Genomic DNA, 144,179 nt, shown 5'->3' on the forward strand with positions numbered 1-144,179 from the left:
GAATGCTGGGTCAAATTTATTCTTGCAGCAAGTGATACAGTTCTGTTGACTTCTGTTGAGTCATACCTGTATGTCAGGTGTGACATTAGCCCTCCATTTTTTTCATTAGGAAAATAAAATATACGAGAGCACATTTTAACTGCAGTGCATGTGTGCAGTTACAAATATTTCTGGTCTCGAAGCGGTACCTTTGGAGCAGAAACAACAGAAAAGATTTATCAAGTCATACAGTTGTTGCCGGTAGATGACATTGTCTGCCAGCTTTACATTTTCTCTGCTTCTTTTTATGGGCCACTGGAGTCATATATTCTGTCGTTCACAGTGTGAGACTCAGAACATTTCTTTGGCAAAGTCAGGGAGACTGGCGTGTTGAAAGTGAGCCAACACAGTCAGGTGGTTTCATTTGTACTTGAATTTGAGACTAGTTCTTGCAGTGGATAGGACATGAAAATTGTATCGTATCTTTTTGGTGTGTTAGTTTCATTGCTAGTGAACTAGCTGCTGCTGGTAAATTTAAGTCATCTCACTGGTAATAAGTACACCGGGCTGAATCAGTGGTTTTTCTAATCTTTAAGGATTCTGTTCGGTAAAGTGAAGCCTTAGGTGGGTCTGTGTAGTAACACTGCAACTACCAATACACAGATTAAAGTGCCTACAGATTTTCTTGCTGTAGACTGAAGCAGAAATTCCCAGCCTCCAGATTGTAATCTATAGGGAGTTTATTAGCAGTTGGGTTTGGGAGGAATGGCACTTCAAACAGAAGCCATCTGGAATACGCGTTAGGAGATTCTGCTACAGGGGGGCTAGGAACAGAAGCAGGCGTAGGAACATGCTGCACTCTCACCCTGCAAAGTGCTAGGTGTCCTTTTCATTCCACTGGGAAGTCAATGGGAATTAGGAGCACTCAGCACTTTCAGCTTTATGCTGTAATTCAGGAATGCCATATGCATTTAAATATGTTAAACCAAAAGATCAAGTAAGTAAATATGCTAGGTGAAGTTCTGACATCTGATTCAACAGCAGAGTTATAGAATCAATATAAATTCCCACTATTTGTCATTACTTCTTTTGTCGTTATGTCAAAGGTGATGGTGGTGGTTGTTTTTAATGTTTCGCTTTTCTGGGTGTATGCAAAGCTGGACTGACAGTTGCAAAGAGCAAATCTTATCATTCTCTCTGACATGTATGTTCCTTATATTTTGACAGTGAAACTTTAAAACCATTACTCCCATTCCTCAAAATGGCATAGTACAGGTAACAGTCCTGTCCAACCTGGTTTTCAAAGGTGCTTGTTGTAGATGAGAGAACTGAAAGGTAAAGAGAGCATGCCTGCGTATGGAGTGTTTCCAGATGTTTGCTTTGCCAATATGAACTCAACACCATTTTGTCCTTCTACAGTCATGAAAGTTGGGCTCGCATAGAAAAGAATGCAATATATGCCCTGCTGAAGGCTATAAAGCACTGTCTTGATGTATTATTGGGTCAGTGCATCTAAATGCAAGTTCTCTGCTTCAGGTGCAATGCCTGCAGGATTTGACCCTAGAGAAAAGCATCTCGTCACCCTTTACTACAGACATTTCTAGAAGGCACAGGCTAATTTCAGGTTTGACATGTCAAGGCACGAAGAAGAGTCATTGACACAGCAGGTGCACTTAAATATAACTGTCTAATTATACAGTGATGCAAGTTTGCTCCCAAGAAACTAAATGTACAGTGCCATGGAAAACATGGTATCTGCCTGTCATGCTGTTGAATAGGAAAGCAGTCTTAAGCAGTCAGGCACGTTTCATGTATGAAATCATAAAAATCATGGTATGGTAAACATCTGCATCGTTCCTATTCTTTATCGAGTATGCACAGTGATTTCCCTTCTGCAGACTTGGGGGATTGCAACATCTATGCAGCTTGTTACAGGGAAACATAACTTCTGAAACTTGACTGGCTATGTTAAGGTCTTATTTCAAGCTTATTTATTTAGTTTGGATTTGAAAGTTCTGCAGTAGAAATTCTGAATCCGTTTAAAATCCACGACGGTAGTAGTAGAGGATAACAGAGCAATGTTATTCTACAGTTACTGCTAGTCTAATTCTGGCACACGGGAAAGGTCACTGCCTGTTGGCTAAATCTAAGCAGAGCCTGGGGTCTGGTAGCGTGCAAGGGGTGTGAGGCGGATAGTTTACTAACATGGTCCTGGCTTGAGGGCATGTTTCAGTGATAGGACTGTTTTATTGCCCTTCCCACATGCCCTATAACAAAATTCTTTTTTCTTTTTCAGTTGGGAGTTCTGCCCTAGACTAATGATGCTTTATCTCTACTCAGCTGTTAAAGTCTAGGCAAGCAAACAAATGTAGAGAAATGGGAAACGTAATAAAATATTATCTTAACCAATAATCAGAGAATTGTTGTTACCTATGCAGAAAATCTGAGTAGTAAAGAACAATTATTGTATCTTAAATAGATCGTATTATTTATTAATTTACTTTCATGGTGAAGTACAGGCGTTCACAACCCTGCCTCACATGCCAAATGCTACAGAGTAAAATTGCAGTAGGTCTGTCCCTTCCATCTTTTGTTGAGTGTCCAGCTCAAACTTCCTTACGTTTTCCAGTTTTACTGTACATTCAGACTTCTAGGGTTTTTCTACCTGCTTTTGCCATGCTTTCTCTTTTACAGCAACCACATCTGTATTTAGCTCATAGGGCTGACTCTGCAATGTTAACATCATTCAGAATTGCAATGACCAATAAATGTTTTGAGATAATGTGTATTGCCCAAACAGCCATTACAAAATTCACAAAATTTGCTTAGTACTCTCTGAAATACCCCTGCTGAGAAGTAGAATGTTCCTGTGATGTACACATTCAGTCTAAGATTACCTAATTAATGACTCTACCTTTAAATGCCATCTTCTCTCAGCCGTGATGGAGAAAGGCTGTTTGTTTTGAGCACAAAAGGAAACATTTACTGAATGACAAAATGGATATTCAAAGCAATCCAGAACAAAGACAGTGAGCATTGTATGACAAAGAAGATGAACATTCATGGTGAATCTTTTTAATATTGGAGTTTGAGATCTGTCTTCAGTGAAATACCTTGGTGTTCTCATATCAATCAACCAGACAAAAATTACAAAGTGAAGGGTGTGACTCATGCACCTACTGGTACATTCAGCCAAAACTACAGAGTAGAGCAGATCCCATCATTTCTTGCTTTCCAACACTGTCTCTGGCTCCCAGCATCACTTCACCATCACCACCCTGCCAAGAGTTGCTACTGTCAGCAGTCCCTGAAATGTCACGTATGCAGAAACCATTCATCAACCCCAAGTTTATCTTATATAGTTTTTTTTTAAGGCAAGCATCAATCCCGTCTCATTTCTGTTGCCCATATTCCTTTATAGGCTCACTTTCCAAGATTCTGCTGCCATCCCTAGTCAGTGCTTAGGCTACAAATTATCTGGAATCAAGATACTTCTTTTGGATGAGAAAAAAGGTTTTGCCTGTTTTTCTGTGTTAGTCATATTCTGAAGAGTCTACCTTGGAAAATCTACAGAGCTGTGAAAATGGACTCCTTTATGAGCAAGAAATACAACAGATGGTTATTATGTGACCTGGTATAGCTTCTGGGCCAGGGATTTATATGTATGGCTTTATTCTGATGCATTTTTCTCCTTTATGTTCAGGGTTGTTTTCCCTCCGTGAAATACTGCTATCTCTGTAGTAACATCAGTTTCTTAGAAATTATGTTTTTATTTGTCAGGATTTTATTGCAGATTGCTACAGATCTTCCCCAATTTTGACTGAAGTATTGTTGTTCCAAGATTTTCACATACTCCAAAGAATTTTGCTAATTAATTTGTTGCTTAGTAAATGGTGATTTGCAGGTCACATTAGAAACATTATTTTATGCATCTTGTAAATATTTAGAAAATAATTACATACCCAACAGTATTTACTTTTGTTGCTTACTCCTATCTGGTGGGACTGCATATGGTCAAAGAAGAGAATAACCCCAGCTGTCTTTCTGAGAACAGTTTTGTGCAAGGCAGAATCCTTCTGAAGACCAAGGAAAACTTTGGGGAATCCTATTTTTTCTGGAAGAGAGCAGTGCACTGCTCTTCACAGACTGCTGGTTCTGGTCATAGCCGCTAGAAGGCCTAATCACACCCTTTGCTGGAAACCCTGTAGTGTCCTCGGTACCTGCTGCTTTACAGCACAGTGAGTACTGTTCTTGTTGCACAATGGATCCGTCCTTTTCATTGCTTGGCAGTCTGCCTCCTCACCCCTTCAAACCATTACCATTGTGTCCTGGAGAAAGAACATTAAAGGGGTGCTGTAGCATTCACCCTTCCAAATGCCAGTCAGAGCTGTCTCTATAGAGCTCTGCTCTGTCATGCTGGCGGGCTCATTCTAGTATAGAAGTACTTCCTCCTCACGTAGTCAGGAGAAAGCAGCCACTCACATAATTCCATGTTTCGGGTTATCATATGGTTCTTGGCTCCTTAGAAGCTCAGTTCACTCCAAGGACATCAGCCATTTGTTCCTGATGTTGAGCACTACACCACCTTTCTGCACCCTCCCCTCCTTTTTTTAAGGGAAGGGCAGAGGTGAATTCTCAAAGAAAAGTACTGATTATTAAATTTTCATTGAAGTAAAAAAATCTGCAGGAGTTTAAAGTGACTGGCTGGCACTGTTCAGAAGTGGGGAAGGCTGCAGTTGATCAGATTCAGCCCAATCAGTAATGTTCATAGAAAATGGTAGGAATTACTATCTAGAGAGGTTCTGGAACATATAGATAATTAGACCAAAACTGCCATAATTTTTAAAGCAGAAATTTTTGTGCAGCCGTGCTGGTATTACACTTTGTAGTGAGTTTCAGAGCAACTCGCTGCATTTTTTGAAAATTTTTTGGATAAAATAGTTCAGCTATGAGGAAGAGAAGGCAGAAGTAAAACCAAAGCTTTGTGAACAGTATACAAGAAATGGTCTTTAGCTGCAAATTCAGATCTGTGTCCAGCTTTTGAATTCCTGAAAGTTATGTCCTCTTTGAATCCAGGCTTTTGTTTTAGGTGCGTATAGTACTTCCAACAGTTTTTATGCAGGCATAATTAGGATTCAGGAGCATAATTTTTTAATTATTATTATCTATTAATATTTAGGAGCATAACTTTTTTATGAAAGAAGAATATGAAGTTGAATTTTTATTTATTTTATAATAAAATCCTGTGTCATATGGGACAAACCAATGCCAAGCATAGATGCTGTGTCTACACCAATGGACAAGTGTAATCACCACTATTCAGCTAGTACAGGCCACATTCAGATTAAGCACGTTCATGGCACAGAGGGAGAGAGCATGCACACAAGCATTATTCTGATATGGTGTCCAGACCTAGAAAGGGTGGATACCTGGAGACCAGAGCTATGGATTTACCCACATAATTAATGGGAGGCCTTTTTTTGGCTACAGTGAGCTTGCATGTAGTCCTGTTAGGAAAAATGACTAATTCAAAGACTATGTCTCATAGTCCTTGGGCACACAAACCCCAGCTCTGAGTTTGGGAAAACAACTTTTTTCCATCAATCACTCAGTGAAGTATCTTGACTGACCTCAGACAGTGTTGTAAAATTTATTATTTGTGAAAGTTTAAAAATGGGACTACAGTGCTGGATGCTTATCATTATTGCTGTTCTTACATTATCTTTGTATTATTGTTAATAAAATGTTTGTGAGGACTTCATTAAAGCCTCTCTGTTATTGTTGTTTCTCTGTTCAAGGCTTTCTGTTCATTACAGGATTGCCTGCCAATGTCAGTCTTCTCAGCTCTGTGAAGTATATTTCATTTGCAAATGCAAGTGTCTGGGCTTTAACATGTTAACAGGAAGCATATCATATAGCAGGTATTGTATGAAGAAAAATTCCTCATTTGTGTTTTTCCACAAGAAGAAAGAATGTTGGTTTGTTATGTTTGAGTTCAGTTGAGTCATCCATATAGTAAATATTACATCTGTATTATAAATTAAGAACCTGGATGTGGTTAAGGATTTTCCACTTGCCATGACTTTTCCTACTTGCAGAATGTCCTAGGCCCTGCAGTTTGTCCTTCATGCAGGAACACCAGCTTTGACAACACCTTTTGCACTATATTTCCCCATACTGCACACACACTATGGCCACCTCACAGTTGTCCGTTGTTAAAAGTTTTAGGTTTCCATGAGCCATACTATTTCTGGGATACTCAAGATTCCCGAGCAGAAGTTTTGAACAACCAACACAAATGTTGCTGCTAGACATTTCTTTCTCCCCATGCCTCTCTCCTTTTTTTTTTTTTTTTTTAATTTGGGAGGTTTCCTCTTCCCCCCCGCCCGCCCCCGGGTACCCAAATCGTAAGGCGCAAAATGTTTCTGAGAGTTTAGTAAGAGACCTATCAATCTCCCTATTGAGCTTCAGTTCTTTCTTTTTCATTTAGTTTGGTCCATAGTAACATGGGAAACACCACTGATCTGGATTCAGTTTTAATTGACAATCAAAAATGAAAAGGCTTTATGTGCAAGCACTGTCCATTTCTGAAGGTTTGTGCTTATTCACAGTTGGATTTTGGCATTTTGGTTGATTGTGCTTCTTATTTTTCACTTGAAATAGGAAGCAAAATGAAAGAAACTGTGATCATGGAAATTTTTTGCCAGCAGCAAAAACAGGATACACAGGGGCTTCAGACATGCTCGTCTTCTCTCCAGCTTTAAAAACAAAATTTCAGACCAAAGCAAGTCAAAGGAGTTTGAGGTAAGTCTGACAACAGTACTTAAACTTCTGGATATGAGGCTGAGCCTATGGCCATTTCAAGTTTGGTCATTTCTATTGCTGTGTGCCTAAAAATATTTATCAAAAGTAGCTTGTCACTTATGTTCAGCTTTTGCCTTGTTTACTAGCTAATTGATTATCTCATGGAATTTAATAACTGATGGAGCACAGAAAAAAGAGCAATACAACTTCCTTCTCATTTATTTCCTCGACCTAATACAAGTTTACTCTTTGGTCTGAAAAAATTCCAGATGTTAAAAGGGAAGTGGATATTCATGTCCAGATACGAACTAGTTTAATACAGTAATAGAAGCAGCAGCATGTTTTGGATAGGTACTGCATGATTCAGGGAGGCTCGCAAGTCATAACATTGAATTCCAAGTGACAGTGATGAGCAAAGCAGCTCTGTGATCAGTACGAATGCAAAGCCCATAGAACGGTACTAGCACAATACAGAATCCACAGAACAAACAGCGTGTTTATTTGGCATAAATGAGTTGTGAATCTGATTGTAAATAATCTGAGTTGAACTTCCAAAATACTTCATACTTGTATGTGGCTTTACGTAGAAGGATTCTGCTGGGCATTGGCTCAGTCAGTAGAGAAATGCATTTCTCCTTGGGCTAGAAAGCAATAGCTATTCTGATGAAAAGCACTATGGAGATGTTTGCTGCTGGCACTGGGGAAATGGGGATAGAGCACACAGTTACTCATTTCTCAGTACAGGCCCTATCAATCCCAAGCAGTGAGTACTTGTTTCCCTAGTGAAAAATGGCAGCCCAGGAACACAGTGCATTTAGCATATTGGGGATGTAAGTATAACATTAAGTCACCAAATTGCTTTCTGCGGTTTGTAGGAATTGGTGACACATTTTTTGATATAAATTCTGGGGTTTTTATACTTCTGCAAAGTGTGGTGCCAAATAACCTTTCTGCCTGAAATAGTATGCTCTGTTATGGTATGATGTTGTACTGAGAAAGTAATGTAGTGCTACCAGTAGGTTGTGCAAGAAGTAATTGAGGTAAGTTTGGAATTGCAGTTTTGTGTTTATTACTTTTCAGTTCCTTAAGGTTGGTGTTGTTCTTGACTCTTGAGTTGATATGCAGGTAGGAAAATGGTGGGCTGAAGTGAAAGCATAAGAACAGTTGCAAAATCTACATCTGGCAAAATTTGTATATATGCAAAGAATTAGGAGTTAACTGTACTCATGGACTGGAAAAGCTGATGGAGGAAACGAAAGGGAGGTTACTGCTGAGCGGGTACGTGGTGGTCAGATAAGGATGACCCTACCCCTCAGTTCCAATGCCTGATTCTACAAACTCTTCAGACCACCCCTTTAGTTTATTTGATTTACATGATTAAATATAGCTAGGATTGGGCTCGAGAGACAACTGAGTACCTGTAGGCAACTTCTAAATATGTCAACAGAGCCTGGGCTAGGAGTCCTGTTTTCCCCATCACCCTGAGGTTAAATCATTTGCCAGTCTCATGTCACCTGCTCCGCCCTTGTCTCCACTCCAGCCTCCTGCACACACAGCTGTGAGGGGAGCGGGCAGCCGTCGCTGGGAGCTCAAGGAGCTTGCTCCTGGCAGCAGTCCAGCCGTGGAACTGCTCCTGGCGATGAAATTCCCCTTTCCACACCCTGCGCACCTGGTGAGGAGAGAAGCCTGCCTGCTTGCCAGCCCCCACCTTGGCTGTGCCCTCAGCTCCATTTCCCTCACCCTCCCAGTCCCTTCTCCAGTACAGCCAGTGGGTGGCCATGGGCCTGCCTCCCGCTGGCTCCCTGGAAGGGGAAAATCCCCTTGCTCCGCTGCTGCTGTGTGGAGGCCAAGGTGCAGGGACCGTGGCTGGGCAGCGTGACGTGGGGGGCATGGACAGAGGTGAGGCACCGCCTCTCGACACTGTCTGCTCTCTTTCTGTTTCTCCTGTCAGCAAATATTTATATGGCCTTTTCCTAAGGGGCCGGGGGATTTATGTAAGCAATGTGCCAGAAAGCTGATTTAAGCCTCTGAATCCTATAAACTGTGTAACAGATGATGTCCTTCAGAGCTTGTGGTGAGGGCAACTTTGTACTCCATGCAGGAGGGAGTTGGAGGGCACCCAGTGGGGCAGGGAGCTGCACACCCAGGAGCGCGTTCACTGTCAGGCTGGGGCTCCTTTGCTGGGATGGAAATGGTGGAAGAGTGTTCTGCCATGCTGGTGTAAGGCCTTCACCTTGAAGGCAAGGGACTTGTGGGGGACCAACTCTGTTCCCCTGGAGCAGTAGGGAGAAACACCTCAGAGGTTGGGAGAGGACTGTGAGCTATGTCCAGGCACCTGGAGAGCCAGGGCATGTGGAGCAGCAGCAGCCAGCACCTGGTGCTTGGCCTTGGCCAGGCACCGCTCTCACAGGGGCAACCCACAACAGCATCAGGAAACTCCTCCTTCTCTAGTGGTACCCTGGAAATCCAGGTCACACCCTGTATTTTCTTCCAACACATGATATTTTCCAGGTCTGCTTTAACATCATTCCAGTTCCTTGGGAGCTTCCATTTCTATCTGCATTTATTGTTGCCACCCATCCATAGAGGCTTCCACTGTGGTGTATCTTTCTTTTCATTTTTGATGGACACACAGTTCCCTGAAGATCCTGCCTGTGCTGTCCTAGAGAGAATCTTGCGGACACATTAAGGTGATCTGCCTTTTCACTAGGGACCTGATGACTAAAGATGTGCTATCACCAGTATGCCAATTTTATTTGTATTAAAGCACCTCAGCCTTGTAGTTAGGTAAATTGTGCTGAATTCAGTGGAGTTACTTTAAGCCTAAACGTTTATTCAGTAGCTTTGATTTAGCCTCTTCATCATTTACGTGTTTGCAAGAATTATCTGTTCTGCATCCACCTGGAGCTTGTATTTTATTATATTTTGCGATCTAAAATTTGGCTAAAAGAAAAACCCTCAAGGTTGACAAGGACTAGGATTGACAGAACTATGGCTCTTTGAAATCCCTGTTGTCCATTTAAATTTTAATGTTTCTATCATTTGTTCCTCAGTGTAAATTAACAGCCATGGCAGTGTGTTGGGTTTCTTTTCTGAAGTCAAGACTTTAAATTTAATTCAATAGCCTAGATTTACAGCTATTCTATATTTCACAAGGCAGAATCAATAATGTGACTGAAGTGAAGAAGATAAAAATTTATGGTATCTTGCAATTTAATGGTTGAAAAGATGCAATTGGAGAGATCATAAATTGTGAAGGAGTTTATGCTTCATTGCTCCTGATTCAGTGCTTGCTGTTAGAACTTGATTTGTGACTATTCACAAGGTGTGATTAATGGTGTGATCGATGCTTGCTTCAGTGCAGTAAAGCAGTTGTAATGCTCTTCATTAGAATAAATAAAATAAATTGACTGAAGCTTTATAAAAACTGTGTAACATTTAAAATCTAAAATGTCAATTTTTTTTCCTGTTACAATTTAGGTTTCTTCAGGCAGTTTCCACCTACATCACATCACTCATTGTCATTCTTTTTGGATATTATAGAAATCCATGTGGGTTTGGGTTAGCTTTATGCAAAGCTCACTGAAGGGGAAAAAAAAAATAGTTGAATAGGGCTGACTAGAGTCTAAGATTTTCTGGTGGCTGTGTTTTGCCATCCTGCAAACGTACATTTATTCTCCTTTAACACATACAAGTTTAAAGGAATCAAGGCAGAAAATGACTCTTCCATACACAGCTCTACTAAAAACAATAAAAATTAATAATTTTCATTGTTTTTAAATGGGATAGATGTATTACCGGCTCCCTAGCAGAGACAATGAAGATAAAGAGGCTTTTTTGAGTAGCATTTTTTTGGTTTAAGGATGTTCAATACGTAATCCAATGCTATCTCACAGTATGCTGTAAAACAGACAGGGGAATATGAGAAAACTGCAACAGCCATGAAGGGCAGTAGAATATAATGTTTTTGATGTTGTCATTTGAAGAATTGGGCTCCAGGAGATGCAAACGAGAAATAAGGTAGAGAATGCCCTAGGATGCCTTGTACATGCCAGTTAAGTTCTCTGCAGTATATGGATCATTTTGAAGTTTAAAAATGTCTAAGTTTAAATATGCTGTGTAAAATCTGGGGAGTGAAGAAATAGTACTGTGAAATTTAAGGAAAATTCTGTTGTGGCTTGAATCTAGAGCTCTTCCATTTGCTTCAGTCTTGTTTGCTTTTGTTTGCCTCATTGAGAGATAAGCCTTGTAATTAGCTGGAAAAAGTTTATCAGATTTCCACTGTGCTCCCTTGCTCTGATTTTCCTCAGTGTCCTTTGTCATGATGTGTGTAGAGATTTCACGTTTGTGTTTGATTTTAAGAGGAACTATAGGTAAATCTAAAGCTACTAGACAACAAGTCACCATTTTAACAACAGCAGTGAACTAAGTATTTCCTATAATTTGTGTATCTTACAATGTGCTGTAGCAACTCCAGGCATCAATGATCACGCATTTGCTGATTGGAATTGCAAAAAGAATGAAAAACGTAAGGAAACTACAAATGTTTTTGAAACATATAGCTATGTCAAATTAGTGTTTCTATTATTGCACACAGTATTTACAGACTAGCAGTTGTCACTTCACAAAAAAAAATCTTAAGATAGATCATATTCTGTCTGTCAGCAGTCTGGCAGAGATTCAGATATTAACTGCAACACGTTCTGACAGTAAACACATAGTAAAATGCGTGAGACTATAATGTAAGTAGATAAGCTTTTCTTCTGTAGATGATTTTTTGCTCCCTCACTGTCAATTGAAAAGCCAGTAATTCACACACAAAAATGAGTTTCTGTGAGTCATAAAAACTGGGTTTGGTAAGAACAGACACAGCGTAGCTGCAGCCACAGCCCCCAGGGCACTGTAGCTGAAACATCCCAAGTGCCAGAATGCTGTAGTGAGCAGGGAGGCATAGTTATACTAGGCAGTCATGGTTATTTGACCAGCTGAATTTGCCTCTGTCCAACAACTATCCAAAAATGTAGGGCCACAAGGAGATGTGAAGATCTAATTGTGCTTAGCACAGAGGAAGGTTGACTCAACCGAAAACTTCACCACTTGCACGGCAGGCAGAATACCCGTGTCCCTGCTGTTTGGTTTGTTTGGGTTTTTTTCTCCCAAGGAGCTGATGACCTATCCAGCCTATTATGCTGATTTGAGTGGTAGCAATAGCAATAACACCGAGCCCTTAGACAGAACTTGTCTTACTTTATTGTTACCAAAATGCATCATCAGTCTTGTTTTGTAGAAAGGAAGACTGAAGCATCGAACAATTTCTCCAAAGTCATATGCCATATTTGCTGTGGTGTCCTTTCCACCTTCTCTTTAGACCTGCGCCATATTCCTTTGGCTTTTGTGCCCCTCTTGTCAATGGAGAAAGCCACACCCATTTATAAGGACTGCTAGAAAGGATGCTATGACAGGATTTTGTTTGGGATTTTTTGCTTACTTTCAACTATTAAAAGAAATTAATTTCTGTTAAGTGGGTATGTTTGCAGTTATTTAGGCAGTTTGCAGATATATTCAGCCAGAAACACATGGGCAGTATGTAAACAGAAGATTTTGTTACTAGACTGATGAATGATCATTCCACTGTGAGAGCAGAGCCTTATTTTTTCAAATGTGGCATGCAGTAAAGGAATGGCTCAGATTAGGTCAGGTACTGAAAGCAATATGATAATACTGGAGAAGCGGAATATTACCATGTGAGGGGGTTGGGAGCGATGAGCTGTTGCACTGTAACTGCTTGTTGTATCTAACCTAACCTCTTCAGAAACAGCTGGACTCTACACCGTGCCGTGTGTATGGACATCCTCAGTTAGCTCCACCAGCTCTGAGGGTTTCACCTGGTAGAGGAAGCTTTTGTGAAATGGGAGAGGCTGTGGATTGAAACAGCTCTTCCACACTGCCTTTCACAATGGACCCTTCCCCCCCGCCCCCCCCCCCCAATGAATGCCTTTCTGCAGTCTAACTTAGTCCACTTCAAAGTGGACTAAACAAAAAGGTTACTGTTCAGGCGGAAGGATTATTCACATAGGAAACTACTGCAGAATAGCTATTCCTGGCTTTTTCTGAATGTGGGGAAAAAAAAAAAAAGTCATGAGTCCCTCAGAAACCTGGCTGCTTGGAATATGGAGAAGATGGATCTACTAGTGCTGGTTCAACACCACGCAAAGGTAGCCATGTAGCCAGTTCTCCAGCTTTACATGACCATGATACACCATGTGAACATCCAGACAGTTCATGCCTTCTTTTTATTTTTCCTCCTGAGGGAAAGTTGCTGTTTCTTGTCCAAACCAATATATTTCCTCCTTGTTTGGGTATCATCTGCAAATATTGGCTTCTCTCTTGCATCAAATATTCTCCTGTCTGTTTTCCTTTTCTTTGTAACAGTGACAGTGGTGAACATTTCACAGCACCATAAAATGCTGAGTGCTTTCAGCTGAGGTTCTCAAACAATTTCAAGTTACAGACAGAAAAACTGAGGCACAGCACAATTTACCCAAAGCTGTACTTTGAGCCTGTTTGCAGGCCCTTACTTCCTTAAGCTCAGTCCTGCATCCTGTCCAGTAGGCCATTCCAGCATGGGGAAAATCGTGCCTCTCTACCCAGTGGTACCTTCCTGCTTTTTGAAGGAGATGTTGGTCCTACTAGTGCTAACCAGCAGATGCTGCTGAAGAGCATCAGTACTAAACCTGCTCTCACTACTTTTGTTGTCACTGTTGATGCTGAAAGGGATACCATTTATTCTGGTTTTGCTGTTGCACATTTGAGGTGGGCTGACAGGGTCTGTTTCTTTGTTTCCTAGGAGAGAGCACAGCTTTGGCCAGGTGCACGTGTGTCATTAGGTTTATGCCATTCCTGTTTGATATTTCCAGCTTTCATGAGAGATATCGCTGCTAGTAGATGATCCTGCTGTTACCTTCTGATGAAGTGCATCTCCCCCAAGTAAGCAAATTATTGCAGAACTGTGTTTTGCATGTGTGGATTTAGGTTTGTTTTTTTTTTTTTTTTTCTAACCAGTAGAATATAATAGAAAAACAAAGCATTAAAATCCTGAAACCCTTCTTCCATAGCTACTGATTCAGTGACAGAAGGATGCAGCTGTCAGCTACAGGGAGGTAGGAATCATGGTTAGAGAAGAACAGAGGTATTCTTTTAGTAATGCCCCAGATCGATATATAAGCATTGCCACACTGCAGCTAACTCACTGCAGTCACTGTTGTCCAGTCTTACATTGGTTTGTGGATGTATAAAATAACACAGCCCAGCTGAACAGCCATTTTCATATGAAGTGGAGGCTTCTAGATACGGAGTACTGCTCCTTTCAGGGGGAAGATAGTGCCTAACTGTGCTTTTTTTGACTTACCTGTCTTCTCATAATTACTTTTTTTCCCCCACAAGGGAAGGCAGGGGGAAAAAGCTAAACCACCTGCTACGCTTAAACGTCCAGCCAGCAAAGATTAAGGACATAGAGAAACAGGACAAAACTGAGGTGTCTTATAATGTCATTTCTGAGACAGTCTGACACCTGGATAAGGGGAGCAGTAAGGCTCTCACTGTTAACGCGAAGGTGCACAATTCAGAGGTGAATTCCTCTCCTACCTTTAATTCGGTATAGAACTTTAGTTGTAGCATCTCACACTGAGAAAACTTTTACTTTTTCCACAAAGAAGAACTTTGCAGCCTCATACATTTCAGTAGTAAGATAATGTTTCTTATGTTCACTCTTTCTTGTATGTAATCTAAGTTAATTGCTAAGTAATCATATATTCCTATTTCATAAAAAGGAATACTCTGTCAACTCCTTTCAAATGGCTGTGGACTTGTACTGTCTCTTTATTGTTACTTAGCTAAATTCTTTATTTCGTCTTCCCTATTACATCAGCTAGTTCCCTGAATATAGATTTTACTTTTCTTCTGACTTGCTTTTGTATGACAATGTCATTTGAAGAAAACATTCCTAGACACCAATGGAGAGGGAATGTTGTTTTCCTGTTCCATTATAAGATACAGTTTTGTAACATGGCTCCAGATCACATCAGCCAAAGTGCTCATTTGCACGTTGGCTTTTAATAGCAATGATCCCCCAGCAAATTTCTAATAATGTCTTTCTCCTAGAACTGTACACCCTCCTATTTGCTACTACTTCAGATAGCAATGAGCGTTACAGTACAGTGTATAAATGTATTTAGGAAATTCTACTCTGTCTTCCCCTTACTATTACCACTTTTTTTCTGGTTCTGAGTGTCTATGTCTAGTGTCTACCAGTTTCTTATAGATCCTTCGCAGTTCATTAGGGGGTTGCTCAATTTATTAGGAACCAATCATGCATTCATACCTTCTTCCATCTGAAGTGCACTTTTAAATGTTAGACTACACACTAATCAAGTTGAACATAATAATGAGAGCACGTTCACATTGTTAAGGTAAATGACCCAATGCATTCATAGTGAAGACATATTTGAACTACAGTTTGTGCTTTTCATTGCAATATTGAACATTCTGGACAACTCCGAATTGTGTTGTTTTGTGGCAGCCTTGCAAGTATGTGATTATTATTACATTGCTGGCAGAACTCTGGACATTTCATTGCTGTTTTGTGATAAATTTCTAAGTGCCATTAACTGGGGAGGATTTTATTGTGTAGATTTCTTCTTATAAATTAGACTAATAACACATGAATGGAACATACACCTTTACATACATGCATCTTTACACTTACATACAGTAGTGAATGATATATCAGGCTGAGCTTGATACTATGCACCTGTTCTCAGGGAACACAGTAGGTTATTTATTATCAACTTCAGTGTTAATATCATAGGATTCGAAGCTGGTAAGTGGAGCTAAAGAAAAAAAGTAAATGAATATTTTGGAGGTAGGAAGATGGGGGGTAGTAAATGCATAAAAACTTTCTCTTCTGCATGTTTAATGGGGCACATTCTGGGATTTGGACATTTTGCTTTTTTTCATTCCTCAGAAGGGGAAAGGAATTCTTTGATGTAGTTTTTAAAATTCCGTAGAAGAACCTAAATTCCATTTGTGCTGTGTGAGGCATTCTGTTCTAGGACTTCTGCATGTGAAAAGAAAAAGACAATTTTACATGAGTAAATTGGTCTGATTATGTTCCTACAGAGCAAGCAGGATTAGGCTTCAGGTTTGTAAAAGGATGCCCAGTCTCCTGGGGCTAAATGCACAGCTAAATGAGGGTGAAGCATGTGCAAGGTAATCTAGTGAACATGGGCAATGATAGCAGTGAATATTAGCAGACATCAGACCATAATATGTTCCCAAGGTCCCAGTGTTGTTTGGTTTCTGGACCCAGCATGCACAGGCTGCTCTGGCTGCGTACACTGTGTAGGTGAAGCAGAGCTCACCGTTCTTGCCATGCCTTCCTTCTGGTGAGCAGCAGAGTTCCCAGGGCAATGGAGTTCTTTGGCCTGCTGCTTCTTCGTGACGTGACTTATGACTGATCATTTTCTCCTGAGGACACTTAAATTGGAGTTCATTGCCTAATGTCGATAGTCTTACATATACCTCTAGGAAACCACATGCCAGCATGTGAGTGAGGTGATGCTCACCTATCTTTCTGCTATTCCTCCTAAGTGGTGTGGGCCAGATTTTCCCACATTCTGAATTAAAACTTTCCACGACACTTACTTTAATGTATGTACTACTCCCAGAGATATATCTATACTGGAGACCTGTAATTGCTGTTATTACGAATTTCTGTGCATCAGTTAAGTCTCTCAGCATGAGGTTGAGGTGTGCTTTTAAGTCATTGTTCCTGTTTTCAAAGCTATAGTTTCATTTCAGTATAATCTCTCCTCTAAAGTCACATAGTCAATTGCACATTAAAGACAAAATTTGGCCTAAGCTTTGCCAGCTTTTTTCAGGCCAGGGAAGATGAAGAAAGAAAAGGGCACAATTCTTGGAACAATCCAAGCCTTGTGCCCAAAGCTTGTAAGCCACGCTTCTCAGGGCAAGCGTGCATCTTCCTGCTTTGGTCCCCACATCTTTTACCTCAGGATGTCTGGAAAGCAGCACTCTACTACTTAAGGCAATAGCAATATGATAAGAAAATTTTCACTGTAAAATCAGCATTTTACCATTTAGAGCACAATGGCCAAAATGTTTCCACTAGGTTGTTTTCGATGTTTTGCATGATTTGTGTCTCTTACCACTGCTTATTTTATTACATTTTACTTTATCATTTTATTTTTCTAAGTACTATAATTTACAAGACAATATCATTGGTTTTCATTATTTTGGCTGTACCACTCATGTTCCTAGCATAAAGTAAGCAGTGAAAAATGGGCACCGTGCCCAAACTCTCAGAGATATTTATATGTCTCTAAAATTCAAACTGGAGGAGGCAAATGGAAAATTTGCATTTTTTGCAATTGAAACAAGCTTAACATCCTGCTGAAAGTACTGGAAAGCCAAACCCAATTTGCAGTTAGGAAGAGCAGGGGCAAGTGGAAATTCAGATGTGAACTCTGTACATTAGTAAATATTAGCTTACTCAGCTGAGGTGAAAGGATTTGTGCAGCAAAGGAAAATAATTTGATTTGTGATATTTTTCCAAGAGAAAGGCAGAATACATCGCCTGACTGTACCTCATCTCTCTCTTACAGATAAGTCAGTGTCATGCACTGTGTGAGCCCCCGCAGTGCTGTCAATGAGCCACATGTTCACGTGGTTTTTGCAGACTGGCTGAGACTGAAGGGTGCTTTCAAATATTAGGCTGCACTGCTTTTGCTTAATGCGTCTGATCTCTTTGGTCAGAGAAAATCCTAATTAGAGAAGAGCTACTTCTGATGACCATGTGACATTGTTCTGGTAGGATAGGTACATTTTTCTAGTGCTTCTAGTTTTAAGGAGGAGAACAGCAAGTTTCACTCTTTTACTTAAGATAATACTGCTCAGTCTGATGTATCTCTTTTCTCTGGCATTTTGTCTATGTTTTCCTTTCTAAAGTTCTGCTCAGTGCTGTTGGCAGTTTTCTCACTGTTAGTATTCTAGTAAAATTACAGCTGTTGCTTTTAAAAAAGAGAAAGCAAAGTGATCAGTGAACCAGTACAATGAAAAAAGTACAAGAAGCATCTAAGTTCTAATGTATAATCTCAAACATATGTCGAGAATCTCAAGCCTCGGAGCCCTATTTGATTTTTCATCCAAATATATTGACTGCTAAGGCCAAGATTTTCTAACATAATTTTTGGTGAAAAATTATTTTCTGACTAATGAAACTATTTCATTTCAAAGGTTCTGCAAGTTTTCACTTTTATTAAAAAAAAAAAAAAAAAAAGAAAAGAAAAGAAAATACAACACCACCCCAAATACTTTGGTAGAAAACTGAGATATTTACATTTGAAATTGCTACCAGAGTAGCTGTAGCTGGGGTGCCTTGTTCTCTTTAGTGGTTCCTTGCTAATTTCTACCATGTGCTGCCATGCCACATTCACTTCAATGGAAGATGAAATCCAAGCAGAGATCCTGGTTTGGGCGAAGAATAGTAATGAAATGAAGCTTCACAGCAATGATGTTCTGGCTCTAAGGCAACATTTCCAAAATGCAATGTATGCTCGAGTCTAATGTTGTATTCCTTGTCTCCATCATGGGGCCCTTCTGTTTTAAGTACTTTCCACATTGCTCCTTTTCACTATATCTGCTTTTGATCAGACTGTAGTGGCTTACATTTTTCTAAATGGATGCTGATTTTTTGGAATTTGTGTTTCTTAGTAGGAATTAATTTTATTTAGCATTTGGGTTTCAGTGCAGTTTTCTGTCATTGTGCCATCCTCTGGAGTTGGGAGCCCACCCGTTGCAAATTAAACCACCCTACCCTGACATTGCTGCAGAGTCTCTAAGGACTCCTATGAACTGTTAAGTGTGAGAGGCTTTTTGGCAGGATCTGTTTTGACAAGTACTCTGACAACTGCAACACCCACAGAGGACCCAGTCATGTTCTGCGTCCTTGCTGGATATTGGCTATCCTCAAGTCTGTCTGTGAGTTCAGGTTGGCATCAGTGTGAAAAATGCCATAGGATCGCTCTGTAAGGACACAAGGAGCCATTTCAAACACAGGGGTTGCAGGAGGGATAACCTTTACTCGGTGACGGAGGGCTTTTAGCCATCCCAGCATTAATTTCTGCAATAGCCTTGGCACAGTTTGCTTCTGCGAGGGCTTGTTCACACACCAGTGAAATCACTACCTCCTAGGCACCCTGTAACTTAGGTTTGTGCTTCTGGATTTCCTTCTGTTCTCCAAACCTTTCCTCTCAACCCCTTTAAACAAGAAATCTCTGCCCTTCCACTTGCCCTTCTTCCTAGTATCCTTTTTGCTGACTGACAGGGACAGCAGACTCCTCCATCTGCTCAGTCCTTTCCAGACTGAACCCTTTCTAGATTGTCAGCAAAGTGTGCTTTTGTGGAAAAACTCTGTCTCCTGAGCAGTTTAATATTGAGCTATGACAAGGATCAGGCTGAGTCAGCATTGGAGGATGGCTGCTCACTTTCTCTCTTCCTGCACACCCAGGGGGAAAAGAAAAAGCAAACTGGAAACACCCATCCCTTGAAGGCATGCATGTGACAAGCGGAAGGGAGGAGTGTGTGCAGGCTGCCCACAGATGCAGTATGCATGTACCCACATCCTGCTCCACTTTGCTTTTCTTGCCCAGTCTTGTTGCCAGACATATGCTGTACTTGTCAAACTTGGCTTAGAGGTGAGCAGGAATCAACCAGCTGAATGACTGGCACAGCAAAGCCAAAGGCTGTCTGCAGGATCCTGTCCAATGTGACCTGGTTACAGCCTTTGCCACTGATCCACCATGTCCTTCTTGCATCATTCCCAAAGCTGCTTTCTTTCTGCTGTGAGGCTGTGCCAGAGCAAACTGAAATTCCCCTTACTTGGGGCCATTTCTGTGTAGAAAATCCAGGCCCAAATGAGCTAGATGACAGCTGTTACAGATACCAGGGCATGTGATGCAGACAGATATGTGCCACTGCACATACATGCAGTTTTTTCTATGAAGTCTTATCCCCCTAAATGGCCTGTAGGTACTAGAGGCCTTGCTGAGCAGGTGTGCTGTGGTGCTAGGCTTACACCTGTAATCAGAAAACTGCTGGCATAGCCCCAAGGCAGAGGAGAGGGAGGTTCCCACTCTTTTCCTCTTTCTCTCCTCTTGCAGTACACATCCAGGCACTGCTGCACTCACCTGTGAACAAGTGATGTTGTTAAGCTGCTACCTAGACCCATGTATTACAACCAAGGCCAGGTGATAAACTTTAGTGCCTCTTAGGAGAGGTGTTGCATGTCATCTTTATTACCAAAGGATTCATGCTGGAAGGAAATGAACTTGTAGTTGCAACAAGGATTAGTTCACATTGGATTTTTTTCTAAAAACAAAACACTTGTCCATGACTGTATGTTTCCCTATATCCATCTCTTCTCTCATTTTTATTTTACTCCATTTAGTATTTCCTCAGGGTTTCCCTCTCTTGCTGTTTTTCTCTGTTTCTTTCATTCTTTCATGTTATTCCTTCCTGAGAAAGAATTTTCCCTGAACAGGTGGAGTTCAAGGTCTTGTTTCTAAACAACTTTGCAGAGAAATGTCAGTGCTCCGGACTAGAAGTTTACACTCTAAGCCCATATTTACCAATGCTGAACTTCCAAAGGGCCTTGCAGGTCTCTCATCAGCACATTCTTAGGTTCTGTAGAGAAGGGGGAAACTGAGAATTCATTTACTATCCTTTTAAACATACCATGGACTTCTCCAGTTCTCCACCCTCTTTTTCCCTTCATTTGCACTTGAGGCAGCTCTCCTGCATGGCCTCATTGCTAGACCTGACGGCTCCATTGAAGGAGGTTGACAGTACTGTGGGGCATGATAAGTGCAAAGTTCTTTGGCATGGAAAATCGGGCTGTAACATTACATTTGTCTCTTTACTTGATGAATAGGATACACTTGTTGCTGGATGAGTGCTTTGTTGTGAAAGATCCAGCTGGCTCCTGGCCTGCATTTATATCACTCATGTGGTGACTAACTAGGCATTTTTAATGGTTAATAAAAATGTTTGTTTATTATATGGGCTGTATAAGATTGATGATATTCATACTTTTTCTGATGCTGCTTAACTACTTCAGTTTTGCACATGAGGTATTGTCATCTTTTAGCATGTTTCAGTGCTTTGGTTTAATAATTTGTTAGTTTTAAGTATCTTTCAGATATTTCCTATTTGGTGATATCAAAGAGAGATTTCCTTATCATCTGAGAGGATCATTTTCTCCTCAAAGGTCTGCAAGGAGATCTTGGTAGAGGACCTCTGGCAAATTGTCTTTCTGTATTCCTATGTTGTCTCATCTGGAAAGTGAGGTCTATGTTTTGTAGGTTTTGATAGAGAACCTTTCCATCAAATTTTTTTCACTTTTCAGAAGTAGCCCTGAAAATTTGAAGGCTAGTATTTTCCAGACTAATCTGCACCAAGCCAATCCCATGGTAAGTAGCTTGATTCCTCGAGGTAGTACCAGCTGAGTTGGTATGAAACAGTGAATCCTCACAGTGCCCAGTGAGTATTCAGAGCTATGCTGTGAAGGTTGGCTAACTAGCCAGGTTAGCTGGGTTGTCCTAGTTCTGTAATCAGCTTGGCTAGCGTTAATTCTGCAGTCTCTGCATTGCGCTCAATTGTGTGGTATAAGCATGCCCGTCTAGCACCTTATTTTCTTCCTCATTTTTCTTCCTTTGTCAATTGTATTGACAGAAGCAGATGCAATGTTGCATGCATTCAGGAAAATAACCGCAATTTTTAAGCCAGGCCACTTACCAAGCCAGACCTATAAAGGAAAATAATTTGTAAGTGGAAGCTGGTTACGGTCTTAGCTCAAAGGTGCTGCCATCTGTCAGAAAGAAATAGTTGTGTTTATGTAGAACCCTACACCCGAGGACCTCAATGTTAAGACTATTAAACCACATAACATCCCAGTGAGGGACCTAATAATAGCGTATCAGTTATGCAGATGGAGGAGATAAAACCGAGTTAAATGACTTGCCCAAGAAATCACTGTTACTGGCAAGAACAAGAATTGAACTAATTGACCCCATCTTTCAGAGCCTGTTTTAATCCTGAGACAATTCTGCTTTCCTCATCCACAACTATTTCACTTACAGCTTATCTTAACATGTTTTATATAAACAGCTAGGTAGCTGTAATATGTCTGAATTATGTAGAGTGTTTTCCAATACAAAAACCACATCTGACATATTAAGCATATTCATTTTTCTGTCTGGCTCCTCCAGTTCATAGGTTCGTCTAAATGATAAGGCATTATGAAGCCCTATATTTTATTTTTCATTTGGAGACTTGTAGAGAGCAATTTTTTTCTTTCCCCACCACCTCACCAGATTATAATTTTATCCACTACACAAGCTAACTTCGTACCTCATTTCTGCCATTGATATGGCTATTTTCTACAATGTGAATGAAGTACCTGGCGCGATAAATATTGAAGTATATCTGCGTTTTCATTTTCACATACAATTGACACTTTCAAAGAATAAAACCATTGCTGCAGTATTTACTAAGTGTCCCTATTTTAATTCTGATCTTCTTGAATAGTATTTCAATACAGCAAGCAATTCAACATAATTTCTCTTCATTTATGACCATGTTATATTATTTCAACATAATCATGCAGTAGTAGAATGAGTTATGTTTATGACATACCATTCATATTGGAAAATGTGCATATAGATACTGCAATAATTCTAATATTACATTTCACTACCTTTTTAGTGACAGGAAAATGCAGTATTCTGCCACACTGAGTTACAAATGCTGTACAATGTAATCTTGCTGAAATACCTGTTTGCATTTTAGGTTTGCAGTGTTAATAATCCTTCAGTTTTGCCAAAAAATTAAGATATCAAGCCTGTGTATTCTTAAATGCTATGTATTTCCACTTTTTTACTTTGCCAGTTAATTGACTTTGTCACGTTAACTTGGTATATTAAAAACATACAAGTATACTGATTTATATCAGTGTTTGAACTCTTCTAACAGTTGCACATAATCTTTCTTTTGCTACTAATGTAGCTGTATTTCTGTTTCTTGTCTTTGCAAATATGTTGTCTTCATTCACATTGCTGTGACAGTTTGCTTGAGATATTTTGTAGCTGTCTTTCTGGAGAAAGTGGAGTTGATTATGTTGGTTAGAAAGGCTGAAGTTGGAAAAGAGGTCCTTCTGTCTGCCAAGGTTATCGAACTATCAGAAAATTATGCAATGGCCCAAGTCCCTTGCGACTACTACACAATATCTCCTGTGCGTCAGTGTTTGTAACTGTAACATTCCCTATGTTTCAATTGGCTTGATTCTTTCCCGTAGCTTTGTTTTGCACCACTTAAGATGTAGAAGAATCAGTGGAGTCACTTCTGAGTAGTACTGGTGGGGAAAAAAAGGATTTAAAAAACCAGGACAAAAATCCTCATACCACATGCACAGCCTCTGAGTAACTCAATTAGCTCAATTAATGATGAATGGTAACTCTTCAATAGAAATGCTGTCAATTCGGATAGAATTTTTGACATCCTCTTTACCTATCCTTGATCAAATCTAGACATGTTTTTTAGGAAAGCAAATCACTTATTTAATGCCATATAACTATCACTCATTGTCATAAATGTGAAAAGTTAAATGACTATTTTCCTGGTATAAACTATTAGTTCTGTAACCTACATTTCAAGAGGGAGAGAGAGATAATTGCAATTACAGGGATTTTAGCACATTAGTTATTCAATTTTGAATTGCTGGACATGAGCAGAGAACACTGTGATACACAGGTTTATTTTTGCTGCCTTTATGCTAACGACAAATTTTAAAATAATAGCTACTATTTGTGTACATCCTGCAGTTCTGCAGTGCCATGGTTGAGCCAGGTAAAATTAATTTCAGAGATTCCTGCACAGGATGTGCTGAAGCAAAAGATTAACCAAAAATAAATGGAAAAATAGTGGGAAAGGAGGATAAGTGTCAATGGCAAAGAAATATGTAACTCCCAGAATCTGCAAGTCCTGGCTTGACATCCTCTCTGTTACCAGTGAAAAATGAGTTGAGGACCTCATTTAACTTTATGAGGTTTGAAGGACCTTCAGCATCCACAGAGCAAACGTGGCAGAAAAGGCAAAAAATTAAAGGATGTTTCCTAGATGGAGCTGGACTTTCAACCCCTCTGTGTCCACATCCTAGCGGGGAAACTTATTCTCCCACTTCCTGTACTGCACAGTTCAGCATTGTGAAAAACAGAAAAGGACATTTCCTTTTTTAACATTGTAGTCTGGCATCTCTTCTCTAAATGCATTTAAAGGCAGAGCAATAAAGGGGAGGTTGTGCCAAACATACACCAGGAATATTTGTTTTTTCCAAGGTTTGAAACAGTGGAAACTATAAATATGCTAAAAACTGTAGAACTGTTTTAGGTTATGTTTGTGGTAACCTTTTCTGATTATTAATCATGAGATATTACAGATTACTAATGAATAACATCACATATGATTTCAGTTGATTGTATCTGACCATGTTAATTTTGGTCTGGGAGAAGGGAAGTAATTCATTCAAATTACTACCTAAAAAATAACATTTAGGCTCTGAAGCAGTTGGTGTTGGAGCAGTTCGGTCAAGTAAATCCCATGGGTTGTCTCCTGGGAGGACTGGTGCTTAAAGTGAAACACCTGCTTGGGTGTTTATAGGCCTGAGGCATTGCCTTAACATTTACTGTAACAGCATCTACTTTGTTGGCAGGTGTTCTCAAAAACCCTTGGAAGAGAAAACTGAAAGAAATTACGCTCCTTTGGGCTGTTAAAGGTAATTAATTTCACTGATGATCTTAATATTCCTGATACTAATGCCTCTTCTTCCATTTAGCTTCATGCTCTAATCCAGTGATGCCTTGTCTACAGCCACCAGTAAAAGTTTTAATAGTTTTCAGTTGATGCTATTTATCTCAGAAGATCCTATTATGGTGTTTGTCTCCACTTTTGTTATTAGGATTTGCTTAGGATTTTTAGTGGTGTAAGAACCAGCCTTTGAATCAATCTGCAGTTTCCTTTGTAACGCCAAGTACCTGAGATTTCAGAGAAAGGGAGTCATGGGGTATATGTCCTTGCCCTGGACTGCAGAGTGAGAGAAGAAATAAAAAACCTTCAGAAGGAAAACAACTCACCATAAAAGCCATTAATTCCTTGTAAGTCAGAGGTAGACTGTGGGAGCTTTATCTTGTGCACTAGCACTGAGGCTAGATCCAGGGTAGGAAGGTTCTACAGAGGGACCTGGACAGGCTGGATCGATGGGCTGGGGCCAACTGTATGAGATTCAACAAGGCTCAGTGCTGGGTCCTGCACTTGGGTCACAACAACCCCATGCAATGCTACAGGCTTGGGGAAGAGTGGCTGGAGAGCTGCCCGGCGGAAAAGGACCTCGGGGTGTTGGTTGACATCTGGCTGAACATGAGCCAGTAGTGTGCCCAGGTCGCCAAGACGGCCAAGAGCATCCTGGCTTGTATCAGGAATAGTGTGGCCAGCAGGACTAGGGAAGTGATTGTCCGTCTGTAATCGGCACTGGCGAGGCTGCACCTCGAATACTGTGTTCAGTTTTGGGCCCCTCACTACAAGAAGGACATTGAGGTGCTGGAGCATGTCCAAAGAAGGGAAGTGAAGCTGGAGAAGGGTCTATAGCACAAGTCTTATGAGGAGTGGCTGAGGGAACTGGGGTTGTTTAGTCTGGAGAAAAGGAGGCTCAAGGAAGACCTTATCTCTCTCTACAGCTACCTGAAAGGAGGTTGTAGTGAGGTTGGGGTCGGTCTCTTCTCCCAAGTAACAAGCAATAGAACAAGAGGAAATGACCTCAAGTTGTGCCAGGGGAGGTTTAGGTTGGATATTAGGAAAAATTTCTTCATCGGAAGGGCAGTCAGGCATTGGAACAGGCTGCCCAGGGAAGTGGTTGAGTCCCCAGCCCTGGAGGTATTTAGAAGATGTGTAGATGTGGTGCTTAGGGACATGGTTTAGTGGTGGACTTGGCAGTGCTAGGTTAACGGTTGGACTTGAGGATCTTAAAGGTCTTTTTCAACCTAAACGATTCTATGATTCTGTGTGCAAAAGGAGAATCTCCATGAGGGTACGAGGGAGATGTTTCTATACTTGCCATAGAAAATAGGTGAAATCTTCTAGCGATAAGTTCTCTGGTCACTCACAGAGGTGCTTATGCATTGTATGTCCAAATCGTGGCAAGCATATCTGAGGAAAAAACTTCTATTACTGGAGTTTAAATGCACAGACCTAGACACATGGGCTCAAAGGGAAATGTAGGTTCCTGAGGGTTCCACATTATTTTGCAGTTTAGTTTGGCGCTATAGAATAGTTGCTGGAAACAAAAAGGAAGACCTGAAGTAAATTTAACTTAGGCAGACACTGGGACATTAAAAACACACAGAACTGATTAATGTTGACTTCTTCCTGCAGTTCGGGCAAAATACTTTCTTAATATTTAAGTTCTACTTAACGTCCTGCTTTAAAAAGCCTCCCTGATGTGCTGAAAGGTTCCAAGAAGTGCTAAGTAATAACTAGTGCAGCCAAGACACAACATTACTGCAGGGTGGGCAAAGGAAACAAGCAACGGATGCAGAGCCTCAGGGTGGGAAATGTATTTTCAGACATTGCTCCTGACTTTCTGTAACCTGCCCCTTGTCAAGTCAAGGGCAATGTATTTCCAGTCTAGTTTAGAAGGATTACATATGCTGCTTGCTAACTGCAATATAGTATTTTGCTGTTATTGGTCTGTCAGGGTTACATCAAGTATTTTGGGGCTGGCTGAATGAAAGGGAAAAAGAAGAGATGTTGCTGTTTCTTTCCCAAAAGCCCCATGGTCTACTAATTTGTGGGAGCTTCAGGACTTGTTACTTTTTTGCTTGAAAGGCTTTGAAGCATAATATGTCCAGAAACTCCAAATCACCATTGTGCACCCTGTTAAAGTTTCCAAAAGGATGGAGGAGATAGGAGATGGATCAAGGAAGATGCCCATAGTCTGTCCTTTGCAGTTATTTCACTTCTTATAAAATACACCTATGTGTCTTAAGGAAAAGTGTCTAAGAATAACTAGGAGTTTAGAGTAATTACTTTAGCATGCTTGGATCAAAATGTTAGTTTTCTGGATACAGCTTTCTAGTAAATCTAAGACAGAAGAGATTATAATCTGATGGCCTACTTTAGGCATATGCATTCAAATAAATCTTTTTTGGATTTCTACTGGGTTGTTACGTGAACAGGAGGAGAAGACAAGCATTGCAACTCTGTGAATCTAGGTTTTCCTTTGTTTATGTTTAAAGTGCCTAAGAAATTAACAGTTTTTCTGACCTGAAATTATTCTTTTTCTTTTGTCATGAACACTCAACAGCCAGACTTGCAGTCCTACGCTCTTGCACTCCACATTTTAATATCTCAAAGTATTTTTTTACAAACACATATATTTATTCCTGGGATCCTTTTGGATTCTCAGTGAAGCAAAACCAAACAGATATTCTTTAATTATATCTCTCTCTATCTCTGTATCTCTATCTTCTTTTCTCTCTCCCTTTCTCTCTCTCTTAATTTCAGCTGCTACAGATTCAGGATTCCTTTGGACAAAATGAACCACCCAGCTTTCCTATAGAATGCGAAAACGTTATTGACCTAATTTGCAGGCTAGAAAGCAAAGACTCACAAAGTTAAACTAGCTGCTGTTGTTAATCCCATGCAACATGATGTGTGACAGAAGAGAACCCAGAAGGCTGGCTCTGTAAGTTTTAAGTAAAGCTTTGGTAGCGCACTCTCATGGCTGTGATGTAATAGAGCTCTCAACAGTGCAGTGGAAGGTTAGAGGCAACAAGCTGAACTAATAAAACCATCTAACCCATAGGTAAATGAGTAAGCAGAGTGATTTTCAGCCCAGTACCAACTTAATACGTGGTTCATAAGAGGAGGGATGGTGTAGAACACGAGCAGAAACCTGCATTTTGTGGGACGAAAGGGTAGATAGTTGCTGGCTTATTTGCTGACCTGCAGTTAGGCAAAGAAGTTAGCCCTTGTCTTGGAGGGGGTGACTGCTAGGATTTTTTCCTACGTGGAAGATATTCTAAATCTACAAATATAATTCAGTGAGAGGAGGCCAAATTTGGGCCTGTCAACTTTGACACATCCCTTAAAAGATTCCAAATGATAGAAATGGTGTGTAAGAGAGTTGTAACAAAGGAGAGGTTTTCAGTTCTTTTAACAGTGAGCTACATAATCACACTTTCTTCCAGAAGCATTCAGTGTGAAGATCTGTCAATAGAAATCTCAAACTGTGAATATACAATTGAGCTTTATTATCCCTTTGTTATTTTGTAACTACATAGGTATGACAGACAGAAACTGATTTTAAAAGAAATTCACAATTGTCAGTGTGTCACATGCATGAATCCCACTGCTGGAAGTTTTTCAGTAAATCAGCATCTTTGGGTAGATGTGCCAAATGCCATATTTTAACAAAATGTTTTTGCTCATGGTAACACTCAAGCTATTAATTTAAAGAGAATGAACATCCTAACATTTTGTTACAGCCTTGCACAGCAGACAGATGGTGCTCTGTCTCGCACAGAGCAGACAAGTAATGACACAGCTATAAGTACCAGATAAGAGGTGCTGAGAGGATGGGGTATATAGGGAAACCTTCAGTTAGACCCATTGCCAGGGCATCCCCAGAGGCCCACACAGGCGAGTAAGCACTGTATTGTAAAACAAGAATCCCACCTAAGATGCCCCAGGTCTCCTCAAAAGTCCTTTGACTCTCTAAGGAGTACAGTGAAAGAGTACTCAGAGGTCTCCAAACCTTCACACACCAGCAGGACTATTTGTCTGCTTTTGCGTCTTAAGGATTTATGGTGCTACTCTTCTTGGCAGGGCCTGGAAACCTGCCACACACAATGTGGAGAGATATGGAAGCCTCTAGTGAACTTCATAGTTCTGTCTTTCATGGGAGATGAAGAGAAGGGAGCAAAACTCTGCCTGAGGGGGGGCTTTTTTTTTAAGGGTTAACTATATTTTGTATTAAAATTGATTTGTGATTCATTTGTTTCAGAGTTTCGGGGAGGGTGTGTTGGCTATGTTTTGTCTGCCAGATCAAGGGAGCTGTTTGTGGCAGTTGCATAGCAGAAATGTTTTTCCTGCCTTGTGCCAAATCTTGGCTGCCGCTGCCTGTACTGGTGCTCAGGCTCGGGGGTTTCCATTTTTAAGGCAGTTAGGGTTTGTGTTCCAAAGACAGGCAAAATGTGTCTGCTAAGATGCGCATGTAACAAACATCTACTTGAACAGGCACTACACTTTTCTGCAACCTTGTTTCTCCACCATATTTATTAAAGGAAACAACAATTCGATTCCCTTAATCCCGTTTCTGACAGACGCACGCGCAAATCCTCTGACAGAGCCACGCACCTGTGACTGAGCTGGCTGAGCAGCAAAGCAGAGGGGGGGGCTGAGATCAGCTCCCTAAACAACTAGACCGCACTGAGTGACAGCTTGTTTGTGTATTGAGTGATGTGCAGGATCTGGTTCAAAATCTCACAATGGAATCGCCACTCTGTGACAGTGACCATAATGTACTTCAATTCAGTTCCCCCCACAGGAGCAACAAAGGCCAAAAAATCCACCACAAGTGTGCTTAACTTCAAAAAGAACAACTCTGTGAAAACAGGGAAGCCCACTAATAAGAAGCTAAAATGGGCCACTAAAGGAATTAAATCCTGCCAGGGAGCAAGAAGATCACTGAGCTAAGGGTACAGCAGGAGAGCATGCCCCATCCTTTGGGAAAGAATTCAGAAAGGGTAAAAAGAGACTGGCATGGCTAATCGGCAAAGGAAAGAAAGCTACTAGAAACAGGAAGGATCATTCTGAAAACCGAAGTTGTGTCCAAACAAAGTAAGTAGGAAGGACTGTAAACTAAAGACTAACTATTAAACTCTAATCAGTCTAACCAACAGAGTTTAAGGAGTAACTAGTTTCAGGGATCAGAATTTCCACTAAACCTTTTTTTAATCACATCAACAGAAGCATCTGATGACCGGCATACAAAATGGCTACTCAGAGGATAAAGGCTTTACAGGGAAGCTAAACTCATTTTTTATACTGATGTTTGCTGTGAGTAAAACTTGGGCTATTCCCACAGAGAAACCTTTTCTTGTGGGGAGAGAGTGGGGACTTCAGCAAAGGTCTGCCTAAAATAGAAGAAACTGAGGAAGGAATAACAGTACCAAAAGACAGAATGAATAGTAATAAACAGTAATAAAAGCTCTGAAGGCTGAAACAGCTGGATCTGTCTGCCAGATCTCTTGGAGTTCTTTGAACAGCAAGCATGAGAGTGGCCTGACTGATGTAGTCTGCTTGGTTTTCCAACAGGCTTTTGACAAAATCTCACACTAAGGGCTTGTACAGAAATTAAACAGCCACAACATAGAAAAGAGTTGCCACATGGCTTAATAACTGGCCAAGAAAGTGAGAAACAAAGGATAAGAGTAACTGGCTGGTTCTTGTGAAGGAGAAGAGGTCACCAGGGGAGTTCCACAGGGACATCCATGCTGTTTACAAATATACATAAGATACCTGGAAATAGGGGTGAACAATGAAGTGAGAAAGTTTGGTGGTGATGTGAAGTTCTTCCAGGTAGTAATGATGAGGGCCAGCTGTGAAGAATTGATGAAGTGATTGGGTAATAAAATTACCCAGATGAAATTCAGTGTAGATGATAAATGTAAAGTACATGTACATTGGGAAAAACAAGCCTATTTCATGTAGAAGATGATGGGCTCTGAATTGACAATTACCACTGAAGAGCGAGATCTCCGAGTTATGATAAATAGTTCCATGAAAACATCAGCTCAGTGCTTGGCAGCAGTCAAAAAAAAGGCAAATCAGTTTTTAGGAATTATTAGGGAAGGAACAGAGAACAAACGGAGGAAAACATAATTATTTCACTATATAAAGCCATGGTTCACCTGGACATTGAAAATTATGTACAATCCTAGTCTTGTCATTGCAAACACAATATTTTAGAACTGGAGAAGGTACAGAGAAGGGCAACAAGGATGACAAAAGCAGTGAACAGCTTCTGTACAAAGGCTGGGACTTGATAGCCTTGAAAAGAGGCAACATAAACAGATACATTAGAGGTCTACAAAATCACAACTGCTAGCAAGAAGGTCAATGCGGACTGACGATTTGCTCTTTCTTACAGTACAAGAATACATGAAGGGAAAGGGAGAAAGATTTAAAACAAGAAGAGGGAGTTCATGCAATGGGTAAAGGGCCTTTGCAACTCCTTTCCAAAGGCTGTAATGAACAGAAGTTTTCATGCATTCAAGGGGAGACCAATGCTTACATCTGGAAGGCTGCTATGTTATGTGTATAGACAAAGCACAACCAACTCAGAAAATCTTCTGAGCTGAAAATATCTGGAGATTATGAGAGTATTAAGGGGGAAATATTGTATGTGCTTATGTTGGGTTTATTCTCCTTGGGTGGCTGCTGCTGGCCACATCCTAGTCTGGATGAATCCTTGCTCTGAACTGGTATGGCTGGTCATATATATGTGTGTGTCATCATAGGTAATTACACATGCAAATTTTTCACACCTAGAGAGTTGTGACTTACATTGCTAAACTGAATAATGGTTTTTGGAGAAGATCAAGTATGAAAAGTAAGATTATAGTCTTAATACTAGAGTAATACCATAATGTTTTATAATTATTGACTCTTACTGACTGTTTTCCTATAAACTGGCTTCTAATCATGAGATTCAGTGTTGGTTGTGAGAGTCAGGACAGAGCGGTGTCCTGACTGCAGGGACAGTGTTTCAGTGGGCAGGTTCAGTTGGTGTTTCAACCATTCATTCATCCCCTTGCAGAAGTTGTTCAAGGTCAGGTTCACTTCTTTTCAACTACTAATGACAGCTGAAATTAAGAGACCTAATTAGCCTAATGTGCAGGAGTCCTTTTATCTTCAATAGCAGACCTTGTGCCTGCCTACCATTTTACACTGTTAGACTCCTTTTATGCTTACATTTGAACTGGTCACTCTGAAATATGTTTAGCATGGTTTCTTTGCCTTACATTGAGTTCTTTCCTAAGCAGTGATTTCATCTGTGTAGTTTTAATATCTGTTCAATCCTGGAAATGTATAGATTTTAAAAAATTGTGTTTGTGCATTTACTTGAAACCCTCTTTCCAGCATTTGAGGTGTCGCCTGTATTGTCTTTGAACTTGTCAATAATTTTTTTTGCTAATGGATAGTATTGAGCAACACATACCAAATAGCTTCTCATACTGCTTGGTTTCACTGTAGAGAATCAAAGTTATGAAACTGCATATATTAGGATATTTTACATTTAGGTTGATTAGGAATGTTCTATGACATGATTTCATTTGAAAATACTGACTGATCAAAAGTGTAATTTCTGCAAGTGTATGAGTTTTAAAAACTTCTGTTTAGCTTTAAGACATGTTGGTTTTAGCTTTCTGATTTACAGGTGGGGTTTTTTCTTTCATACGGAAATGTTCTGCAAATGAGGGATTCTGTGATTTGACCACTTCTATCTGAGCCACACCTGGGGGGAAAAAATCCTCAGGTAATTTTTCTGAGTTCTCTGGTTTTTGGGTGACTGTTAAAAAGACCATAAAGATGTTAATAATCGAATTATAATTGGATTGATCCAAGATAAAGGATCAATATACCACTCTTCTGAAGAAATTTAACAACTCTATTACAGTTCTTCTTTGCCCGGTACTCCACTAAGGTGCTATCTACCTTACTTTTTTTTTTTAAAACAACATTCAGACTCCAAACTATCCCAATTTGATTAAATATACACAGATTATTAGGCATTCTGGAAAGAAAACAGCTGCAAAGGAGCACACTGCCCTGAAGTCAGGCTCATTTGGCAGGTTTCATACTAACTTGATAGTAATTATGATCTCCATCGAGTGAGACAGGGAGTGAATAAGATATTTAACACTGTGTGCTTTGGCTGTGAAAACCTTTTCAACTTGTGCTTTCAATTTCTGGGTTTCAGTGTTATTAAAATATTTATGTGGATATATCTTAAAAGAAATAATTATCCTTTTCTCCACACACACTATTTTTTTAATCTCTCAGAGACATTTCTCTCTGTTTGCTGTCCGCTTCCCAGAGATGGATGCTCTAACCACCATATAGAGCAGGACCATAAATATTCTTTTCCAGCACTGGAGCTGCAGTTACAGTGTAGTGAAATCTATCATCTCACTCATATAAGATATAATCTGTCTGCATCAGAAAATGACCCAGAACTTTCTACCCACAGTGACTGGATTCAATTATGTTTTTAATTTAAGAGATTTGATGCGTGTATTCCAGGTAATACAGGTCTTTCCATGTAGTTCTTGTATGTACAAATTGCTCTTTCTCTTTACGAAACATTATAGATTCTTGTATGATTTATGTAACACTTGTTTTTTACCATCTCTAGTCTAACTCAGTGGAGAGTTCCCCAAATATACATGTATAGGCTACGTAATACTCAGAGTATCTAGCGTGCCTGAACATCTTCTAAATACTGTAATACCATTTTCTTATGGTGACCTGCTAGCCACCAGAAAGAATGCAGCATTCTCAGGCAGCGAGGATCTCAGCCATAAGATGTCTAGGGTGTTGTAATTATCAGGATAGAAGTGCTTCTAAAATCTTAGGATACAATTCTCCTGTAAGCCTGAAAGTTATCTTATAAACTCTAAAGGGTAAAAGGCACAAACAGAATAAATTTGACCATGTTTCACATACTGTTGCACCAGATTCAGTCAGGTGTGAAACTCCTGGCAAAGTTTTTGCTGTTGTTGTTTTTAATTATCGCTTTTAAGATTGTAACGCATTACATAAGAGTCATGATCTTATTCCTAGGTTTCTGTTGTGCGAAGCTTATAATTAAAAGTTTAGTATTTACTAGATCTGCTAGTAGATCTCATGTGTCTTGTTTCTTGTGCCTTTCCAAGGCACTCCTCCTTGGAGACGGGAGTAGTAGGAATGAGAGGGTAAGACCAATTTTTCGGAATATTGGAGTCATGCCTCTAATCCAGTTCAGAGCATGAATGTTCAGCAATGTGGAGGGCGAAATATGGACATGCTACAATAAGAGGTTTTGGAAAGCTCCAAATTTTGGCACCCATGACAAGCTGCCACGTGATTAAGAAATTAGGTTTGTGTTCCAGACTGCTCTAAAACTGAATGTGAACGGTTGCTGCAAATAGTAGTACTCCCAAATGTGTTTATTCTGAGCCTGTCTGTACAGCAAGCTACTGTGCCATGTAGTGCAAACCTTGAACGAGCTGACTCAAGTACCAGAAACAACCTAAATGTGGCAGATCCATGGTCCTTGCACACTTACCACTTACCTTGAAAAAGCCAGGTAAACATGTCTGCAGAGTTCTGGTTCCCACATAACTAGGTTGTTTCCCCATTGAAGGCAGCTCGCATAAAGCTTACATGGTATCTCTCCACTCTGCTACAGTCTATGAAGGAGACATCTAATAGATGAAGCCTGACATAGCAAAGGACAAAATTTGGACCCTGGATTAAAGCTGCCAGCTTCTTCTTTCTTTTCTTTGTTTTTTGGGGGGTTTTTTGTTTGGTTGGTTGGGGATTTTTTTTTGTTCGTTCGGCCAAACCCTGAGATGTCCTTCTCCTTCCTCCCAGTTTTGTAATGCAGCAGCCACATGCTGGGCTTTCACTCATTGTAAGTACGTGGACAAGAGTTGCCCTGTGCTTACTTGCAGAGCAGACTGCAGGGAGGGAGGAGCATGCAGGGTGCTGAGGAGTCCAAGTGTCTTTCATTGGAGATGATAGCTCTACAGTTCCTTCCTCACCCCTTTGCAAGTCCACATTCAACTGTTGCCATGACAGTTATTTTTTCAAATATGAATGGTCTTCCCATTTCATTATGCTGCCTCATGAAGTTTGGCAGGATCTTTCTAGAAAAAGCACTCTCATCACAATTCCTGTACTGCCTGTTGCGTGCTGCAGGCAGAAAGTGAGGAGGCTGGAGGAAAGAAATAAGTGGAAGCAAAACACATCCAACATTTCTGAACATATTTAAAAAAAAAAATATTGTAAAAATACCATAAAATTTGGCAACTCAGTGAACCTGGCATTAATTTTTTTCCAAGCTGGTTTGCTTTTTGTTTAGCCTTCCTATCTGGGTTAGCTTTTAACAAATTCAGCTGCCACTTTCTATATGAGTGAGAACATTTTTAGTACTGTGGATCAAGCTGGCAAGAAGTGAGCAGTAGTGTGAGACCATCAGCAGGTGCGTGGGAGACAGCAGCAATTTGGGAAGCCTGAAAGAGTGCATGTGAGGTTGGCAAAGGGGAATCAATGTTATAAAAAGCATAGCAAAAATCTTTCTGGTTGTAAGAGGTATTGCTGGGACAACTATGCTGTTGAGAGCATAATTTGTTTTTCTATACTTCAACAGTTCCTGATCTTTTGTATGTTATCTCTAGGTTTTAAAGACAATTTCCTTTTTTCAGTGCATTTGGAAATATTCATCTTTGGATTGAGGTCGGAATTTTACCCATAGTTCCTGAGAGCTGCTTATTTAACATCTGTTTAGAAGCAAGGGGGAGAGCAGGATGTCAGTTTTTAGAGTCTCATAATACAGCTCGATCAAAAGGTCACTGCAAAAAGGAGCATTTTCACAAGAAATACCCCAATCATGGAAAATTTCCAAATAAAATTTCCCAATAGTTATATGTGCTAGGCATAAAAATAGATAAATGACATTGAATTAGCTTGTACATGAATATGAGGATGTTAGGGGAAGTATGGTTACATGAGCCACCTGCTCACCAAATACATATTAACATGCTTGCTGGATTTAGTCTTAAGTATCAGGGTAACTCCATACTGCAAAAGCCCCAGTGAATGCATTTGTATTAGCAATTTGTAGCAGAGTGACTTTAATCTGCCAATTCCTAAAAATGAATGCAACGTTCTTGAAGAAACCATGCCGGAGCTGGCACTCTGGGTGAAATCCTGAAGTCAAGAGGAACATTTTCATTGCCTTTAACAAGGCCAGAATTTATTGACTGATAACAACCAATAAGAAAATGAAGAGCTGGAGTAGCAAAGTGAGCGTTAATGACGGGTACCCAAAAGGGTTGAGCTGAACAACACATCAGAAACAAGGGACAAAGTGTCTTAGGCAATCTCAAGTCTGATGTGCTGTTTATAATGCTGGTGTAGTCCTTTGGTATTCAGTGTGTCAGGGTAATCTGTATTGGGAGTGAAGCTGGGAAGAATACAGAACAAAAGAGGCAATCTAGAAAAAAGAAGTTTTAAACAGAAGCTGGGACTCCAGTAGGATACAGTCAAGCTTTCCTGAAGAGAAAGAGGTGTGTCAGAGATAAATAAAATGGGATTACAACAAAGATGAAAGTCAGAGAAAGGAGGGTGAGGGGAGGAAGGGTTCACCGTTCCCAAGGCAAGAACACAACCTCATTATGTAACTCCTTTTACAACAGGTCATTAATTGCCCATTAAACATACATACCATGGGAAGTAAATATTCATGTTTTGGTGACCCAAGAATGCATATCACTGACTGAAACATTTTAGTTTCTAATGAGGGATTGACAGTATCATGTATAAGGAAAAAAAGTGTTCGGATGAAAATGCTTTTGCAGGGAACACTTTCACCACCCAGTGATATATAGGTTCCTATTGACTTGGCCCTTTTATGGTGCCATGAAATCATCCTGTATTTGCTTAGTTAAATGTACGGAGAAAAAAGATATTGACAATTTTAACAAAATTCTCATCCATGCTACAGAAGGTACTTTGAGGTGTGATTCTTAACATGAGGTAAGATGTATCTGTTTGTGTCTGCCCTGTTTCATGCCATATTGTTTTCTAAGCATTAGGAAGATGAAAAGGATGTCATGATATTGGAACTGTATACTTTACAGATTAATTGTTTATTATAGAAATTTTTTTTTTTTTTATTCTGTTCCTGGTCTGAATGGACATAATTACAATATAATAGAAAAGACGATAAAAACAAAATCACTGCAGTTATAAAAAGTATTCTGTTCTCTGTTTTACTTGAAGAAGCAAACTTATTCAAGTTTCTTCTTTGTAATGAGACTATTTACCTTTTTTCTGTTCAGATGCTACCACCTTATGGTTGCATGCCATGGTGAAGACTAGGAGAATAATAGGAATCAATGGAGAATACACTGAAGTAGAGTCTACTCCAAGGAAAGCAGAGTAAAACTACATGAAATTATATATAAATAGTATAAAATGCCTGGGAAAAATAATCTTGTAATTTTGGGGTGAACTCATTTCCCTCCAGAAAAGGAGCTGAAATGAAAAGCTATCACCAAAATCTGCATTGCATTTTATACTCTTTTCAACTGTCTCCAGAGAGAAGACACAGTCCAAGAGATCTTGAGGCTAGACTTCTAGAAATGGCATGCTGCCAGAGCCTGATGGAAAAAATTAAAACAGTATCTGATATTGGTTCTATAGCTAACAGGATCATTCCCAGACTCCAGCAGCTTTTCATAAGAGCGCACACACGCACACAAAGGAGAAAATTGTGATAAAGGGTTAATATGCTGGGTGAATACTTGTTTATATCTCTATATTGTTACCACTAGGGTGTTGATGAGCACGTATTTATCCATAAGCCACTAATTTACTGCCACTTTGCCCATGGTGTTGGAGAACCTCGTTACTTGCCAGTATCTGATTGGGAGAAGCTGACCAGAATTTTAACAGAATCATTAGAGCACTACAATGAGCTTTATGCTGCAATGAACCGTGTTCTGTCTGAGGATGCTGCACAGCACATGTAAGTTTCCTTACCTTCATCAGGTATAATATGTGCTCTAGCAAAGATAATCATTGAAGTGCAAATTCATTTAAAGGTGACCTGCAAGAGTATTAAAAATAACCTCACAGCTTTAGAGATATATGCTGAGTGCCCCAAATGACCAGGCTAAGCCAGGCATTTAGCAGAGTTTTAATATGAAATGTAACCATTTTTACTTCTAATGCTTCCAAGAAGTCTTCACCCACTGTGAATTGTTGGCTCCTTCTCAGCATGACCCACTGGCCTGCTGCTGGTCATGTCAAATCTACTGTAGAGCCCCAAGGCAGACTGTGGTTTGACCCATCAGGGTATTTTAAAACTCCTTATTACAATGTTACAGTGGTTTCAAACATTTTACATTTTATGTAGATAGGAAATGAAGGATTTTTTTTTTTTTTTTTTTAAATCTCTGCATGTTAGAAACCTACACAGAGCTTTAGGAAAGAGATATATTTAATGCTGTTAAGCTGGCCCCATATTTTGCAAAGGTGTCGCGTGATGGATGAGCTACCATTTGCTTAATATATTCCAAGGGGTCACCTCATACAGGAGCAGTTACTCCTATGCAGTTAGAATTTGGAGGGTTTTGAAAAGAAAATTAAAAGGGTAGATGGGGAGAGACAATGAGATTACATGTAAATTTGCTAATTCTTCTTTTAGGGGAGTTTCTGAGGCATACCTTCCATGTTTCTAAATCTGACAAGTGCTTGATAAAGTGGTTTCACTTCGTGTTCCTATACGGACTTTATTTTTGTGCCGGGGTGCCAACTTCAGCACCAATTCAGTTCAGGTCCAATTATTTTAATTATTTATTAAGTTATTTTTTCCACAAAATTTGCTAGACAGTCACTATGTTACTTAATTAAAGATTGCTCATATAAGCAAGTATTTCCATGTTCATTTGTCAGAACAAAATACTCATTGCTTTTGCTGGGTGTTCACTTATTGCATTCCACATAATTTGAACTGTAAAATGGCCTTGGTCAGATTTGTTTTGTATGTATTGTTTCACCCTCTGTTTCTCATGCAAATTTAAATTGATAACAGCTTTGAATTGCTGGCAAGTGTTAACTCAAAATCTGCACCTCTCCCTTTTCACAGGAAGATAAAATAAGAAAACATTTCTGTTCACATTGGCTCCTTCCTCTCAGCTCCTTGAGCCTGAGCTGACTTTAGTACAAATTTAAATATTATCGCTTTTTACAAAACCTTGGTGCATCCAAAAATTATCTCTTTATAGCATTCTCAGGAAAGTCATTAGATTTATCTCAGTACTAAAGTGAAAATGGTAACCCCCAAGAAATATGTACAGGCTTCATCCACTGGGACCCAGAGTAGAAAGCAAATTAGCTCTTTATCTTGTTTGGATTTTTGTTAATCAAGAAAAATGCCCTTAATTACTCTGACAGGAAGCAGTGCATGTAGAAACTGAACTGAGCCTGGGGCCAGATGTCATGCAGTCTGAGATAGCATAAGTTTGTTGTGCTGCTTCTCTGTAAATAGAAGAGAACCTCCTCAATTACAGTAGCTAGAAGAACTTGTTATTTTATCCAAATAGGAATTTCAATAAGTCACATAAGAAAAAACTTATCCTTTCATGGTTATAAATGTTTATTTTGTATTAGCAACCTATAACAAAATTTTTCATCTCAAAAATTACAGGAGCAGAGAATTGGGCAATAGAACTGTGTCTCTTGTTGAGATTCAGCTAACACTGGTACTCACCAGAAACTGCTGTCATCCTATAACTGTACTTGAAAGTAGTCTTAGATCTGTTTATTGGGGATGAAAGCAGAATAACCCTGTTGCTTATCAACAGAGAAAGCCAGAAGCAAGTAGGTTAGCCTATAGGCAGAATGCTTACCTGAAGTAAGTAGGCAGAACCTAAAGTATCTTACTTTAAGTTAGTGTTAAGGTAGAGAGTAGAGCTTTGTGATGCTGCCTACAGTTCCACAGTTCTGATACTTCAGGTATTCTCTGTGGATAAATTACAAGGGTCATTCTTCCTTCACGGCATTTTTGGAAGGAAAAAAAAAGCAAAATTAGTTCTATGAACAGGAAAACAAAGCCAGATTTTCTATGAATTTATGTCGCAAGGCTGCACTCCCATCTGAATTCCAGGATACATAATGAGTGGTAGTTTCACACTGTAGCCTTTTCTGTATCAGGACATTATAAGACATCTTCTTTTTAAAACATGGCCATGTGGGGTTTGTGTTTTTTTTAAACCTGGATGAGCTTAATGTCTCTGTGACCTTTCAGCCTCTCAATTTTTGTTGCTACTGGCTAGTGAAAATTACCACCTTTGAATCAACAGACAAGCATGAAGTATGATTGAATAAGAATGGGAATGAAGCAAATTAGTTTCCCTAAGGAAACTACATTTAGAAAAGTTGAATTAACACAAAATGTAGAGCAGGACTCAGTCAAAACTTCCATCTAATTCCCACTGGCTGCTCTTGAAAAGACAGAAATTCAGATCAGTAGTTCGCAACTTGAATCAGTCTATGAAATTTTGACCCTGGAATGCTTCTCTGTGAATTGTCTTGTTTCATGTGTAGGCTGTTCTTTTGAGTGCTTTCCATTGATAAGCAATGTCAGAAAGCAAATGAAGAAGGCATCTCACCACATGTGTGTATATTTTCTCATCTGCTGTTTTCTTTTTTCTTTTTCTCAGCCTTTATAAGGAATGCTAATTTAACTTTCACGTTTGTGTTGTTTGGGCTGCAAAAAGTTGGCCACTTATCCCAAGTTCAGACCAGCATCAGCAACCTGTGACACAAGTTCCCAATACAGAGCAGGGTTCCGTGTCAAATGACGTGCAGCCCAGGCAGGAGATGAAGGCCGTGGTGCTGTGAGAAGCACTGTGGGAGGCAGCGGATCCCAGTTCTTGGCTCTATAAAACTCTGTGCAAGCTGAGAGACCTCCGCCTCACAGACAGGTGATATGGTACCAGCCAACTGACTAGGTGAAACCTAAATGCCTTAGAAACAATGTCTCCTGGCTCCTACTGAGTTCCTACTATCACAGTTTATCTGTAATTTAGGAAAGAAACATATAATCTTGCCAATTGCCCTTTAAAAGTTGTCAGCTCCTTGTTTATACCATTTCACGAAATAGATAATATTTCAAGGTTACTTGTGAGTAGCTTTTGTTCTGAAATGACAGGGGATGTTGCTTCTAATTAACTCGGCATGTTCATCAGAATCAAATTCTTCAAGTCCATGGAATCTGCATTACAGAGAAATTTAACTTCGAGTATGATGTAGTAACAGGTAGCTAACATTATTTAATCTATTGGAAATTCATTGAAAATAATGGGAAATTTACCCCACTTTGACTGACAACTTAAAATAAAAAAGTTACAACTTTCTCAAAATATATGGTCAGTAAAACTATAGTGGTATTAATAGATTTCTAAATGATTATTTTTACACGAATAGAAAGGCTCCAAAGATGGATCCTTTACTAGGGATGTGCCTATAATTATAGAAAGTAAAATAAGTATTTTACATTTACAGTGCATAATAAAATGTAGTCAATGATGAAAGAATATTATGTAATGGAGTCCAGAATATCAGAAATGAAAGCTGCAGAGAAAAGATTTTCTGATGTTCTCATCAGCAACATTCTGTAATCAAGAAGTTCACTCCTCTATGTCTGATGGGTGATGGTCTCTCTTAAGACAGATTCTCCTTCCCTCTCAGTATATTTGTCTATTTCTTAGTTTCTTTTTAGAAACAGGTACATTCATGGTGTTTCTATTGAATCTGTTGCATATGAAATACAGCTGCTTTGATATGCAGTAATGAAGCAAATTTTCACTCAAAAACCCCAGACTAATGGCAACCAAAATGTCTTGTGTTGGTTTTGAGGAATTTCTAAAAGATATAAGCTAAGCTTCCAAGGATTCTGGGCTCTTTGCTCTGAAGCTGGTAGTCACTGGACTTCTTGGCTTGATATTATTTTGAAATTTTGAAAGTATTTTGATTATCTCAAAACTAACTCCTCTGCCCCTTCTTTTGGAAAGTTTGAAAATGTGTAAATTTTGTTAGTAAGCAAAATTTTTCTTTTTGAAGAATAGAATCTTTCATAAAATTGCAACCCTGTTTTTTCACCCTTCTTCAAACCCACTCTAAATACTTTATAAACTTGTTCTAATGCCCTTGTGAGTTTAAATGCTAGAGTTCAGGTCTATAAGTTTTCAGGCAGTCTGAACGTATTGTCAGACCTTCCTCTGTTTAATTTTAGGCCTTGGATTTGACCTTTGACCACAAACAATTAAAAAAGAAAGAAAGAAAGAAAGAAGTTAGTGAAAATCTTAACAGCAAAAATGAAAAAAATCTGAAGTAGTCTTACAGAAGACCTTTAAGCATGCTAGACACCATATCCTTTTCAGGGACTGTAAGGTTCTCATATGCAACTACAACGGGCCAGAAGAAGACTTGATCCGAGGAGACTGAATTGTCTGTGCATTTTAATCAAAACATGCTCCCTCCTTATTGTTTTTTTTCCTGCTGAATTTTGTAATGGACCTCCTCAAAGAAAGAACAGGGACAGACTCTGTCCTGATAATAATTTATATTTATCCTCCTGTCTCTGGAATTTTAACTTTGATTTGTGTGCTGATGATTTATGTGAAGTTTCCAGAAGTGGCTTTAATATGGCAATCTTCATGACAGGATAGCACTTTGTGCAGAACCCCATGCTTAGAGGACAGAATTGGAAGGTTGTGGTTGAAACTATTAGAGAAAAGTATTAGCCCTCAATAACAACAAAGAAATAGCATAGAAAAGATAAAATCTTGTCCAGTTGCAGTCATTTCCTTGTTTGCTTTCTGCTTCCAAAATACGGTTTTAATATAAAAGAAGATTAACATTATTTATCAGCTCTAACTTGGGATCAGCAAGAGCAGCTGAAAATTACATATGAATGGGCCATATTTGTGTCTCTCATGTATACTGCTATATGATATGGATAGCCAGAATTCCTACGATATCTGCGTTCTCAAGGAAAAAAGCAAACGTCATCAACACTTGCAGATATACACACAACATAGAGGCACCCATTAAAATCGCTCACTTACAAGGTAGCCGTATCCTGGCACCTACGTTATTCAAAACGTGAAATCACGGCTTTACTGATTGACAATCCCGTATAGCACAGGTACTCTCTCAGTATTCTTCGACCCTGCTCTGATCGCTAGCTCTGAGTGTAAAACTGAAGAATAAAGGTACTTCTCTATTTGATAGTTTCAGCAGGCAGACATTGTAAGTATTGCATTATTTTTATCTAGAAACAAAAATACAAATTTGACTCGTTTACCCTGTCGTATGAAAAATCATTCAATCCTCAAGCTGAATCAGAAAAATCTTATTGTATCAATGATTTAATTTGATTTATAAACTCAATAGTAGCTCTTTTTTGCAAATTGCATACAAATATTTATATATAATATATCAACTCACGTTTTACTTTACCTTTGTAATCAAGACGATTTTGATGCTTATTTCATCTTCTTTCTACCTCCCCCCTCCCCCAAACAGGAGTGTTTTACTGCTTGTCTTTCATTCTGTCTGGTTGTTGTCCATACATTCTGCAATTGCTGCATTTTACTGGAAAATTTAATGATCCTAGAGGAAAACATTTGTGATAGAAAGTAGTTCATTATTATATAAGGGCAAACAATATGGGTTTATAGTGTAATCAGCAAGCTGCTCTGAAAACAAAATGCTTGCTCACGTTTTTGGGTAGCAGTCCCTGTCTTTGTGACAATGGCTGCGTCTTCAAATTGTTAATTATGTACTGCCCCCTAGGGATCCCGGCTTTGCTTGTGGCAACCTGCTTGCCGCTCCTACGGGATCCATGGATTATTACCGTCTAGATTTCTCATAGGGAACTCTTACTTCTCTCCTCTTCGCCTTTTTTGACCTTGATACTAACTTTGAATTTCTTCCTATTCCAGCTCTAATGATAGGACTTGCTTTTTAACCCCTTCCAGGTTAGTTTTGTTGGGGTTTTTAAAAGTTGATTATTACGGTTTTACAGCATTCTGTGTATTTTCAGTGCATGCATATTTGGTTTTATATATGAAGTTTTCTCTACCTTATTTGAATGGGATGGTAACATATTTAAATGTTATTTTTCCTTTTGGTATTTCTAGGAGATGGGTTTTCTTTTCAATTGCTTGTTTAACATAAGCTGTGTGAATTTCCTTCTCAGAGCCACATTTTGCTTCAGTGCTGAAAAAAAGAAGATGTCAGATACCTGATGAGTGATTTCTTATACTTATTGATGACGTGGTGGTTTCAGGTAAATAACAACAAGAGCAGTGATAAGGACATGTTTCCTTTTACATCACTCACATAGGTGAGGTGAGATGTCCACAAAAAATTTGTTCAGAGGAAAGAAGAATTTTGCCAAAAGTATTTACGATCAAAACAGTTCGGAAATAAAAGATGGTAAAATGAGCAAAGGGCAGTAGGTTTTGAATAGGCTTCATCAGCAGAGGGGAGAGGTCATCTGGGAAGATTAGTTATAGGAGCTATTACATCACCTCTGTGACACTGTTAGAAGAAGCTGCTTAACATAATCATTTGCAATCAGTAAAAATGCTGTTTATTACAAAACGTTTTGGATTTTCATATCTGATATTGTAATGTAAGATGATGTAATATAAGGCCATACACTTTTCCCAGTACAAATTATCAGCATTAATGATTTGTGGTGCTTCTTCTGACAACTTTCAAAGTAAAAAATTGTTGGGAAATACCTCTCCAAACCTATTTTCACTCATCTATTTAAAGACTTGCGTGGAAGGTTTTCTTTATACTGTAGCTGTAGATGCCCGCAACTGATACAGTGTTTATACATCAGCTAGTCCTGCATCCTATACCTCTGTTTGAGTTTGATTATCCTTCTTAATGACACAATGCCAGCCATCTCTTTGAAGTGTTTATCATTTAGCAATAAGAGTCTACAAAAAGGGATTGTCTGCTAATCTTGTCTCTTCAGTTTGGAGTTAGACTGCTCTATGAATATTTTCTTATATGTAAAGTGGAGAATTATATCGTTGCTTTTTTTCTTTTATATGTATGTAATACTATGGATTATCTCAGGATGAATAGGCCAAATCAGAGTTTTGGATTTGGACACATCTTGGTTGCGAGATGGGTTAGAAGTTGACTCTCGTGTTTGATGAAGAGTAGTTTGAAAATTTGAGGGTGATGGAATCTTGCCAGGGGTTTTTTTGCATAAGTTTTTGGCACAAATTAGTATCTTGCAAGAACTAGCTTATAATTTTCCCTGAGTTTCCCTTCATTCTGGGTTATAATCCTGTGAGGATACATGTTCTTGTTCTATCACCCTGAACAATGTCTAGATTGCCTGAGAAAACAAACTCTTAATTTCAATATAAGTCTGGAAAATGTTTTACAAGTGGAACTGGGCCAGAGTTTCTCCATGAAAATGTCTGGATGCCATCTGGTCCTATGGGTGCAAGAGGTGGAACTCAAAGTATCTGGAGACTTAGCCAGAGGGGAGACAGTAGTACCTACTGTGTTAGCTCTGGCCTTATTTTTGTTCATAGTGTTTGACCTCTGGCAGAAAAGCAAACTAATTTATAATGTCATAAATTCCAGCACTGCGAAGACTGGAATCTCTCTAATGAGCCAGGATCAGGAATCTGAGGCATTGTTTATCACTATCTTTCTTCAGTGTTATGCTGCTGATGATTTCAGTGGGATTATTTTGGCCTAGAACTCAGATACAGTTTTATGTCAGATTTTTCTTATATTGCAATATAAGTTAAGTCTGTGTATATTACAATTTTACTACCTACAGGATAGTATATGAAATTTGCAGAAAGCTGCTAAATCAAGAATACGAATTTATATGCAAACTTCATTATATACTGCAGTAAATTCTCTTGAGCCAGCCCACTCACACTGACACCAGTGGGCACATTTTCTTTCTCTGGCTCATCCATTTGCCTCAAGCCATATATCAAGTAGTGATGTATGTCAGGACCCTTTGCCAAGCACCCTCAAATTCGGGTTACTGATCTTGACAGAGGCACCCACAAAGCACAATAAATTTTCAGATAAACTGAGTCAGGAAGGGGACGGTGAAGTATTTAAAAATCAGTAAACTTAACTCAGTCTTAACTGTTGTAGTGCTGCTTTCCATAGTGATGCACAGTTGTAAAACCAAATATCTACTAGCAAGCTGCCAGACTGCAGCAGATTATAGACATGGGTTTCCACCGTTGAGGCTGTACTCTCACTTATTTTGTTATTTTCTCAAACAAACAAGTCCACCTGGTCCATAAAAAGTAATATGTCAGAAATTTAGAGCTGTATTTTTTAAATTTTAATTCCTCGTTATGTTTTATTTTGGTTAAACTCAAAATATTCCTGCTTTTTTTTTTTTACCTGCTTTTTGGTGATTTATTAGCATGTGTTGGCTCTTTCTTCCATTTTCCCTGCTTATCTGGCAGCCAGAAAGAGCTAGAATGAGGTACGAGTGCAAGTAGAGTACATACTTTTGGAAAGCATTCTGAAGCATAATATATTGAAATCTTCTATAATGAATCCTTGTTTGCCAGAAAAAATACTCAACCATGCCAGAAAATTATCTGTGAGGAATAAGCACTTTTCTACCCCCTTCTTCCCTCCCCCCTTCCCAATTTGTGTTGCTCGGAAGAGGAGACGAAAAATGGCACAGATGCATGCAGTATTGCACAAAGAGTATATATGGACATTTCAGTCATTGATATTTCCCCATTTTCTGATGCTAATGTAAGATGTGTTGGTTTTGCATTTATAATTAAGATGAACAGATGGTGAAGACTTAGTTTAAAGTAATACTGTACATCCTTTAAAATAATCTCTGCTGACAAAGATTCTTCACTATAGCAAGACTTAATTGCATATATAACACATATACATCAGAAAGAACTCGGTCTTAAGCCATTTGCTCCATTAGGACAATAGTAAGACAGACATCACCAAAACAGGATTTGTCCTGGAGACTCCTAAGAGTAACAGATGCATCTCTGCTGACAATATTGTCTTGCTTTAATTAATGAACACTTTATAAATAAAAGAAAACATAATTTCTGAAAATATACAGGATTTCTTTTAAAAAAGGCACCCATGTTTTGAGGGAGGAACATTCAGGAACATGACAGAAGTCAATTTTTAACGGATCGATTTGATGTTACTTACACTATTTTTCCCATGGAGTAGTACACATAATTTGTGGTGTTCTTTGGCAAGCTTTATAAATGTGTGTCTTTGTGGACTTCACTTATGTTATAAGTTAGGTATATGCTTAAGTGTCTGACTGAAGCAAGTCCTTAAGCTGTTATGAAACAGAAGCAGATCTCTGCATGTTTTTGTTTTTCCATAGAAATGATACAAAACGTCATTTCGCAAATTGTTTATATATGGGTTATGTAAAAAAATCATTATGTGTTTTCACCTTACGATCTGTACTTGACAGGAAATGGAACTTCAGTTTATATCGTCAAAGTGGCTAACCATCCTTCACTTGTTCTACAGAACAGCAACAGATGTTAAGCAACAATACTAATTTTTTACTAAAGAGGTCAGTTATAGAAGTGGTTGTATATTTATAACTCAACTCCTTTTCTGTTCACTTCTTGTCCTGCCTACCATTCCACATTGGTAGCTATTTTGTATGATAATGAAATCTACTGAACTCTAACCTCCAAGGATATAGTTCGGCAGAAATATCTCCGTTGCTTTCCCCAAGCTTCTTATGTAAGGACATATATTTTACTATTGTTGTGATTACCAAAAATGGAGTATAATTAGGGTTTGATGAATGTTTTTGCAAGTCTTTTAAACTAAAATACATTTTCTGTCATGCCAAAATTATCAGCAAAGTTGCTATATAGTGGCTGAACAGTTCTCAACTGAGAAAAAGAGTGGTCCACACCAGTTTCACAAAATCAGTGAATCCCCATCCTTTGTCATGTGCTTCATCTGTTGAAAGCCTGGGCTCCATACTCTCTCCCCCTCAGCAGTTGTCACTGTCCCTGAGAATGCCTTGGAGACTGTGTTGTGTGATACTTTAGTTTAATTTCCTTCATTTTTTCCTGTTAAAGTTCTGCTTTGTTTAAAAATATTTAGATATTTATTGAAAGAAGAACTTGAACCCTGAGGTCCCATTTTCCACATGAGTGCCCCAAACCTCAGGTTATTGAGTCATTTTCACTGTCTCTCAGAATATTTAAGTATATTAAACCAAGTGGAATAGCACCAGCAGGAGAGATTGAGAGTCTTTATCCCAGAATATGAAAACTCTATAATATGGTAGTTAAACATTCTTCCAGGAGATGTGGTTCAAAACCCCTCAGGCAGAAGAATGAATCAAACCAATCTTTCTTCTATCCAAGATGACCTGTAGAGTAAAGCAGGAGAGAGATACTGCTTTCTTTTAATCAATACATTAGTTTTCTTTCAAATGTCTGAAATTGAAATTAAATATTTATCTTCAGTGTGTGTACCTCCCTCCCACCCCCAACTAAAACCATTTAAAATTAATTTAGACAGAAATTTGGGCTTGGAAAAGGATACAGTTTGGCAGCCACACTGACAAAGTCTTTCATTTCTGTAGACTTCATTCTGGTGACAAAATTAATAAGACCAAGTAGTCCTGTAAATATATCTGAGGTATATGGGTAGTGCTCACTGATAAAGGAAATAAAAAAAGGGAGGAGGAGTGAGGCAGGCTGGGAGCCAAGGGACCGAAAAAGGCAGCAAGTTTTACAAAACATTCATTTGACTAATTTGCTTAACATAATAAAGAAAGGATGGGTTTATTTGGGGAGTTAGCAGTAATGATTGATTAGAAGGGCATTATATTTGCTGGATATGGGATGAATAATGTCTGTGAATGGATATAGAAAATATCTCTCCAAAATTGGAATAATCCATAAGTCATAGGATGCAGAGCACAAAATGCCAACACACTAACATACTAAGAAAGGCTTTAAACAATAACTGAGCAAATCTTGGAAGAGTTCCAAAGAAACAGGGAACAGAAAAGGAACTACATGCAGAATAATGGGGTTTAGACAATAGAGATAGTGCAGCAGACATTTGTGAATGGAGTATTAGCTCTTTAATTATAATAATTACCTAAGTTTAAGGTCAAGGCACCTGTGCATTGCTGTCTGTGAGAAACTGATTAAAAAATTAGAAGTAGCATTTAATCTCCGTGATACTATTTCCAAAAATTCTCTTAGAAATTTGGATATTGCCAAGATCATTACTTATTATTTGTACTGTACCTAGAAACATTGACTGAGATGGGTCCCATGTTGCCACCCTGATTGACTCTCTTATCACTTAAAATAAAATATAAAATGAAAATTCTCCACAGGGAGGAAAACGATGAAAAATGAAGACTCTCACATCCTAATTTATTCTGCTTTCCCATTCATACTGACCATGGAAATGAAAGGCTTCATATTGTTCCCCTTAGTAATTCAGACAAGTCTATTCCTGGTCTTGGAAATTAACTTCTTAGCTAATCAGTTGGTATAATCTCAGATTTGCTGCAAGGGAACCTTATCTGAGAAGCAGCAAAGGTGGATCTTGTCACCTGGATGGGGGTGAAGCACAGAGTGTTGCAAAGCATCTCTGGTTGGAAACAACCCTACTTGTATCATTCCAGTTACGTTCCTTGCTGTTGGAGGCTCTGTGCTGATTTCTGAGCAGGAGAATGCAACTGTCTGAGCAGCTTGTGCTTCTGCAACACCACATCTAGCTAGTATGTCACACCAGTGTCTGCCAGCAGCGTTGCAGTTCTGTGTTTTGCTTGCTGTCCGCCATGTCAGAATAAGTTTGAATTTTAAAAAGAGCAGGCACGGATCAATGAGTTGCATACGCAGAGAGGAAGTTTTCTTTTCCCTTTTTCCTCCTCCCCCAAGGATATAAATATTTGGATTTGGATTGCAGGTGATAGGAATATTCCCAATAGGAATGGATATCAATGTTTTCTACTGAGAACATTGTTAGAGGACACTCAAGTGAAGAATGAGTGTTGAGTTGAGGGCATTAAGGAATCAACACAAGGTCAAGGAAGAAGGCATAAAAGAGAAGCAGGAAATATTAGAGGTGATGGAGCCAAGGTATGGAGAGGTATTATATAGAAAGAGGTCTTCTAAAAGCTCACAGAGATGAGAAGCATAAGGTTATTTCTAGAAAGAAGAAGGGAGCGAGTGAGTGCATGAAACGAAGTCATAGGAGAGAACAAGAAAAGGAAATCTGGAAATAGAGACTGAAAAAGAAAAGTTGACAATTTGGAAGTGATTTGCTGTACGTTTGTTATAACTATCGCTCTGCAGTGTAATTTGTGACAGACGAAAATTCCCATCTGAGCAAAAATTTGAAATTTTTATAAGGTTTTTTAAAATGAGTGATTTCTAATAAAATACATATGGAAATTTTAGTTTACATTTTTGCCTTAGAAAACAACCCCAATTTCAAAATTTTAGTTTGCTGTTTCTTGCCTTTCTCTCTCTTTTTGCTACTTCCTCCCTCTTTCTTTTCCCCCATTCTAACAACTCTGAATGATGAGAGCATCTTCAAAAAAAAGTGTGCGCTAGAAGGAACAACTGAAACATAATTCTGGCGATCTAAAAATTTCCAAAATTGAAGAAAAACTAAACATATCACAAGTGCACTTGACAAGTAGGAAGGAACTGTTTTTTTTTCAAAAAGTCACCCAAGAGAATAAAAAATATAGATTAAAATAAACACAATAACATTTTCTGATGAAAAAATTTAAGTGACATTTCCAGAAAAGTTTCACTGGGGAAACAAAGGCATTTTCTAGTTTGTATTTATTGTATTTCTGAGCTAAAAGGAAAATGTTGAGAGGACATTTTAAAACAAAAGCAACCTTTGGATCCCTTTCTGACCCTGAAGCAAGTGTCAGTTGTGGCTATCATTGCAGAGGGAGATGTTTTGTCTCTAGCTGTGGCCTGTGGGTGATAACCAGACCTTTTACATTTCTGTTGTAAGTGTTAGAGATAAAGATGTCGTGAAAGAAACAATTAATGTTTTTTTCACCATTGTACCTGCTCACCCCCTCTTGTGCTCTCACTAGTTCAGGGGTCATTGTTTACATTCACATTTGAGGTAAAATGTGCTAGTGATGATCACTGGAAAAAGAAGTTCACAGAAGATGAACTGAGAAAATGAGGTCCTGTGGTGAAATTCTGGATAAAAGCAGGAAATTAACTGCCATCCAATCCAAAGAGGGTGAGTAACTCCAAGTTCGTACCACCATCACTCTGATTGAAGTAGTGAAAGAACATCGAAAGAGCCAGTTCTAGGTGAGAACAAGCCTGAAGATGAGGAAAAAGATAAGAGGATGAGAGGATGGAAAGCTTTTAGTGAATCAAAAGCACCTATTAACAATAAATAAATAAATAAAACTGAAGAAGAAGAACAACCCTTCTTCATTTTCTTGACGTTTTGGTCTGATAAAAGAAAGTCTTGCAGTTTTGCTTGATGGTATCTTGTGAGAGGGATGACAATAATGTGCAAAGCATGGCATAAAATCAGTAATATTTCACGGTTAGAGTATTGTTACAGTGAAAACTGGGACCAGGGCCGATTTTTTTCAATATGATTAAAAACTGAAAGTTTGACTAGAAAACTGAGATTCCAAAGTGAGAAATGCTGAAACCTTTGGAAGGTCTTGTTACTCTTCCCCACTAATTAACGTCACTGTAAGCGATGGGGTGTGAATTTGCAAAGTAGGCTGTGAGTTCTATGTAATGATCTTACATTGTAGACAAGAATTCTTGTACTCTCTGATGATATCTGCATCGTTTAACCAAGGCAAAGTAGAGAGCATCATTTCTTCTACTGGCATGGAATTACAAGGGTTTGGCCAGGCAGATTGAGGAGAGAATGGCTGGCAATTTTTTTATTGACAGAATTTGTCAACATGTAAAGGTGAAAAAGGACAATAAATGGGAATGATGAGAGCATTTTTTTCCTTTTACAATTGGCAAATAACTTCACCAGGCAGAAATATAGCAGAATGAATTGTAATAAACAGTGTTTGTGGTAAATTATCTTTGTTAGTGAGGAAAAATCAATGTATTGATTTATTTTTTTATGTGCAGAATCCAGTTATAGGATGCCTCATAAAATCATCCTTTTAATCCTCATATTACCTGCAGGATAAATTAGGGATACTCCACTTCAGATCATAGTGTTTCATTCTCTTTTTGCTTCTGGAGAAAAAGCTTGAGTGGCAGAAATGGCAAAATCATGTCCCTATTGATTTTGAAGGGTACTTAAGAGTAGCTCCCCCAGCTTCAAGTTGGGGTAAAAAGAAAAGGTATGTGTCTGAGCCAGCTGGTTTGCATGAGTAAATTTAGCCACTGACTTCCCACTGTAAATCCCACAGTAACTCCCACTGACTTTCTGCAATAGCTCACCTGAGTAAGCTAGCTAATGGCAAAAAGCTCTGTAGACCTGAGCAAGGCACCCTTCTGCAGGGCAAGTGAAGAGGTTAGATATTTTTGGAAGCTTGAATTAAACTTTGTATAGGTGATGCCAGAAGGCTATGTAAGTTGAGTGCTGTTTTCTATATTTTTGATTATGCTTCCTGAAGATACTGGAAAAATATTCTAATTATCTTCTTTTTCATCTCCAAGTTCCAACATAACTCCAGTGTTGTTTCCGAAGTAACACGTGCTGACGCATTCCCTAGCATACTTCTGTAGGATATAATTTGGCAGATTTACGAATGACAAATTTGACATTTGGGGCGAAGCAGAAAGAGTTGAACATAACCACCTCTGACTCTGTATTGCTGGCAGTAATAAAAACATATTTTATGAAGGAAGTGAGCAGATATGTGAGACTAGTTCTACCTTGTTAGTGTAAATGCACTGAACTAGAGTGAGTTACACAAGTGTAAAAGCAGCATATAGGAGGAAAAAAAAAAAATCCAGAGTATTTTGAAAGCACATACACTCTCATGTTATTTATAGTACTGTGCTGCTGAAAGAAATCCAGACACTTCTGGCATTGTATTTGTGCATCCTTCATGGGCATGTGTGAGAATGCCCTTTCCTCGGCTTTTAGCATGGAGCAAACATGCACAACAGGGTTGTTTTTCCTGGACTGGAGAATGAAACCAAGGAAAGGAAACATTAGCTTGGTTTTTGGTGGCTCTGTTTCCACCAACCAGATTTATTTTGCCAATTAGAATCATGGTGAGAGTCACTATGAGATGATGCTGAAGAGAGTGTTCAGTGGAAAATGCTTCACCTATTTGTGACAATTCTCCCAGTAGGTGTTCAGTTGTAAAACAGTAATTTAACATATAGAGTAACCTAGAATCTCTGCCAAATGCTTACTCACCTGTGTTGTTGGTTTAAGTGAAGATAGAGATGACTGGACCAAACTTCATGTTTGTAATGTCATTAGTCATGGGCACAAATGGGATTCTTCATGGTTCATTTTCCTTTAAAGATAGGAGGAAATAACATTCAGATGAGTTAATGTTGCAGGCATAGAATTTCCTGTATTTTTCTAGAAATAATTTCATATTAAATTTTTCAGGCTTTTGAGTAACATGTGATCTTTAAAATACTGTTTAATTAAAAAAGAACATAAGCATAGCATGTTTCATGTGGTTTTAAGCATAACCCCATGCTTCATAATTTTTCCAAAATACTTCCTCGAGATTTCCAGCCTGGTTTAAGCCATTTTTCAAGCATTTGTTTGATTATCTCTCCTCTGCGGTTGGACTTTTTCAATTTGTGACATGTCATAGTGTTAGGTTCCCACTTGAACCAGATAGTACAGCATTTACAGCAGTAGGACTCGTGGTAGAGCACACTTGCACAACAGCCAATGTCTGATGTACTTCTCTGTGTTGTGCTGGGCTGAATACAGGTAGCTAGAACCAAAAGTTTGCAGCCTCAGCAGTTTTGGATCAGGTACCAAGGAAAAGGTACTCGGCAACAGTTCACAAATGGAGGAAAATATTTTGTAAAGTAAAATGAGAAGCGTGTGTGCCTTAAGCAGTGTTTCTTTGTCTTTCAACAATTATTTCTGTAATTCTCATCTGCTTTAGATACAATATTTTGTATATTCAGGTTTTGTTCTCTGACAAATTCTGTTTAATAACTGGTAGAAATTGCAGATCTGCAACAAACAGGTCCCAGACACAACTGGCTTTTACACTAATGGCTGTGTAAGATTTTCCCTATTTTCCCTCTGCCTTGTCCTAGGTCATATTTTGGCATTCCTATGCCTCATCTTTTTGACATACAATATATTTCCATGGTGTATTTGTGTGTTTGTGCACTTTGTGAAATTTCCCTTCAGCTGTGCTACAATATACATGCTGTGGATACTACATTGAGAATTTGTTGTCCTGCCTCTGTCATTTGATCTCGATTTCATTCCTTTCCAAGACAGTGTAACCTCCATGCTTTGACCTTCCCACCCCCTTTCAACATTTCTCCAGAGAACTGATCAGTACCTGCTGCTTTCCCTTTATTCAGATGATGGATAGCTTTCGATAAGTCTGTAATCTTTGTTGTCCTGTTCACCATCAGATTCTCCAAGCACTGACCTTCATACAGGAATTCTTCAGATGACATGCAGGAACCATGCCTGTTTCCAAAAGGTTAAAGAAAGTCCTGGTAGGTTCTCTTGTTGTTTATTTAGATTTCCTGAAATAGAGAAAGCAAAACATATAATAAAAGTGAGACATTTTGAGTTCTGACTTCTTGTAGGGTTCCACAGTGCTTCACCAGCTGGGTGTCATTTGATCCACTTCTACGTTTCTGTAATCTGTACTTGACCTAGTTATAAGTGTGATCCAGCCCTTTCCAACAGGTTAGTTTCATGTGACTGAGTGTTTATTTACAGGAGATGCCTAAGTCAGAAAATAAGGTATTTACTGCCCAAAGAACGTAAGTCTGGTCTTGAAGCTGCTTTCTGGTGCTCCAGAGTGACTCACACAGGGTCAGAGATGAGAAAAATCTTCAGAGGAATTTTTCATAATCCTGCAGAAAGCCTCATGATTCCCTCTTTTACTCTGAAGAAGCAAGAAAAAGAAAAGCAAATCCTGTCCCTGCCACATAGTTAGGCAGAGTCATGTCATTCATACTAAAAAGGAGGATAGAATATACCTACTTGTGCTTAAAGTTAGGGCCAACAGACAGTGCTGATTTGAACTAAAGGAAGAGGAAATAATGAGTAATTCTTATTTTGTGAGGAAGTGGGCACTGACCAGATGATGCTAAATCTGAATGCAACAGCATCCAGCTTCCAGCAGAGAGGCATCCAGAATTGTTTAGGCACTGGTTGGTAACCAGGAGGAACTAACAGACCTGAAAAAAAGTTAATTTTAAGTGAGCACCAACCCTTCACAACACCTCTGAGATTACTCTCTGAAATATCGTTTTGAATTACCTTTTAAAATGTGCTCTTTTTTATTTCAGATCTATTTAACTTGCATTAATTTTTAGAGCTGTTCCTTTCTGTTATTTCTCCTTATGCTGTGCGTTGTGTATATTTGTATCCAGCTGGGCACATGCTTGGGTGCATCATGGATTGGTCTGTATAGTAGAGTCATGAAGTATTTATGACTAGATCTTAGTCTCGGATAAAATTGCACCAATATCTTATGATGAACACAAAATAGACTGACAGCATGTCATAAATATGACTGAATTTTGACTTAAAATAATTGAGCTGACAATACACAGTAGTACCAGAGTCTGTAAGACCTGCTGAAGTGATCTTGATTTTAAAAGGACTTTGTCAGCATAACTTCTTAACATTCACATTAGAAAGCAGCAAATAAAAACAAAAAGCAAGTTTCTGATGGAGCATGTGTGCTAATTTTTAGCACATAGTCTCCTGACACTTTTTTTAAAGGCTTGCTTTTTAAAAGTAAAGGTTCCTCTGTTCTCTGGTAGTATTTAGAAAGGACTTATTTTAAAGGACTTTTTGACAACGCAGTAACTGTTTTTATATAGAAATAAGATACTTACATACATACATACTTTTTTTTTACATATATGCTTTCCCATGTATTTTAGTAAATTTTCAGGCTGAAGGAAATGTTTTGTTGAGCAAAATCAAATACAGATAGTTCAGCTTTTTAAACTGTTAAATACAATTAAACTTAATTTCAATTTTTTTTTTAAATAGAAAACCAAACTAAATGGTTTTGCCTAAGAAAATGTGATTTTCCTTCAGATAAAATTCTGTGAAATCAAGATAAACTCTGGAAATGCCTATCTGATATTGGGGGGAAAAAACCCTCACAACACAGACAAAAGTCTCTCCTGATTGTGTGATTTTTAAAATAAAAACAAGTTTCCAGTCCTGGTGAACTGCACGGCCATTGACTGACTCATGCGTAGTATCTGGGAGCCTTGGATACTGTCAGCAGCAGTGTCATTGAGAAGGTAGAGTTCTTTGATTAGGCTTATGTTACTTCTTTCATGTGCTAATATGATTTCTCCCCCTCCTCCAATATTATGTTATTTGGAACTATCTATCTGTTCTGAAATAACACAAAATATTGTGTTATTTCAGACTATCTGTTAATAAGAGCTTCAACCAAAAGCTGAATAGTTTGAATGTTGCTAAATATCAAAGCTGAATAGTTTGAACATTGCTAAATATAATGCAGATCAGCAATGCAAAACAATTTGTGAAATGTATTCCTAGGTTAAGAGGATCTCTCTTAGATTTGTTCAATTTTGTGTCTGCTTAGACCTTCTGAAAGGTGCCAAACGAAGAGTAGAGAATAAGGCAAAATTTACACATTTTACACATTATGCACAGCGTGGGAACAAAATGAGCCACATGCTGTCCTTTGAACACACCCAGATGAATCAAGACTGTCAATTCTTATGACTTTATTGGATTTCATGATATTGAGATTTGTGATACTTGTCATCTAGGTTCTTCTTAAAGCCTTAATTCCTAGAATCAAGGGATTGCTTGGAAATTTTAGCTTTTTCTCATTCTCTTTTCTTGTTTTTCCTTTTCCTTCCTTTGTTTTTTCCTTCCTTTCTTCTTTTCTTTCTTTTTATATCTCTCTTTTCTGTCTTTCTAATAATTTTATTGCGTCCATGGCTGCAGAGAAAAGCTTGAAAACATGTTCTGAATAAGTGTAAAAAAAAAAAAAAAGCATAACTTTAAAGCCAATTCAGTTTTTCAGTGGAACATAGAGCAGGCATAGATATTAGCAGAATTTCCTGTTTCCTCATCTATAAGACCCAAGTTGTATCCCAATGCCAGAATGAACCATCCTCCTCAGATGGCACTGAGTCCTCATGAGCTCAGGGAGAAGTAGAGAAAGGAGTATTCTGGAGAGCATTACATGACTAGGGAAAAAGAGATTTTGGGCCTCTGACTGCTGCTGCAGAATCTTCTGCTGCCTGATCTGATCAGATCTTTGCCCTTTGCACCAAAATGAACACCATATTTAACTGATCTGGAGAGTGTTGTTTGCTGAGGTGTCCTAAATGCAGATTCGTGATTCCAGTCCATCAGGAATGGTTGTTTGAACTCAGCAGTCAAGGCTGTATTGCCAGTTTCCAGACTGACTAAGTTTGAAGTCCAACATTTCCGGCAGGCATGGAAAGAATTTCACCATGGAGGAGACGATGTAAACTGTGGAGCCCAAAGTCTTCTCATTTTATATCTGTTTAAAAATATATATATATGTATTGACATATTGCTCATGAAACAGGTGCCTAAAGGGTTTGGGATTTTTTTTTTCTTCCAACTTTGTAGAACAGTATAAATTTTATATTCGGTGGAAAATGACAAGCTGTTTTTAAGTGATGGCTTCATGTCAGTGCTAAAGGCTGTGGTTGTGATTGCCAGAGGGATGAAATGCCCATTAAAGATGGCAATTTTACTAGCAATATGGGATTTCTGGGTACACAGTGAATTTAGCCATGAAAAAAATGGGTTTTGGCAGAAACGTGCACTTTGTCCTAGATTCAGTTTATGAATACCACTCAAAATATCATTGTCTTTTTCTGTATGTGTATGTGATTACTCTGAAGACGGGAAATGGGCACTTCCACACAGCGTGAAAGCTGTGATCTTTGAAAACCCATCTTTATTCTCTGTCAACGATGACTGGAGTAGATTACTCTGGAGTATTAAAAATACTAGACCACAAAAACCTTGAACCATTACAATAACTAAGCTACCACAATAATGGTAACATTTTTTTTTTAAATCTAGAATGTGGAATAAGTGTCAGCTTTCTTACTTTTTTTAATAAACAATCACTTTATCACTATAAGAGAATTTACTTATTCCTTGCAATCTGCATTTATCAATAGCACTAACACTGTAAAAATAGAGCAATTATATTTAAATGACAGAGCTAAATATTGTGTCAGAGGTATGAAGCAAATGGCATTGTTGCTCATTTCTCGAAGAATAATTTGCTTCATGAAAGCTACATTCCCAGGTTGTGAAACCCAGCAGGGCCTTTCTCTCAATAAGCTACAACTTTCAAGCAAATTACGTAATGCAATACATAGCATTGCTGTATTTCACATGGTTATGTACACATTATGTGTGATTTTTCCCTGCTCAGAAAAGTTCTTAGAGATAGATCCCACTCCTCTGCATACTAATGTAAATCATAAAAACCAAGGAAATTAACAGTTAAGCCATTCAGTTATTCACCTACACGCTACTCACTTGGCTACCTCCATTCTGCTACTTCCCACACACACATCTCCATCCTCCACTTGAACAACCCACAATTATCTTCATAATAAACCACTATGTTTATAATAATGGAGCTAGGAGCATCATCTATCAGTTTGCCTTAAACTTCCCATTGAATGGCCATGTTTTCAGTTATTCATATGAATGAATTTCAGCTACTTAATAGAATTTCAATTACTTATAATAACCTTTATCAGAATGAATTTTTCCTGAGTGTATACCTCAGCCTGAAATTTTGAGAAAACTGCAACCAAAGCAGTAAAGCTATTTTCAACAGAAACGCTGAGGTGAGGTGGGTGAATTTGCTCAAGTTAAAGTACACTGTTGACTGTTTCTTTGAGAATGTACGAATTTTTAGCAGTTGGGGCAGGGCTCTGAAATTGATCAAGAAAACAAGCTTTTTGCCAAATCTGTGGAATTCTACCCAACTTTAGCTAAGTTAGAACCACATGAGCTGTGTATAGTTTTGCCAGACTTTGCAGCTCTGTCTGAAATGAGAAAGGTCCACCCTGAAGCTATGAGTGACAGACCAGGACTTTTCATTCAGTGACAGTTTTCAGTTGATGGGAGCTTTGCAGTGGCCGAGTCTGGGCCCTAGAAACCAAGGATCCCTCCTTTCCTTATTATTGTTTCTCTTTTTCGTTATTTTTTGCATCTTTGCAGGACCCACAAGTTCAAGTTATCAGTGACAACTCCCCCAGCGAGGTGCTGCAACACAGGGCAAACAAAAATTGCATTTCCCTGTAGAGGACCGACACCAATGAGGTACAAATAAGGGAGGATCCCTAGGAAGCCCTCCTGTTGGTTGGTTAGCATTGCCCTGGCACATGAACAGCCTGGCTCTTGCTGTGGTTTCTGAACGCAAAGTGAAGATCTGAGGGGGGATTTTAAAAGGCAGAACGTGAAAGCTTTGCAGATACGGATAGGCAATTCCTTCCCCAAGTGCGAGGGGCAACAGAGGAAAGAGCATGACTGGGCTTGTTTGAAAGCATTACAGTCAGAGGAAGGTACCTTGGCTCATAGACTAATTGGAAGGAAGAGCTGACCTTTTGATATTGAACATGAGAGGGTCAGCGGTGAGTGGATAGGCCACAAAGGGCTTTGAAAGTCAAGACAAATCATTTGTCTCTAATTCGACCGAGAAGGCTACAGAGAGCCAGACCTAGGGAGGGGCAAGGGAAGGAGATTTGTGTCAAGAGCTTGAGAGAGAGAGGGCTGAGACTGGAGGCGGGAGAGGGAGTTGGGAGAGCAGGGGAAGTGGCTGGACAATCCAACTGAGATGAGCAATAGCAATGAAAGGGGGGGGGAGGATGGGATGTTTGAAGCAACCTTCATATGAATGAAAGCTTGACAGAAATGGCAGCAGTTTCTGAATTATTATAATATATTCCAAAGACATGCCAATTCAGGAGTTCACAATGCAGCTGTTGTTTCTGAGGGAATGAGAAATTATTTTACCAATTTATGCAAAGGACTATTAAAAAGGTGGCAGACGAAGAAAAAATATCTACATAAAAAGGAAAGTTAATTGCTCCATAAAATGACTCACTGAGTGGTTCAAAAATCTTCTCATGCATAAATATCAAAGTTTTACTGTTTGGGTATTTTTTGTTTGGTTCCTTCATACTGAAAGAGTAATTCTCACAGGCCAGTATCTCCAGAAATAGTAGTAGTTGCATAATTGGATCTTACGAAACAAAGCAGATATCTCTTGGTTTTAGCTTCCTGGAACTGGAACTTAAAAAAGGATTTTCATTTCTATTTGCTGGATTTACCCATGGACATTTGTTCAAAGTACTCATTATGTGCCTAACCAAACCATTCTATGATTCTATGATTCTAAGCTTCACTTTACCTTTGGGACTATCAGGGCCATAACTTTAGCTAAGCATGGATCTCGTCACCAGAAGAAAAAAAATAAAAAAATAAAAAAATTTCTAAGTTATTGCCCTTGTAAATTACCAGGCTAAAGTAATAAGTGTTATGGGCACTGGACTTCTGGTGAGCTTAAATGCTATGCTAATAAATGGCCACTATAATCATCCGCCAGTTCCCTGTGAAGTTTTCTGTCAGTTGATTCTGTTTCTTGTATGGCCACGTATGAAGACAATTCTGAAAATGCACATTGCTGCCTCCAAATCACGGCTGTGGTTGGCAGCATTCTGTACAGCAGAACAGGTACTTTATCATCCCAGCTCTCTCTTACTGTTGCTGTTGCACAACGTGCTTGTTTTGATGATGTCCAAAAGTCCAGTGAAACATGGGCTCCATTCTGATGGGTGATGTGCAGATGTGGAACCAAAATGATGCTGGTTTTGTGGTAACTGTCTAATTGTTCATTTTAGCATGGAGGCTGATTTCAAAGCAATGCTCTGCAAAGAATCCATCACCGACAGAATTTGCGGGGGTGCCTTTTATGCATGTAGGTGGCTTGTAACAAATCACAGACCTGTTCTTTTATTTCAAAAGCAGCAGCTGGATGTTGTAGTTAGGCAGGTGTCTATAAATCCAGCTCATCAGCTCCAAAGAGGAGAGCAGTTTTCCTGTGGGGGTGGATGAGTTAGCTGCCCGACTTGGGAGAAACCAGGAGTGGGGACTTGGGTACCCTTAGGCTTTCACCTGCATCTTACGCATGTGCAAGCATATTTGCTTTCCAACTTCTAGCCTGGAATTTGGATGGAGATGTTCCTCTAGGTACATGGGAAACACAAAAGCTTTGTAAATATCATGAGGTATATCTATATTTATTTATATTTATATTTATATTTATATTTATATTTATATTTATATTTATATTTATATTTATATTTATTTATATTATTTATATTTATTTATATTGATTATGGCTGGGTATCTTTGGGTTGCATGTGCTTCGTATGGAGATTTGCTTGTGGGCTGGTGCTAGAGACAATGATTTTGTTCTGATGGATGATTTATACGTATTGTGTCATAGCACCTCATATTTGCAGGGAACTTTATTCTAGCTAAGTTTATGATGAGATGTACACTGTGTCATAATACAAGAGTGATTCAGTCAGCATTGCCTTCAAGGTGTTGCCCACAAACAAGGGGAGGTAAATTCCCTTCCTAAATGACCTCATGTTTGCGTGCCACAAGCATAATGACACTATTAAAAATCAAAGAACAGATTATGTTCTTCAACTGCCAGAAGTGCCCAGTCCAGTGCAGCTCCCCTCGTTCTCACTCCAGTGATCCTCCTTCGCTCCCCTGTAGCAAATCAGGACGAGTGGCTGCTCAACCTAGCTGATTTTTTTTTTTTCTTTCTTGTCCCTCTTTGTCCCTCACATCTGACTTCCCAGACCCACAATACTAACTTCCTCCTGCTCTCTTTGCCTCTAATAACCTGTCTGTCTGGTTCTGTTTCACTGCTCTAGCGTCCCACACAATTATTCACTCAGTCCCATGCAATACCCCCTGACTACCTCAGCCCTCTATGCAAACTTACCTTCTTATGCTTCCTTGACTCTTCAGTGATCAGGATTTTAAAAAACCAAAACAAACAAAAAACATCTGTGCAAGATTCTTTCCTGCTGTACTTGGTTTCAGAAAGTGGAGCAACTATTTGCTCTTTCATCTTTGCTCAAATAGGGTTTCTATAGTAGCAAACAAACAACTTTTTTTCTGACCAACCCTCTTCTCCCTGTGCCATAAGGAATCCTGCATGTTTATCCTGCCTTAAATTGTGCACAGGAACACAGTGAAAACTTCTTTGGTTTAAAGACATTGTCCTTGATGGCCCCACCTATTACTCTGCTTTTCCTTGGCCTTTCACACCAAGTCTTGGTGCCCTTTTTGTATCTGTATATTCTCTATAGAAATATATCTAAATATATTTTCATGTAATTTTTCTTCTATCGATTTGTCAAACAAGCAGAAACTTGTAAAAATAATGACAAAGAACTGACCTGTATAGAGGATGTGAGTGACATCTTTTTGTCACGTCTTGTGATATCAGTCACTTCTGATAAGCATATCTCAGGAACACTTTGAGTAACACTGCACAGTCATAATTTTAATTGTTAATTCAAGCAAATTGTAGATACCAATCTATCCAAATTCTTTGACATGTATTTGGTAGGGGCTGTCTGCCTACTGTCCTCTTATTTTGTGTTCTTAGCTGGTTTTCATGATGCTGAAAGATAGATTTCCAGTCACACTTTATTTTTTTACAACAGAATACACTTTTCATGTCACATTTTAAAAAATACTCCCCCTCAAGAATCCCCCACTGTCAAAGGTCTATAAAGAATTAAAAGGTGGGTTAGCTGGGTTTATTTTATGAGGGTAGAACAATTTAGCGCAAAATCTCCTTTTCCTTAGTAGCTTATGAATTAGAACTATGACATAAAATGTCCCCAAAGGTGTCTATACACTAGTTTGCGAGGAGAACATACTCTGCTGTATAAAGAGAAGGGATCTCTTATTAAAGGACTGAGGCTTGGAATATCTGAGTGCTTTTTAATGTTATTTACTCACTGTTGGCTTGAAGCCAGTGATAGAAATGCTTTAAATACAACAGTGAAGAATTGGGCCCTGAGAGACATTGTAATAACAAATTACTCCTCTCTTTCCTCCTCAGTTATCTCCATCTGTGAAATGGGAATAGCCTGTTTGTCAGAGCACACTTGTGAGACATAATTCATTAATGCCTGTGAAATGGTTTGAGAACATCGGATGGAAGTCTCTGTTCAAGTGTCAGGTATTATTAGCTCTGAAATGAAAGCTATTTTATATTGCTGCATCAGGAGCTACTTGAAGTCTCTTATTCTATACAAATAACAAGTGGTACATGAGTGACATTTCTTTTGGCTTAATAGGATAGTCTATCCACAGTGCTGAAGGAATGGTTTGTGCTGGTAAAATGACATTAGGGAGCGCTGCTAACACACTGAGCAAAGTCACCCATTCCAGACATGTTTTGATTTGGGGAGTCAGAGAACCAGGAAAGAAAGAAAGTAAATGAGAAGAGAAAGGCAAGAAGAGGATGGTTGGGGCAGGAGGGAGGAGAATGGAGTGGGGGAAAGGAGGAAGGCAGTCAGAGCAGGGCAGATAACCTGAAAAAAAAAAAAAAAAAAAAAAAGAAGAGGAAAAAGGAAAAGAAGTGTAAAAAATGACTTTTTAATTAAAATAAAAAGGCATTCAGATGTGTTTATTGCAAAAAACCACAACTTAGAAAAACAAGGCTGTAATGCCATCTTGGGGTTTCTGGTGACATCTCAATCCAGCAGAGCTCTGCTCATTTGGTTTGTGAATGTCAGTAGAAACCCCTTGATGCCACTGAGGCTCACAGTTGCCTCTCATTGATTCTGTATTATTTCAACAGTGGAAAAATAACACCTTTATTTTCACAGCCAAAGTATCTCATACTGTGATAGAAATGTACATGGGCTTATTGAATATCATCTCTGTTCACTTTTATCTACCTTCTGTGTTATCACTATGGATTAGAAAGATATGTGTTTTTTTATGGCTATCACATGAAAGACTATTTGTCAAATATACCATAGTCCAAGTCTTTATTAGGCTAAGGGATAGAAACTATTCTGTCCAGCTGTCTTCTGCTGTTTATTATTTTAAACTCACCTTATCATTACAAATATTACCCCAAACAAGCCTCTTATTGATCCTTCTGACATGTTGTATACATTTTTCTCATATTTCACAGACAGGATAATCAAACCAGACTAAAACCTATTTTGCAAAATGAGTGAGAATACACACCATTTGGTCATGAGTATGTATAAAATGTATTGGAACTTTGAGCCCAACCCTGTAACATGTGGAAAGTCTTTAAATTTTGCTGAAGGAGAAGAGCTTCAGAGGTGACATCAGTGACCAAGTGGTATGTTGTCTCTCGATCTCCAAAGATGTCAGGTAAATAGGAAACAATGCCCTTGTAAAATGTGCAGCCTGAACTATACTATCCTGTGCACGAGTCACAAAAATTCCATTAATTAATTGTGTGAAAGTCAGTTTCACTGTGATGACAGTGGAAAAGACCAACAGTCAAATTACAGAAAATTGAAATGTTATTCTGTATAGAATGCTCCTAAAATAGGTTTTCTTATAATTGAGAAATATTCAAATAATCGCAACTTTTCAGCAGGAGTTTTTTCATTAGAAACAGCGAAATTCTGAAGAAGAATTTTGTAAGATAAATTTATGTTATGGTGACTGAGCTGACATTTATTTGTGTCTTAGAAAATAATTTTGTGACTTGAGTTGAGTTCACATACACCTAAACCTTCCCATCTACCTATCTAGTCTGGGTCAAAATCCCTTTAGTGGTGAGAATTCCACCACCTTCCTGTCTAGGTTGGACATGTGCTTCTCTGTCGTGACAGCTAGGAAACCTTTTCCCAATTTCTCAGTTAAATCTTCATAGCTTCAGACTGAAATGGTTATTTCTTGTCCTGCTTGTGGTGGACATGGAGAAAACTGATCACCAGTCTAACCATAACATCTTTCTGCATAAGTGAAGACGTCGTCATACTCTCATCTCTTTTCTGAACGTTATTCTCAATCTTTCCGCATTGTTCATGTTTTCTAAGTTGCTCTAATTTTTTGTTGCTCTTCCATGGATTTTCTCTCAGTTGATAATAGAACTTTTGAAAAGTGATGCTAAAAACCAGCCATCAATTCTCTTGCTGAGACCTTGTACGTATTGCATAGATGACCTCTGGTGTCCTGCTCAGATTCTGCTGCTAAGACATCCCAGAATGATGCTTTGTGTTTTTCCCAGTTCCATCTCACTGATGACCCACAGTCTGCCTTTGGCCTTCTCCACCCTGCGGTACTAGGCTGCAGTGCTCCTGTCTGTCCAGGTAGTCTTCACTTTGTGTTGTATATTTGATACTTGCTACCTAAGTACAGAACTTACTTATGATACCACAACCCCCAAACTTCTTGCACTGGGTGAGAATTTTGAATACACAGGCACTACATGTTCTGGCTGAGGGTGTGCATTCAGTTCTGTGAATTGCCTTAAAACCCTGTCAGTGCAGTAGAGGGCTCTTATTATTAATCTTAACTAAATTTGTATATATTACCTCACATTTTGGGGAAAAAGAAACTTGATTTCAGAATTTTAAAATTATTCTTCATTTTCTTTTTCTTTTTTCTTAGCAATGAGCACTTTATTCTAACAGTCTTTAATTATCAAAACTTTATTGAAAACATCAAGAGTTATGTGTAGATACACTTGACCTGGAGTGAAGTATCAGGAGTTTTTAAACATTTAACTTATAGTGTATATTAGTATGAAACTAAGTTGAGCAGAACCCATTAATGTCACAGTGATCGGTTACCAATGGAAATAAATAATTCATGATGAAGGGAATTAGTCTAATTAGCAGGCAGTTTGAGTCCTTTGATAAAACCCAGCTCTAATTCCGTGAAGGGCAGGAAGTGCTGTCATCAGTCAGCCCTGAAAAGATTAGCATCTATTATGAATGAGGTTAGACACCCTAGTGAAGTCATGTGTGTCCTGGAGACAAACTTAATATGTTCCAGAATGGGACACAGTTTGTCTCACCAACACATCATGATTCCTACTGGGCTATTGTATGTAATAACAAGCAAAGATCAGTGCTCCTTCCTATCATTCTCCCCCTGTCCATCATTCTGACAACTGTGCAAATACATTTTCCATGCAAAGCAGGGAATGTGCCCTGAATACTTGTAAAATTGCACGAGATGTCAAAGAAAATGTGTTACCTTTTCTCAGCAACCTAAAACCAAACAAACCAAAATACCAGTGCGGAAAGAGGGTTTAAAAACACATCTGGTAAATATATGGGGTGTAGAATGAGGTGTATCAGTTCTGAAATACGTTGATTCCATCTGAAAACACTATTGTCATCTGTCATAAGATGCGTCAATAAAGCTATAGACGTAGCTATGCATGGTAGAAAGGTTTTAAAATAACTGGTGATGCTATAAGCTTATAGTATTGGATGGATATATAGAAGTAACATCCTGGAAAATTGCCTTAAGTTCTGAAAGTATGGCCTATAAAAAAGGAGAAGCTTCTTTGTGGTATGTATTTTCATTTAGAAATGTTAACTAGTTCATTTGAGGAGACTAGCTGTGAGCTGTGCAAGCTTCACAGTTTTGTACTACATGCTGACGCAACATCAGCTGTGTTTCCATTTTTGCTTATGAGCCTTTTGAAATTATATGTTTCCGTTTTGCAATTTGATGCAATAATGAAGAAACTCCACATTTGTACGTTATTGTATTGCCTGTTTTTATTGTAGGAAATTAATTGCTCCTTTTATTTATGTTATTAAGGGGGGAGAAAACAATTTTGCAGTATTTTATCATTTGCTGTAATAATTATCATACTAGTAATACAACGGAAGCCTTAGAAACAGAGTATATTATGTTCAAATGTCTGAACGGCACTTAATATGCTGACACTTGTGGCTGGGGAATGTTGGTCTTCAAAGTACATTGGAAAAGGTAACAATAATATCCCTGATGAGCTTAAGATCCTTTATAATATAGAAAAGAATAAGTGTAGTCAACACAAGAAATTATTTTCATAGAAACAGAACAATATAGCAAGTCAGCTGTCCAAATACTGAATGACAATGGAGCACTGATATTGCAGAGTGCCAGAATCAAGTGCCACACTAACTTCAAGTCGATTCCTAGATGAGGTTAAAAAAATAGTGACCTTCTCTGGAGGGTTTATTGCTCTGAGTTCCTGGAAGAAAGAAGATACACATGACAGTCGACCTTGATTTGTTCATTTTTGTCTTGAATTTGCTGGCTAGTAAAAGTCAGGACAAAATTCAGCTGTACGAGCATTTTTAGGATTTGAGTCTGTCATCTCTGTGTGCCTCTTAAAAAGGACCTACTGTGTGGGTGTGCCTTGGGCTAGTGAATGGGTTCATTCAGCTCAGTAAGATGGGTTTATTTACACATATGTGTGAACAGGTGCACACTATAACCGCTATTTTTATCACTAGGTTGGTGGGGGCATGGTACTTGGAAGCAGAAAAGTTATGTTCTGGAAAACTTGCAGTATTAGGTACCAGTTTAGGCAACTAACCACATATACCCTGAAGTCAAATAAGACAATTAGAGAAAACAGGGAAAAGATTATAACAAAAATATGATTTTGTCAAATTTCTCAAGGTCCTTAACTGGCCACCTAGCTTTGGCTATTGTCACAATATACAGGAGCTTCTTGTATAATTCACTGGTATATGTGAAGTCCTCCATGGAGTTCACAGACTGGCTTGTACACTTTTTTCAGGTTAAAAATGCTGCTGAGTATAAACATGATAATTTATCAAAACATCATTTGTTCCATATATCCCAATAACACCTGTCCCAGGTGATACTTTGGTAGTATCCACCAGAGAGAACAGAGGAATTAATTTCTTCTTCCAAAAGCTCTCCTGTCCTTTCCTGTCTTGTCTAAGGAAGGTTGAAGTGCCTCAACATAGATACTTCACCTTTTTTGTCTGTGAAGTGCAATATACTTTTCAGCAGCTGTTGTTTTTTCCAGATTATTCCATTCAGAATTCATAGGGTGAAGCACAAGGATGGGGTGAGGGTTAGCGGTCAAAGTCTGGTTACGTCCAGCTTTGCTCTGTAGCTCTGTGTGAGGTTTCCACTGGGCACTGCATGGCCTGACATCGGTGGGCCTGAGTCATAGAATCACAGAATGGTTTGGGTTGGAAGGGACCTTTCAAGGTCATCTAGTCCAACTCCTCTGCAATGAGCAGGGACATCTTCAACCAGATCAGGTAAGCACGGACAAATCTGGCCCTTTCAGTCAATCAATCACAAGGAGTTATACAGCTCAGATATATTCCCACTGAACAAAGATACATATTCCAAGTGCAACCAGAGTATAAATTCTTAATCTGCTGATTTTCCTTGAACAATGTGTTTAGACAGTACCCTATTATTATTTTCTGTTTATTCTGATTTCAGTACCAGGAAGGTGACACTGGGAAATGGCTAACCACACAGCATTTCTGGCTTTTATAGTGTACTTGCATCGCTACATTCCTGTAACAAAATCCAAGTTCTTACCTGCTGGGACAAATGGAGTCACTGCGTCAGTAAGGAAAGGTGGGGAGGTCACAGTAGTTCCCACGTCGTGTGACAAAGAGGATACACACCTCAGGCTGCCATGCTGCTATGGCGCTGCTCTTTCACGTTGTGCTGAAAAGGTGAATTCTGCAGGACTTTGATATTTTAAAAACCAGCAAGCTAGTGAAAGAAGATCCTTTCACTGAGGCACTCTTTATCTCTGCAGCTGTCTCACCTGTCCCCTCACTGAGGCATCCTTATGGGATATCATCCATTAATCAATTCCTTTCCTTCCTGCTATTTTGTAACCGGTGTTTACATGTGTCATCCCGTGTCTCTATTGTCCTTAATCCTCACTCGCACCCTCCCACAACACCAATACAGTGAGATATTGCAGCTGAGGACACGTCATCCACATTCACAACTAAATCTATAACACACTGAACCATTTTCAAGGCTTACAGAAGTGGGTGTAACAGCCCTATGTTAGTCCATTCTATTAACTACTGATCACACTTCTAATCTGTTCTTGCTGCATGTTTTATTCAGGGGTTCTTGTCATGCGTATCAATGTGAGACATCTCTTTCGTAAATAAAGGACTGTTTAGATCTTCTCGTAAATAACAACATAGAGCTAAAGTTGTCCTGATGAATATAACACATTGGTGAAATGTTCATTCTCAGATATGTCTTGGATTCATGATGCTTGCAAGATACTATGTTATCTAAACCAACTGCTGCCCATCAGCTTGTGTTCTCAAATACCTGCTAAAGAACATTAGATATTGGCTGCTTCTACTGAACAGAAACATGGAGCAGAAAAATGTATGTCCCTCAGTTTCCCAATTCACCATGAAATTAATCACTGTTTTTTATCTGCTAGTGATGTAAATTCAGACACTGCGACTCTCACTCAAAAAGTTTTCTTTACTTCTTAGATAGAGAGCAATGAAGAATAGCAGAGAAAGGAGAAAAGGTACAGATTAAAGTAATATCGTGCTATGCCCTGGTTTTAGCATATGTTTATCTGCATCAAACCAACCAAAGTTTAGCTTGTGTAGATAGAGCAACAGGATGGAAAGGGACTGAAGTAAGGTTACAGGAATTTTCATCAGGAAAGTGTTCAATTCTAAGGGCATTGCTGGAAGCTGGAGAGGAGGGATCATGGCAGGAGAAGGAAGGGATCATGGCGGCTAACACTGGGGGAACATAGAGAAAATGGTGGGGAGCTATCCTGAGACCCGTTAAAAAGAAGCTGGAACTTGAGCTAGGAAAAAACGGTGAGGCAGCTGAGTCTTTGAAACAGTACTGAGAAATAATACTTCTCGCATTAGAGGCAACCGAAATTTTTGCTGTCTTAGTTCTGACTGGTTGTACTTCATATGATGCCCTGCCTGTCCTCACTGGGTTTGCAGATGAAACATGCAGCTCATACTCTAACTCTCTGTGTGAATCCAGTCCAGACGGAACATTTTGGGAGCATTTCCTGTCTTTTGAACAGAAAGGAAGCCCTGGTTAAATGGAAAAAAAAATGTAGACACTCTCTCTTCTGCACCCCTTGTGACCCAAGAGGAGGAAACAGACTTGCCATCAGTTTCATAGCCCAAGACATTCCTATGGCAAGTCTGCAGTCCTGATCAGTGGGAGGTTCTTGTTCATCCAGCAACGTGAAGTCTGGTGTAAATAGCTACAGTAAATTAAGCTCTTATGAAAAGTCTTTAATTAAATAATCTTTTATATTTATTTGCTGATGATTGTCTCAATTTCTATTTTTCCTTTTTCCAGCTCCAGCTCTTTCCCTGCCACTGCCTCAGGCTCTCTTCTCTGCTGCTGCTTTTCCTCAGACTCACAGCATCACCCAGAACCTGCTGAGAGTGCCACCAAGAGAGGCATCAGTGAGAACCCACTGGTAGGGTGCTCTTTCGGTTACTACACTCAAATACCAGGTTCTTGTCTGCGTTTTCCAAAAAGAAATTAAAAGAACAGGAATTGATGCTTCTGTTTATCAGTTGAACTCAAATCCCACTTGGCTCAATTATAAAATATGCAGCCTCTCTGAGCACACTGCAACATTTAGACAGAACTCTGGTTGTCGAGGTGTTTGTCTCTAAACTGAGTAACAACATGACCTTCTCCTATAATATCATCTGTATGAATGCAAATTGTATTTTACCAATGCACCAAATTTTGAAGCTAACAAACCTTCTCTGAGCAGTGTACTGTAACTTCTGTTCCATAATTAAACCAGAACCACTCTCCTGGACAGGTTCACTCAGCTTTGCCTTTCTTTGAGTAATACACCTTCAGTCCAGTGCCTTGTTTTGATGTATTACAATGATAGACTGAAGAGTTCATGTAATATATCATCACAGTCAGCTGTTGCTGGACGCCAAGGATTGAGAGACTGAGCCAGCTGTTTTTCTGATGTATTCTGGTAATGCATCACTAGATGATGGAAACTGATAATGTATTACTACAAAATGACACCACCCAGAAAAGAAAGAGTCCAGAGGTGCAGGTTCTGTATAATGAGGCATTCAAAGTATGAAACAGGGCTGCAAACTCCTGGAACAAGATGTTGGTAATAAATCAGCTTTCTATAGTATTACATTAGCAATGTGGCTACACAGGTACACAGACACTGTTGTGTGTACTCTGATTTCCAGTGCCGCTTTCTGATGCTGCTTTTGTGTAGATCAACAATAACCCTAGCAGCAGTTTTACCTTCACTTCTCTTACAACTAAACAGTTCACAACACAAGCAACCCAGAACAAGGGACAGGGCAGACTTATACTGTCTCAACAAACTCAAAGAGCTGGGATTCCTCCTCAGTTTGGAGTACCATTAGAGCCACTCGGGTGCCAGTCTGAGGAATTGCAATGGCAGTACTCTTCCCCTTTGCCATTGATGGGAGTACCACGTCCCAGAGGGGCAGAATGGGCTGGCCCAGAGCACTGCAGCTGTGATTGACTTTTCCTGGAGACTAACTGAAGACAAGGAAGGCTCCTTTGGGCATCTCTTTATCCCCTCTCTGTTCATCCCCTGCCGCACACACACAGAGTCAAGCCAAGCAGTAACTTATCCCCAACTATTAACATCAATTAAGAAGAAAATTAGGTAGCAATTCTGAACATTTGCCTGCAAAACTCTATCTCCGTGATAAAGCGGGATTGTGTATGTGTAAAAATATTTCCTCTGAATTTACTTTTAACCCCAGGGCAAGCATGGGAAAACAGAAAAACTGGAAAATTAATTTTTGGAATCATGAGCTACATCTCTACTCGTGGCTCTTCCAAATACTTCTTTTTTTTTGTTAAATGCACTACTGTTTATAACTTTGTATGTGTAAATGTCATTGTATCTTTGGCAAACCCTTGAAGATAAATAGGTCCTGCCCTCAAACTTTACTCTTTATTTATGGAAGGCTTACACTGCAAACAAAGGCTAAGTATATTTTACTAACAGTAAGTATACTTTTCTATCTGTAGTCAGATATTATAAATCATGGGACTACAAGATATTAAGTATGGTTTTGTGGCATGTGAGTCTGAGTCAAAAATATTCCAGCCTCATATATGTAAAGGTCCATACCAGTACAACTCACTCTGCTAGCTCAAATTTAATCAAAGATTTTTGAAGAGAAGCTTTGCCTGGCAGACTTCATATTGGATCAGGTAGTTTCACAGCCTATCTTCTCATAGCCACCACAAGGCTATCATAAATATTGTACCATGTGCTGTGACTTACTCTGCAGAACAGTGATTGTGTGCTCATATTTGATCCATTACCAGTACTGTCATTTATTCTCTTCGTCTTTGGTACTCCAAGGAACTGAATATTTTCAACCCCTGCCTGCCTTTCATCTCAAAGCCGATGCTTAGCACTTTGCAAGGGCAAGTTCCATAGAATCACATCTGTAATTTATTTCCTGCAGTTGATTGTGGGTACAAAATTCCAAGTGCAAATGATCTGAATAACCCACCAAAGATTTCTTGATTTTACAGAAACACAAGAATTTTCTGTGCTTGCTTTTTCAGACCACCTCATTTGGTCCTCAAGATTATATACGTGATTGGCAATCAACCTTGAAGCACCACAGAAACATTTTACTCAGTCTTAACTGCTCATCTTTTATTTTACTTTTATTTTTAAAGTATTTTTGCTTCTACTTTAAACATTCTGGCTAATATGTATATAGGGCAAAAGTTCACTTATCAGGAGTTATGCTTGCAAGGGACCGATGGAGAGTGTCAGGTATACATTCCCTCTGTGACACCATTTTGCCACAGTTAAATAATGATCATTAATATCTCCTTGAATGAGACTCCATGGCAATTGTAGTTCTGAACATGCAATCAGCTCATTTATGGCCTAACAAGTGTTGCCCTGAGCCAGCAGTTGACTGACACTCAACCGTTTTTGTAAAATTCACCTTATCTGCTACTATTAGATACTAGATGGCACTTTCTCTTTTAATTTTTGGCACACAACAAGCATCTCATCTCCACTCTGTGTATGGAAAAATCACAAAATTTGTATTTAGCTCTCGTCATAAACTTGGACAATATGACAAGTTTCTAATCCAAATAATTGTTTAAGATTATTACAATGATAATTACTGCGCTGATAATAACACATTATTTCAGCTGACAATACATTAGTTCCTTAGGGAGATAAACTGCAAGGCCAATGGATTTATCTTGATAACAAAATGGATTGCTATTAACTATGACTGTAATTTTTCCATCCATGCACAAAGAAATCTCCCATTGAGTTCATTGTCTTTTGACTGACTGCTGGTAAGAGTTTTCTCTACATATACGTAACAGGACTGGATCCTGAACTACTACGATATCCTTATTGTTATTCTGCTATTGTCTAAACAAGCTCCAAAAGCCTATACCTTTTCTTAGCACTGTAGGAGTAGGACTTCCGGCTTTGAAAATGCCTCTTACAAATTATGAAATGCAAGACAAATATGGGTTAAAACCAGCTGTGAATCTATTAGGATTTTACAGAGTAGATTCTTAAATGAGAACACAAGTCAACCTAACTACTCTTTCCTGTATGTAGCAGCAGAGAAGAGATGCCTCTACATCCATGATCTTCCACCATTAAACCAGAGCCTTTGCTATACTGGTGATACAAACTTTGGACATTACCGTTCCAGCCTCTGATTATGATTTTGGGCTGTAGCAAGTAATATCTTTTATCCCTGATTTTTATTCTCCCTCTGAAAATTATCTAAGGACACTTGATCAAGAGAAGGATCTTTCACAGCGATCATGTTTTTGTAGGAAAGCAAATGTACAGAACTGTATTGTTAAAAATCTCCAGCCCAAGTGTCTTCAAAGAGCTTTGGATCAGACCCTGAGTCTTTACTTAACACTTACTTACCAAAACTGTTATAATCAAAAACTGTTAATACATGGGTTTTTTTAGTTCATCTGCTTCATCTCTCTCCTGTATGTTTATCACTGTGCTGTGCTGGTTTTCTTACTTTGTCTTTACAGCATACCTTTTTAAAAAACCAAATTAATTAATCTAGGTTAAGAATATTATAAAATTCTTTGGAAATTTTGATAATTGTCATGGACATTTATTTGCTAAAAAATACATTTGACACCACAAGACTAACATTAATATGCAAATCAGTGGACTATAAAATTCATTTTGGTGCCTCCAAGGCAATATTTTTATAAATACAGAAACATAATCATGCGTCCTCCAGAGAACTAAAAATAATTATACAAATTTACAACAAAGCCCAAGGCAGTGTCTCCTTTTAACTGTCTGTTTTTAATATCATTTAAATCTTGTTAAAACTTAATTACCAATTCTCTTCTGTAATAATTTAGGTGGAAGAGCTGAGGTCTATGCTTGCTGTTTGAGAGAGAGCGCTTCATCAGAGAAACAAAGACACCAAGGCACAGATTGACAAAACAGGACAGTGCAGAGAAAAACTTGATAAAGGAAAAGTCATCACAGATTATAAGAACAGAATATACATACATCTATTAACATCCACATAAACTGGAACTGAGCTGATGTCTTGTATGATGGTAAAATAAATACGCCAGTGTATATATAAACCTAAATATAATATTTACATCTATGCATACATACTTATGTATATGTGGCAATTTATTCGTTCATACTGATATAACTCAAGCTGTATCCCCCTGGAAGGGGAGTTGCAGGACCAATGCTTTCATTCTCTGTCGCTGTTCCCCAGCTGTTCTCTGTCTGAGAGATGGTGGCTGCTCAGAGCAGCTGTAAAAGTGAGTAGCTCTGGGTTCAAAGCTGGCCTGGCTACAGGGTTTAGGCAATGTGTGGAGTAGGCACATTTTATGGGGAATTTCTATTGTTTGAATACCTGTGTATCCGTGTTTATTTTTTAAGGCTGCACTTCCGAACAAGGTAATCTGTTCTCTTTCTCCACAGCTGATAGAAATGGGTACAATGGCAACCCTACCTCTGTATCAGAGGTATGAGGTCAGGGAGAGGGCCTCACCTTTGTATCCCAAACAAAGCACCTGGTAAGCAATTGAAAAGAAATGTTGCACTGTCAAAACTTGTTTCTTTGGACTGATTTACAGAAGATTCTGTACCTGTTACTTTTTTATGTGTTTGTCCAAATATCCCAGCAATGTCTTCCCTCTTTACATTAAAGGTAAAGCAGAGAGTAGAGCATATGGCTTCTCTGCACTGTGGTGTTGCCCCCCCACCTCCTCCTCTTCCCACCAATTTCACCTTTGCTGCCACAAAAAATGAGAAATCTAGAAAATAGGGTAGCTTCTTGATTTCCTCCGTCAGTGATACACATCCCATCAACATGGAGGCTGCTGCCTCAGGTCTTTTCTTTGTGTCATGTTTGCCAGCTAGTGTTTAGTAACAAGTGTCACTGTCTGCTCCTCTGCTTTGAACTAGAACACATTTCTGTTAGCCTTCACATCCAACTGAAAGCAGCTTTGCATTGATTTAATTCACCCTTTTTAGTATGACCATACTCACAATGAGGGATGTGCATCCAAACTTCCAGCTATTGCACAATTGCCACTGGGCATAAATTCAAGTGATTTGGCACAGCATCTGGTTGGGAATCAATTCCCATTGGTTCATTCTGTCCAGTGCATGCATTCCTTTTGATTGAAATGCCAGGCATTTGTTAGCATAACTGACGCTGGTGACAGTCATCCTCACAGCGCTTCTCTGTGCTTTCAGATTGCGTATTCATTGAGTGTTAATGGAAATGAGAGATGCAAAATATTAGAGAAGGCAGTACGTTACAGATTTCACATACTTGCCTTATTGCATTAACAAATAACCTGTTCATTTGCAAATATACAAATTCATCATAGTTGTGACTGACACTTTGTATGCCTCAATTTTTCTTAGAATGATAATGCTTAAACTTTAAGATGTTGAAATTATGTTTTTATTTAACTGCATAGACTACTCACAAATCTTGTAGCTTTCATGTAGAAATGGTATCCTTCAGAGCTAGAAGTATGGCATATATAATAAGACTCTTTAATTTGTAAAACCTTGAAATTTAAATCAAGTGTTAAATAGACTGTCATTTGCACCTGTGCAATTGAATTTGAAGTTCAGGGGTTTCCTGAGCTGGACTAGGTTGTAAATATGTTGGTTTCATTGGGCTGTAAATATATTTGCTTCTAAACATTGTTTGCCATGCAACACGACCACAGCAGGTGTGAAAATGGAGGTGTGATATTTTCCAGGTTGTTGCTAGTCAGGCAGAAGTTATGAAAAACCTACAAGAGTCTGAAGATGACCTTGCTAAAGCTGACCCTGCTGTTAATGCAGAAAATGCTGCCTTAAATATTTGAAATACAATAACGTGTCTCTGTTTTTTGCTCTGAGGTAGAATGATTAGATTTTTTTCCCCCAGTTGTAAGTTCTGGATCTATACTTCTTAAAACTGAGCTTTGTAATCTTGTCAGCTTTTAGGTAAACCTGATGGAGCTGAGAACTTTTCTGAACCTACTTGAGCTGTAACCAATGTGGCACAGCACCATGGGGCCTTGTGTCTCCAGGGGGAAAAGTCCAGAGGACTGAGGCTGGAAAACTGCAAAGATATACCTGGAGAAGGTAATTGAAAAAGTGATGTGAGCACATTTAAGAAACGTGATTTATTTGAACAGTTCAACTAAATGAGGTTCTATTGCTAGGTATAAGTTTTCTAGTGATATTTCAAGAAAATATCAAAGATCACAGAAATGGCAGGAGCTTGTCAAATTCCAAAAATGTTCCCAAGTTAATTACAAGCCCCTTTGCCATCTTATTTCTGCAAAACGTGACGTATTTAAACATTGCCAAAGAATATGCTTCTTAAACGTCACTATGTTTTTAGGAAACATAAAGGTTCCAAGATGTACATCAAAAACCCAGATTCCCAGATGGGTGCCACAGAAAATCTTTCTCCAAAGAAGCTTCAGAAATTTCAGTCTCATATGTACTATTAATGCAGCTCTGTGACAGCTCTTGAGAGGGCTGTCATTATCAGGCTTGTTTGGACTTCCCTACGTCAGACACCCACAGGCTGAGAACTCAGAGCGTTCAGCCTTGCTTGCTGTAATGTACTTTATGTAGGCAGTCGTAAGAGGAGCCAACACCTACCCAACAGTGTACCCTCTTCTGGCCGTGCCTTGGAGGCCTGCAATTCCCAAATAACGCCCACGTGTGAAAAGGGAAAAAAAGCTCCCGTTTGCTTTCCTTGAGGCTTGGGAAATACTAACTTTTATCATTCTGCTGAGCAGCTGGTGACAGCAGTGCTGAAATGCCAAAGAGGTAGATAGTGGGAGGTTTACAGCATGCCTGTTTACATTGCCTCTTCTCCTTTGTGCTGGATTCCTCTGTAGCACATCCTGTCCATTCATCACCAAGAAATAAGATAGTGTCCAAGAGAAAGTTGCTTCAAGTGAAGGATTAATTTCATACCACGTAAAAAAGATGGCTAGTGATACTGCGTGAGGGGAATACTTATCATGCTGATGAATTTCATGTACCTGATAGCGTCAGGCACCAAAGGTTCGGTTTCAACATTGCATCCTTTGCAACTCTTGCAAGCTCTGAGGCCCAGTTAAGCACCAGCACATTTTAAAGATGAAGCCTTGCTTCATGGGATGGCATGGTAGATTGAATCCTACCTACTCTGTGTAAAGTTCCGATCCTCAGTCATTCTGTAGTAGCTCTGATGAGATACAGAGTAGAGAGTAAGGTTCCAAAGCCTTACAATTGTTATATATCAATAGCTGTTAACTGTGGAGAGAAAAGGTATTTTTTCATTAATGCTAAATGGATCTTTAACTTATAGATATAAATTTCCTAGAAGATAAAGAATTTTCTTTGTGCCCCCACATCCCTGAAAGGGAAAGTGCAAACATTTTCAGAAGCTTTCATGGGAGGAAAAATATGGTGGATTTCTTTTCTAATTGCCAGGAGCAGTATAACTGCACAACCTCTGCCGACGGGTTAGGCTGAGAATAAGACTAGATGACACACTGGATGCCTTCAGATGGGTGAAGTAACAGTTATTGTGAGTGGTGTTGTGACAGTCCCCAGTAGCAATACTGCAATCATAGTATAGCAGACACTTACAGTGTCAAGGCGGTGTTCCTGCCTCTAGTCTCTGCTCTTTTCTCCAGTTATGCGCTGCCTAGCCCAGGTTATATAAAGTTAAATGACTGAAAATATAAATGAAAAGAGTTCAAAATGCACATCAGGAAAAAGACACACTTCCCCTCATATTAGACTGCAAAATTCTGTTCTGAGTTAGGAAGTAAGCATACTAGCTACGCTTCTCTTTAATTTGGTGGTGTTGTAAAGGACAGAGTTATTACAAAAATATGCTTGACAGTTCTGAGGTGAAAAAGATACTGATATACACTTAGCAGATTGCTCTGTTCCCCTTGGTGCAATGGAAAATCAAAGGCATATGATAGTGGTCCTTACTGGTTTAAAATTGTTTGAGACAGGGGTGTGGGGGAACACATGTTTAGGGTTCGATCTCTTCAGATGTCATTATCTGTATCTTTGAGAATATAACCCCAGTCTTCCAATAAAAGGAGTGACTGGAAATTTGTTGATGGCTATACAAAGTAACAACATACTGAAATTAAAAAGTAAAATAATTGACGGTTATAGTTGACCATAAAACTGCTGAAAGCCTCAAAAGGGTATGAGTTTTCCAGCTCTCTGTCTTCCAGTGTGCTTTAAGGCAGTGTCTGTTCAGGGCTGCACGCGCAGCCTTCTGCAGAAGTCCCGTGTGGGAACACAAGGCATGCCAGGAAACCCTGTGTATGAAGATCATATCTTGACTACTGCATAGGTGGAGTTTTAGTTTATCCTGAGTTATTAATCATTAATAGTTTTGTAATCAGTTCTATTGCAGGGATTATTCGTGCCACCACTTGGAAGACCCAGTCTGATCTATTGATCAATGAAGAAAATAAGAGAAATCAAGTTGTTGCTTAAAATGAAGTTAAAGATTGACCACTGGAGTTAATAGCTCATTTAGATTAAACATTTAAGTTACATTTCTGCAAAGTAATGAATCTAAAATATTTTGTTACTTTGGTTTCTTACTGATCTATTTCAGAAAAATGACAGTCCCTGGTGAATAAAAGAAATAAATTACTGCACGTTTCAAGTGGAGTTCATGTTAGTAAATCAGTCATTAGTCCAATTAAATAATGTTTATCTCCAGAGATTAATTGTTTCCCATATTCTGGAACATCTAGAATATCCCCAGGATCACAGACATTTAAAACAGTGATTGCAAAACACATTATTGAGATATACAATATTTGCATAGCTTGCATGTAGAATGAAAGCTTTGTTTTATTTTGCTTTATGAGGCTGTTGTTAGCAAATTGCTAGATTACCCAGAAGACTTGTTGAGATCAGAGAACAAGCCTGCATAAAAAGGTCATGCCTAATACTAAAGATACTCAGAACTGTGGGCTTAAAAAAACATCATTATCCATTTGAAAATAGCAATAGGAGCCATGGGAAAATAGTATCCTGCAGTCAGTCTGAACATACTGACGTCAGTGGGAGTTGCTCATGCAAAGTAAAGGCCAGAACTGAGTGTTATATGCTATATATTGACAGTCTTACTGAAGTAAAACTGCAATATTCCCTCAGGTTGTCTTTCAGAATTCATAATTACTTTTTTCTTTTTAACAAACATAACAAAATAATGAAATATGTGAACTGCATTTTGCTTTCTGTGTATGTGAGGTCACTTATTTAATTTTCTCTGTACTAATACATTTTTTAGGTTTTACTAGTTAAACCTCAGGATACTGTGGTTACATGAGGGAGATACGGAAAAAGAGTGGGAGACAATTTATTGGTAAAGAAAGACTTGTGTTCTCAGGTCACAATAAACTTCAGTAAAGGGAAAGTTTGGAAAGAAGAACAGATTTAGTGTCAGAAGAAATATCCAAACTAACATACAAAATATATATGAAAAGCAGATTTGAACAATTTTTTTACCATTGCTGGTAAAACTTATCCACTTAACCACAACTTATCAAGCTGGTATCTTTGTGGCACATACTGAAATTTCCACAAGCTTCAAATTTTATTACCTGATTAGTAAATCTTCACACGTCTCTTCCTTTTTTTTTTCTTTAGGTAGATGGATTTCTGCAAAAGCTTATTAATTTTGATAAGGAATGCATTTTTGCAGTTATTATTAAAACTGTAAAAGAAGATTATCTCCGTGACCCAGAGTTCAACGCAAAATTTGTGCAAGCAAAATTTCAGCTGCTGCTGCACACAGTGCTTGGGTTGTTAACATCATTAGAGTCCAGGAGGTAGGAGTTAAACTGGTATAAACTTCTTCAGCTTGACATTTTAAAATTTTGCTTTTTTCAGCTCTTCTTTTGTTAACACAAAGAACTCACTTCATGCTTACAGCCATTAAAGGTACTAGAGAATAAATGTTTTGAATGTCATAAATTATTTTTATGCTGTGTTGTGTATCCTGGCTATGCTTCATTTGGAGGTTTCTGACCTTCCAAAAATAGCTCAGCAGAACAGTCTCTGCATGGAGACCCAGAAGATCTGAATTTAATCCTGGTTCTCTCACTGATCTGCAGGGTGACCTTGGGCAATCTGTGTGCCATTTTCCTGCTTGCTAAAATGAAAATAATACTACTTACGGCCTTTGCAAAGCACTTTCAGAACAGAGCATATGAATCGATAATATCTTCTCCGTAAGTATGTGAAATAGCAGAGGAAACTCTTCCCACTTGCATTAGTGCACTTTTAGCATTTAGAAATGTGAAATTATAAAGATTATTGCATGGGAGGGAGAAGCTCAGAAGTGTTCCCCTAATCAATAAGTTGCCAGCTGGAATGCAAAGGAAAACAGCCCTAGGGTAATGTACCATTTAGTGTAACAGAGAAAGAATAAAATATATGTTTTCAGTGTGAGTATGGCGGCTACCAGTGCAGTCATACTGTATTATATTGCTGGCTTGCTTGCTTGTGCTGTAGTAGAGTAGTATAAAACATAAACGGTGTGAAATCACTACATTAGTTTTCAAGACTTCCAGTTTTCCCGGAGAGATCTGTCAGTTTAGATAGAAGAGGAAAGCTAGAGTGAAGTGCTTTGGCCACGTGTGTGTGTCTTGCTCTGCATGTGGGGACTTCCTTCCCCCTGGGATGCTGCTGTAGCCTCCCCCAGCAGATAACCAGCACAAGTCGTCTTGGTACAGTGCGGTTTACAAGGATGGCAGCAGGCACGATTTTTCACTTCTGTCCGTAGGCATGCTGACCTCCTGCAGAGCCTTTTTGTGGTCCATGTAGATGGATGAATTGTGCTTGGGTAGTGTACATTGCTTGTATACTGTCTCTTAGGATTTTATAACAGCATTTTATAGCAAGCACTGCACAGGTCCTGTGTCATCTACGGTGCAGCCTACGTGAGCCCTGGCAGTAATTAAAATATTTTAAACCATCTGCTTAATTGCATTAAAAATACACTGATGGGCTTGCACTGTTTGAATGATCTTCAGGAAACTATTAGGTTAAAGAAATTCAATTCCCTCTTGGCAATATGTTTAACTAATTTACAATGTTTGTTCTGTGAATTACAGCTGGTCTTTATACTGTTTGTTAGTCTTACCTGTAGCAGAGCCCTACTTACTACTACTGAGGCTGCAGGTTCCTCCTGTTCTTCTTCCCTCCGCTTTCTCATTGCTGCCTGCCAAGCTCTTCATTGAAGTGGATACTTTGGGAACAGTGCATGAGAGAAGGAAATGGGGAGTGAAATCCAGCCCTCTTCCTTCCCAGCCACGCTTGGAGCTTTGGCCCTGGGCGAGGAGGAAAGCTTGTGCCAGTTAGTGCCCGTGCGCTCTGGCTCCATGCCCAGCATAAATCACTTGTCAGCCAAAGGACCAAAGTCTCTACCAGGGGAGAATGGTGAGATGTTGCCCTGTGAATCTGGCTGGAGCAGGGTAACAGATTTTCACTTCCAGCTGCCTCTTATAGCTCCTCAGCTGGGAGTATCTGCTCGCATCCTGGCTGAGGCCCTGTAACAGAGCACAAGCGTTTCCATGTGCTTTCTCAGGGGTGGCATTAGGTAACATAGCTGTATTGCAAGGTGGCCCTTCCCAGAAAAACAGAGGTAGCTTCCAGGCCCAGGTGCCTCAGGAGCCATTCAGAGGGCAATGGGTGAATGGGGACTTGTCTACTGGGAGTGGTCTGACATGGCCACCTGGGGGACCTTTCCTGTAGGGCTGCTGTGGAGGCGCAGGGCATGGCATGGCAGCTGCCTATCCCAGCTCCTCCAAAATGGGGACGCTGCGACTACTCTGCAGGCACAGAAGGCAGTGTTGACCATGCAGGGCTCAATCACACTTCTGCCTCTCTGCCAGGAAAAAGGCGCTGGAAACGCAGGAGAAAAAGGTTCCTAAAGATACAGATAAGCATTGTAGACTAGTGGGCTTGCTTTGATTTTCATTAAGCATAGATTAAAGTCAATCCTTTAACAGACATTGGAGTCAGCCCATCATGAAGATTACTTGAATATTCCATCCCTGCCACATGGGCAAACGTCAGTGGGTAGTTTGTACTGCGCTCCACCCTTTCTGTTCAGAAATCCCCCTTACTATTTAATTAAACTGCCTGAATGTCTCCCAAAAAACACTGTAAGTATCTAATAATCTGGATTACAAATATTGGGATAGTACGAGGTAATACGATTAGATTATCTCAGCATAAACTAAAAGAAGATTGTAATGTTTATCCATTTTGCTTGATATATGTGCAAAAAAGAAAATTTGCTGTTGGGTGTGGTACAATGTTTATGATTAAATGCTTTATTCATACTTGTATGTCAATCTATTAGTGTGCTGTTAATTCAAATGTTACTATGATGTATTTTATCGCCATTAGCACATTTATCACAGGTAGATGTGAAACTTAGACAAAGGTGTACATTCTCATTAATGATGAGCAGCCTATTCATCTTACTAGAGTGTAATTAATGTTAGTTACAATACTTAATTTTTCACTGTTTGTCATGGTGCATATTTAGCATTTCTTCTGTCCTTTATCAATCTGCTCTCCTATCATATGAGCACATCAAAAAGATGTATGTAAGCATCTGACCTGTTTTGATGCCTGATTTTTATACTTTTCCAAGAACTGAAATATTTTTATTCTTTTACTGTAGCCAACATAGTTAGTTAAAAACCAGACTGTACTGTGTTGACCACTGCTTTGGGTTCCGGGTTAGCTTTCTTTGCATTAATAATATAACAAACAGGTAACGAAGTACAGCAGGGCACACGATGAAGACACTGGTGATCACTTGCTGTAGTATTGTGCTGTGCTTGTGTGAGGTTTTAATGGTCCCAATTGTTCTGGATTTTCAATTACTTTTTTTTGTACTATTAAGAATGTTAGTGCTAGTAAACATGTTGTGTGAATAATACAGATCCAAAACCAATACAAGCGTGGTGTATCTGAAATGCGTACATTATTAGGTAAATATGTGTTACAACAGTTATTGTTATACATTTCTGAGCATTGCTTTGTCAATAATCTTGTTAGCAGTCATAGAGCCAAACTACAGTCACTTGTTCAGTGGTGCAAGAGTGGAAGAAGTTATGGCTAATGTGTCACACAGCGGGTGGGAAACAAGCTGTGCAGAGGTGGCTGAAAGGGAGAGAGCAATGAACACATCCTTGGATTTGCTCCCCAGCATGCCAATAAATCCAGCTGTGCTGGAATCCTAGGATAAGTCCATACTTTTGTATTGCTTCCAGGAACAACACAATCACCTTAGCTGAACCCTGGGCATCAAAGCAGTTTTATTTCTTGATCATCCAAAATTCACATTAAGCTGGACTGAAAGAGAACTGATCCTTCCATTAATGCTTGGTAAATAAAATTTCTTGGGAAAAATATTTGAGCCAGGTCAACCAAATGCTTCAGGTCTAGGGTTCTGTGGATGTAGAGTGGATTTGGGATCTATTTTCTCAAAATTTTAAAGAACTCTCCCTGAAAGAAAGCACACCAGTTCACATTCATTAGACTCTTAATTGGCAGACTTTACATTTCTAAGGTATTTTGATAATAATCAAGGTTAAAGGAATTAACTGTTATTTTCTGTGATGAAGTCTTTTGTAACCACTGTTTGAATTCTACCTGAATTCTTCCGCAGGCTACTGTTCACGCCTTGGGTTAATCATAATTTCCTTATGACCCACCAATGTGAAGGCAACCAAACACAGGGATTTAACATATTTCAGTATGAAAATTCAGTTTGGACACAATTACAAATAGGTGTAATTGTAGTTTAGTAGCAAACTAAGAATAAAAATACCAAGCTAGGTTTAGGTATTTTAAATGAAATTAAGGTGCTCCATAGTGATTGAAGTACAATAATAACCTGTAACGTGAACAGAATTGAGTAATTTTTTTTTCCATGGTACCAAAGCAACGTTCCACAACAATGAGTTATATTTTTATGACTGCATTGAAATCTTTTTTATTAAAAAAGAAAGTCCTTCCTTTGAATTTTCTATGGCAAAAAGACCAACAAATTTTCCATAATATTGCAAAATTCCTGAAACAACAGACTCTGGCGTTCTCTTTCCCCCAGCCATCCCTCAGACCTGAGTCATTTGAATAGAGGGAATTCCAAAAGAAAAATATTATAAAACAGTGTCCTTGAGTTTATGTCTATTTTAACTGATAGAGAATAAATACAAAGAAGCTACAAAGTTGCCTTTAACCTTTATGGCATTACAAAGCTAGTTATAAAAACAAGCTGTAAAATACACCAAAAAGATGAGCATTTCACTCCATTTTGACTTGACCATTTTGCTTTCAAAAGGAATTTATCAAAACACCCGGGAACAATGAACATTTGAACTCAAAATGGTCCAGGTTTATTTTTACTCCAAAAGAAGAAGTCTCAATAGAGATATTGATTTTCTAGCATTCATCCAATATTGCACAGAAAATGGACCTGACCTTGCAATCCCTAGTGGAGACAAGGAAGCAGTCATTACAGTCATGGGTTCCCATTGATTTTAGCGGGCTTACTTGCATAAGTAAGGGTTTTCAGGATATGACCCGGTGTTCCATTAGCAGTAAGACCAAGCATACATGCATGTCCGTTCCACTCAGTTCAGAAGAATGCGGCTTATCTTCCTCTTATATATTAATCCTATGGTTTTATTCATGTGTATTTATTCTATATAGTTTTTGTTTTCTGGCCAACAGAGCCTTATCATTATGTGAAGAGTACTAGTCCTCCTTCCATCCTGAGGAGTTTTTTTACTGTATCTTCAAATGTCATTCTAAGCTCAGAGTTAATCCCTGCTTTTACAGCTTTTTCTTCCTTTGTTTCTGTTTTCTATGATGAAAAAAAAATACTTTGGGCTAGGCACTATCTCTCACTGTATTCTTTTAAGTAATTAATACATTTTGGAAGTCTCTACAGCCAAATGAGAATGAGACATTACTGTACTTCGCAAAGTAAACACAGTACTAGACAGAAAGCTAAACCTATGAGCCCTTTCTCAAACAGAGTGAATTTCTCTTTAACCCTAGGGATGTTTCTTGTGCCCCACAGCTCCTATAGGAATGCTACTCCAGAACATCACTGCTCGGATGGATAGAAACCTCCTAATTGTCACTCTAAATATATTCACAGCCATTTTATACATGTTTATTGTGACAACCTTGTCCTTTATCTGAAACAGTTCTTTTCCTTCTTCAGTATTTACTCACTGATGTGGCTATGGTAAGGAGTCACACCTCTCTGTCTTCATTTTGTTTCATTAAATGTGAAGAAGGTGGAGGAGAGGTGTGCAAGAAACAGGGTGACTACGTGTTTGTACAGTGCCTTGCACAACTGCCCAGTCACGGTTCAGGGCTCCATAGGCTGACTTTGTTTCAGCAGTGAATAATAATGACCCGCCAGAGTATGTTGCCTGCTTTATTCTGGATGGACACCATTAATTCATTCAACTTCCACTGAGTTGCAAAGCTTTAGTCCAACAATACTAGCAATTGATTATTTTTGTCAGCAGTATTTTCAAAGAAATGAAGAAATGAAATGTACAGTATATTTCAGTTTGCAGTGATCATTCTGATGTTCCATTTGCAATGGAAATGAGCATATAACATATTCATGTGTACAGATAAGGAAAATGACAAACATTAACAACCCTTGTTCTATTCATTTATAATATTCAGTTAAAAAAAAAAAATTCCTTCCATTCCATAGTTTTTAGTTTTGTTTCAGTAGGACAATGCAAAACAAAAAACATGAATTAATGGATAAAATACACTTAATTACTTTCTAAGTAAGTTTCCTGAAAATGACTAAAACACAAATTCTTTGTAAATCTATCTACTAAAAATATGTAATTCCATGCCAATTTTATTTTATTTTTATATTGCTTTATATGTGTATCAAAGATAAAATTGCTTATGAAATCAAATAAACCAGAGAGTGTGTGTGTACACACTTATATTCTTGTGGCCAAGCAGTCTTTGATGTGCAACTCTCAGCCTGTTTAAGCAGACTGCAGTGTTTGCCTTATCAGTGTCAGTCAGTTTCTGCACAATTTAATCTGCCACTAAAAAGAAGTTTTTTGCTCTTATGGATATAAAACAGTATGCCAAGGATAAATCAGTGCAGCTTGCCGTCCTTAAAATTTTATACACAACCTGAAACTGCAGCTCTTTTCTTCTCTCATCTCAATAGGATGTTAACCTAACAATCACAATTTTAAGATGGGGAAATTGTTTTGAGCAGAAATAAATTGTCCTGCCAGTATTGTTTCACGGGGTAACATTAAGGCACATTGGGCCTGGGGTTCACAGCTTATGATATCTGGTTTTGGATGACTGGAGTGAAAGGAAGAACATGTAGAGAAGGAAGAATAGGAATTAAATATAAGTTCTAGATGGTCCAAGCACGTTGAAGTGGTTCAGCAATACACATCCCAGAAACCTGCGAGGAGGCTTATTCTCCAGCTACCTTCCCTGGTGCGTTGCCGTCTCCTGCCAGAGCCCCGGAGGAATTATTCTCTGCGAGTCTGAAGATTCCGTTTTTTCCTCTTTTGTTGAGGTATCTAAAGATAGTGGGCTTTAACTTACAGCTTATATTTGCTGAACAAAAAAGGAAAAAAATACCTGTGTTTTTCTCCGCAGCTGCCAGGAAAGAGAAGTCCATTATTTGCAGCTGACAGGGGAGCAGGAGAGGAGGGGTCTTTTGTCTGCTGCTGCTTCCCCGGGGCCTGGAGCAGAGGCTGCTGCCGGCTGGGAAGGGAAGGCTGGAGCAGCCACCGCTGCTCGCTGCGCCGCGGTTTCCCAGGGAGGCTCGCAGCCTCGGCACAGTCGTGTGTGTGACATCCCTACCTTCGCATGCTGCCAAACAGAGCGCTCAACTTTGGGCACTGTGAAGGGCGCACGCAGTAAAGAGAAAAAGAGCTGCCCCTCAGGAACGTGAAGCTGCGGCTGACCTGCCCACAGCCCTCCTGCCCGTGCTGGCAGGACGCCGGGGCGCCTGCAGGCACCTGCGGGATCTCTGCAAATGCGGCCGCTGTACGGCAACGCCACAGGTGGGAAACCCTTATGAGCAGACGCTCCCCGTTGTGACCCTGAACAAGTTAATCACATCACCCATCTTGAAGGTTCACACTACCACGATATAATTTATGTGGGCCCTCAGCGATAGATGGAGACATCACATATTGATCACAAGGACTTGCTGCCAGTCAGTCTTTCTGTTGGTTTCCATCCCTGTGATGTGTTTTTAAAAATATTGTATGATTCAAAATTATACCTGTAAAACCTACAAGTAGAAAATTACTGTGTGCATTTATCTTTAATAACAACCTTGTGCATATTTATAGTACTAGTTTAGTAGAATGTGTTATACTAGTTTATTTCCCAGTCTGTTTTAAATGATATTATTCATTAGTAGTCGTGAAGTGGTATGACATATTTTTTATGTTGCTTGTTTGTAACAAAGGTTCTTAATACCTTTTCATAATGAAAGGGGATAAACGCTCACATGGAATATGTGAAATTGTGCTTGTAGGAGCACGGAGCCTTGTCTTAGGGTATTAAATTAGCGTTTGGTACTGCTCTGCTTTGTATGTATTTCTAGCAAATGTTTCAGCTACAAATCACTATAATACACCTGTACTCTGGTTCTTCAATTCATATAGCATTTAAATCCTGCCAATACTGTGTCTTATAAATATAAATATGCAATTTAATTTAATTCAAGCATGCAACACATAATTTTTCTTCTAATTAAAATATGATGTTGCAATATGGTAGCTGCCTAGGGCAAACAGGACACATCACATTGCCAAACCAAAGGGAATACAGACACAGCTCTGAAGGCTGCCAGGAGGAAGGGGGCCAGCCCTCCGAGCCCTCAGCGTAGGGCATCGGTAGCGCCCTGCCTGGAGGCTCTGGTGTCTCTGGTACCTGCGGGTCCAGCCTGGATGTGCTGGCCCCGCTGCTGAGGACGGTGGGGAGCCCGGGCCTGGCGGCTGCAGGTGCACACGCCCTGCGGTGCTGCACTGCCCCGCGGCCTTTCCCTTCCTGTACAAGGAAGCCAAAGCAGCGCAACCGCCGTTAGTTTTACCGCTGCCCGGTCGTGGTGTGCTGAAGTTGGCTGATGTGCAGCAGAACTCCAGTAGTTCTGGGAAGGAGGAACTGCCCGACAGCAGCAGCTCGAGGGATTCCTATCACGCTCTCTCAGAATCGAACAAAACAACACAAATAGACCTTCTGCATAATGACTCAAAAAACTGTTAATGGCCATCTTTAGTAGCATAGCAACAGCCAAACCCTTGAAAAGAGGAAGTTTTCATTGAGAAAGCATTTCATTTTAAACATTGAAATTTGGTATAATGTACAGTATGAAATAAGTTTTGAAAGGAAGCTGATGATTAAGAAGAAATGCAGTGGGCATTTAATAAATGGAGGAACCGCAAGATAATTAACTGGCATGCATAAAGATTCATGCTTTATACCAAAATTTTAATTTTGCACATAAATGTGCCTGATGTAGGCAGCATTTAATCACCTAGCTGACAGGAGTAACTACTTTCATTTAACCTTGACTGAAGATCATGAATTCTAACAGGTTTAATTGGATACATCATTTAACAGAATGAACAGAGCAAATTTTTCTCAATTCATAGGTTCTGATTGACATGCACCAGCAATAAGGCGTTGCACAATTAAAGCTGATCTGTATTCCTGGCCTGGGCAGCAATTGCCATAGTGATGTGACACTGTTTGATCACTGTGGCACTGAAACTATACTGAATTTCCCCTTGTTTTGAAAAGGGCAATGCTTTAAAAAAAGAGAGAGAGAGAAAGAGATTTTGGCACTTTATATTTTTTTTTTTACATTAATCACATTTATATGCACAAACTGGAAGGGAAGGAACTTGTCTTGTTATCAGTAACTCAGGGGAAAGAAGGAAAAATGGTATCTTCTTTTATCCATTTAGCACATTATTTACAGAAAGTCAAAAATGTGGATAGTCAAATGAATTGTAACACATTAAGGGCCTGATTGTTCTGGGCTTCCATTTGAATAGGGAGCAGTGTCCTGCGGCTCTGCTCTTCACCTGCAGTTTGGCTTCTCTGTCCTTGCCCAAATCCGTTCCACATCACGGATAACTTGCCAGCTGAGTAGGGGGACTGAGAAGGGGTGTTCATATTGCAACGGAGGTAGAAAAAGATGAGAGGGAAGAAGTGGCACCCGACAGTGAGCTACCTACCTTTCCTGGCATGCAATGGTTCATATGATAAAACCTTGAAAACATTTGTGGAGGAGCTGGCAACTTCCAGTTCCCCATGTGGCTCCTGTCCATCCACATGCTACTGCTTTCATTGCCTCTGGCACCTTCCACAAGTCCTGGGTTTGACCTGCATGAACTGGAACTGTTCTTCTATTGGTTAACCATAGATATAGATATAGATATAGATAGATAGATAGATAGATAGATAGATAGATATAGATATCTATCTATCTATATATATATATATATCTATATATATATCTATATATATAGATATATATATATACCTATATATAGATATATATATAGAGAGATATATATATAGATAGAGATATAGAGATAGATATATATAGATATCTATGTATCTATATATATATCTCTATATATATGTAGATGTATATATATATAGATATATATATATCTATCTCTCTATATATATATCTGTCATTCGCTTATATTTTCACTTCAGATACCTCCTTTTTATTTTATTACCTCCTTATTGTTTTACAAGAAGATTTGCCTAACATTGAATGGTCTGAGGGCAGGGTAGTGCACAACGTGTTTCAGCCTGGCTCAATAGAGCCAAAACTGCAGTAAAAAAATCATTCCTGGCTCCTGAACAACCTGCTAAAAACAGCTTCAAGCAAGTTCTGCTCCCCACCATGAGAGCTGCAGCATCCATGCTCAGCACAGCAGGTAGCTCTTCCGCTTTTTTCTGTCTCCGTCCCCTTAGGTTCAGTGCCTAAGTGCTGGTCCTTGATCTCACTTGCAGACCTATTGCTACCCATTTGTCAGCCGTCATTTGTGTACAGGCAATGTATATACATATCGAGCAACAAGCTTTGTAGGAGTGCACTGCAGTGGGAGACAGAAATCTTGGGGAAAGTTGGAATCCTGGTTGGCCCAAGGGCCTGAATTTTAAAGTCAGGACTACTAGATGTATTTAAAAAGCTTTTTTTTTTTTCATTTTAGAGCCCTCTAAAATTCAATTATTTGTAATACCTTTTTCTGTCTGAGGTATTTCCAGTACGATTCATTGTATAAAGCAAAGGTATTTGCCAGTATAATTTATCACTCACTAACATTTTTAATAGTTTCAGGTAAATGATTGGGCCACATCCCCAGCCTCTGCAGCCAGATGACATGCCTTGGCACCGTGGTGGATGCTTGTCTTCATGCACGGCGAGTTCCCGGTCAGTGCCTGGATCTTCCCTGTGCAGGCAGGAGAGCCAGGATTCGGTCGGTGTGCTTCACTCAGCCTTGCTGACAGGGCACGTTTCTAACGCAGGCGCTGCCTGCTCTCACCTTGCCCGGAGGGACACGGAGGCAGGAGGTGATGTGCCCCTGCTCCCAGGCTCTGCTCACTCCTGAATCCCCATAGGCTGGGGGGTGCTGCAAAACTCCTACTGGGCCCTTCTTTAGAGGGTGTCTTTGCGTCCCGTTTAGCAATGTTTGCTCTGTAATTTATTCTGTTTTTCCAAACCTTCCCAATGTAATATCTATCTGCCCCATCACCCAGTTCCTTTTTGTATCCTATAATCCACACAGGTAGTGCCTCGTGGACAGCTATAGGACACTGGAACTATAGGACACTTTGAGGTGCTCATTCAGCATTCCTCTAAGGAGATTCCCAGCGATGTCCCCTGCTCGTCCCCAAGGTGCACAGAGCTCGTCAGCAGCACAGCTGGGATAAAACACAGCCCTCTCCCAAGAGCCATGCTCAGGTCTGACATTCCCTGGGGAATGCCGCTGAGTTCAGTCCAGCTGCATGGACACCTATTTGCTGAGCTGAGTTCGCTGCTGGAGGGATCACACCCCCTTCACGTGCGTTTCGCTGGCTGCCCGGACAGCCCTGGGCTCCAGCCGCTTGCTCTGTCCACGTGCGCCCAGCGACACCTCCTCTCGAGTGCCTCGCTGCGTTGGGGTCTTACAGCACCTTTCTGGTCTTTCCTTTCTCACCTCCCCAGCCAGTTCATCTTCGGCACTCAGAGTCATTTGGGTGCTTTGCCTGCGACTCTCCTGAGTTGCATGTCGTTCTTGCCTTGTCCTCGTGCTCAGTCATCCATGCTGAATTATCTTCCACTCCTCCCTCTGGGAATAGCTAAGGCTTTGACCCGGTGGGACTGTTTGTGTGCTTAAATGCTTTGATGGACCTGACACGGAGCTGCTTGCTCCCAAATCTGAGGCGGCTGGGGATTTCAGGCTGTATTTTCAGAAACGGTTTGTGCACTGGGAAGCATAGTCTAACTGAAAGTCAGCAAAGGACATTGACTTGTGCATTTTCAAGTATTTTATCTACCATCTTTAAACCTTTCTGTTCTCTTTAGTTTCCAAACAGCCATCTTTGCAGAGTTTTTGATCTCCTGTAGAGTATATACAGCTGTAATAAGAAATATATTCTATTTCACTTTGTTTCAGAATTCTCTGCGAGAAGGTGACATTCCTTTTTTTACTCATCGAAGATCGAGTCTGTAATTTCATTTTGAAGGCTGTTCTGAACAAGTGGGGGAAATCAGAAGACCAGCCACACTTTTCCGCAGGTTTTCCCGAATGCACCTTTGGAGCGTGACCTAGGCAAAATTCGGAGTGCAGTTAATGTTTACACCTTTCTTGCACTGTGTAATTTAACTTTCAGAAATATAAAATGGGACAGCAGAAATATTTTTATGTGTTCTTACAATGTCCAAAGTTGTTTCTTACTGTTTTTATTTGAAGGAACTAGACACAATCCTGGCTGCCTTAACCACTGCCTTTGAGAGAGCTACAGCTGAGAAAATCCGCTGCCAGGAAGAAGTGAATAGAACTAACAAGGCTATTGAGCTGGCCAACAGATTAGTGAAAGGTCTGAGGTGAGGTCCTACAGGGCAGGCTAATGAAGCAGCCTACAGAAAGCACTTCTTTGTTATACACTACTGATCTGGCAATAACAGAGGCACTTAGCAAAGAACCTGATGAGCTGAAAAAATTATGTCATTATCATTCATTTTTTTCATAATAGAAACATGTTTTTGACCTTTGCATTTTCTTACATTTTGCCTCATTGTGGTATATATTAACTGTAAGATTACCTGGTAACTAACCTATCCACGAACATTAAGAGAAGAGAAATAGTCGATTGTAGATATTGACAACGAAGGCAATTTATTAAAATGCGATGACTATATTTGTAGCAATTAAACAACGCTAATGATACTGCCCTGGGTTGGGATACATAGAATATAATACAATTTGCACTACTTAGTTAAGCAATATGATAATTCTCTAATTATCTCTCTGAGATTTGCAATGGGTATTTCAGGAGAGAATAATGGCAAAGCCATGAATTATCAAAAATCCATATTGTCTGTTGATCCAGGCTGGCTCAAGGGAATCCATACTCACTGATGGATTTTTCATTTATCATTCATCTACTGATGAGGCTGGTTTTTATACACAAATACACACGTGCACACACTTTTTTACAGATATCTTATTTTATTTTATTGTAACATTCATTTAGGAAATCTCTTGTGGTGCCTCACTGCCATTATAGGTTTTGTGCTCTTCTACCCAGTACTTTCAAGCTGAGTTTGATAACCAAACACGTAGTAACCAGCAAAAATAAAAGATCCATTCGTTGTTAAGCAAAATTATATGGCTGAGTGTGGCTAGTGGAACTTAAAATATAAAACAGTGCTTACAGTTATTTCCTGAATCAATAGAAAGGATTTATTGACTAGAGGGGAGGGAGGGCAGTGCAGAAGGCCCATTGTTTCTGTTTAAAGAAGCAAGATGAATGCATTTAAAATGTTAACATCCTGGCTGAAAGTGTAATATATTTTAGTGATTAATAATGCCTGTAAAATTAAACCATGTACCTAATACGGAATAATAAAATAAATAACATAGCAGACCTCTTTAAAGTGTGACAATAAATGATTGTTCTAAGGCGTCTGATAATAATATTTTCTTCCACCTAACATATCATATTGTTTGGTTCTACCATGTCCCTCCTGCTGGGGCTGACAAGTGCTGGAATAGCATACATATAGAGATGAAAGGCAAAGTGTGTGTATGTTGGGGGGGAGGCATAATGAAAAATAATCTAAAGGAGGAAACAGAGATGAAAGGAAAGAAGGAAAGTTGAGCCATGCGCTAGATGAAGACAGTAAAATGAATTTTAATGGAAAGCCCTTCAGCTGGTACCTCCCAAAGCACCAGCTCCATGAAGAAGGTGGCCAGCTCGACAGATTGGTGATGGGAAATTGAATTCATTCTTGTTGTTAGCTGTACCACACTCAGTCAAAGGCAGTAATAACCATATGACAGCTATTTGGTGACCTATAGGAAAAAATCCGTTTTAATCCAGTCTGTGGTAAACAATAGGTCACTGTTTACTGTTAGCAAAGAGTGTAATACTGACACTGCTGTACTGTCAGTCCTGGCTGTTTCTTTGCTTTATTTTTTGCTGAGAAGTCACTCTCTTATTTCCCTAGTCGTATGGTTAAGTTATTGCTGTGAGGAGAACTGCTCAAGACAGAAGAAAATAAAATTGTTCACAACATTTCTTATAATAAGCAACTATGTAAAAATTTCTTTATTAACTATTCTTTAGAAATATACCTTTACCATGACAACAATAACAAATAACCAAATGTGTGTTTTTTTCTTCTAATTCTTAGGGCAAGTGTTGACCAAACAGCAGGAGAGCTGAGAGCATCTAGCCAGGATCCCAGGGAAAAGCCCGCACCAAGTGTCACGTCAAATCTCTTGTTGACTTTGTGGCATAAAAGATCCTGCCCAAAAGTAGAAACTGGTTTTCCTGCCTTCTTCTCTGAGCCCTGGCACGCAAGGACTATTTTGGGTGGTTGCATGAGTAGTTGTTACTCTGTACCAAGGAATTCTTTGCTTCTGACAGGTGCCAATTATGCTGTGGACATCTGCCCTGGAGGCATTGAATCAAGCTGACAACTCATTTTATATCAATCAAACAACAACCATTTTCAATAATTTCCCATCCAGCTGGGACTGAATTTGCACAAGTGATCTATGTATTAGAGACATTACCAATCCTCAGAGACATTCAGAACCGTGATTATGTTCTGTTTTCCCACAGAAACTCTTGCATCTGCACAAGAAAGCAACAACTTTTTCCACTATGCAAGAGGATGCTGACAACTCAATTTTGGTTGCTTACTGCCAAACTCAACTTGCAACAGTCAACTTGTGTCAGAATAGAAGGGGATTTTTTTATGTCCAGGCTTGCCACATGCAAATCCTTTCTGTTGATCCTCTAATCGACGTGAATCTGTAAAGTAATACTGAAGTACTCACTCCTGTTTAGCCACAGTAGTGGGCAGTTTTTTGATAAACAGTTAGTAAATGAATGTTCCTTTAATCCTCTTTTCTAGGTAGAAGAGGAGAGCTGGGCTTATCAACAGAGCAGTATTAGGAATAAGAGAAAACGCGATGCAGAAATATGTTCCAGATGATTGCAATCTTTCTTTCCTGTGATAATTCATTTTCAAAGTGGTACTGGCGTGAGCCAAAATCTCTGCCTGCTTTGCTCGAAAAGCAATAAGGTAAGTCAGTCAGGGCTTGCATAGAATACCTTCTTCACGGCTCTGTATTTTTTTAAAATACGTGGTTAATCAGAAAAAGCTAGCAGCTATTCCATTCCCTTTTTGACCTGTTAAACCACCATGTTGCTTATATGAACTTCCTTCAAGTACTTTATTTAATAGAACAGTATATTTGGAGGCAATGAATTGGTAAAACGTTCTTCTGGAAAGGACCAAAACGTGCCCCTTGCTAGTGTTTGAAGTGCATTTGCTAGCTGACTGGAGCTAGCGGTGACAACTAACCCACAGACCTTGGGAATATGGTTAGCAAGCCAGAACAGTAGGCAGGCTCACCTTCTTCTTGTATTCTGTTGAGTGCTATGCCCTGCTGTTTGCATAAGGGGACTGGCTTTTATTATTCTATTCTCTCCCCACTACTGTGCACCAGGGCAGCACAAAGCAAGATTTAGTGCTTGGATATAGTATTTGCTTGCTAGCAATTGTTACAGTTAAGGCTGCACTGAGACGTCCGTCTTAACCTGCTGTTCTGCCATGCTCATAATATTCTTTTTTTAAAAAAAAGCCCTTTCATCTGAAATATTTCATGCTTGTTATCAGCTGAAATATGATTTTTTTTGGCAAGCCTGAATAAAATTCATTCATTCATATTTGAATTATGCAAGGAAGGGGGTGTGGGGAGAAAGGTCTCTTTTTTTGCACATTCATAATTCACAAAAAAGCTGCATATTACAAGCTGAAACTTTCCAGGTGGCTAGTTTTGACTGAAGGATAGTCTTCATGCTAATTACAAAGAGAGAATGACTGAAAGAAAAATGAAAGAGAAAAATTAAAAATGACACATATTGTGATTAACTCATTTGTTTTGTAGGTGTGTCATACAAAAGTTCCTTTGTGAGCCACTTAGAGCAAGTTTAAAGTAACAATTTCATTTAAGTTACGATGAACTACTATAATTACATAATATCAATGTTTTGTACTGCAATTTCACTAAGAATCTCCCTACAGAAGCTGCATAAGCTTTTACTTATGCAAATGTGGAAGCTCACAGTGAAATCAGTGCAGAATCTTATGAATCATTAACTTTGGCCAGAAAGCTAGTCTGGGGAAGGGGGGAAACGGCGGGTAGTGGCAGCTACTGTCTCCGTGTCCTGGGTCTCTCTGACTGCCAGGCTGCTACGGAAAATAACGCAGAGTTTTTGCAGTTTGCTCCAACTTACTACACTGACTGTCAGGGACACCAAACCACTAACGCGTTGGTATTCTCTTTTCCTTGCTATACTCCCATATACTAGTGGGCATAACAGGCTGCACGTGAGCTGATCAGCACTGTGCGACTCCGCACGGTACCAAAGGATTGCTTCAGCAGACGGCACCTGGGCAGCAGAAGCTAGGAGTGTTAGAACAGTCTCCCTCAGCCCATGGAAAAAAGGTGCTGTGACGTAACCTGCTGCGTTCTCATAAAACACCTGCAAATAAAATACAAACATTTAAGTAAAGCAATATAACTGTAATTTTAAACATCTGAAAGCATAACTGGCAAAGGTTCCTATAGTAATTGCTGACCTTGCTCCACATGGAGCAAAGATGAGTTCAGAAATTCCCCAGCACTAAGTTCCCAGTAACCTCTTGGAGGCAAAATAAGGACTGTTGGATTCAGTGCAGGAATCCTCATGTTTTTTCCCTGACTTTTGAGTGAAGTGAGGAGAAATGATATGTTTTTCCCACTGATGCTGCTTATTTTTACAAAAAAACAAGTGAGTGAATGCTGAGACACACCAGCTTCTGTAACTAGGAATTTAAAACTTAACCTTTATTATTCCAGGTCCCACTCCAGGAACAAAAGGTCTTGATCCAGTCACTGTCCGGCTGGGTGGTACAACAATTGCTAAATAGAAAAGTGACGGCAGTGCCCAGCAATACCATGCCCACACAAAGAGCCCCTGGTCTTACGTATCATCATTGGCATATACTGATCAACCCTCCGCTCCAGGGATCAAATGGATAAAAGTGAAACCTGGTTCAGATTTAAAAGTTATCTATTTGAGTCAAAAAGAGAAGGAGCTAGTTGGCAGCTACAAGTACTAGTGAGAGTAAAAACAGCTGCTGAGCTATCGAGGAAACATGGCAACTATTTTTTTCTGAACTCCTGATGTTGCACAAGGTGTTTTCGTAATGCCCCAGGAACCATAACAACTCTGCTGAAGCATTTTCCTACTTTAAGCTCATGGAAATATAATGAATGGGATACAGTACACTGGCATTGCATCCTTTGTCTTTCGCCAGCCCTATACTGGTACGATTTTTATAGGTGTGTGTTATACAGCAGGTATTTCTTGCTGGAGGCCCTGTTTTGGTTGACAACTTGGAAAAAATGATCAATCTTGTATTTGACCCAGTACTTGCAAGTTATTTATGTTCAAAGTATTTTTTAATAGTCTGTTATTTTCTCCATCATCTCTCTCTGATTATGTTCTGTAAGTATTGAAAGTATCTTCCTCTGAAAGCTGTCTTCCTACACCTGTATGATAGTTATCTTAACTCCCGAGGATTGCAGTGCCCCAGACACATTGACTCTCGCTGGATTTTAACTTGTCTATTTGATCCTTTCTTACCTTATTTACACCCTTGCACACACTATAGTTCAATGATTGCAATTTGAGCACTCCTTTCTATCTAGCTGAACAGTCCTCCCCAACGCACCACCATCCTGATGTGTAATCACCCAGGAGACATAATCATTCACTTAGAATAAAAATAATTCTCCTACCGTTTGCTCCTTGCCTCCATTCTGCCCTTTTTCTCTGATTTATTACACTATATTCCTTATGGAAATATTTTGACATCCATCCCCTCTATTCAAGTCTTGTACCCACCCTTTGAGGGAGTGCTTTGAACAGAGGAAGGCCAGGATGAGCGGGTATCTCATATACTCACTCACCCTTTTATTCCAGTGTCATTTCCCCCACCTCCTCATTATATTCCTGAGCCCTTCCCCTCCTTCTAGTTTAGCTGTACCTACTGCCCCTCCTACAGCTACCAGGCGTCCTCCCTTCCCTCCCCTGCCCCTCTAGTAAATGACAGAAAATATTTCCTCACAGCCTCTGCTACTCAGGATTGTGCCTGAGCACACAGGGATGTTGAGCCCCAGCCTATGACATTACCTGCCTTGTCTAAGCTCTCTAAATCACTTGACCCCAAGAAGGTTGCCACAGGACAGCACTTACCTACAGCGCAGGCTGGAAAGAAAGTGCTGTTAATGCACTGAATTCCTTCGGCTCCAATCCTTGCTGTTTAGTTAGACTGCAAGAAAGTATTTAGCAAGCCAGAGCACTGAAATTATGACTCTCTAAGCTTAGTCAAAATTACTGTGAAATTTCTTAATTAAAAAGTTCAAGCTGAGAAGCAAAACGCTTTCGAATTCAGCCGTCGCAGTGCCCCACTCAGTACTGTACCTTCCACCTCTTCTTTATTTCTACCTTCATTTTCTCACGTTGCCTTACGTGTTGCCTGTTGGTTTTGCTTGTTATGATGAGTGCCCCCCTGCCCCCGGCTGCCACCCCCACACTGCACTGACAAGCAGAAAGCTCTTTATGCTAAGTATTGATCTAGTGCTATGCACCAGCCCAGGGTGGAAGAGCATCTTTAATTTCTTGCTCCGCCGCGAGCGTGATTCAAGGATTTCCATCGTGTGTCGAGACTCAGAGAGTGGCTGCTATTCAGTAAATGTTGGTTGCGGTTCTGAGTCTGAATGCATGCTGAGGTTTCGCTCTTTCCATGGCAATGTGCTGTGGCCTGGGACAATGAATTCTGCACGTTTTTCCCCAGTGTGCAGAAGAGCACACTGACTGCCAGGCTGCTGTTCTTGCACTTGGGGACGTAGGTTTCGCCAGATTTTCCACTGATTCTCCACAGAAAACTTCCAAATCTGCTCTCTAAATGGGACTTTTAGACCAAAAGAACTTGAATCAGCTTCATTGTTACTCGGGATGCGTGAGGTCAGTTTGGAATCATTCGGAAAGCCCAGACTGAGGACATTTCATGAGCGTCTGTGTTACTCTCACATCTGTCACAGGCCCCCGGGACAGCCCTTGCACATGCTGGAGACCTCGCAGCTCAGCGCACCTTTTATGGGCCTCAATAGTTGAGCCTGATACACAAATACGCACACATGCTCCTCACTGAGCTCAGAGGAACGCACAACTTACTTACTTAAACTCATTTCTGCTATTACAAATCTAGAAAAACTTTGCTACAACCCCGGAGATGGCTCTGGAGTCACAACACAGCTAGGAACAGAATTATCTCAGTGTTCCCAGATACCATTCGTTAGCCTACAAATAATGCTTGTATGCAAATCTGCTTTCCATTTGGAATCTCTTAGATCTGCTTATGGACAGTAGAAACACACAGCTGAACTGTGGACACAGAGACGTTAATATACCCATGACAGGCATCCAAGACTTGTGCAGAACAAGGCTTCAGAGGCCACCAGAACACCAGCTTGGATTCAGCTTTTGAATTCATAAATGACCTTCATCATTACAACCCATTTCAGCAAAACCCCATGCCTGAAACCATCAAATTCTAAGGCATTTGAAGCAATGCAAAACAAATTCCTTCTCCTGGCCCTAGGCCTTTTGCATCAAAGGCTGTGCAGGGGAGGCGAAGCAAAGGGCACCCAGTCCGCTGCCTGCAGGGCATCGCCTTCGGGGACGAGCTGCCTCGCACGGCACAGTGCCAGGCTGACAAGCTGCTGCGTGTAGTTAAACAAATCAAACGGCACAGGAAAGGTAGGTACCGCTTTCAAGGTACCATTTCATGCTACCATTGACAAAAACACTCCCAGTGGAGCGTAAGCATCCAGTAGAGCTTTCACTGAGGTTCAAGGTCCTACACGTACTTGTTACTTTTTGTTGGCTTTTCGGCATCTTCAGCAGCACACAGCTTCCCTGCGTGAATGCCAAAATACGAGAGTTAATAACTGTAAATCAAACAGCAACTTCATCAGAGCACAGTGAAGCCTTTAAAAACCTCCACATGCAGATGGCACAACACATCTGTGTTCGCGTGACACATTGCGGGTATGACCTGAATTTGGGAACCTTTTGAGATGTGATACTTTGGGTGCCATCCCAGCATTTCTGCTCCACAGCTAGCTCCACCAACTGGGGATTAGCAGCCCAAAACTTTTCTTCAGTGAAGGAGGCTGACAAGGCCTGTATGTGGCTCCTCCCAGAAATAATGGTAGGAAATTGTCAGTCATAACTCTGGATGTTCAGTGTGCATTTACTAGGGTTGAATAGACAATTGTTAGCTAGCTTTTCTATTTTAAACCTTCCTATGATGTACAGGATACAGTTCACAATTTTACTTCTTTCTCCTGTTTCTAGTAATTGAAGATTTAATTACTAAAATCTATGCTTACAATGAAGTTTTAGGAAAATATAATATTTGAAAAAGAGATATGTATTTCCTTTACTAATATAATTTCATTTATGGATTTGCAAATTCACCACTTCAGCCTGAACTCGTAACACAGAAAAATTATTTTAAAATTAAGTTGACAGTGCTTTAGGATGAATTACTGATACTCTTTTTGGCTGCTGACAGTAATCTCCTTCAGGATATTCTTCTGGCTGAGAAGTTGTAAACAACAAGTCTCACAGCAGCAGAAATAGAAATGAAGACAAACAACTAAAAGAATTACATCAGCTACAATAATAATAATTTCTATGCTGAATTTGGCTCCTTTGGGTCTAAAACAAATATGTTTATTTTTTAGAAATGTATTTATTTCATAATCTGTATTTTTCAAATCACTTATCCATGGTGAACGTATCCATGTGTATGTGTCTACTCTCCAAGAATCACTGTGTCTACATTACGAGAAAAATAAAATAAAAATTTTTTAATCACCATAATACTCTTTAATTTATTTAAAGTAAAACTGCAAGAGGGGAATTTTAGTGTTGCATTTTTTATACCATATAAATGTAGCTTTCTCTGGTACATTTTCCTACAACTCCTTATCGTGCTAACCTGTTAAAAATTGTACCATTATTTATATTATTGACTGGAGCCCAGGACTACATTGAGCTGTTTACATCTGTTGGACCATTTACCCAAGAGACTGGCTAAAGACAAGCACCACCGGTGGAAGGATTAGTGAGCGGGGCACATCACTCAGACACTCGTTTCTAGCTTGGAGTGGCCCCAGCTGACTGCAGTAACATCTGACCACTGAATGTGCACTTCTCCACGTGAAAGCTGGGCATACTGAACAGTTAATAAAAGCGTTTTCCAACTCAGTAACTGCTTTGCAGGGTGTATGATATTCCTTTCTGCTGTGGCGCTGCACATGATTATCACAGAATCATAGAGTCATAGAATCGTTAAGGTTGGAAAAGACCCTTAAGATCATCGAGTCCAACCGTTAACCTAGCACTGCAAAGTCCACCACTAAAGCATGTCCTCAAGCACCACGTCTATCCGTCCTTTAAATACCTCCAGGGATGGAGACTCAACCACTTCCCTGGGCAGCCTGTTGCAATGCCTGACTACATTTTCGGTGAAGAAGTTTTTCCTAAAATCCAACCTAAACTTCCCCTGGTGCAGCTTGAGGCCATTTCCTCTCGTCCTATACTTTCATTATGTATCTTGTGCAAGCAGTTGCTGAACATGCAAACTGGGAAGTGGATTGCATTATTATCATTGCATTATTAAATCATATCTAATTTAATTAAGAGATAAATACACCCTTAATACTAAGCAAATGTTGTCAGGTGATATCAGTTGTACTTGCATATCTTTTCTATCACCAGAGTGCTTTAAAAGCCTTCTCATTTACGTACAGTATGTCTCTGAAATAGGAAAACAAGGCTTTGTTCAGATGATGGCGAATGAAGCAGAGTTCAAAGGACTTGACCAAAGAGTATCAGCAAGTCAGGAAACTCAAAATGTATGCTATCAATAAAATCATTAAGGAAATCTCTCGCAAGGGTTGTGTTTTTGCAGTTAGGTTGCAGGAATTTAATGGGCATAGAGTTGAAAATTATGACCCACCTGGCTGACTCCTCTAGCTTCACCCTTGCAGTCTGTGTAAAGGATGTGGAAATGTTGTTGGAGCTTCAGGTGGTTATCAAGCCTGAGCTGTCCTAACAACTGAAAGTAAGATGTTTCCAAAGAAACAAGTTAATGATGATCCAGGCATTAATAGCATGTGTTTGCCTTGTCATGGTGTTATCATCACACAGTCTTTAGACAACCTCAGACTTACACAAAAATCAGTGCTTGTGTTGCTGTTCTAAAATGTCTTACTTTTAATAAATCTAAAAAGATTGCAAAGAAACTATTTCGGAGAGAAAACTGTAGAATATTTAGAAGAAGGAAGCAAACATTTTGTCAAAATCATTTTGGGGACAATAAAAGCCTTCAAGGATTTTGAAAAAGGCACAGTCCTGCTTTGTGACAGTGTGGAGCTTACAGGAACTTTTACCAAATTCCACAATAGCTGCACTTGAATGGTAAGCTGTGGGACCTCACAAAATCCCAGACAAGGAGGTTCCCCTTACTTTAGAAATTCATACATTTTGGACATATTTTTCCATATCACTGTACTTCGTGCAGTCATTTACAAGGGTGAAGTAAAGACTGGTAGCAATCCTACTGCTCACTTTGAACTGAACAACCGCACAAGATACAGAGGCACAGAAAATCACCCCTTGATTTCTGAAGAGTTAAATTGCATCTGCAAACTGTGCCAAGTTCCACTTGGAGTAAGCTCTGCTGTCTAGTGCATTTCTGCCACTCGTTATTCTTCCTTAAACTTTCTGTTTCTTCAGAAAAGACTTACTTGCATTCTAGTTGTTAATGAAAGAAGGGGACAATCCTGAAATGCTTAGTCACTTTTATATTGTGATTTTTACTGATGCCATGGAGGAGTGACAGAATCCTTTAGTTAACATAATTCAAAAGAGAAGGAGGAGGAGAAGGTGGAGAAAGATTATATAAAATGGATTTATATTGCTTTTACAAGTGAATTGTTTTCAGTATAATGTCACGCTCTTAGCGTGGAGGATTCTGCATGTGTCATGATTCTACAGATGTTCTTGCACACTACATGCAGCTGCACTATTTGTCATGGGCAAATTTAATAGCAAGATGCTTGCTACGTGTTCCCTCTATTCTTAGTCCACAAAAACCACTGAGGGGAAAAAAAACCCACTGCCTGATAGCTTGCTTGCTTCCCTTCTTTATACAGCCTTTTAAAATAATACTTAAAAAACAAATTTTGGAAACACCATCTTTTGTACTAAATTCTGTGACACCTGCAATTATAGCTCCATTACCTTTGCTAGAATGATTTGTCAACTGTGTTCTTTCTAACGTTTATAATGCTAATTAAATAATTTTAAGTACCTGAAGAGGTCGTATTCGTAACAGCGGGGGGTTCTTCAAGAGCTTGATCTTTCACAAGGGAGAATACTTTCTGCTAAGTCCTGAGTATCCTCTGTTCTCATTGACTGCAGAGGAAACTCAGGAGCACTCCATACCGAAGTACTGCAGAACCAAATGCTGTCAAAAATTTCGCAGAGGCAAACTCAGAAGAGCTCTGCTGCTCTCCTAATTTTCAAATCCTGGATCTTCTTTAGAAGTATTCTCCTTACTAAACTTTGTTGGCCCAAGGCCAGTGTGTTATTCAGCTCTTCAGAGGGGACCATACCCTTGGGTTCCAGCTTCTTGCAAATGTATCCAGGAAGCAGAACGAGATTTTGCAAAATTAAAATAAAAAAAACAAATCTAAATTCTTCTCTTGAAAAGCCTATAATGTGCTGAAATATGGGCTGTCTGGTTAGTGGCAAGAGGGGTAACTGAAGAACTGGCAATGCAAGTAGAAATTTGGACTTCAGAAGAGGGAAATTGAAAGCTGAAGTAGGAGCATATCCAACTGAACAGCATAAAACTCAAGAAGACGGTACAGCTGTAGAAGAAGTTAAAAGTGTTACGCTATCAGTAAGTATATGAACAAAAATAAATGTTATAAATTAAAAGTATGAATTTAAGTACTTTATCTCCTACAGTACAAGGAAGACATTAACCTACTGGTGCTAATCCAGTGTAGGCTGGAGCAGGTAGCATGTGAGGAGAGGCTGAGGGAGCTGCGATTCTTCAGCCTTGAAAAGGCCAAGAGGGCGAGGGGATTTACTGCCATCTAAAAATACTTCGTAAGAGGCTACAGAGAAGAGGACAGAGCCAGGTTTTTCTCAGAGGTGCACAAGGCCAGGAAATAGGCAACCGGCAGAAGTCGGAGCATGGGAAATTCTGACCAGGGATTAGCAAAAATTTTTTACCATGAGGGTGGTGAAATATTGGCGGAGGGGCCCTGGGAGGCTGTGGCACTCTCGAGGTGAGGTTCCTCCAGCTGAGGAGGACTGTATGTCCTCTCATTGAGAGTGACCACACTTAACAGATCACCAAGATATGAAAGACTGTACTTGTAACATTAAAATATACATACATTTACAAGTATGGTTGAAACACTGAGTGCTTATAAAACATAGAAGAAAAGATGGATCAACAAGGTATACATTTTTTTGCCATAGAAAATCATATTTTTTAAATAAAGGCACCATTTGCGTACTACTGTATTGGAGGTATTTTAAAACATCTTGAATTTAGCACATGGTGGAAACACTGCATATATGTAAGATATGTAGTCATGCATCAAGTTGATGGAAAAGTTCTTTTTGTTACCAAGAAGCTGATCAGATAATTTTGGAAATGTATAATAAGTGTTTCTGATATTAAAGATGTGCATCTGTGAACACAGACTGTCAAAGAAAACTGAATATTCCAGTGAGTCTTTTCAGAAGAATGCCAGCAAATAGCATTGAAATATGCAATAGATATGTGACGATATTAGTTGCCAGTCTTCAGATGATTGCTTAGCTCAAAAGTTAACCAGATGTGACTATGGCATTTCTCCTTCTGTTTCTAATCAAACTCTAATCTTTTATATAGGATCTATTTGAGTTTGTGTACAGACCCAATTCCAGAAACTGTTGTGAATTACCTCATGTGTAAAACCTGCCCGATGGGGGCGGGGGGGGGGGGGGGGGGGAGTGATGTATCTTAGATTCAAGCATGAGATCTGAATTGTCCTATACCCTTATAGGTTACACTATGGTCTCCTACAGCTACAGGAATTTTTAACTTAGCTCTACAACCTATAGCTCTCATTTTAATAATCACAGTATTCCTCCCGATTGTGCAAATTGTATTGGCGATGAAAATCAAACACTTTCTGTTAGCTGGTCCCCTGATGGCAATGGAGACATACAGGTCAATCAGACCTATACAGATTATCGTGATCCAAGAGAAGGCAGGAAAGTGTGATTTTGCCATTATTAGTAAAAAGCAACAAGGTTTGTATTGACATGACAGTGTAGAGTCTCAGCAATTCCCTGGGTTTGTCTGGGCCTAAGTAAGTAGATTTTAACTTCTTAGCTGTGATAGCCATATGTACCTCCAGCTGTGAGGTACTCTTGACTAGATTTGTTTTAGCTTAACTCTAGTTTATAGTAATAACAAATGGTTATTCATTGTGGACTGAACTGCCTATAGCTCTAGAATAAGCTGCAGGGAAGAGTGCAGACACAGATGATATAAATCAGTCATTTAATCACAGTAAGCTGATAGTGTTAAGAAAACACATAAAATTAAATCCAAGCAGACACCAGACTGAGGAGAAAGACATCCCCCTCCCATGAAGATCACACTCCTCCTGGTGATGACTCACCGTAATACTCCCCCATTCCTTTTGAGAAAGAAGTGTCAATCTTAAGACCCAAAGGAGCACTGGAGGAGTAAGCACAACACTAGAGAATAGGGAAATTTTTGTGTAGCAATTTTAACTCTATTTTTAATCAGGCCTTCCTATATTCATTAAGTAATTTTGACTATTAGACTGTTTAAAATATTAACAGAACTAACAATAAATTCTTAGATCCATATATATTGTGCTTTTTGCCAATACCCTTTTGCCAATAAGAAGACTTTGAGTGTAATACTACATCTTAACATTGCCAATATCTTTAAGGACCTGGAAGCTGAAATAAACACCATAAAGATCACTGAAGCTCACAAGCAGTTTTGGCCAGTTTCAGTCAATGCTGCCGTGCTCTATCTTCTCACAGACAAGCTGAATAAAATCAATCCAGTGAATTAGCTCTCACTCAAGGTTACCACTCAGGAAGAGGTCAGTGTGTTTGCGTGCTGCTGTTTTAATCTAGTGCTACCACTGGCTTACACCTTTCTTTCCCTCCTGTCACAGGCTTTTACTGTTGTACTTCACAGGGCAGTGCAGTGAGCAAAACCCTCTGACAACATGAGGCTGAGCGTAAAGAGCCCAACCGCCTGTGTTACACCCTCAACTCTCATTTACATTGGTCTGTTTGAAAGAGAAAATCTTACTTTCACAGCCCAGTTAGCTCTCCCAGTACAGCATGAACCCTGCACGAGCTCCCATTTGACTCTGTGTGTGTGTACTTGTGCATGTGGCCACGCAGCCCACAGAACAGTCCTTTGTCCGATGATTTTCAGGCCTTGGTTGCCTGCCTTCCTGCATCCCCACAGTAGGAGGGAATACGGACAGGTTCGCATACATCTGCTTGGGCCTCCTTGCTGTAGCTTGAGCTGTTCATGCTGCTAACTGGCTCTGCCAGGCCCCTGGAAACTTCTTCCTCAGGCAATGAATGTCAGTCTGAAACGGTTCCTACGAACTGAGGTTGCTCTCAGCCGGTCGAGGCTGCTTTCTCGTTAAGGACAGAAGCGCACGATTTCACAGACATTGCTGTGGCCGGGGGGCACCTCAGCAGGGACAGCCAATTTTCTCACTCTCCACTATCCATCCTCATCTCAAACACCAGGAACCGCGTCTACTTTCAAAGTAGCTCTTCATGTCCCAAGTGCTGCTGCCGCATGTACATATTCCTCCTAGAACAAGCTGAATGGAAAAAGTATTGTATAATGATCTCTGATTTAGCTTAAAGTGCCATCTTTTCCTTCACTGCATTTTGTCTGTGAGAAGTATGCTGAGTCTTGTGCAGCTGTGTTCTTGCTCTTATTCGGCACAGATCTCTTCTAAGTTTTGCACCCATACCAAGAGTTTCCTTCTTCCCTTTGAAAAGAGCGATAAATGGGTACAGAGCCAAGGAGCCCAAAGCCTGCACGGATGTGAGTCAGGACTAGGATGAAAATACTAACCTAATATAAAAGAGGCTTCTTTGGCTTCCAGTGCACGCACTGTGAGCCGGGAAGTGAAATCCCAAATGGAGAAGGGAAAGGGAGGACAAAGAAATTCAGATTCAGCTGGTGACCCTGCTTGTTTTCAGAGCACAGAGTATCTACTGTACTGAACCATAAATCAGCCAAAGAGTGAGCTTCTGCCCAGTCTCCTCGAGGTCATCTGGAAGTCACCTACAAGCATCTCGCACGAGGGCATGCACCATGGCTGACTCCAGCAAGGTGCCGAGCACCTTCTGCTCTGGTCAAGGTTGCAATGCTCAGACTGCTCATCGCCACCCATGGCTGGACCCTGCCTTTATTTGATACATCTCTGATTGAGCTGTGTAAACAAAATACAGTCCTGACTCGGGGAAAAAAACACTGTATTTATTACCTAAAAATTAACTGGGGTTAAACCAATTGCCATTGTCAGGCATGCCAACCTTTAGAACAGATCTGGCATTAAATCATGGATGTCTATAGGGAGTTCCCTTGGATCATTTGATCAAATTATGCTCTTAGAAGTACGCTTCAAAAATGTCATCCTGGTGTAGGAGGAAAAGAAAGAAAATAAGGCAATGAAAGTAATGGAAATTTGGAGAAATGAAATGTTGTCTCATGTATTTTGACAATGTAGACATCAGTAGGTTTGCCAGACAGATCAGCTTCAGATGTCAGATACAGCTTAAGCAATATTTGACTTGCGCAAAATAAGCTAGTCTAAAGCACAGCTACTTGCTAGCCATTTTCTTGGCTTTGCCCTCTTGAACCATTTTACAAGTTTATTTACATTATATCAGCTCTGGCCATGCTTCTCCCATGCTTGAGGTCCTTCCCCAGCCCTTGGGAAGAAATCGGGCACCTGACAACATGGTCAATCTCTGGCCATAGAAGTGCTTTAAGTAACAAGGTGGGCAGGCAGCAGCAGCAAAGGGGGAAAAGATGAGAAGACGAAGAAATGAGAGACTGCTAAAATAATCAGGTATAGACAGCAAGAGGAAAGAGCATTGAAATGCCTGAAGGGCTGGGACAGAGAAATCCCACTGCACCTATTGTTTAATCATTACCTTGCTTTGCAAACAGCACATTGTAGGCACCTTTCCTTCGCTGGCATCTGCTGCTGCACCCCATTACTTTCAGCTATAAGACATCAGGCATACCTGGGCATGACTGAGGGATCCACGGGGTCTTCGGCACCTGCAGTGAGTTATGAAGAAAAGATGTTCTCATTGGTTTTTTAGATCTTAAACTGAGTTTGCTGGACTGGAAGGTGTTTGGTGGTTTTGGTGGTGTTGGGCCTTTCACTTGTGAATGCGACAAATTTGACTGTGAAGCCCAAGAACCATTTTTACAGATTCTTTTGAAACAGGCTCATACTTTAATATTGACTGTCTAGCGTCATGCAACACGCGGTGACATGACTTTGCATTATTATGATGATGTATTACAGCACCAAGTAATAGAGACTGGTGTGCTGAATTCAGGTTGGAGAATCTAAACATCCATCCTCTCGTTTGATGTTCCTAAATCTCTTTCTGACCCAAGCACCTAAATATCCTTTGCCTGGTCATGTTCCACACCTTGACCATATGGTCCTCTACCAGAGAACAGAATAATTCTAGGCAATTAAGGCATTTGCCCGTATCCATTTCATCTGCAGATCTTTGGAGGTGCAAACAAAACACTGGATGGGAAAGACTTGCTAATGCTGATAGCGCTTTAGATCACTTGATAATCTTTTTCCTGTATTAGTTATTACTGAATGGAAATCAAATGCATGCATGTTAGGGCTAGGAACAGATGGCACTTCTGTTCTGTGAGGAAGAAATAGGGGCAAAGGGGCAGCAAAGTTGAACCTCCCCCCTTCCCTGTCTTACCAGGATTCATTGTGTTGCCCTCCTGTTACAGTTGGCTGTGACTCTTTCTTGTTATAAAGAGATGTCAGAAGTTAGAGAGAGACAGACGATAACCTTAAATCCTTTACTGCATTTTACCGGGATTCTGAAAAAATAAAAAAATAAAAGCCAGCTGGGGGAGTCGGAAAATGTCAGTGAGGCATTACACAAAGAACTTGATACATTTGTTGACCTTTCTTCTTCCTCCACCCTTCTCCTCTAAGACGCATTTAGTAGTAGTGGGTGCTTAGTGCTATGAGTGCTTTCTTAAAAATAATTTAGATGCTATTGTCTGTCTGCCACTTGGAAAACAGAGCTGCTTCAATGAGCCCCTGCTGAAACGGAAAAAAGAGGGTTTATTGAAATGCCTCCAAAAATGCACCAAAATTTCATTCTTTTCCTTGTCGCCTGAAACCCGTCTTGTTCTTGCCTTTACGGTCTTTTGTTTTATTTTTTTAATTGCTCTATTGTATTCAGGGTCTTTTCATTCTTATCCCCTATTTTACGAATGGAGTGTGTGGTATTAAGAGCTGAAGGCAGAGATGAGAGGAGAAGTGTTTTGAACTGACTAATTTGCAGGCAAGAAATAAAGCTCTTGTAAGGTGGTCCCAGGGGTATCTTCGCCACGAACACTATTTGAAATGACATGTAATCTGGTACATTTCAAAGGCAAAACATTTCCGATTCTAAAGTATCTTCATGAGCCAGGGTTGATTTACCTGTTTCCAGAGAATAATAAACTCCACCGGGGACAAGGAAACTCCTTCCCTCCCCTCTCAAAATTCCTGTTCTTTTTCAAAGGGGCAGTTGCAGCCAACAGTTTATTTCTGTCCTATCTTTTGCTGCTCTGATAGCTTATAACTCAGTGCTCGCTACTAATACATAGCTGAATGCATTTCTGGATTAAATACCAAGTAACAGAACACAGCACATCCCTGTACAACGCGATAAATAATGGTGTGGAGCTCCCTTTTTGTTTTTACAACAGCAGAAAATTTACATCTGGTTCTTACAGACTTCTAAAATTTTAAGCATTTCACCATATATCTTGGACTTGGCATTTTTTTAAGAGAAAATGTTCTTCTTCTAGAGAAATCAGAGTTCAACCAACCTAGGAATACTGTATTAATACTCTTTCTCAGCACAATTCAGTGTTTCTAGCCTTGTTGACATACTAAAAGACTTACACACAAAAGTCCACATTTAATTTGTGAAGGCAGACATTTCAGAAAAGCCTTACATTTAGAATTTTATCCGTATTTTGGTGAAGGTTTAGGCGGTCTTGCAAGCTGACACACTTAATCATCGCCTGTGAACGGATTCATGTACTATGAGGAACATTTCTATAAGTGTATGATTTAAGCTTATGATACCCAGAGTCTGTATTGCATGGTCTTAAAAGCTTTAAAAACGTTTTAAATGGGGAATTTGGCCACAAATAAAATCCAAAGCTTTTGTGAAAATAAAGACTGATAAGTATTTTACAAATATTTTCTATCAATTTCACAGCTGTTCTGTCCTAAAGCTCCTAGTTACAAAAAAAGAATCTGATGGTTTGTGAACTCTCTGAATTTACATTGACCACTGTTTCAACGGTTACTTGATTTTCTCTCTGACTCTGCATGAGGAGAAATCAGGGTACTGTGTGTCTATAATAATGACTGTTTTTTAAAAATCAAAGATTTTAGCTACATTGATTTTCAAAATCCATAGCCTTGTGCTCAGGTGTACTGGCTCTACATAGTATTTTTTCAAGCACGGACAATGATGAATGAATTTTGTTACCTTAACAGAGATACTGAAGGCTCCTGGAAAGGACAAGCAGAAGCGATGGAGTTGGAATGTCCAGAAAAGAGAAATTTCTAAAAGAATGAAAAGCAAAAAGTTCTCTCCTGAATCCGATGATAATGATGCGAGACAGCAGAGTGGCCGGGATGACTTGTGCTGTCAGTTTGCATTACAAGCCTTGCCCTTTGAAGGACAGATTTTGCACTGCGAGTGACCCTAACGTGTGTTGTACTTGGATCTCTACCAGATAGAAGTCATGATAAAATATTATGCCCCATAGATGGGTCTTACACCTTAACTGTTGCTTTCCCCGAGGCTCTGTCAACCGTAATTCTTAATTTATGAGGACTTTGCCCAAATGTAACTTCGAACAAAATGTGTCCAGTGTTCACAAAAACTTTCAAAGAAGGTAGTGCTGTTCCCCAGTAGTGTCTGTCTCCTGGACTGCTCCCCTTATCGATTCTGAACCATTAGATTAGTCTGGACTAGACCCTTTTACTAACAATCATAAGAAAACACAGCATTTGCCATGAAATAAAAGCACTTTCTACCAAATTAGTTAGCAGTACCACTGGTCTTAGATATTGTAACTACCACAACCAGAGAAATAAATGAGGCCTTTCCATTACTGCCGAGTGCTGTCACATGTTAATGCACAGACGGCATTACATCTGGAACACATACTATCTGATGAACGTTACGGTGCTTGACTCAGACAGCTGCCTGGGTGAACGCTGGCTGCTTTCTGAAACAAGAGGTAGCTGTCTGCTCTTCTGCATTTTACTAGCGCAAGTCATCAACTTCGCATAAGTACACTTGAGCAACAGATTTGCCCTACTGCCTAGACAGCCTGAAAACTCGCTAATCCTCCTCTGACCAAACTACCTCCCGGTGCCCGTGTAAGGACTTTAGCCCCTTGTGTTGCCTGTGTGTCAGGTTACCTTTAGCGAGACATTAATTTCATTTCTTATTTTTTCTTTAGATACATTTCTAACGTATCCACTTCTGTGTGCATTGAAATATTTATATAGGCAATAGGTAGGGAATCCATTAGCAGGAATCAATTGTTCCACTTCTGGGTCGCTTTTCAGACACAGCAGTATTTTGCTAATACAGAGTACCTAGCCAGAAAGCAATACAATATCCTAGCTCAGCTGATTTATTGAAACTATATTTTTGAGGGCTGTTTTTTTTACTTCAGTGACTCATGCGATGTGGTGCCATTTAAACACTGTGTGTGGAACACATGCTTGTTTGAACACTTCATTATTTGGCTCGAAGTAGTACAGTATATTGTTCTGTTTAGGGAACAAGTTTGAATTTACCATTGACTCAGGAGAACTTCACAATGTATCGTTGGGTCAAGGACAGGAAGCTGTAGCAGAAATAGCTAAGGAAAAAGCATCAAAAGAAGGCCACTGGGTTATACTTCAAGTAAGTCAAAGCTCTTCATTACATCAGTGCTGCATTGCAGTGTTAAAAACTGAAGCTTTTCAAAATAACATGTGCCTAGATGAAAGAGTACTAAATAGTGATTTAAAACTTCCTTTGTCTTCGCCACAAGGGAAGCACGTAACTTCATCTGTATATGCAAGTATCGCTGAATATCACATAAAATATGAATTGCAACTATCTATCTCGTGTGTAGGGAGTCAACTAACGTATTTTCCCAAGCACATGGTATCTGATTTACTAATTTATTATCCATTAAAAAAAATCCTTTAGTAAATAAATGTGTAGGAAAAAGAATTGTTACGCTGTATAATCAGATGAATAGATACAAACAGGGAAGATTGCTGTCATTATGCAGTATATTGTGCTAAACAGATGCACACGATTTTTTTCAAATATTGTGCAATATCAAACTGCTTCCTTACGTCTGGGTTTTTCTTGTATCAATAAAATGTTTCACATTTCAAATCAATAGCTCGCTGGGAGGCCTATTTTTTCTTCCCTTCTCCCCCCCTCCCTCCCCATCTCTGAATATTTATTTTGTAGCAAAGTGGCTTGACACATTAGAGAAATTACTGACTAAGCCCAGGGAAGGAAGTCAGCAGGGCGATCGGTTTTGAGCGGGGGGAACCTGCTTCTTCTCCTAAAGAACATTCATTCCAGGGGGGATTTGGGAAACCTCCTATTAAAATAACTGATAAGCCACTACCTGAAATGCTGCCTGATCACCATGCTGCGCTGGATAAATTTGACCCGGCAAGTAAAACAACACAGAAATAAAACTTTAAAAATGTGACTATTAAGCCCCTCATGGTAAAGCCACTTGAAATGATGAAGTCACTAAAAGCCTTTACAGGATATGCAATAATAAAGCAGAATGCATTTAATTTCGTAAAGATTTGTTCACATATCCTAGAGTGAAATAACTGCACATCTATCACCAAAAAAAAAAAAAAAAAAAAAAAATCAAACAAGAAATTACTTCTTTTCATTTTAGAGCATCACATACAGCTTCTGGTTAAAAACATGCCTGTGTGCACGGGAAACAAAGAATTTGCAGTCACTACAGATAATTACTGTAGTACAGAATAAGAATTTATTTTGGTTTAGTCTAGCTTAGTTTGATTTTCCTTGCAATGCAAAACCATGCTTTTTTGTGTCTCTGGAATATCTTTTACATATTCTGAGTATGTCATGCACTGGAATTAGGTCTTCAGCTGAGGAAAATCAGGGAGGTTCACTATGCCAATTTATATCACTAAGGATTTGGTCCAAAATGTTTGGATCGTACGTAAGAGGACAGAGTGCTTTGGCTGCTAGGTTATCGTATTTTCCTCTGTCCTTTTTAGTCTTTGTTTTGGAAGGCTTTTAATAAAGACAATTTTTGTTACTGACTCTCGAAAGATACATAGGAACGCAGGTGTATACAGGTAGTAATTATGAGCTATGATCAAAGATACGGTCAAAGAAATCAAGTATCTCTTTGGAATATATCTCTGCACTACAGAAAGAGCTGGATGCTAAGAAACTCACCAATTAAAAAAACAAAATAGTTTTTCGACTGTCATTTAAAACCAGTATGTTCGAAAAAACCTTTGTAAAAATTACAAAGGCTTTTCTTCTTTTCCTCTTGTTTAGAATAATGTCTTCCAGCAATAAAAAAGGGAAGAACTGCCAGCCAACTGCTCGGAGGAAGGAATGTCACCCAAAGTGCTGACAAACGCACAAAGAAAACCGCCGGCTGCAGCCTCGGCCCGCGCACGTTCGTCACTAACTTCTCCCGGCGGCTCGCTCCGCCGGGCCCGCCGCCGCCGCCGCCTGCCCGCCCGCCCCGCCGGGGCCGGGGCCGGGGCCGGGGCCGGGCAGCCCCTCCGCCCCGCGGGGTGGCTGCGCTTCCCCGCCGCCGCCCGGCGCCACTAGTGGCAGCTGCGCCGGGGGGCCGCGGCCTGACGGGGCGGGCCGCGCCGGGCCGGGCCGCAGCTGCCGGGGGGCCGCGGGGCGCCGCCGCCGGCCGGGCCCCTCAGGCCGGCGGCCGGGCTCTGCCCCGCGGGTCGTAACCTCTTCGCTCCCCCGCGGCAGCCCGCGCTGCGGCGCGAACCGGCGGTACCTGCCGGGCGCCCGGGGCAGCCGCCCGGCCCCGGCCCCGCGCCCCCGTCCCCGCGGGGCCGCGCCGTGCCACGCCGCGCGGCGGGGGGGGCCGGGGAGCGGGACGCGGCCGGAGCGGCGGCGGCGCGTTCCCGGAGCCAGAGCGCCCCCTGCCGGCAGCCGCCCCCGCCGCCGCCCTGGCGGCGCTCGGGCCGCGGCGGAGGCGCGGGCGGGCGGCGCCCGTTGCGGACGCCGGGGCCGGGGGTGGGGGGGTCGGGGCGGCCCCGCAGCCTGCCCCGCCGGGCCTGCGGCCGCACGGGCGGCGCTGGCTCGGGCGCCGCTGCCGGCGGAGTGCCCGGAGCCGCCGCGGGGGAGAGGCGTGTACCCTCCGGTCTTGACCCTGGCCAGGGCTGCGGGGCGGGAGTGCCCGCCCGCCCCCTGGGGAGGTTTGCCTCTCGCGTACGTCTGTGTAACGCCGGAGGTGAGAGAGGGCGTACGAGGATCCCCGGGCTGGGCCGCACCCCGGGCACCACCGCGGCCAAACACCCCGGTGCCCGCGGGGCAGCCGTCCCACCCGCCCCATCCCGGAGCTCCGGCTCAGGCCGCGGGGAAGCCCCGTTACTACCGATACGTAAGCCGTCGGGCCTTGTTGGAGCAACGTCGGCGAAAGCAAGGCACAAACTGCGCTTCCTTCCGTCGTTGCCGCTCGGAGGACGGGGTGTGACAGGCGCAGAGGCCGCGCCCGGAGAAGGGGCAGAGCCGCGGGGCTGGAGGCGCCTCGCCGATGGCAGCCACCTGCGTCCGCCCGCGGAGCTGGGGCTTTGTGCCGGCGGAAAGTACGTGCAGGCATTAACGGGCGTACTTTCTCACTCATTTATATGGCCGCAAGTACACTACTGTTTTTTGAGGAACTACGTCTTAAATAGATTTAGCTGTTTAATAATCAGCCCCTGCAGCGGCGACCTCTGATCCCATATCAAAGCCAAGATTTCTTGCAATGCTGTGCCAGCGAGGCTGCGGCCGAGCGGCAATACTTACAAAGTGTCCGTGGGCGGTAGAACTATTTTGGTAAGAGGGAGGCAAAAAAGCCCTCTCCCTTCCATCTCCGTGGGGCAGCGTGTGATTATCACTGCCTGTAGCCGTGGCCATGCCTGGCGGCCGGAGGGACCCTCACTGAGCTCAGCGTTTTGTCAGATGGAGACGGGCGGCAGGTAGCAGGCAGCACCTACATCTCTGCTTCCCAGCCCATCCCGAGCGTGGCCATGAGGGGTGGCTCATAGCCCCCGTCCTCACCTGAGAACGCGTTTGCCATCTCACCTCCTCCTCCTTCTCCTCCTTCCCACCAGCCCTGAGCAAGGTGTAGAAAGCTTCCAGCGCCACATGCAGGGGCTTCGCACCCACCCTGTCCCTGGGAAAGAGGCGCATTGAAGCCGAAGGCGGGAGTGAAACAGGCCCCGTACGTACACGGCAGCAAACTGGGGGCTCCCATCTTCCTTCTCCTGGGGCGCCGGTGCCCCCGGCCAGCAGCAGCTCACCTGCCGGCAAGGCCCGCGCCATCCCGCGGCCGTGGCTCTCCGTCCCCAGCTGCCAGGAGCCTCCCGCTGCGAGGAGGAAGGAGAAGCATCTGAGGAGGGAAGGGGAACAAAAGGACGAGATCAGAAAAAGGAATAGAAGAAGGAAATGTAGTGAATAGTAAAAACAAGAGGAGGAATTTTCCCGGGGTGGAGGGGGGAGGGAAGTGCCATTTATAAGAGCTTTCTTTTCCTACAATTTCTGCAGAAATTCTGACAATGCACGTGCTCATTTTCCTTTTCCCATCCCACACAAACCTGTTGTTATTTTACTTTCATTATTTCACTCTGTTGCATCAGAAATGCTGAATCATAAAACGGGGGTTAGTGAAAATGGTATTTATCTTACAGGAATGAGCCCCGCATTATTTTAAAGATCCCTGCACTACCACTGTTATTATTATTATCATCATCATCATCATGCATCTTGGCAGGTTGAAAGGTATCTCAGAACAGTAAGAATTCAGCAGTAATTTAACATCCCACAGCAGTACTTTAAAAGCATCAAATAACATTTTGAATTTTAAGTCAGTACAAGTGTAAATAAATGGATGTACTCCCACATGTCTGTTGTTTTTAAACTTGTGATGATCCTAAAATATTTGCCTAACAGCTTTGAGTTGCAACAGAATTTCAGCTCACATATACACATGCGTGTGATATTGAATTAAACCATTTGTCATTCTTTTCCATAAAAGACACAATTTGGCTCTCAGCAAACCATTTGAAATAGAAATTATGATGATGATACCACAGCTCCATTTTATTTTATGGTAGTGTATTGATTGTCAAATAGACAATACATGTATTTTTGTAATGGTCTTAAAGAAGATATTCTGCCTTTTTATTTTGCAGTCCTTATGCTATTACTCGCTTTCATTTCAATAAAGGATGGCATTTTTCAGAGATGCTACCATAAATTGCTTCATTTAATAAGTTGCTACACAGAATAATAATGTTACACCAGAGAGCAGCACTTTGTAATTTGGAAGAAATAACATTTTTCTTTTAAAACATTTCTCTCTATTTTTAAATTAAAATTCTCTCTCTGCTGTTTTCTAACTAACTGAAGAATAATCTGATTATTAGCAAGTTCTTTTTTTTTTTCTTGCAAGCAATGGAACTTGGGTGTGACATAAAGAGGCTAATTAAAATGGGAAACAAATTAGATTAATTTCCACGGATATAAAAGTGTTATAAAAGTCTTGTTCTCGACAATGACTCCATAACAGAACAATTTCATTTATGCCTAAGCAGGTTCCTTATTCTGTCTAGCGAGGATTGCCACCAGTGTCTTGGTGACAGGGATTTTATTATTTCTTTGACAGTTTGATAGGAAGTCAGTGCTTGCTTCTGGGTTTGCAGTCGCTTCATACCTGGATTATGAAGGTTACCATAAAAATATGGATGAAATGCTACCTCCCTGAAGCCCCATCCGTTACGGCCCGCACCCCAATGTGGAGATTGCTTTTGTAATAATAACTGCAGACAACATGCTCCATGTGCTATTAGAGCTGAAATTCAAATAGCCACTGGGGAAGGAGTCTCCCAAGCTGTGGAAGACAAGGTCAGTCAAAGCATAGAGCAGGCTGCAAATTTGTCACAAGATGGTGTGATGCCTCCGGTTTTATGTTTTTTTCTCCTGTGGCCACCAATTTCAATAGAATTAGATATTTCCATACCCGTTTTTTACAGGGATTCGATCTGAAATTTGTAATGGGGGATCTCTAGTATACGTGAGACATAAATATATGCATTATTTTGCACCGCATAGAAAAAAAGATCTTGCTGGAGTGTTACAATGTTAAGAGGGTTGGGCCATTTAGGATCCTTTGTCAGGTTGCAAACTGCCATTATTTGCAAATTACAAGGCAGAATTTGCTTTTCTTCCTAACAGCATGAAATTTTGCTGCACAGGTCTTCCACTTCTTCTCCATTTCACAGGATAAATCCTCCATATCCTTCATACTATGACATGAAGGCAGTAGAACTGCTTTCATTGCATAAAGTTAAGATACACAAAGTTTGTAATTTTCTGCTATATATTATCACAGAAGTAGGTGCATGAGACGCCTCATGACAACATGGTATCTCTTGAAGGTGAAGGTAGAGTTAGATGACAGACAGAAAAAAAAACATTCAGAAGAAAGTAAGAAAGAGCAGATATTTTATCCAAACACCAGCAGAATGCTCCTCAGATAAACTGATTTGTTTTCCAGAATGTGAGAGACTGGATCTGCTGATATATGAGGTAAGGTGTTCTCTTCAAGAACCTAACTTAGGTCTGAAGATATGTGTGCAGTGCTTTGCTTTACTAATCTCAGGGGATGTATGGGTTTAAACATAGCATCGGTGTAGGTGCCAGTAACAGGCAGTTGTGAGTGATACTTCGGGAGATTTTTTCTGATTTCATTGATTAAAAAACTGTGCTTCCATAAACTGCCTACTCCAAACATGTAACTCGTCTCCATATATCAAATGATTTGGTTTAATCTGTGTGAAAAAAATGATCATGAAACTGCTCAGGAGATTGAAATCCTCTCTCTAGGTACTAGGAAGCAAAACGCAAGGCCTCTGGTTGCAGCCTGACTCCCGTTTCAGTGCAGGCCCGGAGGTAAGAGGGACATTCCTCTCTTCTGCCATTACAGAAATTTGGCTCCCGTGTTATAACTGCTAACAGATCTGGTTGCTAGTTACGGTGTGTGTTCACGTGTGTTTTAGGCACTCCATAGGAGAGAAGGGAGGCAGCTGTTTGATGCCTCAGAGACCCTCTGATGCTGAAAACAAACTCTACTTCGTATAGATCCCTGCTGGATAAGGCACATGGTTCAGATCGTGTTAAATGATCAACATGTTCAAAGACATCAGTATGTGGCATTTGACCATCATTAGGAGATGGCCATTAACTGCGAGTAAAGGTGCAGTGACAGTAACACCCAAGTCCTGATCTCACTGCGAGTCTAGCAAGTGCAGTGAAGCTGGTAAAAAGGACACGACTAACTCATCACACATCTTTGGCATTTTTGTGTAATAATACGTCTCTCAATGCCGACAAAGTGCTGAATAGCAACATGTAATGTTCTTAACCATGCAGGGTCAAATTTTCATAATATCTAGCAATCTCAAACAGTGATGTACCTGCTGCACTAACATTTAATATATGTTCAAATCACAGAACTGGGCAACCAAGTAGCTTCTTAAGCATCGCTAGCAATTTACACAGACAATCGTGGTATATGCATGCACAGCTGTAGTTAATGCATACTACTCCAAGACTAGGTACTGAAAATCTAATTCATAGGGCTAGTTTTTTAAAGGAACCTCCTTTTTCACCACCTAGAATTACCTTCCTTTCGATCTTTAATTCAGAGTAACAAAACATGGGCACTCAAATAGCCATTAGTGCAAGCAAGCCAGCAGAATGGTAGCTTGATTGCGTGTACAATTTTCTGTGGGATATCTGAAAGCAAGTTAGTAATTTGGCCCTTTATCATTTTCTCCCTGTATATATGCGTGGGTGGGTGCTTCTGTGCGTATGTATATGAATTCCCATATCATATAATTACTTAATGCAATTAGAGTGAATTTAAGAAATACAGAAAAACCAGAACCTACACTCTTGTTTTTCTGACCATTTCCCCTTTTTAAAAAATAAATTACTCACCCCAGTTGCAAGAGCTAAGATATTCTTTACACTTGACAATTTAGCTACCTTATGTGTTTTTACTGGGGAAAAAAAAGCCCTCTATCATTTATCATGTCATCTTATCACAGTCTCTTTGTGAGACGCAAATAGCACACTAATGTTTTCTTTTGTTAGGGTGAGTTGGCAATCTCCTCAGAGATGGAGCAACTACAGACAGCTCTTTTTTTTTTGATAATCTTCCTGACACTTGGATGAGACTGGCTTATCCATCAACATACAGTTGCTCAGTGGTAAGTCGCATGCCAACAGTCAATCAGTATGGATGGCACTTCTTGTCCATCATAAAAAATAGAATAGAAACTAAAGAAATTTTTTGGCAAATATCTTACCTTCTTGTGTAACTCAGAATAGCTTTTTATCATAAACTGATATTACCAGTGTTATGAAAAGCAGAAAGAGCCTTGCATTTACCTTGCCAATTACTGCAGACTTTGAAAGATTTCTCTAAAATTTGCATTCCCACTTCTTCCTTGCTTGCTTGGTTTTTTCTCCAGCTGTGTGTGCTGATCAAATAGGTTTGGCAAGTGCTGTAGCACATAGTATATCCTACTCAGAAGACTAGGCTTGGTTTCTTGTGTCTTTGGGGATCAGAATTTGTCACAATAGAAGGGTACTGCTCTGAGCTCAAGGGTGAAATGGTCACCAAAAGGAGCAGCAATTGACAAAGCAGCTTGTGTTAAGAACTTAGAGAAAAGTTTCAGGGCAAGTAGTGGGGCCATCATGTTTCTGGTCATCTTAATTGAACTCATTTTAAGATGCGTCCATCTACCTGCTCTCCATGGCTGTCTTGTGATACCAAAAGTGAAACTGAGAACAAAAAGTGAAAAGCCATCCAATGCTGGCAAATTATTTATTTGCCAACGTACATTTGACCCCCCTCGGGAGCCTCCTGAGTAAGGCAAAGAGCCACTGGCTGGTGAAGCTAACTAGGACTGGAGAGCTGACCAAAGGAGAGGAAAGCTCTGCCTAGCACAAAGACAGGTAGCGCTAGAAGGCAAAGCAAGCCCACGCTTCTGAGATCAGTTCAAACTTCTGAGAGATCAAGAGAGGAAGAAGAAATCTTGTTCAGCAGAGGAGACATTGAGAGAAGCACCAGAGGTACATTGTGGTGAAGATCAATCAGAGCTTTACGGAATTAAATGCTCTTTTAGCTTCCCTTGATGGAAAACTAAAGCACCATAGAGATACTGTGATGTCTGTGATAAATATATGTCCTGAAGACAGAAAGCGTTGCCTAGGGGATATAATGCAGTAATGCTAAATTACAAGCTGTTTTCCTGAAGGACAACACAGCTGCTTTCTTTAAAAAAATGTATGGGGGAGTCAAGCTGGACCTTATATTCATGTTTGGAGAAAAGAGGGTAAAAGTACCCACTGATTATATAGAAGCTGTCTTGCAGAACTAGTAGGATTTGAGGTGACCGATTATCTTTTGCCATCAGGTGCAAAATGCAGTGAGTCACTAGGGAGCAAAAACACTGCCAGGAGATGCTGTGTTATGCAGCTGGGCTCCAAGACAGCCTCCCTGCTGGAACAGAGCTTGTATGGGGAGGGACTGGGGAGCAGGTGAAAGGGAGGTCTGTCATGAGCATCAGAGAGGTTGGCATGGACGTGACTAGTGGAGTGGCCGGCTCTGCTTGGCCATCAGTCCCTTGGGTCTGGGGAGATGAAAAAAAAACAACAGAGATAGATTGAAAACAAAACTTGAATCCCTGTCACATCTAAAAAGCCTGTAGTAATTGTTGTCAGTAGCAGGAGCCGTGAGCTTCCTGCAGTGAAGGATGTCCTCTCTATACCACCCTGTTATGCACACTGCAAAGCACGAGAAGGCCTCAGTCATCCTGATAGTTTTATCCTCCCTGTGTTTTAAATCCCTCTGACTCTTCTATACCTACCTGACATGCCACCGTCTGAGACATCAGACAAAAACATTTGATTTCTAAGCAGATGCCATTTCAAAGTAAGGCGAGATGGGGTGAGGAGGTAAAGGAAAAAAATCTGAATACACACACAGTTTAAGCATCGTGGGCTTAGCAAATGTGTCAGAAACAGCAAATACGAGTGATTAAATGAAGGAGATGATGTCAGATCACCTAATAACCTCAGATCTTCAGTTTGTCTTCAGGATCCTTTTCTAGGTCTCTGAAATGAACACGAATTCTGTTAATGCTTCCCTTTATAAACTAGCCCTATATGTCACCTAGTGTTTCACATTTCTGTGTAGGAGTCGCCTCTTGCCCCTGAGCCAGCAGTCTCCTGTCTCTGGGTTAGAGACAGTCAACTATCCCCAGGGCAGAAGATGTGTCTAGCATTTCTTAATAGCAGCTTGTTAGGAAGCAAAAAGCAACACTGAATAGCGCCAAAAAAAAGAAGACCTCAGCTAGAAAGGTGGGGACATGATGCCAGTGATGTTAAATGGGGTAAAAGGAAAAAAAAAACAAGCTGATGCTTTCTTTTTCAGGCCACAGAAATTCAGAAAAAAATCCAACAGATCAGGAAAAAGAGTGTGAATGGAAGAGAAAGATTGGAAGCTTGTGTCACAGGTCACCCAGCTTTCTGGAAATGTGCAAAAGACCAACAGTGGGATGTCTTAACAGAGGCAAATATGTTTGGGTTCTGGGCTGGGACTGCACTGGCAGGCAACGGCTGGCGCAGGCAGAGGTGACAGCAGCAGTGCGGGAGGATTTGAAAGGAGACGTTACGTGCAGAGGGGATGAAGTGCAGGGGCTTGTAAGGAGCGGGGGGGCAGGAAGTCACGAAATGTAGGAGCTGCCAGAAGAGGGGATGTTCATTCCCCCTTTGGAAGATATTCATAATACACAGATACAGGCTTAGAAACTGTTCCATGAAAGCTCAGGGTTATGGCACCGACTCCCTTGCAGGCTAGAAAAATACATGCTTGAAAGGAAAAGGCCTTCAGGGTAGGAGGGTTTGTTATTTGGGGTTTTTAACTGACGGAATCCGCTGCTGACTTGTAAGGTGGGGAGGTATTAACTCCTGAGAAGGAGGAACAAAAGGCAGGGATTGCAATCGTGCAAAAAAAAGCAAGGAGCATTGCAAGTAGAGGTGGGCTGGTCCAGAGAGGGGGTTAAGGATATTCATCGAGTGCTCTGAGATGAAACATGCTGTGTGTTCGCAAAGGTGCCTGTCAGTCAAGTGGGGGAGCAACATTATGACAACCTCTCTTCCAGGAGCAGCAAAGACCAAGATTTTTTTTCCCTGCAAAGCCAGCCAAGAAATTACTGAAATGGTTGTTTTAACAATCAAAGCTAACTGGGAGAGAACAAAAGAACTCGAGATGCATGTACACACACATCCATCCATCTGTCTGTGTCCTCCTATGGCCCCCAATGAGCCAACTTCCACTTAAAGAACACCTCTTACATTGGTGAGAAAACAGGCAGCAAATTATTTTGCTGCTGTAAAACTTGAAATGATCTAGGTTTCAGGGAGGAGTGTGAAATGGGTGTACTTGCATGAAAATTTCTGAGATTACCGTTAAGTCTAATGTACATGGAATAGCAGAAAAGAGGTTAGATTTCTTTTGAAGGAGCCACTCTCGTTTCCTGAATACCGGCTTGCTGTCTTACTAGCTACCTCTCGAAGCGCAGCTGCTGCCGTGGCTCCTTGAGACAGACGGGCTCAGGTTCCAGAGGGGCTGTTCTGAAAGCCCACAAGCACACAATATTGCCGCACTTGCTGCTATTCGCTTGTCAGTACTTAATTAACAAATACAAATGCAGAGCTGTGCTGAAATCAAAAAAGATACTTCGGTATGGAAAAAACTTAATATGAGGAAGTTGCTTGTTAAACAGAGAGGAATTTGTTGTTCAGCTGCACTCAAAACACAAGAAAAGGGAAAAAAACATTAATGTGTGCCAGGGCAAAAGTACCACTGTCTTGGCAAGAAAAGGAAACATTTGCAAGCTTCTAAGTTGGTATTCAAACAATGGGGAAGAAAATGAACTAGAAAAACTGCTTGATGGGCTGCTGAGAAGAATCCTCCTCCCCCCGCTACTGATTTTTGTGTTTTCTTATACCCAGATAAGATGGACTGATGGTATAACAAATAATATCTGACACACAAGTTATACAAAGAACATGGTATCAAGAACAGAATTCAAAATGGGCTGAACTCCTTGAATTCAAAGGCAATCAGATAAGTGGCAAAAATATAATCAATTACCACCATTCCTTTCTACCAGAAGATGTTAGGTATTGAAAACAAAACTCTGTAAGCTTTTTCACACAGTTACTATCCCAGTATAGGCTGATACAAAGTAAAAAACCAAAACAAAACACCAAAACCAAACCAAGCCCTGGATCCCAGGTTGAAGATCAAGGTGAGAAGAAAGCCTGACTGTCACACATCTGACAAAGTGTTTGCTTTGGTCATTTTCCCTGTGGCTGTGATCTTTAGTAAATGACTCCTAATCCTGCATCAGAAGTCTGCCCTTCTTCAGTTTTATCCCAAGTTCCTAATCCACAACTTCTCAAATTGCCATTATCGTTTTGGAGCTTTCTTCACGTATTGCAGATGAGGGTCAGAATTCCCCGTTGCTAAGCTATTCATTTGTGTTTGCTTTTAATCCTTCTCCTACACAAAACAAATATCTAAATATTGCCCGTGTCAAAGTAAATATTTTAAAACAGATATACTTAGCTTGGGGCTGGTGGGAGGGGTGGGCTACAATTGTTTGCAGTCTGGGAGCTTCACATTACTGGATCCTTCCTAGCCTGGCAGGTGCCAGGTCAGAGTGTGTGTGCTCACACACAGCATCCCAGGTACGCAGCACATCTAGGTCCTTCCCAGCGCCTCTGATTCCTGACCTTCTATTCCCGGTTTGCTGCTAAACACTTTTAAAGCAAAAGCACCCTGTTCAAATCCTCAGTGTTTCAGCATTTGCTAAGCAGTACATTCTATTAGCGAACGCTTTCACCGCAGGTTAAAATTCTCAGGCGCAGATCATACAATGCGCTGAGAAGTATTGGCTGGGGAAAAAAAAGCCTGTCATACATAGCAGGGCTACCGATAATGTGCAGTATATTACACCCCAGCAAAAAATGACTAATATCAAAGCTAAACAGGAATGATTTGTATGTCTGAGACAAGTGGAATAAAATATGTGTTTTAACTCAATCAGTTTTTAGGAATACCAGGCACAGGTTAATCCTTTATAAATATGTTCACAGAGTACATTAGACACCAGCCCGCCTACACAAAATGAATGCAGCACACACTCTGATGTATTACAGAGGCAGGATAAATGAGGGAACTCTTCTGTGTTTGATCTGGTTCTGCTCTGTAATTCAGAGATACTGGAGATGGGTGGTGAGTTTCTCATTGATCCCAAAAGAACCAATACTGTTGAATCCTGTGAAATGTAAGCTTTGTAGAGGATTGGAGGCTATGCACGAAGGACATTGTAGCTTTAGGGGCATATTCTCTTCTCAGGAATGTGTGTAACTGGCATTCACAAGAGTCATACACATCCTGGGGAAACTAGACCCTGTAGCTTAACAATAGTGAGAATGCGTACCTAGCTCCACAGGCAATTATATCAACTCTCACTGCTGCATCTGCATCCAGTTATCAAAGGATAGATTTCCAGCAGATAATAAATGAACCTGGAAATGAATGTCTTGAGAATTTTGAAACAATGCTAAATTTGACACACATCAGCATTTAAAAATGCAGCGGAGTGCAGTCAGAGCATCAATCCAAGTTTAAGATATTTTAGATAGAAAACACAGGGCTAGCACATGGATGCGGGAATAATCAATTCCAGGGTTTTTTTCCCCCCATTCTTTCCTGCTTTATAAACCACTTACACCAGTCCTTGCTTCTCTGAACTGTATTTTGCATATGGTGGAGGTGTTAATGCACAGTTACTGCACAACGGGGTTGTGAATTTTAGTTAATGAAAGCTTTTAAAGGCACAATGAAATCCTCAGATGAAAGGCAACAAAGAAGTGCAAAGTATTATTATAGCCTAGCCTAAGTTTTACTGAGAGCATTCTTATACACGATGGACACAGCATAAATATGTATTATGGATGATAACCTCCCTGTAAAGGCTAATTCCCACTCCTGAGGCTGCCAGAGGCAAGGGGTGGTGGTCTTATAAGACTTAATAAAGTCTCATAATGTTTTCATCCTATTCCTCCCCCCAGGAGCTAGAATAGGACCCCTGTATACATTCTGAATCCTTAATGAATAGCATGGCCATCCCGGCATATTGCCTGCACAATTAGATCACAAGGACTGCAGACCAAGATGGTTCAGTGAACACTTAAAGGCAGAGGCAAATATAGGAAGTACAGCAAATGCTGTAGTTCCAGTCACAGCAGTGTGGCATACGGCAAGTTTACAGTGTGTGTTTGTTTGCTATCTATGGAACAGGTAAGCAAAGGGACAGAAATCTGCTTGTCATTTTCCTTGATAATTTTTGCTAAAATCCAAGCAATTGTTTGTGCATGATAACAAAAAGGAGCAATTAAGACAGTCTGTATTTTGCAAAGGTGAGAAAGGGGTAGCTGTCAACGGGATGTGGATGAAAGCTCCAGTAACCCATTTGGAAAAGCTCTAGCACCAGAATAAATGTACAACAGCTTACCAGGCTGAGAGAGCACGGGATCTGCTGGTCTGGACGATGGTTTGATCTGTTATGATGGGAGTGAAGTCTTCAGTTTGAAAAATATTATTCTGCTTCCTGGGTCTGCAAAAGCTAACATTGTTCTAAAGGCTGCATCCCTCTGATCAGCTGCCCTGTTTCACTGATCATAGTCTAAGTGATCTGTAGCCTCCTTCTTTTTCTGCCTCTGTTCAGAGAAAAGATTGCAGCTTCATTTCGGTTATTATTTGCATGTTTTTCTTAACAGTTTACTCTCAGCAGCTTCTGATTTAACCTTACGTGTTCTGAAGTTGAGGAAAATACTAAAAAGAGAATTTTTAGATCGGTACCTAATATTTTCAAAGTAATAGCAGGCACCTCACGCGTACATCTCATATTCCACCCTTTTGGTAAATGTATTCTAACACTCTTAACTTACCTGCTTTAAAAGGACTGGCATGTTGAACCAGTTGGCCTTTTTCCACTGCTATAGCTTTTCATGTTACATTCTGCTGCTCCAATTTCTGTATTTTACCTGCATTTTGCAAGACAAAATGCAGAAGTTTAAAGGCTCATAATGTTTATGTGACAAAATCTTACTGCTAAGTACAGTATTACTGACGGATTAGTTTAATGCAATAGCATAATGTAATTTAATTATAGTAATAGTGCACAGTAACAACCTTACTACTTATGTCAGATTGTGAGACATTCTCTCTTAAAAGCTTCATCATTATTATTTAGTTTTTAGGTTTAGTTCCACAGTATTCCCCCCCTCCACACACATAAATTAATTTCATAGGTGTAGAAGAAGAAACATTAGGTAAACTGCTGCCATTTTGCCACTGTAAGATTCCATAAGAATTCACAAAACTAACTAAAAACCTATTTTGCATCACGAGACAATAATCAGCCAGCCTGTGGTGAAACCTTGTAGCCTTCTGGGCATAAGTCTTCAGACCTGTGTGCTGCAGTTTAAAAAAAAAAAAAAAAAAGCCCAAGTTAAAAAAAAAAAAGGATCATTCCACCAAGTCTCCCTTTTGTATTTACCTGAGAGCTTATAATGTAGATTGATCCGAATTCCTGTGCCAGCCATGAACCACTTCTACATTTATGTAAACTATTATAGTTCAGGCTCCAGCTTTTTCAGCCCACAGCTTCCACTGATTTCAGCTGTGGCTGACAGCAGTTCTGAAAATCCAACCCACAATAACTCCTATTTCTAAAGTGTTTTCTATCTGAAGACCACAGAATTTTCTATCAGTGTTAATTCAGCCTCACAACAGCTCCAGAAAGACAGAAAAATGCATCTTCAGCCAGCACAGCTGTATGCAAAGTGAACATCTGTCCATTGCCAAATTCAGTTTAGCTAATAATAAAAAAACTACATTTTATTTTCTCTTCCAGACAGGACCAGACTGCAAGGGAAAGCCTGGAGAGGATTTCCGTGCTTTAAAAAGGGAAACAGGGAGAGACTGAATTTCCTAAGGTCACTGAGGAAACATGTGGCAGCGCTAGGAAAAGAACCCAGCACTCGAGCAGCCAAGATACCATCTTCACAGCCAAAAATGGATGGTTTTTCTCTGCAGCATGACTGCATTAGCTCTGTCGTGGTGACATAACAGCACAGACAGAGCAAGCTCTGTGGATTTTGTGGCAGTGAAGTTAGAGAAGGTTAATACCTGGTTGGCAGAGAGATGATGTCTTTTTGTAATTGCATCATGGCAAAAGCTCTTCTTGCCTTATTTCAATAACAAGAAGCTAGGTAATGTGAATTAGCTAAATCACTCCAAACCACTGCTTTTTAGAGGGGGTAACAAAGGCGTACCCTTACTCTTGAAACTATGGAAACTGCAAAATAGTCCTGCTGCATGCTGACCCATTGCTGTTCATTTACTAGCTTGCCCAAGGTTTTGCAAGACCCAATTGTATATATTTTTCAGTGTATACATTTATTTAGGTGCGAGGCTAAAGCCACAAAGGGTCTTGGGCTCAGTACTGCAATGCTTGACTCTTAGGGACTTTTTCAGCTTAAAAAAACCCATAGCTCCACAAAAGTCAGCATCTTTGCACAGCATCTCTGCACGGGAGTAGGCTGTGTGCAAGGGACCCACATTTCTGCTTCTTTCAAGGGGTTTGGAGGATGACTCAAGGGTGGATGGACACATTTCTCTCCCTTTTGACTTCACAACATGTATGAGTGTGTGGAAGTATCCATGCCCAGTGGCCCCTTTCGGTGCAACGTAACAGCATAAGGAGGAGATAAATTGTGCTAGACTTCCCCACTCTTTTTCAGGACCCAACAGCATATTTAAGAGCAGCTCTGTGCTGTGAGAGATTGAAATTCACAGCCTTTTTCTATTTGATTTTGGGTAGATGTTTGAACACAGGATCAATCTTTTGCAGCAAATATTTGCTAAAAGCTAGCCTATTCACCATTTTACAATACCAAAGGCCACCTGTCAAATCCATGGCACCTTTGCAAACTACAGAAAGAAACATAATTATATGCCAATTCACTTGTGCATTAATTTTAGCATGCAGCAGAAGCCCTTTCTCTAGCCAGCCTCTGCTACTGCAGCAACAGCCTGCATTCAGCAGATACCTGGACTTTTGACAGAAGTGGCACCATTTTTACACCTTTATGCCTTGGTGTTATTCATACTGTGTACCATTTGCTACCAAAAGCCTCTGCATTCCTTAAAGCTTTGTCTCAGAAGAAGAAAGAAATCCAGGTCAAACTCCCTACATCAAAGCAAGCTGGTGGGAGATTTCAACCTTTGTCTTACCTCCACGTCTTAGGTGACTGTTCTGAAGATTTAAGGGCACTAAGAAAACATTGTTCTCTTTGCTGCGTTTTGCATGAAACTTTATAACAACTAGAAAGCAAGAAGTTGTTCCTAGCCTAAGATCTACTACAGTAAATTAGGTCACCTCAGCTGCTTTTGTAGACAAGATAATATACATACTGCAAAGAAGTCTCTTCCTCCCATTGATAACTGTTCCCTTGTCTATACGTGTTGATTTGGAAATGAACCTAGAGTTACTGTCTATTTAAAGTGAAACTCCTGATTATAAGTCTCTCTCTCTCTCTCCTTTTTTTTTTTTTTTTTTTTTTTTTTTACCATTCAGGTGCAGTGAACAACTTCTGCGCTGCTGTGAGCCTGACTCCTAGCCTCAAGATCTCACCCTCCCTAGTGTTGTCTGGATATCAGGTTTTTCAACCCCCAGTCCTTCCTCACAGGTAGGAAGCACATCACAACTCATTAGTAATTTACTGCTACAGTAATTTTTATAATTACTGCCAGGAGGCCTCATTAAATTTGATCTAATGAATAAATATTGTATTTTTCAACGTGATTACCAGAACAGCTTAAGCTGAGTGCCATAAACAATTATTTTCTTCAATACGCAGTATGTCAGTGAGTATTGATTTTTATTTTGTAAAGAATTTACTGTATTCCTATCCATGGCTAGTAAGTAGTAAATAGCCAGACCTCTGAAGTGTCAATTGCCATGGAGCAGATGGCAAAACAGAAATTGGGGTATCTGTTGCAAAAAGTAAAATAATGCAAATTAGTGACGATAAAGGGTTTGTCTGGAGGTCAAGGAGGAGTGCTTCAATGTGAGTCTTTCTCCTAGCCCTCAAGAAAGCAGCCTGCTTCAGCCTGACGTCTCTGATTTGTAAGTCAATGATACAAAAAAATTTAGGATGTATTAGCAGGATACAACAAAGCATTTTATCTCGGAGAACTAACGTGAACAAACAACGATGCCTTATGTTTCATTTGCTTTTAGAGATGAAACAGTCTTCTAATGGGTTTAAGAAAAATATAAAAATATGTAGTATGCTGAATGTGAACCTATAGCTCAAACCAAGGCTGCAAATTATATTTACTTTCCAGCATCATATACACCTTTTTCAGCAATTGCAGACTCTAGCATACAAACCTCTTTGAACTGTAACAAAAGGCATGCATTGGCAATGTCTTCAGATATACATCAGAGGAGCTCAGCATCAGGAGAAAACCCTTGAAATTTCTGTCATCTAAGCATGTTTTCTGCACCTCCAGCTATATGGTACCACATTAGATAGATCCAATACCATAGCTCAAGCACTACTTAAATAATTAAGTAAATTTATCTACATCAATAAATAGCACTGCTGGCCTTTGGCATCGTTTTTTTTTGTTTAAGCAAGTCTTTCATTTAGGACAAGAGAAAAAGGTGTGTGGGTAAACCCAGGGTCACTGAGGGCAATTCATATACCTGAAAGGATTTTTTCCTATTTGATGGACATTTTTGAATGAGCTGCATTTTCTCCTTCGGTTGTTTCGTTTAAGGAAACCTGGGGAGTCTTGAGATTGTTAGCTCAATATCTCCCACTCAGTCTCCTTGCTGTGGCCAAACTGTGAGCTGGCCTCCACCAAATTTCACTGGAATGAGTACGGTGCAGTTACCAATTTGTAACTGTTTGCCATCAGAACAGCCTCTCTGACTTTCACCAATACGCAACTTTTCCCCCTTACACATTACCTCCAAGTAAACTGTCGGCACTTAACTCTACATAGGACCTTAGGACTAGATCCACCGTAGTTGCTGCTTCACTCCATAGCATCTGTGTTTTATGACACTTAACATTTGCTCTCATAAAGTCCCTTTAATACCCGGGTTTCTGTTGTGACAAATGTGGAGGAATCTCAGTCTCACCAACACTGGCTGATGAGTATCTATGCTTCTAGATAGGTTGTCAAACAAAACAACCTCCCTCATCTCACTGGTGGTGGGATGTGGTGGCACTTGCTGAATGATCCTTGCACAAGGAGCAACTACAAGACAGCTTCTCTTCCTCCTTTGTATTTTTGGTGCTCCATATCCCAGAAACATGCTAACCACAGCACTGCAGAGCTCAGTACAACTTCAGGTAGAAGTAATAGTGACAGTACCCTGTGCTAGAATCCCTTTTACAAAACCCATGTCATCTTGCATATTATACAGCAAGCTGTGGTGCACTGAGAGAAGCAAAGGCACTCCAGCGAGGCTGGCTGTTTCACTAGGTAGCAGGAAACCCTAAGATCTGTCAGGAATCACATATTCTTGTGGATCCCAACATGTTAAAAGTATAATGTGGTATCTATAGGGGGAAAAACAGAAGCTAGATTTCAGCAGTCAGGCTTAATTAGCAAGTTAGCTAAGCCTGATATCAGCCAAACTGTTCATCTCATCCATAACATTTCCTCAGAACTGGGGGGAGGGGGGGGGGGAAATCAGATGCTAGACACAAGCTTTTGGAAACTGGAAAAACAGGTGGGAAGAAAGAAAATGGTACCTAACAAACAGATTGCAATACTCTCAACTCCCTTGTTTCAGCTATAATGCATAATATACTTAATAGCGAGTATGTCTAAGACATAGACTAACTCTACTTGCAAGGAGAAAGGGTGTATCTCTCCAGTCTGTGCTTAGAGGGTATACAGGGGAAAAAAAAAAAAAAAAGCATTATTCCTTGCTGTGGGTGAGTCTGCATGTCTTGATGAAAATTAAGTGTAATCATGTTAAGAACATTCAATTGTTATTTTTTTCTAAAGCAGGCTTTAGCTATGTGGATGAATGGGGTTTTGGTCTTAGAGCTGCAGAAAGTGACTTGTTTAAGATCATACCAGAAGGCTTTGACAGAACACTGGATCTGTATGCTCTAATGGGCACACAGATACCATATATACTGGTATATTTTTATTTACTGGAGGTACTCTTCAGAGCTTTGTAGTGCAGATGCTGTTTTCTAGCCACAGCAACCCTTTAAAAACTTGAAGTTACTTCTCCCAGAGAAAACTGGGATTATATCAAGGCAGTTCAGTTCCTCACAACAAAACTCTGTGCTTGGTTTCCAACAGCAAAATTGTAACTTTGCAACTTTTTCATAAGAATTAAATGGAAACAGAAATAAAGGGGGAAGAAAAAGCTTTTAGAGTGTTAACTCTCCACGGCAGGAGGAAGCCAGCATGGGCATTGAGCTCGGCACACTCATCCCCTTCTCCCTGCTGAAAGGGACACAAAAAGAACTCTGGCTAAGCATTTATTTTTCTGCTAATGTGAAAGTTTTCTTTTAAAGAGGAAGCAGATTGAACAGAGCACGAGAAAAGAATTTGACTCTGGCTTATTTCCAAAGGTTTTTTTCCTGATGATTCACTGTTATCACTTGTATTCACATTACAACCAGCCTCAAAAAGAAATACCCAAAACCGAAACCAACCCCCCCACCCACCCACCAACAAAAAACCCATACCACAAAAGCACTAAGAAATAGAATCTTTCCTACTGCTAAATTCTGCTAATAAGCTATATAAGAAGAGAATCACGTAAGATAAGAGTGCCTATGTTCATTCACATTTGAGTAGTAACATAGCTAAGCCTCTAGATCTGGAACTTTAGAGCACATCTAAAGATGGTGAATCTCCAAGGTATTAAACAAAATGGTTGACACTGATTGAACTTCTTGTTTTACTTCAGCTATATAATAAAATAGAAAACATCTAAATATCTCTGAAGTCTAAAAAGTTTAAATTTTCGGTATAGTCTTTCCAGTAGTTTTATTTTCAAACAGGAGTTTGTTTGGATATTCAGGGAGGAGACATAACTGCTAATTCTCTGAAAACATGAACAATACAAATTTTTATATTTGTGAGAGCCCTCTCACCTTCAGCCCTGGTGGCAGTCAATTGTGAATGCCCAGTTTATGCAGTAATTCGCAAACATACCACTTTCACATAGGCATTCAAGCTAAAAGGAGTCAAAGCAAGGCCAAAAGAAGGAGTGCTGGTAGGATTGCTTTGTTATTGTGTACGTGATTAAAAGAAAATGAGGACGCTTGCCATAGGTTTCTGTTACTTACATCTCTTGACACAACCTAGCACACAATTTCATCCTCCCTGCCTGCAGTGATATTAACAGACAGGTAAGGATGTAAAGCTAACTTGAGCCCAAATACTAATCTATAATTGCGGTAACATTTTGTTTCCATTTTCAGGAGTAGAGGTAAGTTTTACCTGCAGACATACTCCTGGGGAAAGATTGGACGAGCAGGGCTCAAGGCAGCAGGATTTACAGTTCAACTGATTTTTTTTTTTCTAGCTCAAGTGATCAGCACAAATACTACTAAAGTACTACTAATAAGAGACAGATGCCATGCCTTCTGACCCCATCCTGGCCATACCATGACTTCTGGTTTATTTTTTTCACATAACAGAACTATCTGCCATCCTTGCAACCAGAGCTCGATCAATTCTAGCTGGAAGAAAGCCTGTACCAAACAAACAGGCTTATTGTTTAATATGACTGTAGCTCTATGCTCTAGACATGTTTTCATACAAAGTCAACACCCACAATTTCTTGTAAATACCAGTTACAATAGGATTCCGAATTCCCCCCTCACCTCCCAGTTTCAGGACTCCTACCACTAACACAGATCATTACATTTTTGGATTCAAACATATAATTCCCCTCCCGTTTGCCACTCCCACCCCAAAGGGTTTGTGGGGAGTTTTTGACACCCATCTAGGAGGCCCAGGCTTATTATTTAGTAGAAGGGTAAGACCCAAGGATGAAAGCGTGGTGCTGTCCTCTCTTTTAACGTTTGGAGCCCATATGCTCATGTGTATCTATGACACAGACCAGCATTACTTGGGTGCTGGCGTTTAGGACCCTATAGACTGGCCAGCCGATACTTGACAGAGAAAGCCATCTCTTTTTCCTCACTTTGTTTTAGTTGTGAGGCCAAGAACATGAAAGAACAGCAGGGAGCGTTTGCAAAATCTCCACCCTAGCTTATGCCATTAGCCATGCAAGAGCTGCACTAGCAAAAAGCCGTAAGAGAACAAACTGGTTTATGCCAGCAGAGGTCAGTGGGTGACTCTCTTGCCAAATGTTTCAGATGCACATTGTGTATTACAGATAAGGTTTCAAAGTCAGCTACGTTCCCTCACCCTGGAACACTGAAAGCCATTCTTTGACTAGATGCAACCATTTTGCCCTTTTTGATCCTGTTAGCCTACCCAAACAAACAATGCTGCTGCTTTGTTATGTTTACTATCTCCTTGCTTTTCTCTTCAAAATGTTTTTAGGTTTCTGGCAAACAAAATAAAGGTATATTATCCCATGAGGCTAGGAAGGGAGAGGAGGTAGTTTCCAAAGCTAATGCCTATTTTTAAAATTTCCATTGCAGCTCCCTACACTAATGTAACTGGTCAAGCGGCCGAGTGTGTTGCTCTGGAATGTACAGTGTATGCTGCTTCATCAGCCCGTGAAGCAACACTTCAATGCTATTTTTGTAACTTACATATAACGAAAAAACCAGTTTGCTTAATAGATAAGGAAGACAAAAATCCTTCTCAAGATTTGGAGAGACCTAATGCTTCAATATTTAGCTTAATTAAAGAGAGACAGGGAAGAAGCAAATAACATATATTAATATACACTAGCCTAAGAGATCTTCTGACAGTAAGGAGGTTTTCGCCAATTCCGTCAATAGGTACTATATCCCTGAATATATGAAAAATTTACTCATAAGCAAGCTTGGGGGGCTATTTACATATTTAACTTAAAAAAAAAAAAAAAGCTATCACTCACCCTTCCAGCATAGTCTCTTCTCTCAGACTATTACATAGCCACAAATGTCCTTCCCATCCACCTCCCATCACAGAGAACAAAGGTCCAAGGAATTTAAGAATGTAATTTGCCTATTAGTCTTTTCAGTATTCTATTTCTAGCAGTTATAAATTACTATACCAGGTTAAAAAAATTAGAAGTTATATCAGACCTAGGCACAAGATCACCTGGCCCTGAAGCTGAGAGTAATGAGGGAATATCAACTCACACAGCCTTTTTCAATAATAAAGTAACAGTCATTCTACCTCACACATAAGCCTCATTCTTCTGTTCTTCCTTTAACAGTGATACTCTATTTCCATGCATCTTTGTTTTTAAAGCTGACAGTTAGGATCTTTTCCTCATAAAGTTTCTTAAATTGCTGCCCATTTGCTGTGGATAAAAACCATGAGCTCTTTAACTATTTGTCAAGTTAATATCAACAGTAATTAAGCAGCTGTGGTACAGAGGCTTGGGGGAAAAGGTGTATTGAACCTCACATAAACCGTAAACTAACATACTGCACAATTACATACAAATTTAATCTCGCGTCATAAGTAGTATGATGAAAGGTAATGCATCTAAACAAAGCTTTTAGGTGACAGTAACAACATGAGGATTTTACCAGTAGAGAGTATCTGGGGACAGTGCAGTCACTCTGCTTGATCGCTTCTTTCCCCGTTTCCTCTCTCACTACAGGTCGGCTTTGTGTCATCTTCTGCCACAGTCTCATGTAACTTCTCTCTAGACCCAGCTACGCTGATGCAAAGGCAAGCAGCACAAGTATCAAAAAGAGTCTTCAGCACTGTCAGCCTGCAATCAAGGCCCCCCACGTCATTCTCTGCTCCAGCACAGAGCTCTGGAGAGAAGTTACTTGAAAGTTTGTTTGGAGGGGGTGGGGGGTGAAATATATATTTTTTTTTAATATATATTTATTTATTTATTTAGTGGCAGGCACCTGACTTCAACTTGGGTCTGAAATGATAATATCCTTCTCAGCTCAAGATGGAGGCATCTAGTTTAAAAAAGTGTAGAAAAAAAAGAAGGGTAAGCACATAGCACATGTGCTTGAAGTCTGTATCTGGCCTGAACTCAGCACCTACATACTTCTACCATCACAAGTTAGTCATCAGGTACCAAACAATTCAATCCAAGCAGCACGAATATCACAGCAAGCCTGGTTCAGGGACACAGAGCTGGGGAGAGAAAGATGTCCTAGTCCCGCTGCTCCCCCAGGCATCATGGGAACAACCAACTCCTTTACTTCACAACAAGTTTACCTGAAAGGTGGTAAAAATCAAAGTACAGCTCTAATGGGCTTTTTAAAAACAGTTAAGAGGCAAAAATTCTAACCCAGAAAATGTTTATTTTCAAAATAAAAACACTTTTGTACAGAACATTGTATATCTGGGTAAATCCAAATACAGCAGTCTCCATGATATGACGCAAGGGTTTGCTTTCAGCACAGTCCTTTCACACTCCAGCAATCAGAAGGCAAGCCCAGCAACTGGCAGGGGGGGGATGGGGTGGGGTGGAAATCGCTCTTATCTGTCAGAACACGTATTTCTAGAGTTCCTTCTTCACAAAATGTACCTAGAGGGTAGAGTACTCTCCACCTCAGATTACACAGCTATTCACACTATAAAAACAGAGAAAGAGAGGACAGGAGATTTTCAATAGGACAGATGATTTATGAAACAGAACTGCAAGTCTGATACATAAATCTCTTTTGTTTCTAAATTCCTCTCTCCTGCCCTCCCACACACACTGATGTAATTCCCAGGAAGGTATAAACTGTGGATCGTTAGGTATATATACAGTGCAAATACTGTGCAAGCAGAGAAGTCTATACCCATATTTTGTTCTAGTGCTCAATAAAAGCAAGTTGATTCTTCTACTATTCAACTGTACATTATTTATAACATTGCATTCTAAACCTTATACGAAGCTTATACAGTAGTTTCCATAACCAAACTAAGCGTATTTATACACTTTGTGGTTCTCCAGATGCAATTTTCATGGCACCTTCTTTTCTACAGCACTGAGTACACAAGACCCCATCCACACAGCACAATAGAATTCTTCAGCTCCATCTTTGCTGTACTCATGCCTCATTAACATCATGCAAAATATCCTTCTACAATCCTGCAGAGCCAGATACAGAAATATGACTGGACTGTTAAGGAGGAGGCCACAGCACTAACCACATTTTAAGTGCTCACAAACTGTATGCAACCCATTACATCTCCCTTTTTATTTATTTTTAAAAGCCTTTTTGATGAGGCAATCTTTCTTTCTCATCTGTTACTACAACCAGGGTGTCTCTTGAGAACATTATCTATTTATGTTTATGCTGCTCTATGCAACTGCAAGAATAACTCACTTTACACTGGCCTGTAGCTTAGAAAGTCCTTGCTTTTTAATTTTTTTCAGAGGTAAAAAAATTCAGGCTTCTGATTCCAGTGATTGTTTGTCATTGCCCCTTTTCCTGATAACAAAATTCAACAAGTTACCATCTTTCATCCACTTGTAGCTGGCCAACAGCCACATGAACCACTACCCCCCTCTGCTTAACCAAGCCCCGGTCTGGAGGCATCCCTCTTCACCAGGACCAGTGCTGATTCTGCAAAGAAGCAGTTGTGCAGTTGCAGCAAGAGCAGGGAGAAGAGAACCCACAAAACCAGGAATTTAACAAAGGGTACATTCTGTTTTAGACAGTGGTCACTCCACAATGTATACCAGTATGTTCATACCACTGTCCTCGCTAGGCAATGCTAGTGCTGGTGCTGTGGAAGCTTTCAGCAGTGGCCTCCTCTCATCTGAGCAAAAATACAAAGTGCCACCCCCAACTGCTTCTGCTGCATTTTTTAAGTCACTCGGAGAATCTCCTTTAAAATGGCCAATGTGCACTTTGAGTACTCTATAAAACCAAATTATTAGTGCTTGGAGACTGCTCAGCTGCAACTTTTAGGGCTTCCTTTTTTAACTTAAGAATGCATCGTTGTTTTAGAGAATTCTTAGCTTCTATTTGATCATTTATGTTCCGTAAGAGTCTGTACTGCAGCAGAAGTTGGCTTGGAGTTAAGCACAGACCTTTCACTGTTTGGTTCTGTGGGGAACGGTGCCCTGAATTTTCAGAACATCTGTATCTTTTTGTGATCAACTTCAAAACATAAATAAACCTGCAGCACAGATCACTGCGTGAATAAAACTCTAATGGCTTAAAGCCCCATCTCCTTTCAGGAAAAAAGTTATTGGCATAAAAGCAAGGACTGATGCTATCTGATTTGCAAAGTCATTTAAAAAGAAAACAATGGCCTGTGGGCAAAGACCTTCATTAAACAGTTTTCCCAAGTATGATTTGCACTGAGATAAGTGAAAGTTCTTTATCCTTTTTTACCCAAAAGGGGAGGAAAGGAAGGCACTGGCTTTGTAATCTCATTTGATTAAACAATTCACTGTAGGCAATAATATTACACTGGTGAAAGAGTACGCAATTTAAAGGCAGTCACAGCTTCAGTCTTCCATTCCAAGTTCTTGTTTCAGACTGAAAGACAAGTAGAAACATGAGTTAGCTTGTAGCAAAACACTGTTTGGAAACTCTTTAGACAAATTAGTGGAAGCCCCGACAATAAACACAGCTGAAGTTAAGAGCCAAAAGAGAGAGTGGATATACCACTTGTTTTGGGTAAGAACCAACATGTCAGAAAAATCATACAGCAAAATCTCAGATTCTGAAGGCCACACAGACTGATCTTGAGATTTACCTGACAAATTGGGATGTGGAGGGCTCTCCTCTCCCAATTCCGAGCTGCTTATCCCACTTAGAGCAGAGCCACGCCACTGACACAATGGCATACATACCTTTTCAAGTAGGCATGGACATTGTCATAGCCGTGGTACTTGGCCAGATAGACCAGGACACCTGTAGCACATCGGCCATCTCGCTGTCTGCAGAAGCTACAGTTGCAGATTCCACGACATGGCGGGCACGTCCAGGTCTAGACAAAAGACAGACAACAAGCCTTTTTAACTGAACTGGAATGCCAGACATGATTCACACCCGCAACTTGACAGAGGGCCCTGCTCTGCACAGAGTTCTGCAGTGAACATCAGTGCTGCAGAAGTTGTCTAAACCAGTACAAGTGTATAAATTCTTCAGTCTGCATGGGATTAAACTCTCCTTTGCCTGCCTTGCACATAACCACAGGAAGCATTCCACTCTGCTCAACTCCTGCACCACTTCAACAGCCCACAACAGCAGCAGCACTTTGCCCACAATACAGTTCCTTTCCATAGGGCATTAAGCACTAATGCAAGGCAAAAAAGAACACTATTCTGATGTTCAAACACAAGAATATTTTGGCAGCTGCTCTGCTCTCATAATTTACTCTGGCAAACAGAGCTACAGAAGTAGTAACTACAACAAGTTCTACACAACACAAGCTTCTATGATTCAGTTTGAATCAAACCAGGACTGCATTATGTACTACAACACTGTAAGCAGTTCCCCTCCTAAAACTCTTTCACTATGAGTAACCAATGCGCCTCTCTGCTCAAGTTAAGCACAATAAAGCCAATATTCAAAATTGTCTTACCGGATCCAGCAACGCCGTTCTGACATCTTCCCCATACCTATTGCGCAGGCACGGCCCACAGAATTGGCCTCGTACTCCTATGCAATCAGGGTTACGACAATTTGTCTTGGTGTCTATGGTTTTTTGGCGACACTGATGACAGGTGGATCCCTAGAACACAGGGAAAGTAGTTTAAGGAACGAGACCTTAAAGATGGTTCTTTAGTTAGGGGAATAAAGCATTTAACAAGCAATCTCTTCGGCAGCTAGCAGTGCTTATCCTGAAACAGAAAGCCATCTTGCAAGTTTGAATCAAGACTGTTTTAACATTGCATCTTCAGTGTCTGTTAATCATTTTCCTTGGCTGGTATTGCCTAGGTACTACAGTTGTTCCAGGGTGAAAACAAGCTAACTGGCTTGGTAGAGGCCATTCTGTACATTCAGGGAGAGATAAGAGATGACACTTCAAGATCTCAGGCATACTTCTCCCAAAAATCACATCCTTCCTCTCAGTGAAAGGGAGTCTGCTCTATTTGATGCTAAACCACAAGCAGGGAATAACAAGAAAATTATTTCACAAAGTATGCATTTTACAAAGTTGGAATATACTTACTATGGCCCTGTTATATACTTTCTCTCTTGCAGATCCACAAATATTATTCAGCTCTTCCGCTGTTATCTCCTCAACTGGGCGCACAATGTGTGGAAAAGCCATGGCACCACGGTGACCCCTCCTGGGAGCTCGGGCTTCATGCTGAATAGTGAAGACACAATACTTTTAGTATTGCTTTCAGCAAAAAGTCTACACAAACAAGGTGGGGATCTTCAAAGCAATGCCAAAGTCTCAAATACCCATCATATATTTAAACAAAAGATATAGATCTTTGCAAAGACATATGATATGGATACAGCTTTAGCACCTTGACTTGATCTGTCACCTTCAGGGTGCAGAAATACTACTGGATCTTGCTTAATTCCTGCTGGAGTGCAAGAGGAAGTAATTTTTCAAGGATAAGGCAGGGGGGAACGGAGAACACATACAACATGCTATTTTCTGTACTTCTTCCCAGGCCATGGCATACTCATAACGTTGATCAACTCAGTATGAATTGCTATTTTCTTGAAGGGATACAAAACCACCTTCATGATCAACCTGCAACAGGAGAACTAGAACCTCAACATACCTCCAGGTATTCATCATCAGACATCTTTCTTCTTCTCACTAAGATGTACCGGTCATCATCTTCCTCTTCTGGTAAAGGAGTAGGAGGACCTTCAATCAGGGACCTGGATCTCGTGTGAGGCCGAGAACTTCGGTCTGGGTTCCTCCTCAAAGCACTTCTGGGCAACGAACGTCTTGGAAGCCGCTTTGGTCCCTGGTAAAGTTGAAAAGCCCCTAATGAAACAGGCCCAAACCCAGACAGCTCCTATCCCTACTATGAATTCCTCCCTCGAAAGACATGGTTTCCTTCTGCCTTTCCCAAAGATGGAGTCTCCCCCTGTCCCAAATCAGAAACCACAAGGTAAAAACATCCTAGGCAAATTCATCTTGGGCATTCTGCTAGCTGCAGAGAAATAGTCCAAAGCACTTTTGTGTCCATACAGGTGTAAGATCCAATAATTCCCCCATGCAGCAGCAGAACCTGTGTCAATGAGGAGTTGTGATTTTTAGTGTTGTTCCCATCTTCACGGAGCTTACAGGTATATTAGCAGTGAAATTCATTACACTGCCAATTCACAACCCAACCTTCTTTAAGGACCTAGTTGGGCCAAGTGTCAGGGTTTTTTTTTCAAGGCTCCAAACTTGCAGAATATTCAGGCTTGAGCTTCAAAGTCTGAGCTGCCCCCCTTATCTCCAGCCTTTGTATAAATACATATTTACACAGCACCTTGTTTAGTTTTATTGGCCTGTGGAGACACCTAACCTTTATGAATTAATCTGTTCTGCCTTATACAGTGCCAAATCAAAAGAGAATTGCACAATGAGAATGCTTGTTTTAGGAAGCAATAAAATTCTGAACTGGACTTTGATTTACATGGTTTATTATGTTTTTTAATTGAGAGTCCTGTTTTTGTAATGTCAGAATTGGACTTTCAGAAATCTGAAGGCAAATATAGTAAGTTTATACTTACATGACTGACAGTTGGCAATGATTTTCTCCCACCAAAGATACCAGAAACATTTTGCAACTCAGCCATTAGTTTTGCAAGCTAACAAGGGAAAGAAAAAGGAAGCAGAGCCTTAAAAGGGTGTTTATGTGCCATTACACACTATTAGATTAGGGCAATTGGCTAGAAGTACAATTACTTATAGGAAATGCAGTCACTCTTCAATTTTTTGCCTTATTTATGTTCTAGTGACTGCAAGTAATTTGAAAATGCCTAAACTTAGTACGTTGAAGCCTTATTCTTTAGGCTTGCACCCTATGGATTTTTACTGAAGTACTTAGGCTATGGATTTTCACGTGCCAGTGGACATAAAGTATCGGCTTTAAATATTAAGAATGTAAATTCCTCTTAATGCATTCACATCATTCCCAGTAAGAGTTAATTTGAACAACCAAAGAGGTCCCCTAAAAGTCAAGTGGTGGGGGGAGAAGGAGGGGAAGAAGCAGAGAGCGATCCAGGGAAACACTGAGTACTTGCCATTGCTTTGTTTTCCTTTATGTTTAAAGCTCTTTTTTCTAAAAACACGGCACCCTTTTCTTCAGAGTCAGAGTCTGAATCCGGAGCAGGCACCAGCTTTTCAGGAAGAGGTTCCATCTCACCCTTCCTCCTCTCCGATCTTCGAGGTGGAAACTTCAGGGCCACTTTTAGAGGAACTGGGCATTTCTGCCTTCTCTGAGCTACCTCACTGTCAGCACTTGTATCGTTCTCCTCGGAATCCGATTCCAATTTCTGTTAACAAACCAGAATGGAAGCATATAAATCCAAGTGAGTTGCTCTGCAATTAAATACAGTTAGACAATATTTTGTTTGGAGGTGGTTAAAGAGGCTATCTGGCTGAAATGTAGATGTTTAAATCTCCAGTCCTAGTACTCTAGTATATTTTAAGGGGAGGCTGGGGAGAAAGAGGGCAGGAGGAGAAGGGGGCATGGGGATAAAAAACTCTAAGGGAGAACCACACTACCGCCACAACAAATCAGAAAAAGGAGCTTGCTTTCAGTTGCAGCAGTCTTAGCTGTCACTTGCAGGTCTAATAGCAAAGATAGTTTGTGTGTGAGTGTGAAAAAGAGAATTGCCTTCAAAGGGCTCAATTTTGCAACATACTGTATTTGGCTATAAAAAAAAAGCCACGACACAGTTCTCAGCACAGTGTCAAACCCAAGTTTGTAAACTGTCAAGAATAGTCATCTCACAGCATCAACGATACCAAGTGAAAACTTCCTTCTAGAGCCAGTCAATGAAATAATTATGAATAAAATCCCAATATTTTCCTATCTTTGAATTCTGATGCCTTGCTTACAACTTTTGCAAGAACCAAGGGTTCAGTGAGGACAGAAATTGATTTATTTGGTTAAAAGGCCATTTTGCAATAGCCTTTGACTTTTAGGTTTAGACTCAATAAGACAGTCTTATTTTGGTAATATGTAACAACAGGCTTCCTGCTTCATATGCATAGACCATCAGTCTCAAATGGCAATCCTTATTTGCACAGGGTTTTTATTAAACCAGGTACATGGTTCTGGTTGCTCATTATGTGTAGTTACTGACTCCTTTTTCTTACGTATCTATTCCAGCTTTGTCTCCTACTTATTCCCTTTACTGCTGTGTATTATTTAACTCAGACATGTCCTCTTCCAATCAGACTTCTTCTTTTCTAGTCATTCCTCAGCACGTTAAGTTACGACAAACCTATTTTAAGCCAAACATGGTAGTACTTGTGTCTTCTCTACTAAATACCAACTGTTGGTCTTTTTAAGCAATAAAACTGCTCTTGCACTGATGTCAAGGAAAAGCAGGAAGGTAGATTTCACCACCTATCGCTATTTCTCTACCACTAACGAAGTAC

The 144,179-nt window shown here is 40.1% G+C and overlaps 1 protein-coding gene across 1 annotated transcript in view; it reads right to left on the reverse strand.

The window, feature by feature from the left end:
* Nucleotides 1-137,419: 137,419 nt before the first annotated feature.
* Nucleotides 137,420-144,179, reverse strand: part of CDCA7 (cell division cycle associated 7) — a gene marked incomplete at its 5' end in the record, with an annotated part of 11,412 nt that continues 4,652 nt past the window's right edge. Inside the window, 7 exon segments of the mRNA XM_082311462.1 lie at nt 137,420-139,138; nt 139,456-139,592; nt 140,190-140,339; nt 140,781-140,921; nt 141,352-141,543; nt 142,301-142,378; nt 142,814-143,065. Coding sequence (XP_082167588.1) covers nt 139,108-139,138; nt 139,456-139,592; nt 140,190-140,339; nt 140,781-140,921; nt 141,352-141,543; nt 142,301-142,378; nt 142,814-143,065 — 981 coding nt within the window. The 3' untranslated portion in view covers nt 137,420-139,107.

This window comes from Platalea leucorodia, assembly GCF_965183815.1.
Source record: "Platalea leucorodia genome assembly, chromosome: 5".
NCBI lineage: Eukaryota > Metazoa > Chordata > Aves > Pelecaniformes > Threskiornithidae > Platalea > Platalea leucorodia.